General features: G+C 44.6%; 6 protein-coding genes, 2 long non-coding RNA genes and 1 pseudogene across 8 annotated transcripts in view; 4 read left to right on the top strand and 5 right to left on the bottom strand.

Annotated features, from left to right (window-relative positions):
* LOC117659335 (cystatin) overlaps window positions 1-11,056 on the top strand; it is an 11,063-nt gene extending 7 nt beyond the window's left edge. The window contains exons 1-3 of the mRNA XM_060682538.2: window positions 1-265; window positions 5,586-5,714; window positions 10,648-11,056. The exon at window positions 1-265 is cut by the window's left edge and continues 7 nt beyond it. Of these exons, the coding sequence (XP_060538521.2) occupies window positions 56-265; window positions 5,586-5,714; window positions 10,648-10,725 (417 nt within the window). The 5' untranslated portion in view covers window positions 1-55 and the 3' untranslated portion in view covers window positions 10,726-11,056. The remainder of the gene's footprint in view (window positions 266-5,585; window positions 5,715-10,647) is intronic.
* A 4,826-nt stretch (window positions 11,057-15,882) lies between these two features.
* On the top strand, window positions 15,883-18,039 carry LOC148111543 (cystatin-like). Its single transcript, XM_087881179.1, has 3 exons — window positions 15,883-16,110; window positions 16,909-17,034; window positions 17,914-18,039. Exons 1-3 carry the CDS (start codon window positions 15,883-15,885, stop codon window positions 18,037-18,039), a joined length of 480 nt encoding a protein of 159 aa, XP_087737305.1.
* Window positions 18,040-27,604: 9,565 nt separating this feature from the next.
* LOC132709274 (cystatin pseudogene) lies at window positions 27,605-91,084 on the top strand (annotated as a pseudogene).
* On the top strand, window positions 29,260-30,525 carry LOC148111542 (uncharacterized). Its single transcript, XR_015730429.1, has 2 exons — window positions 29,260-29,333; window positions 30,151-30,525. It is a non-coding gene; the product is annotated as an uncharacterized LOC148111542 (long non-coding RNA).
* On the bottom strand, window positions 49,782-58,836 carry LOC148111541 (cystatin-like). The gene is made up of 3 exons (XM_087881138.1): window positions 58,477-58,836; window positions 56,112-56,240; window positions 49,782-50,190 (listed from the first exon to the last, which is right to left on the bottom strand). The coding sequence occupies exons 1-3, from the start codon at window positions 58,699-58,701 to the stop codon at window positions 50,113-50,115; spliced, it is 432 nt and encodes a 143-aa protein (XP_087737264.1). The 5' UTR covers window positions 58,702-58,836; the 3' UTR covers window positions 49,782-50,112.
* On the bottom strand, window positions 63,610-67,344 carry LOC148111540 (cystatin-like). The gene is made up of 3 exons (XM_087881019.1): window positions 67,117-67,344; window positions 66,151-66,276; window positions 63,610-63,993 (listed from the first exon to the last, which is right to left on the bottom strand). Exons 1-3 carry the CDS (start codon window positions 67,342-67,344, stop codon window positions 63,913-63,915), a joined length of 435 nt encoding a protein of 144 aa, XP_087737145.1. The 3' UTR covers window positions 63,610-63,912.
* On the bottom strand, window positions 68,747-70,981 carry LOC148111539 (uncharacterized). The gene is made up of 3 exons (XR_015730428.1): window positions 70,846-70,981; window positions 69,883-70,008; window positions 68,747-68,919 (listed from the first exon to the last, which is right to left on the bottom strand). It is a non-coding gene; the product is annotated as an uncharacterized LOC148111539 (long non-coding RNA).
* LOC132709299 (cystatin-like) lies at window positions 72,396-75,552 on the bottom strand. The gene is made up of 3 exons (XM_060682630.2): window positions 75,288-75,552; window positions 73,367-73,492; window positions 72,396-72,574 (listed from the first exon to the last, which is right to left on the bottom strand). The coding sequence occupies exons 1-3, from the start codon at window positions 75,513-75,515 to the stop codon at window positions 72,503-72,505; spliced, it is 426 nt and encodes a 141-aa protein (XP_060538613.2). The 5' UTR covers window positions 75,516-75,552; the 3' UTR covers window positions 72,396-72,502.
* Window positions 76,687-81,934, bottom strand: LOC132709300 (cystatin-like). Its single transcript, XM_060682634.2, has 5 exons — window positions 81,786-81,934; window positions 80,973-81,098; window positions 79,295-80,146; window positions 77,863-77,988; window positions 76,687-77,045 (listed from the first exon to the last, which is right to left on the bottom strand). The coding sequence occupies exons 3-5, from the start codon at window positions 79,667-79,669 to the stop codon at window positions 76,974-76,976; spliced, it is 573 nt and encodes a 190-aa protein (XP_060538617.2). The 5' UTR covers window positions 79,670-80,146; window positions 80,973-81,098; window positions 81,786-81,934; the 3' UTR covers window positions 76,687-76,973.
* Window positions 91,085-139,621: the final 48,537 nt, after the last annotated feature.

Here is a 139,621-nt window from a genome sequence, read left to right as displayed (position 1 = left end):
TCGGAGCAACGGTTGCAGTTTGCTCGCTCGGTCTGCTTCCTTGCCTGCCAGCGCCATGGTGCCAATCCCGGCTCCCCTGTGCCTGCTCTGCGCCCTCCTGATGCTGCCCTCGGGGATGCCGGAGACCCTCGGGGGTCTTTCCCCTAAGCCCGTCTCGGATCCGGGGGTGCAGGAAGCCGCCGCCTTCGCCGTGGAAGAATACAACGCGCTCAACGCAAACCCGCACTATTTCAAGGAATTGCGCATTGTGGATGCCCAGGTCCAGGTGTGTATTTTTTGAGGGGGGAGCTGGGGGGGGACACACAGTCTCCTTGGGTCTTTTTTGGAATAGCCAAAGCCCTGGGGGGGGGGGCTGTAGGTGCAATGGAAGGGAATTCGGGACTGTAGGTTCCATGGAAGGGAATTGGGGGGGGCTGTAGGAGCAATGGAAGGGAATTGGGGGGCTGTGGGTACAATGGAAGGGAACTGGGGGGGCTGTAGGAGCAATGGAAGGGAATTGGGCTGTGGGTACAATGGAAGGGAATTGGGGGGCCGTAGTTCCATGGAAGGGAATTGGGGGGCTGTAGGAGCAATGGAAGGGAATTGGGGGGCTGTAGGAGCAATAGAAGGTAATTGGAGGGGCTGTAGGAGCAATGGAAGGGAATTGGGGAATTATAGGTACAATGGAAGGGAATTGGGGGGTCTGTTGGTTCAATGGAACGAAATTGGGGGGCTGTGAGTACAAAGGAAGGGAATTGGGCTGTGGGTACAATGGCAGGGAATTGGGGGGCTGTAAGAGCAACGGAAGGGAATTGGGGGGCTGTGCATACAATGGAAGGGAATTGGGCTGTGGGTACAATGGCAGGGAATTGGGGGGGCGTAGTTCCATGGAAGGGAATTGGGGGGCTGTAGGAGCAATGGAAGGGAATTGGGGGGCTGTAGGAGCAATGGAAGGGAATTGGGGGGCTGTAGGAGCAATGGAAGATAATTGGAGGGGCTATAGGAGCAATGGAAGGGAATTGGGCTGTCGGTACAATGGAAGGGAATTGGGGGGCTGTAGGTTCCATGGAACGGAATTGGGGGGCTCTGAGTACAAAGGAAGGGAATTGGGGCTGTAGGAGCAATGGAAGGGAATTGGGGAATTATAGGTACAATGGAAGGGAATTGGGGGGCCGTAGGTTCCATGGAACGGAATTGGGGGGCTGTGAGTACAAAGGAAGGGAATTGGGGGGCTGTAAGAGCAATGGATGGGAATTGGGGGGCTGTAGGTACAGTGGAAGGGAATTGGGGGGCTGTAGGGTCAATGGAATTGGGGGCACCAGAGGCAGTTTAGGGGAAGGTTTTGGGGGTGCTGGAGGGAGCTCAGGGGGTTTTCTATGGGAGGGACTGTTTTCGTGACCCCAAAGGACGTGATTTCGGCTGTTCGTACGTGATACAGAAATATTTCCCCTCCCATTGATTTCCTTGGGCAGGGGGGCTGGACTAGATGACCTCCAAGGTCCCTCCCAACGCCATTATTCTGAAGAGAAGGAGGAGAAGGAAAGAAGGCTTTCCTCTTTGAGCAGAGGGCTGGATTAGATGACCTCCAAGATCCCCTCCCGCCCTCTCCTGATTGACCAGTTGCTCAAACTCCGGGCGGGGTCGGGGCTTGTAGGGAAGGGGCGTGGCCTCCGTGCAGGTGGGTGGGACCCACTACTACTCCTACTACTATTAGCCGGAGCAGATCTGGGGCACCTGCGAGAACTTCGCTTCGGAGCAACGGTTGCAGTTTGTTCGCTCGGTCTGCTTCCTTGCCTGCCTGCCAAGACCCATGGTGCACTCCCAGCTGCCGATCCCGGCTCCCCTGTGCCTGCTCTGCGCCTTCCTGATGCTGCCCTCGGGGATGCCGGCAATGATCCCCGAGGGTCTTTCCCCCAAGTCCGTCTCGGATCCAGGGGTACAGGAAGCCGCCGCCTTCGCCGTGGAAGAATAAAACGCGCTCAGCGCAAACTGTGGACGCCCAGTCCCAGGTGTGTGGCTTTTTGGGGGGGACAGTTGTGGGGGGACACAACAGCCTCCTTGGGTCTTTCTTGGAAGAGCCAAAGCTCTGGGGGAGGGGGGCTGTAGGAGCAATGGAAGGGAATTGGGGGGCTGTGGCTACAATGGAAGGGAATTGGGGGGCTGTGGGAACAATGGAAGGGAATTGGGGGGCTGTAGGAACAATAGAAGGAAATTGGGGGGCTATAGGAGCAATGGAAGGGAATTGGGGGGCTGTAGGAGCAATGGAAGGGAATTGGGGGGCTGTGGGAACAATGGAAGGGAATTGGGGGGCTGTGGGAACAATAGAAGGAAATTGGGGGGCTGTAGGAGCAATGGAAGGGAATTCGGGGGCTGTAGGAGCAATGGAAGGGAATTCGGGGGCTGTAGGAGCAATGGAAGGGAATTCGGGGGCCGTAGGAGCAATGGAAGGGAATTGGGGGGCCGTAGGAGCAATGGAAGGGAATTGGGGGGCCGTAGGAGCAATGGAAGGGAATTGGGGGGCTGTAGGAGCAATGGAAGGGAATTGGGGGGCTGTAGGAGCAATGGAAGGGAATTGGGGGGCTGTAGGTTCCATGGAAGGGAATTGGGGGGCTGTAGGAACAATAGAAGGAAATTGGGGGGCTGTGACTACAATGGAAGGGAATTCGGGGACTGTAGGAACAATGGAAGAGAATTTGGGGGGCCGTAGGAACAATAGAAGGAAATTGGGGGGCTGTGGCTACAATGGAAGGGAATTCGGGGACTGTAGGTACCTTTGCTTTTAAGTTCAATCTTCCTAATTATTCTCTTATTTTTGTATAACCATATTAAGCATTCTTCTGAACACAATTGTTACATATACTTCCTATTTATTAACATCGTATTTTATCCTTACCAATATGCAAGACTCTTAGACTCCAATTGATCAAATTTCAATTTACATTCTTATTTCTTGTTTTGATTTCTATTTTCTAGCCACCTATAGAATCTATTCCACAGTTTATAGTAGTCGGAATCGTCTCTTTCTTTAATCTTCATTGTCATTTTATTCATTTTGGCACATTTGAGGATCTTCTTCTTTTTTTTTTTTTTTATTGCAAAAGTTTTACAATTGCATTTTCACCCCTTTTCCCCCCCCCCCACCACCCCCAAACTTCCCAACCTCCCTAACCCTCCCTAACCCTCCCCTCCCCCCAGACTTCCCTATAATATACTCATAACTGGTAAAAAAAAACACACAAAAAAAAACCCTTAATATGACACTTATGTGTAAACTTGAACCCCTCCCTCCCCTGTATAATTTTTCTTTTTACCTCATTACATTAAAATATTTCTAATACATTATTTTCAAATAAAAGCTATTTGATACTTTCTAGTTTGATATTTGTTCTGAACATATTCTATCCACCTTTTCCATTCCCATTCATAAGTCTCTTGTGAACAATCTTTTAAGTATGCTGAAATCTTCGCCATCTCTGCAAAACTGGCCATCTTCAAAGTCCATTCTTCAATAGTGGGCAAAGCTTCATTTTTCCAATATTTACCTATCAACAATCTTGCTGCTGTTATCATATACAATATCAATTTTGTTTCACCCGATGTAAAACCCTTAACTATACCCAATAAAAACAATTGTGGAGAGAATTGAATTTTTTTCTTCAAAACATTCTGCATGACCCACCAAATTTTTATCCAAAAAGCCTTAACTTTCCTACAGGTCCACCAAACATGATAATACGTAGCATCCAAACATTCACATCTCCAACATTTTGGCTGAACATTAGGGTACATACATGACAACTTTTTGGGATCTAAATGCCATCTATAAAACATTTTATAAAAATTTTCCCTCAGGTTCTGCGACTGTGTAAATTTAACATTCTGAACCCAAATTTTTTCCCATGTTTCCAACATCACTGGTTCTTCAAAATTTTGTGCCCACTTAATCATACAATCTTTAACTAATTCAGTTTCTGAGTCCCTTTCTAGCAAAACATTATAAAGCCTTTTGATATGCATTGGACCTTTCTCTTTTATATGTCTAACCAATTCTTCCTCGTGCAACATAATACTAGTTTTTTGGTCCTCTTTCCATCTCAATTGTAATTGATTATATTGTAACCAAGTTAAGTTAATCCCTTCGTCCAACAGTGTCTGCAATGTCTTCAGCTGCCATCTGCCCGCATCTGTAAAAAGAACCTCTTTGTATAAAAACCCCCCGAGTGACATTATATTTGTATTCCACAAGGTATGACCAAGATCCAGCCATAGCGGTATTTTATAATCCCATTTGAGTCGGTGCTTCTTCCAAACTCTCATCGAAGAGTCTCTAAGTATATGACTTTTAAATACTTTATCAACTTTGTCATCATAAAATAAGTAAGCATGCCATCCAAATTCAAGATCAAAACTTTCTGCATTCAATATTTGAGGATCTTCTTAATTACTATTTCTTTAGGTGGTGTATTAATCTGTTTCCATTTTTTTTTAAATTTGATTTATATGCCGCCCTTCTCCGGAGACTCAGGGCGGCTTACAATGCATTAAGCAATAGCCTTCATCCTTTTGTATATTTATACAAAGTCAGCTTATTGCCCCCACAAACTGTGTCCTCATTTTACCTACCTTAGAAAGGATGGAAGACTGAGTCAACCTTGAGCCTGGCGAGATTCGAACCTGCAGTAATTGCAGGCATCTGGTCTTAATAACAGGGTGCCTTAGACCACTGTACTACCAAGGCTCTTTGTGCCAGAGTAATTCTGGCCACCGTTAGTATATAACAATGTTCTGTTATTATTCTGTTATTGTTCCTCTCTAGCAATGAACTACTTCCTGGCTTGCAATCTATATCACTGAGCCTGTTCTGGGTTTTTCCCCTTGTAATTCACTTTAAGGTCACATGACCTTTTTTAAAATTGAAATTTATTATAATACAATACAATACAATGAGTCAGACAGTATTACTTTTTCACACAGGTTAGATCAATTCTTCCTTTATGTTTCATTGTTCCAGTCACATATACATATGTATATTTTAAGATACATATATGTATCTTAAAATTTGTATTAAACTTTCATCTATTTTTTATTCGGTTGTCAATCCACCTGTACCAATCATCCCACACCGTATAGTATTCCGAATCCTCTTTATCATTTAATTCTAAGGTTAATTTGTTCATTTCGGCACACTCTAAAACTTTCTGAATAATAAGTTCCTCTGGTGGTGTATCTTTTTCTTTCCAATATTGGGCGTATGCTATTCTTGCTGCAGTGAGTACATGTATAATTAAATATTTTCTTTTTTCCCCATATTTAAACTTTAGTATTCCCAGGAGAAATGTTTCAGGTACCAATTCAATTTTTTCATTAGTTGATTCTTGTAGCCAATTTTGTATTTTCCTCCAATACCTCTTCGCTTCAGGACAGCACCACCACATATGAAAGAAGGTACCTTGGTGATATCCACACTTCCAACATTTGGGGCTTACATTTGGATAGATTTTTGCTAATCTCGCAGGTGCTAAGTGCCATCTGTATAACATTTTATATTGGTTTTCTACATACGTTGCTGCTTTTGTTAATTTGTAATTTTTTAAAAAAAAATCCAGGTTGTTTCAGGATGGCTATATTATCTGACAATGGAGTTGGGGAAAACCAACTGTGAAAAGACCGGCAGCAACCGGAAGACGTATAAAGAGATCCAGAACTGTCAACTCTCTCCAAGGGCTCAGCAGGAGGTGAGATCAAATGCCAAAATCTGATTATGTATTTATTTAAGATTTCATGGACAAAAGCTACCTTGTTTTTTGAGATCAGCAGGCCCCGCTGTAAAACAAACAAGCAAACAAACAAAAAACCAGATTTAATTTATTTTCATGGATGCTTTCAGTTCAAAAGAAAGGTGAAGCTGAGCTGTAAGAAATGAGAATTGTGAATTGTGTTCACACATCATCACATAGCAAATTAATTGGGTTAGGGGTATTTTGTTTTTCCCTAGATATTTTGTGATTTCCTAACAAAGCCAAGAGAGTCCTGAGTAGCTTATGGCTCCGTTTGCTGCACGGGCTGAGCAAATGGGTCAGTAGTGGGTTAAGAGTGGCTCAAGGGGCTAAGACGCTGAGCTTGTCGATCTGAAAGGTTGGCAGTTTGGCGGTTCGAATCCCTAGAACAGGGTTGGACTAGATGACCTCCAAGGTCCCTTCCCACTCTGTTACTGTTAAAAGAGGGTTGTGTGAAGGCAGTGAACTGAGAAGAGCAGCTTCCCCACAGCTGTCAGGGCACCAGAGTTTTTTTTTTTAACGTTTTTTTTTATTTTTTTCTCTTCATAACAAACATTGCATCCTTAATCAGGGTACAAACTTTTTGTGTCATCTTAATTAACACCACCATTTTCTTAATAGGGACATATCTTGGCTTATACATTTCAATTTAATGGCTCTCCTGTTAAAGCATTTTTCCCTTCCAAATTCATTTAATTTTTGTACCACTTTTTGTCCTTTGCCCGCCAATGATAAAATTGCCCCCGTATGTTATAAGACTCAGATTCTTCCTTCCCTTTAATGGCCAATGTTAATCTATTCATTTCGTATCTTTTCTTTTATGTACACTGAGAGCGTATGCACCAAAGACAAATTCCTTGTGTGTCCAAACACACTTGGCCAATAAAGAATTCTATTCTATTCTATTCTATTCTATTCTATTCTATTCTATTCTATTCTATTCTATATTCTATTCTGCACATTCTAATATTTTCTTAATTACCTTGCCCTCTCTAGGGACTTTTTCCCGCTTTCCAATTTTGTGCAAATACAAATTCTCTCTGCAGTTATTACATGAAAAGGGGCACCGGAGTCTTGAACTGATCCTGTCCCCATGGGACCGGAGTGATGAGGGACCCCCAAAATCCATTGATGGACTTTATGGACTGGCAAAAACTTCAACACTTGCCTTGACAACTGGACAGGATTAATCTGGATGGATTATTCTTTAGGGGTTTGGTAAATTAGAAGAGGAGTTAAAAGTTGTCTCCAAGGTTTATTATGTCGCGTGAATTCAGCATCTTTGAGTCTCTATTGTTTTTCAGAGTCCCTAGGGAGTTGGGCGGCATAGAAATATGATTGATTAAATGAAATTCTGGCAAATTGGTTTTCTGTGATTCTTGGCTGGAAAAGAAAAACAAAGGAACAAGTACAGATTAGGCAAAATCCAGGGCTTCAAAAACAATAACTGTGAGGAACCTTGGAGTCTTAGTGGACGATGACTTAAATAGGAGCCAGCCAAAAAAGCGAATTACAATCCTTGATGGTATAAACAGAGGCATGGAATCAAAATGACGTGAAGTATTAGTATTGCTTTATAAAGACTTAGTAAGGCTACATCTGGAATGCTGCATCCACTTTTGGTCCCCATGTTACAAAAAAGAGGTTGAGACTTTGGAAGAAGTGCAGAGAAGAGCAATTTAAGATGATCGAAGGCCTGGAGACTAAAACATAGGAAAAACGGTTGCAGGATTTGGGTTTAGGTAGTCTAGAGAAAAGAAGGACTAGGTGTGACATGATAGCAGTCTTCCGGTAGTTGAGGGGCTGCCACAAAGAGGAGGGGGGTGTCAAATTATTCTCCAAAGCCCCGGAAGGCAGGATGAGAAACAATGGATGGAAACTAACCCAGGAGAGAAGCAACCTGGAATTAAGGAGAAACTTCCTAACAGTGAGGACAATTAACCAGTGGAACAGCTTGCCACCAGAAGTTGTGGTTTCTTCAACCCTGGAGGTTTTTAAGAGACAGGGCAGGACATTTGTCTAACATGGTCTAGGGTCTTCTGCCTGAGCAAGGGGTTGGACTAGAAGACCTCCAAGGTCCCTTTTCCAACTCTACTCTGACTGGTGACTCTCAGCTGCAGCCAGACCTTATCTCACAGCAGCTGCTCCATTTGGGAAGGGCCTCCACCACACGGTCTGTGTGGGCCCATCAACGGGCCACTTCCACAAATATTTTGGCCACTGAGTAATGATCTTAAGATCGGGTGGAGCCGGACAATCCCGGATGGATCTGTTTTATCGGTTACTCGACTTGTCAAAATAAGGCCGGGTGTAGACACCGAACATTCAGAGGCCAAAAATGTCACAAGTTTGGCTCCTTCCTGCATTTGAAAGATTGTTCATCCTCCATGGCCTTTTTAATTCTGATGACTAACCTGCCACTCATCTCAAAATCATGTAAATAGGTGGGACATAACGGTGGGCACACGAGCGTTGCCCTAGCTCAGCTCCGGCACGCATGTGTGCACCGGCCAGCTGATTTTCGGGCCTTCCGGGCCCACCGGAAGTTGGGAAACAAGCTGTTCCTGACTTCCGGAGGGCCTCCGGGGGGGAGGGGGGAGGCCCGTTTTTCGCTCTCCCCAGGCTCCAGAGGCTTTCTAGGATCATGGGGAGGGCAAAAACGGTTTTCCCCACCTACCGGAGGCCAGAAACAGCCCATTTGCCAACTTCCGGTGGGACCGGAAGGCTCATTTTTCACTCTCTCCAGGCTCCAGAGGCTTTCTATGAGCCTGGGGAGGGTGAAAACAGCCTTCCCCACTCTCCCGAGGCCCTCCGGAGGCCGGAAACAGCCCATTTGCTGACTTCCGGTGGGACTGGAAGGCCCATTTTTCACTCTCCCCGGGCTCCAGAGGCTTTCTAGGAGCCTGGGGAGGGTGAAAACAGCCTTCCCCATCCCCCAGAGGCCCTCCGGAGGCCGGAAACAGCCCATTTGTTGACTTCCAGTGGGACCCAAAGGCCTGTTTTTCACTCTCGCCAGGCTCCAGAGGCTTTCTAGGAAAGCGAAACCGGCCTTCCTCACCCACCCACCCGCCCCCTGGAGGTCCTCTGGAGCCTGGGGAGGGCGAAAAACGGGCCTCCCAGGCCCATCATGCCATCATGTGCCAAAAGCGGGGGTCATTCAGGGGTGCAGGGCGCACTGAATTATGGGTGTGGGCATGCGTGCACAACCCCTCACGCTCCCCCGGCTTTTGGCACGCGACGGCCGAAAGGTTAGCCATCACTGCCCTATACCATCTCAGACAAGTGGCTGTCCAAATCCATCCAATTTCTTCTCAAAAAACCTCACAATACAACAAACTTCTGGAGGGAAGTCATTCTACCGGTTGATTGTTCTCACGGTCAGGAAATTTCTCCTTAGTTCTAGATTGGTTCAGAAACACACTGATACAGGTAATCCTCGACTTAGGCCCACAGTTGAGCCCCACATTTATGTTGTTAAGTAAGACATCTGTTAAGTGAGTTTTGCCCCGTTTTACGACCTCTTTTTTTGGCCACATTCGTTAAGTGAATCACAGCAGTTCTGACATTAGTCACAGGGTTGTTAAATGAATCTGGTTTCCCCGTTGACTTTGCTTGTCAGAAGTTAGCAAAAGGAGATCACATGACTCCGGGACACTGCCACCGTCATAAATGTGAGTCAGTTGCCAAGCATCCGAATGTAAATCATTTGAAGATGGGGAAGCTGCACCGGTCATAAGTGTTGAAAAACAATCATCGTTCCACTTTTTTTCAGAGCCGTGGTAACTTTGAACTGTCACTAAATGAACTGTTGTAAGTCGAGGACTACCTGTATATAAGCAGAGAACAAACCCTACTCCCTTCTAGCATGGATGATGTTCCCTAGTTGGGTCATGAAACGTCTGCCGTGTTTCCCCAAAAATAAGACCTGGTCTTATATTAATGTTTGCTCCAAAAGACGCATTATGGCTTATTTTCCAGTTAGGTCTTATTTTGAGGGGGAAATACAGTACTAAATGCCTCCGTCTGCTGATGATTTTAACTAGGTCTTATTTTTGGGGTAGGACTTATATTACGAGCATCCTGAAAAATCATGCTAGGGCTTATTTTCTGATTGGATCTTATTTTCGGGGAAATAGGGTACAAGAAAACAACCAAGCTCAGGGAGCACCAAGGACCCCTCAGTCGCCTCCTCCTCCTCTTCCTCCTCCTCTTCCTCCTCCTCCTACACAGACCTCCCGCCATTCTAGCATTGATGATGTTCCCTAGTTGGGTAATGAAACATCTACAAGAAAACAACCAAGCTCAGGGAGCACCAAGGACCCCTCAGTCGCGTCCTCCCCCTCCTCCTCTTCCTCCTCCTCTTCCTCCTCCTCCTCCTCCTACACAGACCTCCCGCCATTCTAGCACTGATGATGTTCCCTAGTTGGGTAATGAAACATCTACAAGAAAACAAACCAAGCTCAGGGAGCACCAAGGACCCCCCAGTCGCCTCCTCCTCCTCCTCCTCCTCCTCCTCCTCCTCTTCCTCCTCCTCCTCCTCCTCCCCCTACACAGACCTCCCGCCATTCTAGCATTGATGATGTTCCCTAGTTGGGTAATGAAACATCTACATGCTCAGGGAGCACCAAGGGCCCCACACTTGTCATCTCCTCCTCTTCCTCCTCCTCCCATCCTCCTCCTCTTCTCCACAAACCCCACTCCCTTCTAGCACTCATAATGTGTCGTGGGTCATGAAACCTCTGCAAGAAATCAACCAAGCTCTTGAGAGCATGTTTCAACCCTGACTTACAAGTTATCGTTTCTGTTGATAATTTATATACCCCCACATGTCCCAAGCACTGATGATTTGGGTTTCCCTTCTTTTTTTCCTCCCCTCTTCATTCTCTTTTAGAATCTGACTTGCCGCTTTGAAGTCTGGTCCCATCCTTGGCTGGAAAAGACTGAGTTGACAGAGATGAGCTGTAACTAATCTGGACGGCTGGGATGGACTTACGAGATGACTCCAACACGGGCAAATGATTCCGAGTGTCTCCAGCGACCGAAAAACCTCCGGTGTTGCAAGCTGAATTTACAAAGAATCTTTGCTTTTTCCGTCATGCATGACCTTCCCAAACCATGAGTTAAAATGGTTTACTTAAGCCCCATTTCACATTTTCCACGACATACGGTATACACGGGGGTCTTTTCTTCTTCCTCAGTTTCCCCTTCTTTTCTCTCGCTTTCTTTGCTGTTATAGAGAAGACAGATCTATATTTTGGTGAGTTGGTTGTTAACTGGTCTTAATAAAGCTATCAGCACGATGTTTCCAGTTTGTGTCCCTTTCTTGTCCAAATCCCGTCCAACCTTCCGGTTTTGACACCCACAGCACAAGGCTTGTCCAAGAAAGACCCAGCTGGGGGAAATGGGGGTCTCCCTGGGCTTCTGCTTTGCCCGTCCATGACTGTCCCACCTGGGAGGAAGGGAGGCCATCAGAGACCCCTGAAGCATCCTTGGCTGGAACTGCAACAGCTGCCAGATGCTGAGTGGGGAAGCCATTTGGTTCTTTTCCAAGCTTCTGGGAACTTTAGCTGTGGTTGTTGCATCCCTTTGACCGTTTTCTCTTCGGTAACTGCAATCAACCATTTTTAACAGAATTCATACTGATTCTTGAAACCCCTCCCTCGCTTGCTGAAAATGTGTCCACGGATTGTCTCTTTTCGATTTCTCACCCCTCCAAAGCTCCATATCCCCCCCACATCTATTCAGAAAGATGCCAAGATGCCCCTTGGCTGAAAACTCTCCACGGAGGGGAGGGGACTCGCTCTCCAAAGCTTTGAGGGGGCCCGACAATCTTGTGGATCCCCAACTCCTCATTATCCACCTGTCTAAAGATAATCTGGGCTTATGTTTAGGAAACACACAACCAGGCTAACAGATTAATGGAAGGGACCTTGGAGGTCATCTAGTCCAGCCCACTGCCGTCCCAGCCAAACAGGAGACCCTACACCATTTCTGACGGATGGGCAGCCCAGTCTCTTCTTGAAAGCTGCTTAAAAACTTGCAGGAGCAGAAGCTTAGTAACCGCCATAGAGGAGGGGGAGGGCTTCCTCTCCATGGTTTGAGGAGGGGGCGACAATCGGGGGGTGGGTGGGTTTCCCACATCCTCATTGTCCATGTGGCTAAAGGTAGCCTTGGGTTCTGCTTAGGAAACACACAACCAGGCTAAGAGATTAATAAGAGAGATGGAAGGGACCTTGGAGGTCATCTAGTCCACCCCCCACCCCACCCACCGCCCTTGGCTTCTGCTCAGGAAACACACAACTAGCAGGAGTCATGACATTGTATAGCAGACGGCGACTAGTAACTCAACTGTCTCCCCAACTTTCCTCGACTTCAGCCAAACCTCAACTAGAGGGAAGTATTGGGCCGAGGCAGAGAGCACCTGGGCAGCGGAGACGGTCCAGCCACAGGGGGCGGGGCTTCTGGAGAATGGGCGTGGCCTCCACGCAGGTGAGCGCCTCTGCCACCTGAGGCTCCTTGCACATATAAGGCAAATCTGTCGAGGTCTCTCTGCTTCCCCGCCCGCCAGCGACCCTCTCTCGCCAGCCCCATGGAGCGCTCCCGCCTGCCTCTCCCGTCCCTCCTCGGCCTCTTCGGCGCCCTCCTGATGCTCTCCCCGGAGCTGCTAATGGGGATCCCCGAGCCTTTTTCCGATGTGCCCCTCACTGATCCAGGGATGAGGAAAGCCCTGGCCTTCGCCGTGGAGCAATACAACCTGGACAGAGATGACAGCACCTATTATTTTAAGATGCTGCATGTTCTGAAGGCACAGACTCAGGTTTGTGTCCGGAGGTGGGGAGGTTCCTTGGGGGGCTGGAAGTAGGTGGTCTGCCTCGTTGGATCCTTGGAGCCGTTTACAAAGTCAGCCTCTTGCCCCTAACAATCTGGCTCCTCATTTTACCGACCTCGGAAGGACGGAAGTTTGAGTCAACCTTGAGCGGGTCAGGATCGAACTGCTGGCAGTGGGCAGAATTAGCCTGCAATACTGCATTCTAAGCGGAAGGAAGGAAGGAAGGAAGGAAGGAAGGAAGGAAGGAAGGAAGGAAGGAAGGAAGGAAGGAAGGAAGGGCTCTTAGACATGTTGGTTTAGTCATCTCTAAGCAGTTTACAGAGTCAGCAATTTGCCCCCAATAATCTGGGTCCTCATTTTACCAACCTTGGAAGGATGATGGAAGGCTGAGTCAATGCAATGCTACATCCTAACCATTGTGCCACCAGGGCTCTTAATAGAAGAGTTTTGGGGGGGGGGGACTGGGGGCAGCTTGAGGAGTTTTCTAAGAAAGGGATTGTTGTCGTGGCCCAAAAGGCCATGATTTCTGCTGTTCGTATCTGAAAGGGAAATATTTCCTCTTGAACTGATGTTCTTGCTGCTCTCAAGGCATAAAGTGCTTTCCGGGTTGCAACCGATGAAGCCGATCAGGTTTTCTAATTAATTAAAAGGTCCTGTACTTATTTTTAAATCCAGGAAATTGGTCGGAATGAATATCGTCTTACGATGGACTTGGTGAAAGTAACCTGTAAAAAGAGGGTCGGCAGGAAAAGGAAATATAGGTGGATCCAGAGATGTGAGCAACTTCCAGGGGATCAGGAGGTGAGATTAGATGCAAAGTCCCGATTATCAATTTGCAGTTTAATTGATGAATTAAATTGCCTTGTTTGAGCTCAGCAGCCACCTATGCAAAGGAGCTTTTAATTATTTTCGTGGACGACTTCAATTCAGAACATTAGGGCTGACAGGATAGCGGTGTTTGCTACTTGAGGGGCTGCCCCAAAGAAAACGGGGGTCAGCCTATTCTCCAAAGCACCTGAAGGCAGGACGAGAGGCAACGGATGGAAACGCATGAAATAGTAGCACCGCTTTATAATGCCTTGATAAGGCCACCTTTGGAATATCGCATCCAGTTTTGGTCACCGTGATATAACAAAAAAAGATGTTGAGTCTCTGGAAAGAGTGCAGAGAAGAGCAAGGAAGAGGATTAGGGGGCTGGAGACAAAAACATACGAAGAACAGCTGCAGGAATCGGGAATGTCTAATTTAACGACAAGAAGGACTAAAAGAGCAGTCTTCCAATATTTGAGGGGCTGCCACAAAAAAGAGGGGAGGGTCAAATTATTCTCCAAAGCACCTGAAGCTAGGAGACAAAACAAAGGATGGAAACTAATCAAGGAGAGAAGCAACCTGGAATTAAGGAGAAATTTTCTAACAGTGAGAACAATTAACCAGTGGAACAGCTTGCCACCAGAAGTGGTGGCTGCTCCATCACTGGTGGATTTCAAGAAGAGACGGTGCAGCCATTTGTCTGGAATGATACAGGGTCCCCAGCTTGAAAAAGGATGTCGTGCCCCCGTCGGGAGTCAGAATCTGCAGGGGAGGATGAGCTGGGGTGTGTGTGTGCCACGCTCCGGGTCATCACAAAGGGGCTGGACTGGATGCCCTCCAAGGTCCCTTCCAACTCTTTCTCTTTTCATTCCCTTCCAGAAACCAAACTGCTACTTTATAGTTACACCCCCTTCTCCACCGAGGGAAATGAACTTGGCAACGACAGACTGTCGCTGAGCTGGACCTCCGCAGGACCTCTTCTGCTCCGGCTAAGGATTCTGAGGGTGTCCAGCAGCCGAGCAACATCTGGGGTGCAAGCTGGCTTCACACCAAGCTCTGCTTCTTCTGGCACCAATCAAGAAGGAGACGGTTTGCTTCAGCCCAAATTCCCATCTTCTGCGTTTCTGAAATGATTCCTTGACATCCAGGGGGGCCTTTTCCTGCGCTTCTCCTCTTTTCTATCATTTTCATCTCTGAGCAGAATCAACATTTTGCTAATTCAGTTCATTAATCTTAATAAAGCTTTTGTCGTGATGTTTCCGGCTTGTGTCCTTTTCTTCTCCAAATCCCGTCCAACCTTCCGGTTTTGACACCCACAGCACAAGGACACAATGGCTGGTCTGAGAAAGTCCAGCTGGGGGAAATGGGGGTCTCCCTGGCCTTCTGCTTTGCCCGTCCATGTGGTCTTTTGTAACCCATGACTGTCCCACTTGGGAGGAAGGGAGGCCATCAGAGACCCCTGAAGCATCCTTGGCTGGAACTGCAACAGCTGCCAGATGCTGAGTGGGGAAGCCATTTGCTTCTTTTCCAAACTTCTGGGAACTTTAGCTGTGGTTGTTTCATCCCTTTGACTGTTTTCTTTTCCGTAACTACAATCAACCATTTTTAACAGAATTCATACTGATTCCTGAAACCCCTCCCTCGCTTGCTGAAAATGTGTCCATGGATCGTCTCCTTTTGATTTCTTCCTCCCCAAGCTCCATATCCCCCCCCACATCTATTCAGAATGATGCCCAGATACCCCTTGGCTGTAAACTCTCCATGGTGGGGAGGGGGCTTGCTCTCCAGGGCTTTGAGGGGCGGGTTGATAATCTTGGGGGTCCCCAACTCCTCATTATCCACCTGTCTCAAAGTAACTTTGGCTCATGCTCAGGAAACACACTACCAGGGTAACAGATTAACGGAAGGGACCTTGGAGGTCATCTAGTCCAGCCCACTGCCGTCCCAGCCAAGCAGGAGAATCTAACACCATTTCTGACAGATGGGCAGCCCAGTCTCTTCTTGAAAGCGGCTTAAAAACTACCAGGAGCAGAAGCTTAGTAACCGCCATAGAGGAGGGGGAGGGCTTCCTCTCCATGGTTTGAGGAGGGGGTGACAATCGGGGGGTGGGTGGGTTTCCCACATCCTCATTGTCCACCTGGATAAGGTAGCCTTGGCTTCTGTTTAGGAAACACACAACTAGCAGGAGTGATGACATTGTGTAGCAGAGTGCTGAGTAGTAATTCAACTGTCTCGCCCCCTCCCCGACTTCAGCCTAACCTCAAGTAGGGGGGAGAATTGGGCCGAAAGGGAACCCAAAGCGCACAGAGGCGGAGAGCACCTGGGCAGCGGAGACGATCCAGCCAGGGGGCAGGGATTCTGGAGAATGGGCGTGGCCTCCGCGCAGGTGAGCATCTCTGCCACCTGCGGCTCCTGCAGATCGAAGGCAAATCCGTCGAGGTCTCTCTGCTTCTCCGCCTGCCAGCGACCCTCTCTCTCGCCAGCCCCATGGAGCGCTCCTGGCTGCCTCTCCCATCGCTCCTCGGCCTCTTCGGCGCCCTCCTGATGCTCTCCCCGGAGCTGCTAATGGGGACAGCTGGGAAAATTATCGACCCGCCCGTCACTGATCCAGAAGTGCAGAAAGCCCTGGCCTTCGCGGTGGACCAATACAACAAGGACACAGGTGACAGCACCAACTATTTCAAGGTGCTGCACTTTGTGAAGGTGGTGAGAGAGGTGGGTGTCTGGAGGTGGGGAGGATTGTTTTGGGGGTGGGGGTAGCCTTGTTGGATCCTTGGAATAGCCAAAGGACTCGGGAATGTTCTGGAAACAATATCAAGAGCGGTTAGACTTATATACTGCTTCACAGTTCTTCACAGCCCTCTGTAAGCGGTGGACACAGTCGGCCTCTTGCCCCTCAACCATCTGGGTCCTCCTTTTACCCACCTTGGAAGCCTGAGTTAACCTTAAGGCGGTCAGGATCGAACTGCTGGCAGTGGGCAGAATTAGCCTGCAATCTAACCAGGGGGAGGGAGGGAGGGAGGGAGGGAGGGAGGAAGGAAGGAAGGAAAGAAGGAAGGAAAGAAGGAATAGCATTTAGACTTATATACTGCTTCACAGTGCTTTACAGCCCTCTCTAAGGATGGAAAGCTGCCAATCTTGAGCCAGGCAGGATTTAACTGCCGAACTGGTAGCAGTCAGCAGGAATACTCTGCAGTATTGCATTCTACCCACTGTGCCATCAGGGCTCTTAATAGAAGGGTTGCGGGGTGCAGGATCGAACTGCTGGCAGTGGGCAGAATTAGCCTGCAATCTAACCAGGGGGAGGGAGGGAGGGGGTTTTCTAAGGGAAGGATTGTTATTGTGGCCCAAAAGGCCATGATTGCTGCTGTTCGAACCTGAAAGGGAAATATTTCCTCTTGAACTGATGTTCTTGCTGCTCTCAAGGCATAAAGTGCTTTCCGGGTTGCAACCGATGAAGCCGATCATGTTTCCTAATTAATTAAAAGGCCGTGTACTTATTTTTAAATCCAGGTGGACTTGTCGGATAAATACCATCTTATGGTGTTGTTGGTACAAACAAGATGTGAAAAGACGGCCGGTATGATAATAAGATATGAGAACGTCCAGAAATGTCCTCTACTTCCAGGGAATCAAAAGGTGAGATTGGATTCCAAATTCCAATGATCTATTTGCGGTTTAATTGACAAATGAAATCAATTGATTTCCTGCCTTCTCTGAGCTCAGCAGCCACCTCTGCAAAGTTAGGTTTTCATTATTTGCATGGACAACTTCAATTCAGAACATTAGGGGTGACACGATAGCGGTGTTTGCTACTTGAGGGGCTGCCCCAAAGAAAACGGGGGTCAGCCTTTCTCCAAAGCTTCTGAAGGCAGGAGGAGAAGCAACAGATGGGGACACATGAAATAGTAGCACCACTTTATAATGCCTTGATAAGGCCACCCTTGGAATATCACATCCAGTTTTGGCCACCATGATATTAAAAAAAGATGTTGAGACTCTGGAAAGAGTGCAGAGAAGAGCCAGAAAGGATGATGAGGGGGCTGGGGATAAAAACATACGAAGAACGGTTGCAGGAATTGGGTATGTCTAGTCTAGTGAAAAGAAGGACCAGGGGAGACAAGATAGCAATATTCCCATATTTGAGGAGATGCCACAAAGAGGGGAGGGTCATCTTATTTTCCAGAGCTCCAGAAGGCCAGAGAAGAAGCAACAGATGGAAATTTTTGAAGGAAAGAAGCAACTTAGAACTAAGGAGAAACTTCCTAACAGTGAGAAAAATGAACCATGGGGCTCCTTTCCTCCAGAAGTTGTGGATGCTCCATCACTGGAAGTTTTTATGAAACAACAAATGTTTGTCTGAAATGGTCCAGGGTCCCTTATTTGAACAAGGGGTTGGACTACATGATCTCCAAGGTCCCTTCCAACTCTGTTTTTCTCTCATTCCCTTCCAGAAACTCACCTGCTACTTTAGAGCTTTTAAGCGTGGGTTACGTTTGTTCGGTTTGTCCTTGGCAGCCTCCTCCTGTACCCCATCTGTACCTCCGAAGGACCTCTTCTGCTCCGGCTAAGGATTCTGAGTGTGTCCAGCAGCCGAGCAACATCTGGGGTGCAAGCTGGCTTCACACCAAGCTCTGCTTCTAATGATACCAATCAAGAATGAGATGGTTTGTTTCAGTCCAAATTCACATCTTCTGCGTTTCTGAGATTGTTCCCTGAAATCCAGGGAGGCCTTTTCTTGCACTTCTCCTCTTTTCTATCATTTTCATCTCTGAGAAGAATCAATATTTTGGTAATTCGGTTCATTAATCTTAATAAAGCTTTTGTCCTGATGTTTCCAGCTTGTGTGCCTTTTTTGTCCAAATCCCGTCCAACCTTCCGGTTTTGACACCCACAGCACAAGGACACCATGGCTTGTCCAAGAAAGACCCAGCTGGGGGAAATGGGGGTCTCCCTGGGCTTCTGCTTTGCCCGTCCATGACTGTCCCACCTGGGAGGAAGGGAGGCCATCAGAAACCCCTGAAGCATCCTTGGCTGGAACTGCAACAGCTGCCAGATGCTGAATGGGGAAGCAATTTGGTTCTTTTCCAAGCTTCTGGGAACTTTAGCTGTGGTTATTGCAGGCGTTTGCCCGTTTTCTTTTCAGCAACTACAATCAACCATTTTTACCAGAATTCATACTGATTCTTGAAACCCCTCCCTCGCTTGCTGAAAATGTGTCCACGGAGAATCTCCTTTTGATTTCTCCCCCCCCCCCAAGCTCCATATCCGCCCCCCCCCACATTTATTCAGAAAGATGCCAAGGTTGACTCAGCCTTCCATCCTTTCGAGGTAGGTAAAATGAGGACCCGGATTGTGGGGGCAATAAGCTGACTTTGTATAAAAAAAAGAACACCGCTCAGGGGGGCCCGGAAGCCCTACTAAGCAGGTATATACAAAAGTATGAAGGCTATTGCTTAATGCATTGTAAGCTGCCCTGAGTCTCCGGAGAAGGGTGGCATCTAAATCGAACTAATAAATAAATAAGATACCCCTTGGCTGTAAACTCTCCATGGGGGAGGGGGGCAGAAGGGACTTGCTCTCCAGGGCTTTGAGGGCGACTATCTTGGGGGCCCCCAACTCCTCATTATCCACCTCTCTAAAGATAACCTTGCTTAGGAAACACACAACCAGGCTAACAGATTAACGGAAGGGACCTTGTAGGCCATCTAGTCCAACCCCCCCCTCAAGCAGGAGAATCTAACACCATTTCTGACAGATGGGCAATCCAGTCTCTTCTGGAAAGCGGCTTGAAAACTAGCAGGAGCAGAAGCTTAGTAACCACCATAGAGGAGGGGGAGGGCTTCCTCTCCATCGTTTGGGGAGGGGGTGAAAATCTGGGAGTGGGTGGCTTTCCCACCTCCTCATTGTCCATGTGGCTAAAGGTAGCCTTGGCTTCTGCTTAGGAAACACACTACCAGGCTAAGAGATTAATAAGAGAGATGGAAGGGATCTTGGAGGTCATCTAGTCCAGCCCACTGCCGTCCCAGCCAAGCAGGCGAATCTAACACCATTTCTGACGGATGGGCAATCCAGTCTCTTCTTGAAAGCGGCTTAAAAACGAGCAGGAGCAGAAGCTTAGTAACCGCCATAGAGGAGGGGGAGAGCTTCCTCTCCATGGCTTGAGTAGGGGGCGACAATCAGGGGGTGGGTGGGTTTCCCACATCATTGTCCACCTGGATAAGGTAGCCTTGGCTTCTGCTTAGGAAACACACAACCAGGCTAAGAGATTAAGAGAATTGGAAGGGACCTTGGAGGTCATCTAGTCCAACCCCAACCCCACCCATAGCCCTTGGCTTCTGCTCAGGAAATAGACAACTAGCAGGAGTGATGACATTGTGTAGCAGAGTGCTGAGTAGTAAGTCAACTGTCTCGCCCCCTCCTTCCGACTTCAGCCTAACCTCAACTAGGGGGGAGAATTGGGCCGAAGGGGAACTCAAAGCGCGCGGAGGCGTTGAGCACCTGGGCAGCGGAGACGGTTCAGCCACCGGGGGGGCGGGGCTTCTGGAGAATGGGCGTGGCCTCCGCGCAGGTAAGCATCTCTGCCACCTGCGGCTCCTTGCACATCGGAGGCAAATCCGTCCAGGTGGCTCTGCTGCTTCCCCACCTGCCAAGGACCCCCTCTCTCTCGCCAGCCCCATGGTGCGCTCCCGGCTGCCTCTCCTGTCCCTCCTCGGCCTCTTCGGCGCCCTCCTGATGCTCTTCCTGGGGACCCCCGAGGATCTTTGCGACTTGCCGGTCACTGATCCAGGGGTTGAGAAAGCCCTCACCTTCGCCCTGGTGCAATACAACCGGTTCAGACGTAAGGACGCCAACTATTTCAAGGTGCTGCGAGTTCTGAAGGCGCAGTCGCAGGTGCGTGTCTGGAGGTGGGGAGGATTCCGAAGGGGGGTTGTAGGTGGGAGGTGGGCAGCCTCGTTGGATCCTTGGAGTAGCCGAAGGACTCGGGATTGCTCTGGAAAGAAAAGCAAGAGCGGTAGTTAGACGGTACTTTCCAGCCCTCTCTAAGCGGTTTACAAAGTCAGCCTCTTGGTCCCCCCCCCCCAACAATCTGGGTCCTCGTTTTACAGATCTCGGAAGGACAGAAGGTTGAGTCAACCTGGAGTGCCTCGGGATCGAACTGCTAGCAGTGGACAGAATTAGCCTGCATGACTGCATTCTAAGAAGAACGAAGGGAGGGAGGGAGGGAGGAAGGAAGGAAAGGAAAGGAAAGGAAAGGAAAGGAAAGGAAAGGAAAGGAAAGGAAAGGAAGGAAAAACAGACTTATATCCTGCTTCACAGTTTCTCTAAGCAGTTTACAGAGTCAGCCTCTTGCCCCCCTCAACAATCTGGGTCCTCATTTTACAGATCTCGGAAGGACAGAAGGTTGAGTCAACCTGGAGTGGGTCAGGATTGAACTGCTAGCAGTGGACAGAATTGCCTGCATGACTGCATTCTAAGAAGAACGGAGGGAGGGAGGGAGGGAGGGAGGGAGGGAGGAGGAAGGAAGGAAGGAAGGAAGGAAGGAAGGAAGGAAGGAAGGAAGGGAAGGGAAGGGAAGGGAAGGGAAGGGAAGGGAAGGGAAGGAAGGAAGGAAGGAAGGAAGGAAGGAAGGAAGGAAGGAAGGAAGGAAAGAAAGAAAAACAGACTTATATCCTGCTTCACAGTATCTCTAAGCAGTTTACAGAGTCAGCCTCTTGCCCCCCTCAACAATCTGGGTCCTCATTTTACAGATCTCGGAAGGACAGAAGGTTGAGTCAACCTGGAGTGGGTCAGGATTGAACTGCTAGCAGTGGACAGAATTGCCTGCATGACTGCATTCTAAGAAGAACGGAGGGAGGGAGGGAGGGAGGGAGGGAGGAGGAAGGAAGGAAGGAAGGAAGGAAGGAAGGAAGGGAAGGGAAGGGAAGGGAAGGGAAGGGAAGGAAGGAAGGAAGGAAGGAAGGAAGGAAGGAAGGAAGGAAGGAAGGAAGGAAGGAAAGAAAGAAAAACAGACTTATATCCTGCTTCACAGTATCTCTAAGCAGTTTACAGAGTCAGCCTCTTGCCCCGAACAACCTGGGTCCTTCTTGGAAGGATGGAAGGTTGAGTCACCCTTGAGCCAGTCAGGATTGAACTCCTGGCAGTTGGCAGAGTTAGCCTGCAGTGCTGCATTCTAACCACTGGGCCACCAGGGCTCTTAATAGAAGGGTTGGGGGTTGGGGCTGAAGGGAGCTTGGGGATTGTTCTAGGGGAGGCACTGTTATCCTGGACCAGGATATGATTTCTGTTGTTTTTGTTTTGTTTTGTTTTGTTTTGTTTTGTTTTGTTTTGTTTTGTTTTGTTTTGTTTTGTTTTGTTTTGTTTTGTTTATTTTATTTTATTTTATTTTATTTTTATTTTATTTATTATTTTATTTTATTTTATTTTATTTATTTATTTTATTTTATTTTATTTTATTTTATTTATTTGTCGAGTATGTATTAGATAATATATATAAGCATGAATTGGGGGACACCGCTATTAACAAGTGCAGGATTTGATAGGGCGCTCCCTATTTTGACCACTTGTTGTCTGTTTGACAGGAACGCAGCTATCCAATTATGTAGGGGCCCGGAGATGCTATAGGATTTTAATTTTAGAAGTAGTTTGTCATGTACAACTGAATCAAAGGCTTTACAGAAGTCTATGTAAATTGCATCTATTGCTTTGCCCTGATCGAGATTTGTAGTCCATATGTTCTTGCAGTGTAGAAGTTGTCGATTACAGGATAATTTTTTTTCTGAAACCAAATTGTTTGTTAGAGAGTAGATTGTTTGTTTCTAGGTGGAGGGTAATGGATTGGTTAATGATCGATTCCATGACTTTGCAGGTGACACAGCATAAAGAGATTCGTCTGTATTTTTTTTTAATTTTTATTTTTCTTTTAACACTATATGACAAATACTATATATATATTCCTCTAGCCAGGTTTTTCCTACGTAACCAAGGTTTTTCTGTAGGAAAAACCTGGCTAGAGGAAAAACACACATAAATCATACGAAGAAGTAAGAATATATATATATATGTGTGTGTGTGTATGTGTATATGTATAAGTATAAGTATAAATATAAATATAAATATAAATATAAATATAAATATAAATATAAATATAAATATAATGTAAATGTTCGTTTGTACATAACCACACTGTTTGTACATAACCGCACATCAGCGGAAGCACCAGACTGGGCCACAGCAACGCATGGCCGGGTACAGCTAGTGTATACACACACACACACACACACACACACACATTTTTAACAGCTATTTCTCCCCCGTTTCCCTTTATACTATTCCGTTTTCTTCTTGTCCCTATCTCTTTTAATTACATTGTACTTCTTAACAACCATATTGATTTTATACATTCTATACATTGTCATATTCATTCTTTCCATTTTCAAATTTCACCTCTATTTTTATTATCCACTATTTCTAGTCTCTAACCACTTATACCATTTGTGCCAGATTATATAATATTCCGTATCTTCCTTTTCTTTGAGCTCTTTTGTTAATTTGTCCATCTCGGCACATTCTAAGATTTTTTTTTTTTATCAGTTCTTCTTCTGTTGGTATATTTTCCCTTTTCCAATTTTGTGCGTATGATATACGTGCAGCTGTTATAATTTTCTTTTTTCCCCCCAATTTTTGATTTTTATTTTTTAAAACACAAAAATAAACATACAATACATCTTTTTGGAACAGAGCATTGATCCGGTCATACATTTGTTCAATTTTTTGTCATCTTTAACAAAAATTTATATATTCTAGTTTTGCCATAACACTTATTTCTTAATCTTAAATCACATATCTCAACTATTACCATCTTATAGAAAGTTTACTCATATTAACTTAATCAAAACAATTACCCTTCTATTAATCCAATTTAAATCTTAATTCAAATAATACCTTTTTTTTTTTTTTTGCTTTAATTTATATGCCGCCCTTCTCCGGAGACTCAGGGCGGCTTACAATGCATTAAGCAATAGCCTTCATACTTTTGTATATTTATACAAAGTCAGCTTGTTGCCCCCACAATCTGAGTCCTCATTTTACCTACCTTTGAAAGGATGGAAGGCTGAGTCAACCTTGAGCCTGGTGAGATTTGCAGTGAACTTGCAGTAATTGCAAACAGCAGATGTTAATAACAGTGCTTTAGTCCACTGTACTACCAAGGCTCTGTAATTATAATACATTTCACAATTCTTACCCTAAACCCTCACTATTAACAATACACTTCGAACATGTTTATATTTCAAAATCTTATTTCCATTTCTGTAACTTCCTTACCTTTGTTATTACTTCTTATAATATTCATTAAATCTTTATTTCATTATTACTTCATCAAAGTTGAATCTTATCTCTAATCTTAAAAATATAGCAAATTAACATTTAAACAAATGTTCTTAATTCAAATAATACTACATAACACAATTCCCAATTATTCCCCTAAATTCTATCTATTTAACAATAACATTTATATAATAACCAATTAAGTAATTCTTATGTAAATCATAATCCTTTATCATTTCAATTTTCTTTATTGTAAGCTGTTAGAATTTTCAACTCCCTTTTTGAAGATACGGATGACCATGGTTAGTGACCATAAGTTGGGTAGGGAGCTGGTCCTGAAGGATTTTTCAAAGATTATGGTTAGGGGTTATGCTATAGCAGTGGACAGCTTTTTTAAGAAGTATGCACATAGTCCATCAGGTCTGTTCGTATCTGAAAGAGAAATATTTCCTCTTGAACTGATGTTCTTGCTTCTCAAGGCATAAAGTGCTTTCCGGGTTGCAACCGATGAAGCCGATCATTTTTTTGTATTTAAATCCAGGTGGAGACTAGATACGAATACCATCTCACGGTGGAGTTGGTGGAAACAACATGTGAAAAGTCGGCCTGTTGCAAACTGAGTTACAAGGACATCCAAATGTGTGAGCAATTTCCAGGGAATCAGGAGGTGAGATTGGATGCCAAATTCCGATGATCTATTGGCGGTTTAATTGATAAATTAATTTATCTCCTGCCTTGTTTGAGCTCAGCAGCCACCTCTGCAAAGGAGCTTTTAATTATTTTCATGGACGACTTCAATTCGAAACATTAGGGCTGACAGGATAGCGGTGTTTGCTATTTGAGGGGCTGCCCCAAAGAAAACGGGGGTCAGCCTATTCTCCAAAGCACCTGAAGGCAGGAGAAGAAGCAACGGATGGAGACACATGAAATAGTAGCACCGCTTTATAATATCTTGATAAGGCCACCCTTGGAATATTGCATCCAGTTTTGGTCGCCATGGTGTAAAAAAAAATTATACTGAGACTCTGGAAAGAGTGCAGAGAAGAGCAACAAAGAGGATTAGGGACTGGAGCGGCTAAAACATATGAAGAATGGTTGCAGGAACTGGGTATGTCTAGTTTTTTTTTTTAATTTGATTTATATGCCACCCTTCTCCGGAGACTCAGGGCGGCTTACAGTGCGTTAAGCAATAGCCTTCATACTTTTGTATATTTATACAAAGTCAGTTTATTGCCCCCACAAACTGGGTCCTCAATTTACCTACCTTAGAAAGGATGGAAGGCTGAGTCAACCTTGAGCCTGGCGAGATTCGATCTTACTTTAATTGCAGACAGCTGGTGTTAAATTACAGTGCCTTGTCCGCAGAGCTATCCAGGCTCCTGGACAGTTTTAGACTCCTATCCAGTTTTATGGAAAGAAGGACAAGGAGAGACATGAGAGCAGTCTTCCGATATCTCAGAGGTTGCCACAAAGAAGAGGGAGTCAAGCTATTCTCCAAAAACACAAGAAGGCAGGACAAGAAACGATGGAGGGAAAGTAATCAAGGAGAGAAGCAACCTGGAACTAAGGAGAAATTTTCTAAGAATGACAACAATTAACCAGTGGGATGGCTTCCCACCAGAAGTTGTGGGTGCTCCATCAACTGGAGATTTTCAAGAAGCCCTTTCTCCCGAATGGTGCAGAGTCTCCTGCTTGAGCAGGGGGTTGGACTAGATGACCTTCAAAGTCCCTTTCAATCCTGTTTTTCTCTCTCATTCCCTTCTAGAAACAAACCTGCTACTTGAAAGTTATACACCGACTTCCGGTGAATTTCAAAATCGTATCCTGTACCTGATCTGGATCTCCGAAGGACCTCTTCTGCTCAGGCTAAGGATTCTGAGGGTGTCCAGCAGCCGAGGAACCTCTGGTGTGCAAGTTGGCTTCACACCAAGCTCTGCTTCTTCTGACACCAATCAAGAAGGAGACGGTTTGCTTCAGCCCAAATTCACATCTTCTGCGTTTCTGAGATTGTTCCCTGACATCCAGGGAGGACTTTTCCTGCACTTCTCCTCTTTTCTATCATTTTCATCTCTGAAAAGAATCAATATTTTGATAATTCGGTTCATTAGTCTTTTTTTTTTGTGTGTGTGTGTGTGTGTCTTATACATCAAACAAACTTTAAATCTATAGCGGTCTACATCACAGCGCGAGAAGGAAGTAAAATTGTCCCATTACATATATAGGATAGCCAAGAAAAACCTATTACATATACCAAGTGACATGTTTATCATATACATCAGTTTGCAGCTTGGTCTGACATCCAATTGTACCATTGGCTCCAAGATATATAATAGTCTGTGTCCCTTCATCATTAAGTATCATAATAAGCCGATCTGATTCCGCACAGTTTATTATTTTCTGAATTACTACTTGTTCGGGTGGGCTGACATCCATCTTCCAGTATTCAGTTCATTAGTCTTAATAAAAGCTTTTGTCATAATGTTTCCGGCTTGTGTCCTTTTCTTGTCCAAATCCGGTCCAACCTTCCGGTTTTGACACCCACAGCACAAGGACACCATGGCTTGTCCAAGAAAGACCCAGCTGGGGGAAATGGGGGTCTCCCTGGGCTTCTGCTTTGCCCGTCCATGACTGTCCCACCTGGGAGGAAGGGAGGCCATCAGAGACCCCTGAAGCATCCTTGGCTGGAACTGCAACAGCTGCCAGATGCTGAATGACGAAGCAATTTGCTTCTTTTCCAAACTTCTGGGAACTTTAGCTGTGGTTGTTGCATCCATTTGATCGTTTTCTCTTCGGTAACTGCAATCAACCATTTTTAATAGAATTCATACTGATTCTTGAAACTCCTCCCTCGCTTGCTTAAAATGTGTCCACGGATTGTCTCTTTTCGATTTCTCACCCCCCCAAAGCTCCATATCCCCCCCCCATCTATTCAGAAAGATTTCTTTTTGGTAACTACAATCAACCATTTTTAACAGAATGAATCCTGATTCTGGAAACCCCTCCCTCGCCTGCTTACAATGTGTCCATGGATCGTCTCCTTTCGACTTCTCCCCCCACCATCTATTCAGAAAGATGCTCAGATGCCCCTTGGCTGTAAACTCTCCATGGGGGGAGAAGGGAACTTGCTCTCCAGGGCTTTGAGGGCGACAATCTTGGGGGTTCCCAACTCCTCATTGTCCACCTGTCTAAAGGTAACCTTAGGCTCATGCTTAGGAAACACACAACCACGCTAACAGATTAACGGAAGGGACCTCGTAGGTCATCTAGTCCAGCCCACTGCCGTCCCAGCCAAGCAGGAGACCCTACACCATTTCTGACAGATGGGCAGCCCAGTCTCTTCTTGAAAACTAGCAGGAGCAGAAGCTTAGTAACGTCCATAGAGGTGGGGGGAGGGATTCCTCTCCGTGGTTTGGAGAGGGTTCACACATCCGTGGCTAAAGGTAGCCTTGGCTTCTGCTTAGGAAACACACAAACGGGCTAACAGATTAACTGAGCTGGAAGGGACCTTGGAGGTCATCTAGTCCAACCCCCATCCTACACATAGCCCTTGGCTTCTGCTCAGGAAATACACAACTAGCAGGAGCGATGACCTTGTGTAGCAGACCGCGACTACTAACTCAACTGTCTCCTCTCCTTCCAACTTCAGCCTAACCTCAACTAGGGGGGAGAATTGGGCCGAAGGGGAACTCAAAGCGCGCGGAGGCGGAGAGCACCTGGGCAGCGGGGATTGTCCAGCCACGGGGCGGGGCTTCTGGAGAATGGGCGTGGTCTCCGCGCAGGTGAGCATCTCTGCCACCTGCGGCTCCTGCAGATCGAAGGCAAATCCGTCGAGGTCTCTCTGCTTCTCCGCCTGCCAGCGACCCTCTCTCTCTCCAGCCCCATGGAGCGCTCCCGGCTGCCTCTCCAGTCCCTCCTGTGCCTCTTCGGCGCCCTCCTGATGCTCTCCCCGGAGCTGCTCCTGGGGATAGCTGGGAATCTTTCCGACGTGCCTGTCACTGATCCAGGTGTGCAGGAAGCCCTGGCCTTCGCCGTGGAGCAATACAACCAGGAGAGACGTGAGTGTGTCAACTATTTCAAGCAGCTGCGTCTTCTCAAGGCGCTGTCCCAGGTTTGTGTCCGGAGGTGGGGAAGATTTTGGGGGGCGGTGGTAGGTGGGCAGCCACCTTGGATCGTTGGAATAGCCAAAGAACTCGGAATTGTTCTGGAAACGATAGCAAGGGGGGGTTAGACTTATATACCCCTTCACAGTGCTTTCCAGCCGTCTGTAAGCGGTTGACAGAGTCAGCATATTTTCCCCCAACAATCTGGGTCCTCATTTTATCCATCTTGGAAGGATGGAAGGCTGAGTCACTCATGAGCCTGTCAGGATCGAGCTGCTGGAGAGTGGGCAGAATTAGCCTGCATTCTAAGGGGAAGGAAGGAAGGAAGGAAGGAAGGAAGGAAGGAAAGGAAGGAAGGAAGGAAGGAAGGAAGGACGCTTAGATTTATATACTACTTCACAGTGTTTTACAATCCTCTCTAAGTGGTTTACATAGTTAGCATATTTCCCCCCAACAATCTGGGTCCTCATTTTATCCATCTTGGAAGGATGGAAGGCTGAGTCACTCATGAGCCTGTCAGGATCGAGCTGCTGGAGAGTGGGCAGAATTAGCCTGCATTCTAAGGGGAAGGAAGGAAGGAAGGAAGGAAGGAAGGAAGGAAAGGAAGGAAGGAAGGAAGGAAGGAAGGACGCTTAGATTTATATACTACTTCACAGTGTTTTACAATCCTCTCTAAGTGGTTTACATAGTTAGCATATTTCCCCCCAACAATCTGGGTCCTCATTTTATCCATCTTGGAAGGATGGAAGGCTGAGTCACTCATGAGCCAGTCAGGATCGAACTGCTGGAGAGTGGGCAGAATTAGCCTGCATTCTAAGGGGAAGGAAGGAAGGAAGGAAGGAAGGAAGGAAGGAAGGAAGGAAGGAAGGAAAGGAAGGAAGGAAGGAAGGAAGGAAGGAAGGAAGGAAGGAAGGAAGGAAGGAAGGAAGGACGCTTAGATTTATACACTACTTCACAGTGTTTTACAAACTTCTCTAAGTGGTTTACATAGTAAGCATATTTGCCCCTAACAATCTGGGTTCTCATTTTATCCATCTTGGAGGAGAGAAAGCTGAGTCACCCTTGAGCCAGTCAGGATCGAACTGCTGGCAGTGGGAAGAGTTAGCCTGCAATGCTGCATCCTAACCACTGTGCCACCAGGGCTCTTAATAGAAGAGTTTGGGGGGGGGGCTGGAGGGAGTTTAGGGGGGTTTTTAAGAGAAGGATTGTTGTCGTGGCCCAAATGGCCATGACTTCTGCTGTTCGTATCTGAAAGGGAAATATTTCCTCTGAACTGATGTTCTTGCTGCTCTCAAGGCATAAAGTTCTTTCCGGGTTGCAACCGATGAAGCCGATCAGGTTTTCTAATTAATTAAAAGGCCACGTACTTATTTTTAAATCCAGGTGGAGACTAGGGACGAATACCATCTTAAGGTGGAGATGGTGAAAACAAGATGTGGAAAGAAGGCCTGTTGCAAACTGAGTTATAAGAGGATCCAGATGTGTGAGCTAGTTCGGGGGAATCCGGAGGTGAGATTGGATGCCAAATTCCGATTTGCTATTGGTGGTTTAATTGATCAATTATATTGCCTTGTTTGAGCTCAGCGGCCACCTCTGCAAAGGAGGTTTTCATTATTTGAATGGACGACTTCAATTCAAAACATTAGGGGTGACACCATCGCGGTGTTTGCTATTTGAGGGGCTGCCCCAAAGAAAACGGGGGTCAGCCTATTCTCCAAAGCACCTGAAGGCAGGAGGAGAAGCAACGGATGGAGACACATGAAATAGTAGCTCTGCTTTATAATGCCTTGATAAGGCCACCCTTGGAATATCACATCCAGTTTTGGCCACCACGATATAACAAAAAAGAAGATGTGGAGACTCCGGAAAGAGTGCAGAGAAGAGCCAAAAAGGATGATGAGGGGACTGGAGACTAAAACATACGATGGACGGTTGCAGGAACTGGGCCCGGCTAGTCTACTGAAGAGAAGGACCAGGGGAGACAAGATAGCAATATTCCCATATTTGAGGAGATGCCACAAAGAGGAGGGGGTTCAACTTATTTTCCAGAGCACCAGAAGGCCAGACAAGGAACAATGGATGGAAAATAATCAAGGAGAGAAGCAACCTGGAATTAAGGAGAACTTTTCTAAGAATGAAAACAATTAACCAGTGGGATGGCTTCCCACAAGAAGTTGGAGGTGTTCCATCACTGGAGATTTTCAAAAAAGAGATGGTGCAGCCATTTGTCTGGAATGGTACAGGGTCTCCTGCTTGAGCAAGGGGTTGGACTAGATGACCTCTAAGGTCCCTTTCACCTCTGTTTTTCTCTCTCATCCCCTTCCAGGAACGAAACTGCTACTTTATAGTTAGACCTCGCTCACCACCGAATGAAATGACCATGGAAACCATCGCCTGTGTCTGATCTGGACCTCCGCAGGACCTCTTCTGCTCAGGCTAAGGATTCTGATTGTGTCCAGCAGCCGAGCAACATCTGGTGTGCAAGCTGGCTTCAGACCAAGCTCTGCTTCTTCTGGCACCAATCAAGAATGAGACGGTTTGTTTCAGCCCAAATTCACATCTTCTGCGATTCTGAGATTGTTCCTTGACATCCAGGGAGGCCTTTTCCTGCACTTCTCCTCTTTTCTATCATTTTCATCTCTGAGAAGAATCACTATTTTCCTAATTCAGTTCGTTAATCTTAATAAAGCTTTTGTCCTGATGTTTCCAGCTTGTGTGCCTTTTTTGTCCAAATCCCGTCCAACCTTCCGGTTTTGACACCCACAGCACAAGGACGCCATGGCTGGTCCAAGAAAATCCAGCTGGGGGAAATGGGGGTCTCCCTGGGCTTCTGCTTTGCCCGTCCATGTGGTCTTTTGTAACCCATGCCTGTCCCACCTGGGAGGAAGGGAGGCCATCAGAGACCCCTGAAGCATCCTTGGATGGAACTGCAACAGCTGCCAGATGCTGAATGGGGAAGCAAGTTGGTTCTTTTCCAAACTTCTGGAAACTTTAGGTGTGGTTTTTGCATCCGTTTGACAGATTTCGTTTTGATAACTACAACCAGCCATTTTTAACAGAATGAATTCTGATTCTTGGAACCCCTCCCTCGCTTGCTGAAAATGTGTCCACGGATCGTCTCCTTTCCATATCACCCACACACACACACATTTATTCAGAAAGATGCCAAGGTTGACTCAGCCTTCCATCCTTCCGAGGTAGGTAAAATGAGGACCCGGATTGTGGGGGCAATAAGCTGACTTTGTATAAAAAAAGAACACCGCTTGGGGGGGGGCGAAAGCCCTACTAAGCAGGTATATACAAAAGTATGAAGGCTATTGCTTAATGCATTGTAAGCCGCCCTGAGTCTCCGGAGAAGGGCGGCATCTAAATCGAACTAATAAATAAATAAGATACCCCTTGGCTGTAAATTCTCCATGGGATGGAGGGAACTTGGTCTCCAAAGCTTTGAGGCCGACAGTCTTAGGGGGTCCCTAACTCATTATCGTTATCGTAACCTTGGCTTACGCTTGGGAAACACACAACCAAGCTAACAGATTAACAGATCTGGGTGGGACCCTGTAGGTCATCTAGTCCAACCCTCACCTCACCCACCATCCTTGGCTTTTACTCTGTGAATATACAAGTAGCAGATCGTGACTAGTAACTCAACTGGGTCCCACCCTCCCTGACTTCAGCCAAACCTTAACTAGGGGGGAGAATTGGGCCCAGGCAGTGAGCACCTGGGCAGCGAAGACGGTCCAGCCACGGGGGGCAGGGCTCCTGGAGAATGGGCGTGGCCTCCGCGCAGGTGAGCGTCTCTGCACCTGCTGCTCCTGGCACATATAAGGCAAATCCGTTGAGGTCCCTCTGCTGCTTCCCCGCCTGCCAGAAAACCCTCTCTCTCGCCAGCCCCATGGAGCGCTCCCGGCTGCCTCTCCGGTCCCTCCTCGGCCTCTTCGGTGCCCTCCTGATGCTGTCTCCGGAGCTGCTCCTGGGGATAGCCGGGAAGCTTTCCGACGTGCCCGTCTTTGATTCAGGAGTCCGGGAAGCCCTCGCCTTCACCATGCAGCAATACAATCAGCGCAGACGTCAGAGCTCCAACGTTTTCAAGGTGCTGAATGTCCTGAAGGTGCAGTCCCAGGTGTGTGTCTGGAGGTGGGGCGGGTTTTTGGGGGGAGGCGTGCAGCCTCATTGAATCCTTGGAGTAGCCAAAGGACTTGGAATTGTTCTGGATACAATAGCAAGAGCGGTTAGATGTCTGTCTGTCCGTCCGTCCGTCCGTCCGTCCGTCCATCCATCCATCCATCCATCCATCTAAATAAATAAATAAATAAATAAATAAATAAATAAATAAATAATTTTATCTAAATAATTAAACAATGGTATTTGCAGGACCATCTTCTGCCTTCCTCCCACCGTCCCGTGCGCTCCCACAGAGCAGGCCTCCTCAGGGTGCCGTCGGCCAAACAATGTCGACTGGCGGCCCCCAGGGGGAGAGCATTCTCCGACAGAGCGCCGATCCTCTGGAACGGTTTGCCCACCGAGGTCAGGATAGTCCCGGACCTCCCCTCCTTTCGCCGCGAACTGAAGACGTGGCTCTTCCGTCAAATAACTTGATCTGCTAGGGTTTGCACAAACTGTACTAATTTTAAAGATGGTTTTTAAGGGGTTTTAACTCATTTTGTTGCTTTGTGATTTGTATTATTGATTGTTGTTGTAAGCCGCCCTGAGTCCTTCGGGAGAATGGCGGCATATAAATCGCAAAAAAAATAAATAAATAAATAAATAAATAAATAAATAAATAAATAAATTTATTTTATTAAACTTGTATGCCGCCCTCTCTCCCAAAGGACTCGGGACGGCTCATAACAATAAAAACACATAAAATTCAATACACACACACACACACACACACACACACACACACACACACACACATATATATATATATATATATATATATATATATATATATATATATATATATATATATATGTTTTCTCAGGTTTTCGCGGGTGTTTGTATGTAGGTCTTTGGTTATTCGGGTCTTCTCCCACGTAAAATTGGAAGTGTCTTGGCGACGTTTCGACGAAGTCTCATTCGTCATCTTCAGGCTGGTGTTCTCGGCTTCGTGCTTCCAGGATATATATAAACCCCAATAAAATCCCTTTAAAAAACCCCTTCAGTCCAATCCGGCCAGGCCAAATAGCCATGTTTTGAGGTCACGGCGGAAAGAGCGAAGGTCAGGGGCCATCTGCAGCTCCAGGGGGAGCTGATTCCACAGAGTAGGCGCGCCCACAGAGAAGGCCCGCACCCTGGGAGTCGCCAATGCTTTACAGCCCTCTCTAAGCTGTTTACAGAGTCAGCCTCTTACCCCACAACAATCTGGGTCCTCATTTTATCCATCTCGGAAGGATGGAAGGCTGAGTCACCCTTGAGCCAGTCGGTCAGGATCGAACTGCCGGCAGTGGGCAGAGTTAGCCTGCAATGCTGCATTCTAACCACTGCGCCTTCAGGGCTCTTAATAGAAGGATTTGGGGGGGGCTGGAGGGAGTTTAGGGGGGTTTCTAAGGGAAGGACTGTTATCGTGGCCCAAAAGCCCATGACTTCTGCGGTTCGTATCTGAAAGGGAAATATTTCCTCTTGAACTGATGTTCTTGCTGCTCTCAAGGCATAAAGTGCTTTCCGGGTTGCAACCGATGAAGCCGATCATGATTTGTAACTAATTAAAAGGACGTGTACTTTTTTTTAAAATCCAGTTGGAGACTAGGGACGAATATGATTTTATGGTGCAGGTGGTGGAAACAGAATGTCAAAAGTGGACCGTTCGGGGAATGGATTTTGAGACGATCCAGAGGTGTGAGCAACTTCCAGGAAATCAGAAGGTGAGATTGGATGCCCCAATTCCGATAATCTATTTGCGGTTTAATTGATCAAACCTGCCCTGTTTGAGCTCAGCAGCCACCTCTGCAAAGGGCATTTTCATTATTCTCATGGACGATTTCTTTTCTTTTCTTTTTGTAAATGTTTGTTTTTATTTTTTACACAAACAAACAATGCATTTTTTTCTGAACAGAGTAAAATTTAAGTCCTGTAATAGAAGATTTTTTTAAAAAATTCAATTTGGAATTCAGGATTCCAAAGAATTTGGATCCTAAATTGACTCAGAGAAATAGAAAATTAAGAAGAAAAATATAATAAAAATTGGTAAAGATTGGTAAGGTGGATTTTAAACAAAATGGATATTTTCTTAGGCTGTTGATTGGAATTGTGGATTGGAAAAAGGAACATTACAACATTAAACTTTTATTTTGGGGAAAAAAAACCTTTTAAAGTGATAAGAGCAGTGGGAACTTTTAAGGAGGATTTGTTTGTCTGCAAGCTGTTTGACCTTGGCAATTAAAGAAGGTGGATTATAACAAAACTTAAAATCAGAATAACAACAACCCAGAAATAATAAAATGGCGCAGGAACTAATTGAAATGATTAAAAGGATGCGTGTATCACTGAAAAGGGAACTAAATGAAATGATTATAATGATGCATGGAAAACCTGATGAACCAGAAACATGTTGTATACATTTAGAACTAAAAATGGATTGAAGTAAGACTTATAGATATAAATGAATTTTAGAAAACTCAATAGTTGAGATTGTAATACATGGAATGTCTTTAATTGTAATAATGAAACTAACTAAAACATTTGAAATTAAGCTGAAAACTAATTCTGTTTATGGAATATCTTTAATTCTAACTCTGGAATTTAACCAAAAAATTGGAAATTATATTGTATTATGAAAATTAATTAGGTTTATGGTTTAAGATATTGTTGAAGAGGTACAGAAAAATATATTTGAAAAAACAATCGATTTGAAAAAGCAATGGAAAAGGAATAAATGATTGTAATGCTATATATTTAAGTGACTTTTAGTAAGATATTGGATTGTAATATTTGGATAAATTGACAAAGAAAAATATTTGTGACTGGAATAAGGGAATTTAGGGAAGTACTGAAAATTATATTATGTTGCGAAAAGGATTTCAAATTTAAGAGTTTTAACTTGGAGAAGGTAAGGGAAAAATTAAATTTGATTAAGATTAGAGATTAGGGCGAATGGTAATATTGGTTATTAGAAGAAATAAGGAAAAGAAAAATTAGAGAGAAAGATTATTATGACAAAAAGTGAAATATATAAATTGTGTTGGAGACAGCTAAAAATTGTATAAATTTGTGACTCAGCCAATACTCTGTTCAGAAAAAATTATTCTCATGGACGATTTCAATTCAAAACATTCGGGGTGATACGATAGTGGTGTTTGCTATTTGAAGGGCTCCCACAAAGAGGAGGGGGTTCAACTTATTTTCCAAAGCACCAGAAGGCCAGACAAGGAACAATGGATGGAAAGCAATCAAGGAGAGAAGCAACCTGGAATGAAGGAGAACTTTTCTATAAATGAAAACAATTAACCAGTGAGATGGCTTCCCACAAGAAGTTGGAGGTGCTCCATCACTGGTGGATTTTCAAAAAAGAGATGGCGCAGCCATTTGTCTGGAATAGTACAGGGTCTCCTGCTTGAGCAGGGGGTTGGACTAGATGACCTCCAAGGTCCCTTCCAACTCTGTTTTTCTCTCTCATTCCCTTCCAGATACAAACCTGCTACTTTAAAGTTATACTCCGCTCTCCGGCGAACTTAGCAGTCACTGCCTGTTCCTCATCTGGACTTCCGAAGGATCTTTTCAACTCAGGCTAAAGATTCTGAGTGTGTCCAGCAGCCGAGCAACCTCTGGTGTGCAAGCTGGATTCACACCAAGTTTGGCTTCTTCTGACACCAATCAAGAAGGAGACGGTTTGCTTCAGCCGAAATTCACATCTTCTGCGATTCTGAGATTGTTCCTTGACATCCAGGGAGGCCTTTTCTTGCACTTCACCTCTTTTCTATCATTTTCATCTTTCAGAAGAATCAATATTTTGCTAATTTGGTGTTTCCGACTTGTGTGCCTTTCTTGTCCAAATCTGTACCTAAGATGGCGGGTGGGTGGGGTGGGGAGCAGCAGCCCAACTGCAGGATCAGGTATGGGGTAGGGAGAGACGAGAATATCAGCTTAGTTTATTATTTTCTTCATCTGAAAATGGGGACTGTTTTATCCCCTTACTCTCAAAGTTCCCGTTTCATCTGTATATCTTGATATCAAGATATGCACATTTAGCCCAAAAGCTAAATTTTTTTGGCAACAGATAAAACAATGGCTAGAAGAGATATTAATGCAAAATACAGGATTAAAACCACAATTCTTTTTATTGGGCATTATAAAGGACAAATATAACAAGGGTACAACGTATCTAATCCTACATATACTAACAGCAGCAAGATTGGCCTTTGCACAAAAATGGAAAAATAAAGCGGCCCCCATAGAAGAAGAAGAAGTGCTGCTGGAAGTGTAAATATAAAGATGGAACATTTTATCCCATGTGGTGGCAATGCCCCAAAGCAAAGAAATATTGGGAACAGATAAGGAGATGGCTACATCTCTACAATTCAAGAACAAATTGAATTTAAAGCAAATTGAATTTAAAGCAAATTGAATTTAAAACTGAATTATTAGGAATAATTAATCAAAGGATAAAGAAGCAACTCCAATATATCATTTTACACATAGTAACAGCAGCACAAATTGTTTATGCTCAATGTTGGAAACTTGAAAAATTTTTGTAATTTTGGCAATTTGATGTACAAACGGCATACTTACACGCCAAGTTAGATAAGAAAATATATGTTAAGGCTCCTCAAGGTGTAGATCACTAGGGAAATGATATTTGGCTTTTAAACAAAAGCCTCTATGGTCTTAAACAACCTGGCAGAAGATGGTACGAATGCCTTACCAGTAGTTTAAAACAGATGGGTTTTACAATCTCATCAGCTGATGAATGTGGGTTCATTAAAAATCACCAGGGTATTAAAAAAACAGTTCTGGTTTACGTGGATGATATTTTGTATGTCTGCAAGTCTGAGGACAGATGTAAGATGTTTTCCAAGGAGTTAAGTAAGAATTTTGCCCTAAAGCCTCTAGGTCGAATTGATAAATTCTTAGGAGTCCAATTTGTAAAGACGGAGAAAGGGTACGAACTTTCCCAACAGGACAAGATTATAGAATTGGTAGAAAGATGCAACATGACAGAGGCCAAATCTTGTGACACACCCATGCAGACCAGGGGTGGGTTCTAAATTTTTTTACTACCGGTTCTGTGGGCGTGGCTTATTTTGTGGGTGTGGCTTGGAGGTCATGTGACTAGATGGGCGTGGTTAGCTGGTCAGAGTCATTTCTGGAAGGTCCTCGCACTAACGACCAGTCCTCGCACTTACGACCCGACTCATTTGTTTGCTTTTAACACTGATCAGCTGTAGGGCGGCCCTTTGAAGCCCCGCGGCAAGAGTTTAAACAGTTTTTTTTCCCTCTAGTCATCAGATGGGACTCAGGAGGCAGCAATAGATTGGGGGTGGGACCAAATAAAAGGTAAGAATAATGTGGGTGGGGGGGTGGGAGGGCAGGGGGGGAGAACCGGTTCAGTGATGTCATATCGTCTCTGCTACCGGCTCGGCCGAACCGGACCGAACCGGGAGGAACCCACCACCTGATGCAGACAGGTTTCCTCAAGAATATGTATGCTGAAAGTGAACTTTTTGAGCAAAAGACATTTTATAAATCAGTGATAGGATCATTGTATATTGCAAGCTGGACTAAGCCAGATATCAGTCTGACTGTAAACGTTTTGTCCAGACACTCTGAGAATCCCACTCAATACCACTGGAGTGGAATTAAAAGAGTTTTAAGGTATTTAAATAACACTGTTAAACATTCACTTTTATTGGAGCCAGACATATGAGATACGCCAAGTTTGTGTTGTTACACAGATGCTGATTGGGCAGGGGACATTAAGTCCAGAAAGAGTACTTCAGGTTATGTCATATTTCTGAATGGGAGTCCCGTCCATTGGTACTCAGGTAAACAGAAGTTAATTGCAACTTCCACTGCTGAGGCAGAATATGTGTGTTTATCGAAAGCATCTAACGATCTGGTACGGTTTGATGATCTTCTAATAAACTTGTGGGAAGAACCAGTGTATCCTATTGAGATTCATGAGGATTTTATTGATTTATTTATTATTATTTATTATTTAAATTTGTATACCGCCCTTCTCCCGAAGGACTCAGGGCGGTGAACAGCCAAAATTTAAAACACGTACAGTATAAAAATTAAAAAGAATTAAAACAGAATTAAATCAGTTTGGCTTCCCTAAATTTTAAAACCCTTAACCCATAAAATAACCCATTAAAATTTTAAGCCAGCCCGGCTTGCTGGAATAAGAAGGTCTTTAACACTTGGCGGAAAGTACGGAGGTCCGGGATCAGTCGTATTCCTGGGGGTAGCTCGTTCCAGAGGGTGGGTGCCCCCACAGAGAAGGCTCTCCCCCTGGGGGTCGCCAGTCGACATTGCTTGACCGATGGCACCCTGAGGAGACCCTCTCTGTGGGAGCGGATTGGCCGGTGGGAGGTCATCGGTTGCAGAAGGTGGTCTCATAAATACCCGGGCCCTAAGACATGGAGCGCTTTAAAGATGAGAACCAATACCTTGAAGCGCACCCGGAAGACCACCGGGAGCCAGTGCAGCTCGCGCAGGAGAGGTGTTACATGGGAGCGCCATGTCGCCCCCATAATTACCCGCGCGGCCGCATTCTGGACCAGCTGGAGCCTCCGGGTATAACACAGCTGCTATCAATAACTCGCAGGCTGATGCAGTGGGACAGAGGTCGCGTCACATTGACATCAAGTATAAACATGTCAGACAATTGAGCAGGATAGGTTTCGTTAGGTTTCGTTTTCTGCGAGACAAAGGAACAAATAGCAGACTTGCTCACGAAGCCATTGCCTAGGGATCAACACCAATATCTCTTGGATAAAATATCTATGACTATGTAAGATTGTATTTCTTACTACTGTTGTTGTGGCTCCGTTGCCTGAGCCTGGGCTATCGACAGATGCAGACTCTGAGAGTGAGGGAGAGGAGTTGGCAAGGCCTCCCTCTCCAGGACCCTCCTCTCTGGCAATGCCTCCGGAGGACACCGAAGGCCAAAAGATAGGCCCAGAGCCAAGCACATCCCCGCAGCCACAGGTGGACAGCGACGAAGAAGATAAGTGCTGGCTGGACCCTCAGCAGAGGCGCAGGGAGAAGCGTGCACAGCAGAGGAGAAGGCGTGCCAGAGATTAGCTGAGTCACTGGACCACACCCCACAGGGTATAAATGTGGGTGTGGTGGCCGGTTCAGTTTGTGACGAGCAAAAACTGGAAATAATCCATGATCTCTGCGTTACTGGACTTTGCCTGCTTTATCGGACTGCATTTGGATTAATCCTTGTATTGTTGAAACTCTGCCTGTTTTATTGGAATGCTTGCAGTCTAATCTTTGTTTTGTGTGAGTAAAGTCTGAATTGGCAGCTAGCCACTGGGTTGCTGCCAGCTTTATCTTCAAAGAGTTTTGTCGTGTGGCTTATTAACTCCGGGCCGTCTGTGGGGGTGCGTGTGGGGTACGGGGACAGAACAACTGTAATGTATATGCTCCTGACTTGAATGTACATGTATTTCTGTAACCAATTATTGCAGAGAAAGGGATTGTGAGAGGAAAAGCCTCTCGGCATATTGCTGCGATTAATTGATTGGTTGGTTTGAACAGTTTGAATGAACCAATCAGAGCACAGCTTCCTGGCCCTGAGTTTCCCCGCACTTTCCAATGGTCAGTTGATGAGCATATGAGCAGCAGCAGCAGATCGCTTACTCAGACAGATGGATGGAGTTGACCATGCAGATCGCTTCTCCTCCCTCTCCTCACGCCGAGACCAGATGAGACTTTGATGAGAGCATGCTGAAGTCACTGCCTTGCTCCTGAGAAGACTGACAAAGAACGCAGAGAGCCTCCCACGCTTGGGAAGAGGACTCGAGCTACTTGGACTTTTAGGCTGTTGATGCCTTCTTGTAGGTTTTGTTTTTATGTGTTTTATTATTAAACCAGTTACTTTCTCAAGACTCCTCTGTCAACTTCCATGCTTTAGTGCGTTTGTGTGCGTATCGGTTCACGGTCCATTCGAACACAGAACCCCTCCTTCACACTATCCTTCCTTCCTTCCTCCTTCCCTCCCTTTTCCTCTTTCCTTCTTTCCTCTATTCCTCCCCTTTCCCTCCCTCCCAACCTCTCCTTCCTTCGTCCTTCCCTCCCTTTTCCTCTTTCCTTCTTTCCTCTATTCCTCCCCTTTCCCTCCCTCCTAACCTATCCTTCCTTCCTCCCTCCCTCCCAACCTATCCTTCCTTCGTCCTTCCCTCCCTTTTCCTCTTTCCTTCTTTCCTCTATTCCTCCCCTTTCCCTCCCTCCTAACCTATCCTTCCTTCCTCCATCCCTCCCCCTTTCAAACTATCTCCCCTTCCTTCCTCCCTCCCTCCCTCCCAACCTATCCTTCCTTCGTCCTTCCCTCCCCCTTTCAAACTATCTCCCCTTCCTTCCTCCCTCCCTCCCTCCCAACCTATCCTTCCTTCGTCCTTCCCTCCCTTTTCCTCTTTCCTTCTTTCCTCTATTCCTCCCCTTTCCCTCCCTCCTAACCTATCCTTCCTTCCTCCATCCCTCCCCCTTTCAAACTATCTCCCCTTCCTTCCTCCCTCCCTCCCTCCCAACCTATCCTTCCTTCGTCCTTCCCTCCCCCTTTCAAACTATCTCCCCTTCCTTCCTCCCTCCCTCCCTCCCAACCTATCCTTCCTTCGTCCTTCCCTCCCTTTTCCTCTTTCCTTCTTTCCTCTATTCCTCCCCTTTCCCTCCCTCCTAACCTATCCTTCCTTCCTCCATCCCTCCCCCTTTCAAACTATCTCCCCTTCCTTCCTCCCTCCCTCCCTCCCAACCTATCCTTCCTTCGTCCTTCCCTCCCTTTTCCTCTTTCCTTCTTTCCTCGATTCCTCCCCTTTCCCTCCCTCCTAACCTATCCTTCCTTCCTCCCTCCCTCCCAACCTATCCTTCCTTCATCCTTCCCTCCCTTTTCCTCTTTCCTTCTTTCCTCTATTCCTCCCCTTTCCCTCCCTCCTAACTTATCCTTCCTTCCTCCCTCCCTCCCAACCTATCCTTCCTTCGTCCTTCCCTCCCTTTTCCTCTTTCCTTCTTTCCTCTATTCCTCCCCTTTCCCTCCCTCCTAACCTATCCTTCCTTCCTCCATCCCTCCCAACCTATCCTTCCTTCGTCCTTCCCTCCCTTTTCCTCTTTCCTTCTTTCCTCTATTCCTCCCCTTTCCCTCCCTCCTAACCTATCCTTCCTTCCTCCCTCCCTCCCAACCTATCCTTCCTTCGTCCTTCCCTCCCTTTTCCTCTTTCCTTCTTTCCTCTATTCCTCCCCTTTCCCTCCCTCCTAACCTATCCTTCCTTCCTCCATCCCTCCCAACCTATCCTTCCTTCGTCCTTCCCTCCCTTTTCCTCTTTCCTTCTTTCCTCTATTCCTCCCCTTTCCCTCCCTCCTAACCTATCCTTCCTTCCTCCCTCCCTCCCAACCTATCCTTCCTTCGTCCTTCCCTCCCTTTTCCTCTTTCCTTCTTTCCTCTATTCCTCCCCTTTCCCTCCCTCCTAACCTATCCTTCCTTCCTCCCTCCCTCCCAACCTATCCTTCCTTCGTCCTTCCCTCCCTTTTCCTCTTTCCTTCTTTCCTCGATTCCTCCCCTTTCCCTCCCTCCTAACCTATCCTTCCTTCCTCCCTCCCTCCCAACCTATCCTTCCTTCGTCCTTCCCTCCCTTTTCCTCTTTCCTTCTTTCCTCTATTCCTCCCCTTTCCCTCCCTCCTAACCTATCCTTCCTTCCTCCATCCCTCCCCCTTTCAAACTATCTCCCCTTCCTTCCTCCCTCCCTCCCTCCCTCCCAACCTATCCTTCCTTCGTCCTTCCCTCCCTTTTCCTCTTTCCTTCCTACCTCCGTCCCTCCCCCTTCCCTCCCTTTCAATCTCCCCTCCCTCCCTCCCTCCCAACTTATCTCTGCTTCCTTCCTTCCTCCATCCCTCCCCTCTTTCCCTCCCTTTCAATCTATCTCCCCCTCCTTCCTTCCTTCCTCCCTTTTCTTTCTGACTGCACACACAGAGGGCTGTGAAAGTATTTACAGACCCCTCGCATCCTGGACATCAACTGTTTCAACTCCTACCCTCAAAAGGACGCTATATAGAGCACTGCACACCAGAACAGCCAGACACAAGGAAAGCTTTTTCCCCAAATGCCCTCACTCTGCTAAACAAATAATTCCCTCAACACTGTCAAACTATTCACTAAGCCTGCATTACTATTATTCTTCTCTTCCTTACTAGTATCTATCCCTTCCCACTTACGACTATAATCATGTTGCTTGTATCTTTCAATTATATTGTTTTTATTTGTTTTTATTTGTATCTTTCAATTTATATAGTTTTTGTTTCCTAGTATGATTTGATAGCTTATTAGTAACCTTGACTATCACTAAGTGTTGTATCTTTTTATTCTCGATGAATGTATTTTATTCTCCTTATGTACACTGAGAGTGTATGCACCGAAGACAAATTCCTTGTGTGTCCAATCACACTTGCCCAATAAGGAATTCTATTCTTCCTTCCTCCATCCATCCCCCGCTTTCCCTCCCTTTCAATCTTTCTGTCCTTCCTTCCTTCCTCCCTCCCTTCCTTCCTTCCTTCCTTCCTTCCTTCCTTCCTTCCTTCCTTCTTTCCTTCTCTCCTTCCGTCCTTCCGTCCTTCCCTCCCTCTCCTTTCTTCCTTTCTTTCCTTCCCTCCCTCCCTCCCCCCTTCACCATTCAGCATCTGGCAGCTGTTGCAGTTCCAGCCAAGGATGCTTCAGGGGTCTCTGGTGGCCTCCCTTCCTCCCAGGTGGGACAGGCATGGGTTAAAAAAGACCACATGGATGGGCAAAGCAGAAGCCCAGGGAGACCCCCATTTCCCCCAGCTGGACTTTCTCGGAGAAGCCATGGTGTCCTTGTGCTGTGGGTGTCAAAACCGGAAGATTGGATGGGATTTGGACAAGAAAGGCACACAAAAGGAAAATATTGATTCTTCTCAAAGATGAAAATCATAGAAAAGAGAAGTGCAAGAAAAGGCCTCCCTGGATTTCAGGGAACAATCTCAGAATCGCAGAAGATGTGAATTTGGGCTGAAGCAAACCGTCTCATTCTTGATTGGTGCCAGAAGAAGCAGAGCTTGGTGTGAAGCCAGCTTGCCCACCAGATGTTGCTCGGCTGCTGGACACCCTCAGAATCCTTAGCCTGAGCAGAAGAGGTCCTTCGGAGGTACAGATGGGGTACAGGAGGAGGCTGCCAAGGACATACCCAAGAAAGGCCATTTTTGCCAAAAAGCTCTAAAGTAGCAGGTGAGTTTCTGGAAGGGAATGAGAGAGAAAAACAGAGTTGGAAGTGACTTTGGAGATCATGTAGTCCAACCCCTTGTTCAAACAAGGGACCCTGGACCATTTCAGACAAACATTTGTTGTTTCATAAAAACTTCCCGTGATGGAGCATCCACAACTTCTGGAGGAAAGCAGCCCCATGGTTCATTTTTCTCACTGTTAGGAAGTTTCTCCTTAGTTCTAGGTTGCTTCTTTCCTTCCAAAGTTTCCATCCGTTGCTTCTTCTCTGGCCTTCTGGAGCTCTGGAAAATAAGATGACCCTCCCCTCTTTGTGGCATCTCCTCAAATATGGGAATATTGCTATCCTGTCTCCCCTGGTCCTTCTCTTCACTAGACTAGACATACCCAATTCCTGCAACCGTTCTTCGTATGTTTTTATCCCCAGCCCCCTCATCATCCTTTCTGGCTCTTCTCTGCACTCTTTCCAGAGTCTCAACATCTTTTTTTAATATCATGGTGGCCAAAACTGGATGTGATATTCCAAGGGTGGCCTTATCAAGGCATTATAAAGCGGTGCTACTATTTCATGCGTTTTCATTCGTTGCTTCTCGTTCTGCCTTCAGATGCTTTGGAGAATAGGCTGACCCCGTTTTCTTTGGGGCAGCCCCTCAAATACCAAACACCGCTATCGTGTCACCCCCTAATGTTCTGAATTAAAGTTGTCCATGCAAATAATGAAAACCTAACTTTGCAGAGGTGGCTGCTGAGCTCAGAGAAGGCAGGAAATCAATTGATTTCATTTGTCAATTAAACGGCAAATAGATCATCGGAATTTGGAATCCAATCTCACCTTTTGATTCCCTGGAAGTAGAGGACATTTCTGGAAGTTCTTATAGGTCATTATCATACCGGCCCTCTTTTCACATCTTGTTTGTACCAACAACACCATAAGATGGTATTTATCCAACAAGTCCACCTGGATTTAAAAAGAAGTACACGGCCTTTTAATTAATTAGAAAACATGATCGGCTTCATCGGTTGCAACCCGGAAAGCACTTTATGCCTTGAGAGCAGCAAGAACATCAGTTCAAGAGGAAATATTTCAATATCAGATACAAACAGCAGAAATCATGGCCTTTTGGGCCACGATAATAATCCTTCCCTTAGAAAACCCCCTCCCTCCCTCCCCCTGGTTAGATTGCAGGCTAATTCTGCCCACTGCCAGCAGTTCGATCCTGACCACCTTAAGGTTAACTCAGCCTTCCAAGGTGGGTAAAAGGAGGACCCAGATGGTTGGGGGGCAAGAGGCCGACTCTGTCAACCCCTTGGAGAGGGCTGGCAAGCACGGTGAAGCGGTATATAAGTCTAACCGCTCTTGATATTGTTTCCAGAACATTCCCGAGTCCTTTGGCTATTCCAAGGATCCAACAAGGCTACCCCCACCCCCAAAACAATCCTCCCCACCTCCAGACACCCACCTCTCTCACCACCTTCACAAAGTGCAGCAGCTTGAAATAGTTGGTGCTGTCACCTGTGTCCTTGTTGTATTTCTCCACGGCGAAGGCCAGGGCTTTCTGCACACCTGGATCAGTGACGGGCGGGTCGATAATTTTCCCGGCTATCCCCATTAGCAGCTCCGGTGAGAGCATCAGGAGGGCGCCAAAGAGGCCGAGGAGGGACGGGAGAGGCAGGCGGGAGCGCTCCATGGGGCTGGCGAGAGAGACAGGGTCGCTGGCAGATGGGGAAGCAGAGCCACCTCGACAGATTTGCCTTATATGTGCAAGGAGGCTCAGGTGGTAGAGGCGCTCACCTGCATGGAGGCCACGCCCATTCTCCAGAAGCCCCGCCCCCTGTGGCTGGACCGTCTCCGCTGCCCAGGTGCTCTCTGCCTCGGCCCAATTCTCCCCCCTAGTTGAAGTTTGGCTGAAGTCGGGGAAAGTTGGGGAGACGGTTGAATTACTAGTCGCCATCTGCTACACAATGTCATGACTCCTGCTAGTTGTGTGTTTCCTGAGCAGAAGCCAAGGGCGGTGGGTGGGGTGGGGGGTGGACTAGATGACCTCCAAGGTCCCTTCCAGCTCTCTTAATCTCTTAGCCTGGTTGTGTGTTTCCTAAGCAGAAGACAAGGCTACCTTTAGCCACATGGACAATGAGGATGTGGGAAACCCACCCCCCACCCCCCGATTGTCACCCCCTCCTCAAACCATGGAGAGGAAGCCCTCCCCCTCCTCTATGGATGCTACTAAGCTTCTGCTCCTGCTAGTTTTTAAGCAGCTTCCAAGAAGAGACTGGGCTGCCCATCCGTCAGAAATGGTGTAGGGTCTCCTGTTTGGCTGGGACGGCAGTGGGCTGGACTAGATGACCTCCAAGGTCCCTTCCGTTAATCTGTTACCCTGGTTGTGTGTTTCCTAAGCATAAACCCAGATTATCTTTAGACAGGTGGATAATGAGGAGTTGGGGATCCACAAGATTGTCGGGCCCCCTCAAAGCTTTGGAGAGCGAGTCCCCTCCCCTCCTTGGAGAGTTTACAGCCAAGGGGCATCTTGGCATCTTTCTGAATAGATGGGGGGGATATGGAGCTTGGGGAGGAAGAAATCAAAAGGAGACGATCCGTGGACACATTTTCAGCAAGCGAGGGAGGGGTTTCAGGAATCAGTATGAATTCTGTTAAAAATGGTTGATTGCAGTTACCGAAGAGAAAACAGTCATAGGGATGCAACAACCACAGCTAAAGTTCCCAGAAGTTTGGAAAAGCAGCAAATGGCTTCCCCACTCAGCATCTGGCAGCTGTTGCAGTTCCAGCCAAGGATGCTTCAGGGGTCTCTGATGGCCTCCCTTCCTCCCAGGTGGGACAGTCATGGACGGGCAAAGCAGAAGCCCAGGGAGACCCCCATTTCCCCCAGCTGGGTCTTTCTTGGACAAGCCATTGTGTCCTTGTGCTGTGGGTGTCAAAACCGGAAGGTTGGACGGGATTTGGACAAGAAAGGGACACAAGCCGGAAACATCAGGAGAAAAGCTTTATTAAGATTAATGAACTGAATTAGCAAAATGTTGATTCTGCTCAGAGATGAAAATGATAGAAAAGAGGAGAAGTGCAAGAAAAGGCCTCCCTGGATGTCAAGGAATCATTTCAGAAATGCAGAAGATGGGAATTTGGGCTGAAGGAAACCGTCTCCTTCTTGATTGGGGTCAGAAGAAGCAGAGCTTGATGTGAAGCCAGCTTGCCCACCAGAGGTTGCTCGGCTGCTGGACACCCTCAGAATCCTTAGCCGGAGCAGAAGAGCTCCTGCGGAGGTCCAGCTCAGCGACAGTCTGTCGTTGCCAAGTTCATTTCCCTCGGTGGAGAGGGGGGTGTAACTATAAAGTAGCAGTTTGGTTTCTGGAAGGGAATGAAAGAGAGAAAGAGAGTTGGAAGGGACCTTGGAGATCATCCAGTCCAGCCCCTTTGTGATGACCTGGAGCGTAGCACCCCCACCCCCCCAGCTCATCCTCCCCTGCAGATTCTGACTCCCGACGGGGGCATGACATCCTTTTTCAAGCTGGGGACCCTGTACCATTCCAGACAAATGGCTGCACCGTCTCTTCTTGAAACCCACCAGTGATGGAGCAGCCACCACTTCTGGTGGCAAGCTGTTCCACCGGTTAATTGTTCTCACTGTTAGAAAATTTCTCCTTAATTCCAGGTTGCTTCTCTCCTTGATTAGTTTCCATCCTTTGTTTCGTGTCCTGGCTTCAGGTGCTTTGGAGAATAATTTGACCCTCCCCTCTTTTTTGTGGCAGCCCCTCAAATATTGGAAGACTGCTATTTTAGTCCTTCTTGTCGTTAAATTAGACATTCCCGATTCCTGCAGCTGTTCTTCGTATGTTTTTGTCTCCAGCCCCCTAATCCTCTTCCTTGCTCTTCTCTGCACTCTTTCCAGAGCCTCAACATCTTTTTTTGTTATATCACGGTGACCAAAACTGGATGCGATATTCCAAAGGTGGCCTTATCAAGGCATTATAAAGCGGTGCTACTATTTCATGCGTTTCCATCCGTTGCCTTTCGTCCTGCCTTCAGGTGCTTTGGAGAATAGGCTGACCCCCGTTTTCTTTGGGGCAGCCCCTCAAATAGCAAACACTGCTATCGTCTCACCCCTAATGTTCTGAATTGAAGTCGTCCACGAAAATAATTAAAAGCTCCTTTGCATAGGTGGCTGCTGAGCTCAAACAAGGCAATTTAATTCATCAATTAAACTGCAAATAGATAATCGGGACTTTGCATCTAATCTCACCTCCTGATCCCCTGGAAGTTGCTCACATCTCTGGATCCACCTATATTTCCTTTTCCTGCCGACCCTCTTTTTACAGGTTACTTTCACCAAGTCCATCGTAAGACGATATTCATTCCGACCAATTTCCTGGATTTAAATGTAAGTACAGGGCCTTTTAATTAGTTACAAAACACAATCGGCTTCATCGGTTGCAACCCGGAAAGCACTTTATGCCTTGAGAGCAGCAAGAACATCAGTTCAAGAGGAAATATTTCAATATCAGATACGAACAGCAGAAGTCATGGGCTTTTGGGCCACGACAACAATCCCTTTCTTAGAAAACTCCTCAAGCTGCCCCCAGTCCCCCCCCAAAAAACTCTTCTATTAAGAGCCCTGGTGGCACAATGGTTAGGATGTAGCATTGCATTGACTCAGCCTTCCATCATCCTTCCAAGGTTGGTAAAATGAGGACCCAGATTGTTGGGGGCAAATTGCTGACTCTGTAAACTGCTTAGAGATGACTGTAAACCAACATGTCTAAGAGCTAGTCATTCCTTCCTTCCTTCCTTCCTTCCTTCCTTCCTTCCTTCCTTCCTTCCTTCCTTCCTTCCGCTTAGAATGCAGTATTGCAGGCTAATTCTGCCCACTGCCAACAGTTCGATCCTGACCCGCTCAAGGTTGACTCAAACTTCCGTCCTTCCGAGGTCGGTAAAATGAGGAGCCAGATTGCTAGGGGCAAGAGGCTGACTTTGTAAACAGCTCCAAGGATCCAATGAGGCTGACCACCTACTTCAGGCCCCCCAAGGAACCTCCCCACCTCCGGACCCAAACCTGAGTCTGTGCCTTCAGAACATGCAGCATCTTAAAATAATAGGTGCTGTCATCTCTGTCCAGGTTGTATTGCTCCACGGCGAAGGCCAGGGCTTTCCTCATCCCTGGATCAGTGAGGGGCACATTGGAAAAAGGCTCGGGGATCCCCAGGAGCAGCTCCGGGGAGAGCATCAGGAGGGAGCCGAAGAGGCCGAGGAGGGACGGGAGAGGCAGGCGGGAGCGCTCCATGGGGCTGGCGAGAGGGAGGGTCGCTGGCGGGCGGGGAAGCAGAGAGACCTCGACAGATTTGCCTTATATGTGCAAGGAGGCTCAGGTGGCAGAGGCGCTCACCTGCGTGGAGGCCACGCCCATTCTCCAGAAGCCCCACCCCCTGCGGCTCCACTGCCCAGGTGCTCTCCGCCTCGGCCCAATACTTCCCTCTAGTTGAGGTTTGGCTGAAGTCGGGGAAAGTTGGGGAGACAGTTGAGTTACTAGTCGCCGTCTGCTACACAATGTCATGACTCCTGCTAGTTGTGTGTTTCCTGAGCAGAAGCCAAGGGCGGTGGGTGGGGTGGGGGCTGGACTAGATGACCTCCAAGGTCCCTTCCAGCTCTCTTAATCTCTTAGCCTGGTTGTGTGTTTCCTAAGCAGAAGCCAAGGCTACCTTTAGCCACGTGGACAATGAGGATGTGGGAAACCCACCCACCCCCCGATTGTCGCCCCCTCCTCAAACCATGGAGAGGAAGCCCTTCCCCTCCTCTATGGCGGTTACTAAGCTTCTGCTCCTGTTAGTTTTTAAGCCGCTTTCAAGAAGAGACTGGAATGCCCATCCGTCAGAAATGGTGTTAAGATTCTCCTGCTTAGCTGGGACGGCAGTGGGCTGGACTAGATGACCTACAAGGTCCCTTCCATTAATCTGTTAGCCTGGTTGTGTGTTTCCTAAGCATAAACCCAGATTATCTTTAGACAGGTGGATAATGAGGAGTTGGGGATCCACAAGATTGTCGGGCCCCCTCAAAGCTTTGGAGAGCGAGTCCCCTCCCCTCCTTGGAGAGTTTACAGCCAAGGGGCATCTTGGCATCTTTCTGAATAGATGGGGGGGATATGGAGGTTTGGGGGGGGTGAGGAATCGAAAAGAGACAATCCGTGGACACATTTTCAGCAAGCGAGGGAGGGGTTTCAAGAATCAAAATGAATTCTGTTAAAAATGGTTGATTGCAGTTACCGAAAACAGTCAAAGGGATGCAACAACCACAGCTAAAGTTCCCAGAAGCTTGGAAAAGAAGCAAATGGCTTCCCCACTCAGCATCTGGCAGCTGTTGCAGTTCCAGCCAAAGATGCTTCAGGGGTCTCTGATGGCCTCCCTTCCTCCCAGGTGGGACAGTCATGGACGGGCAAAGCAGAAGCCCAGGGAGACCCCCATTTCCCCCAGCTGGGTCTTTCTTGGACAAGCCTTGTGCTGTGGGTGTCAAAACCGGAAGGTTGGACGGGATTTGGACAAGAAAGGCACACAAGCTGGAAACATCGTGCTGATAGCTTTATTAAGACCAGTTAACAACCAACTCACCAAAATATAGATCTGTCTTCTCTATAACAGCAAAGAAAGCGAGAGAAAAGAAGGGGAAACTGAGGAAGAAGAAAAGACCCCCGTGTATACCGTATGTCATGGAAAATGTGAAATGGGGCTTAAGTAAACCATTTTAACTCATGGTTTGGGAAGGTCATGCATGACGGAAAAAGCAAAGATTCTTTGTAAATTCAGCTTGCAACACCGGAGGTTTTTCGGTCGCTGGAGACACTCGGAATCATTTGCCCGTGTTGGAGTCATCTCGTAAGTCCATCCCAGCCGTCCAGATTAGTTACAGCTCATCTTTGTCAACTCAGTCTTTTCCAGCCAAGGACGGGACCAGACTTCAAAGTGGCAAGTCAGATTCTAAAAGAGAATGAAGAGGGGAGGAAAAAAAGAAGGGAAACCCAAATCATCAGTGCTTGGGACATGTGGGGGTATATAAATTATCAACAGAAATGATAACTTGTAAGTCAGGGTTGAAACAATGCTCTCAAGAGCTTGGTTGATTTCTTGCAGAGGTTTCATGACCCAACTAGGGAACATTATCAGTGCTAGAAGGGAGTGGGGTTTGTGAAGAGGAGGAGGATGGGAGGAGGAAGAGGAGGAGGAGGCGACTGTGGGGCCCTTGGTGCTCCCTGAGCATGTAGATGTTTCATTACCCAACTAGGGAACATCATCAGTGCTAGAATGGCGGGAGGTCTGAGGAGCAGGAGGAGGAGGAGGAGGAGGAGGCGACGACTGAGGGGTCCTTGGTGCTCCCTGAGCTTGGTTGTTTTCTTGTACCCCATTTCCCCGAAAATAAGATCCAATCAGAAAATAAGCCCTAGCATGATTTTTCAGAATGCTCGTAATATAAGCCCTACCCCCAAAATAAGACCCAGTTAAAATCATCAGCAGACGGAGGCGTTTAGTACTGTATTTCCCCCTCAAAATAAGACCTAACTGGAAAATAAGCCATAATGCGTCTTTTGGAGCAAACATTAATATAAGACCAGGTCTTATTTTGGGGGAAACACGGCAGACGTTTCATGACCCAACTAAGGAACATCAACCATGCTAGAAGGGAGTAGGGTTTGTTCTCTGTTTATATACAGGTAGTCCTCGACTTACAACAGTTCATTTAGTGACAGTTCAAAGTTACCACGGCTCTGAAAAAAAGTGGAACGATGATTGTTTTTCAACACTTATGACCGGTGCAGCTTCTCCATCTTCAAATGATTTACATTCGGATGCTTGGCAACTGACTCACATTTATGACGGTGGCAGTGTCCCGGAGTCATGTGATCTCCTTTTGCTAACTTCTGACAAGCAAAGTCAACGGGGAAACCAGATTCATTTAACAACCCTGTGACTAATGTCAGAACTGCTGTGATTCACTTAACGAATGTGGCCAAAAAAAGAGGTCGTAAAATGGGGCAAAACCCACTTAACAGATGTCTTACTTAACAACATAAATGTGGGGCTCAATTGTGGGCCTAAGTCGAGGACTACCTGTATCAGTGTGTTTCTGAACCAATCTAGAACTATTTTCTGACCGTGAGAACAATCAACCGGTAGAATGGCTTCCCTCTAGAAGTTGTGTTGTAGTGTGTGTGTGTGTGTACATGTACCATGACAATAAAGGTTTGAATTTGAATTTGGGAGCTCCATCACTGGAGGTTTTTTTGAGAAGAGATTGGATGGATTGGACAGCCACTTGTCCGAGATGGTATAGGGCAGTGATGGCTAACCTTTTTGCCATCACGTGCCAAAAGCGGGGGGGCCGAGGGGGGGTTGCACGCACGTGCCCACACCCATAATTCAGTGCACCCCGCCCCCCTGCACGACCCCCACTTTTGGCACATGATGGCATGGTGGGCTTGGGAGGCCTGTTTTTCGCCCTCCCCAGGCGCCAGAGGACCTCCGGGTGTGTGTGTGGGGAAGGCCTGTTTTGCTTTCCTAGAAAGCCTCTGGAGAGTGAAAAACGGGCCTTCCAGTCCCACCGGAAGTCAGCAAATGGGCTGTTTCCGGCCTCCGGAGGGCCTCAGGAGGGTGGGAAAGGCTGTTTTCACCCTCCCCAGGCTCATAGAAAGCCTCTGAAGCCTGGGGAGAGTGAAAAATGGGCCTTCCAGTCCCACCGGAAGTTGGTAAACGGGCTGTTTCTGGCCTCCGGTGGGTGGGGAAGGCCGTTTTTGCCCTCTCCATGCTCCTAGAAAGCCTCTGGAGCCTGGGGAGAGCAAAAACAGGCCTTCTGATCCCACCGGAAATCGGTAAACGGGCCGTTTCCAGCCTCCAGGGGGGTGGGGAAGGCCATTTTCACCCTCTCCATGCTCCTAGAAAGCCTCTGGAACCTGGGGAGAGCGAAAAACGGACCTTCTGGTCCCACCGGAAGTTGGCAAACAGGCCATTTCCAGCCTCCAGGGGGGTGGGGAAGGCCGTTTTCGCCCTCCCCATGCTCCTAGAAAGCCTCTGGAGCCTGGGGAGAGCGAAAAACGGGCCTTCCCCACACACACCCCGGAGGCCCTCCGGAGGCCGGGAACAGCTTGTTTCCCAACTTCCGGTGGGCCCGGAAGGCCCGAAAATCAGCTGGCCGATGCACACATGCGTGCCGGAGCTGAGCTAAGGCAACGCTCGTGTGCCCACCGTTATGGCTCCGCGTGCCACCTGTGGCACGCATGCCATAGGTTCGCCCTCACGGATATAGATTCTCCTGCTTAAGCAATGGGCTGGACTAGAAGACCTTCAAGGTCCCTTCCAACTCTGTCATTCTGTATTAAATGTGTAGGAAGCTGTAGCCCCAAATACACAGCAGAATGTCTGTCTTCAAAAAAAAAAAAAGGAAGAGGAGGAAAATACAGGAAATGGCAGGCCTGTTCAGCTGGATGTTTTATTGGGCAAGAGCCTCAAACAGATACTGTTGTGAAGCAACCTTATTTCTGAGCCCTTGACAGGAATGCGGTCGGTCGCAAGAGGCAGCCTGCGAATTTCAGCCAAGCGTTTGACAAAGTTGCTCGTTTTCATCTTCCTTTGAGACATGGGGAAGTTCTGGGCAGCTGAGACAACCATAATTCCCTGAGTGACCTAACTCGAGAGAGCCTCCAAAATGGCTTAATTTTATTTATTTATTTTAATTTGATTTCTATGCCGCCCTTCTCCGGAGACTCAGGGCGGTTTACAGTGCATTCAGCAATAGCCTTCATACTTTTGTATATTTATACAAAGTCAGCTTATTGCCCCCACAAACTGGGTCCTCAATTTACCTACCTTAGAAAGGATGGAAGGCTGAGTCAACCTTGAGCCTGGTAAGATTCGAACCTGCAGTAATTGCAGGCAGCTGTGTTAATAACCACTGTACTACCAAGGCTCCTTCAGTTTGGAAAGAAGAACGGAGCAAGGACGAGTGTTGGGTCCCAGCTCTGAGCATCTTAATAGTTTTATTAATGAGTTGGTTTAGTTTATTGTCATTGCACCTCGTCAGGGTGGATAAAAATCAATGATTTTTTTTAAAAAATAAAAAAAATCAGATTTTTTTGATTTAAATCGGATTTTTTTGATTTAAATCGGATTTTTTTGATTTTTATCAAATTTATTTTAATAAAAAACTTTTGGGGTAAAAATCTATCGTATAGTAGTTTTCTGTTTAAGATACATAAATAATTTAGTTTATTCAGCATGAAATGGAGCTTAGTTCTGTAGCACGAGGCTGTATATTCTGCAACACTGGGACTATCGGTGAGTCAACAGTGGGTCAAAGGAGTAGCAGAGATGACAGTTGCTCTTTAAAAATCATGATTTAAATCGAGTTGATTTAACTCAAGCCTTTTTACTAGTGATTTAAATCATGATTTAAATCGTGATTTAAATCAACTCGATTTAAATCAAATCCACCCTCCACCTCGTACAACGAAATTAAATGCCATCTTCAGTGTACATCATCGTCTTTTAACGACCCCCATAATCCCTTTGCGAGGTGGAGTCTGGGCAACTGAATTGGAGCTAGCAGAGTGTTTTAATGGCCGGATACCTTTCCTGTTGCCAACGCGGAGTTTTTGTTCAGCAGATATATATTCTCATGGTGCCCAGAGAGAGAAATGCCCGCCTCTACCTAGGATCGAACTCACAGCCTCCTGATTGTGAGGCGAGAGCTCCACCTCCAGGCCACTGCATTGTGCATAAAAAATAAAACAAAAAACACACATCCTTCATGTTCTGTACCAGTGATAATTAACCTTTTTGGTGCGGAGTGCCCAAAGCGCACGCACACACAAATGCACGGAAGCATGCCTGGACTCTCAAAATGCAATGTGAGTGCCCCCCCTTGCATGCGCCCCAGACCTGTGCGTGCATGCATATCTCCTGTGCATGCACCCCAGACAACCCCTCACCCCCCCGTTTTGACTTCCAGGTTAGTGCAGGAGGCTTTCCAGGCCCACATTGGGGCAAAGGGGCACAGTGTGGGGCTGCCCCACGCCCCATTTTGGCCCTGTAAAGCCTCCTGCACCCCTGCACATGTGCACACGCATACCCCGCGCATTCACGCACGCGTCCCCTGCATGTGCCCCACCCCCATGCATGCCGAAGACCAGCTGGCTGGCGGAAGGCGTGTGCGCATGCGTGGTGGAGCTGGGCTGGGGCGATGGCTGGCGTGCCGGCAGAGAGGGCACTGCGTGCCCCTTGTGGCACGTATGCATAGGTTCGCCATCACGGTTCTGAATTGAAAACCCCTGATATTGCATTCATATTGCACTATACAGTAGAATTCAATATAGTTACTGCCCTGGGATCACAGAAGCTGTTTTTCAGCCTATTTATCCTTGTTTTTATTACCCGGTACCGTCTGCCAGATGGTAATAGTTCAAAAAAAAAAAAAAGGGGGGGGAGAGGATGAGATGGATCTTTAAGGATGTTTTGAACTTTCTTAAGGCAGCGGGAGCTATCAAGCTCTTCCAGGGAGGAGGAGAAGCAGAATATAAGTCTAAGTGCTATTGCTATTTGTTAAGTGACTCACTTCAGTTGTTAAAATAATAACATGGTGGTTAAGCGAAACAGATTTCCCCCGTTGACTTTGCTTGTGAGAAACTCGCAAAAGGGGATCACATAACACCCCCGCCCTTCCCGGGACACTGCAACCGTCATAAATACGAGTCAGTTGCCAAGCGTTTGCGTTTTGATGACGTGACCACGAAGACGACGCAACTCCGGTTGTCGTTAAGTGTGAAAATCCGGTCACAATTCACTTTTCCCAGTGCCGTCGTCAACTTCAAACGGTCACTAAATGAACTGTGGTTAAGTCCCGAGGACTACCTGCCGTCTGAACGAACAGTAGCCGGGGGGGAAAAAAAAAGAAAAGAAAAAAAAAAGTCGCTTGTGTGATGGACAGCTACCTAAATTACGTAAAAGTTGTAATAAAAACAATATTAGGTTACGCAATGTCTTTTTTTCACACCTCCGCTGCCTTTCGGTGCCAAGGCAGACGTGCAGAGTTTTATAATTAATGACAGCCGAAGAGGGAAGAATGGGGATCTAAGTTGTCTCAGGTGACCTATTTACATGATTTTGAGATGAGTGGCAGGTTAGTCATCAGAATTAAAAAGGCCATGGAGGATGAGCAATCTTTTAAATGCAGGAAGGAGCCAAACTTGTGACATTCTTAGCCTCTGAATGTTCGGTGTCTCCACCCGGCTTTATTTTGACAGTCAAATAACCAATAAAACAGATCCATCCGGCTCCACCCGATCTTAAGATCGTTACTCAGTGGCCAAAATATTTGTGGAAGTGGCCCGTTGATGGGCCCACACAGACCGTGTGGTGGAGGCCCTTCCCAAATGGAGCAGCTGCTGTGAGATAAGGTCTGGCTGCAGCTGAGAGTCACCAGTCAGAGTAGAGTTGGAAAAGGGACCTTGGAGGTCTTCTAGTCCAACCCCTTGCTCAGGCAGAAGACCCTAGACCATGTTAGACAAATGTCCTGCTCTGTCTCTTAAAAACCTCCGGGGTTGAAGAAACCACAACTTCTAGTGGCAAGCTGTTCCACTGGTTAAATGTCCTCACTGTTAGGAAGTTTCTCCTTAATTCCAGGTTGCTTCTCTCCTGGGTTAGTTTCCATCCATTGTTTCTCATCCTGCCTTCCGGGGCTTTGGAGAATAATTTGACAACCCCCTCCTCTTTGTGGCAGCCCCTCAACTACCGGAAGACTGCTATCATGTCACAACTAGTCCTTCTTTTCTCTAGACTACCTAAACCCAAATCCTGCAACTGTTTGTAATCAGATATTTAATCATAATCAGATTTTTGGCATCTGATCTCACCTCCTGCTGAGCCCTTGGAGAGAGTTGACAGTTCTGGATCTCTTTATACGTCTTCCGGTTGCTGCCGGTCTTTTCACAGTTGGTTTCCCCCAACTCCATCGTCAGAAAATATTTCGCCCCTGCAACTACCTGGATTTTTTTAAAAAAAATTACAAATTAACAAAAGCAGCAACGTATATAGAAAACCAATATAAAATGTTATACAGATGGCACTTAGCACCTGCGAGATTAGCAAAAATCTATCCAAATGTAAGCCCCAAATGTTGGAAGTGTGGATATCACCAAGGTACCTTCTTTCATATGTGGTGGTGCTGTCCCGAAGCGAAGAGGTATTGGAGGAAAATACAAAATTGGCTACAAGAATCAACTAGACTTGGCTGTTCAAGCAAATAGGCTGACTCTGATTCTGGGTTTTATTATTTATTAGTTAATTTGGATTAAAATGGGATTTTGTTGTACCCGTTTTTAACTTGTGTTCGCCACCCTGAGTCCTTCTGGAGAAGGGTGGCATATAAATACATGAAATAAATAAATAAATAATGAAAAAATTGAATTGATACCTGAAACATTTCTCCTGGGAATACTAAAGACTAAATATGGGGAAAAAAGAAGATATTAAATTATACATATACTCACTGCAGCGAGAATAGCATACGCCCAATATTGGAAAGGAAAAGATACATCACCAGAGGAACTTATTATTCAGAAAGTTTTAGTGTGCGCCGAAATGAACAAATTAACCTTAGAATTAAATGATAAAGAGGATTCGGAATACTATACGGTGTGAGATGATTGGTACAGGTGGATTGACAACCGAATAAAAAATAGATGAAAGTTTAATACAAATTTTAAGATACATATATGTATCTTAAAATATACATATGTATATGTAACTGGAACAATGAAACATAAAGGAAGAATTGATCTAACCTGTGTGAAAAAGTAACACTGTCTGACTGATTGGATTGTATTGTATTATAATAAATTTCAATTTAAAAAAAACAACAGTCATGTGACCTTAAAGTGAATTACAAGGGGAAAAACCCAGAACAGGCTCAGTGATATAGATTGCAAGCCAGGAAGTAGTTTATTGCTAGAGAGGAACAATAACAGAATAATAACAGAACATTGTTATATACTAACGGTGGCCAGAATTACTCTGGCACAAATGGAAACAGATTAATACACCACCTAAAGAAATAGTAATTAAGAAGATCCTCGAATGCGCTGAAATGGATAAAATGACAACGAAGATTAAAGAAAGAGACGAATCCGACTACAATAAAGTGTGGAATAGATTCTATAGGTGGCTAGAAAATAGAAATCAAAACAAGAAATAAGAATGTAAATTGAAATTTGATTAATTGGAATCTAAGAGTCTTGAACACTGGTAAGGATAAAATACGATGTTAATAAATAGGATGTAAGTATATGTAACAATTGTGTTCAGAAGAATGCTTAATATGGTTATACAAGAATAAGAGAATAATTAGGAAGATTGAACTTAAAAGCAAAGGTACCTACAGCCCAATTCCCTTCCATTGTACCTACAGTCCCCGAATTCCCTTCCATTGTAGTCACAGCCCCCCAATTTCCTTCTATTGTTCCTACGGGCTCCCAAATTCTCTTCCATTGTTCCTACAGCCCCCCAATTCCCTTCCATGGAACCTACAGCCTCCCCAATTCCCTTCTATTGTACCTACAGCCCCCCCAATTCCCTTCCATTGTAGCCACAGCCCTCCAATTCCCTTCCATTGTACCTACAGCCCCCCCAATTCCCTTCCATTGTAGCCACAGCCCCCCAATTCCCTTCCATTATTCCTACAGCCCAATTCCCTTCCATTGTAGCCACAGCCCCCCAATTCCCTTCCATTGTAGCCACAGCCCCCCAATTCCCTTCCATTATTCCTACAGCCCCCCAATTCCCTTCCATTGTATGCACAGCCCCCCAATTCCCTTCCATTGTAGCCACAGCCCCCCAATTCCCTTCCATTGTAGCCACAGCCCCCCAATTCCCTTCCATTGTACCTACAGCCCCCCCAATTCCCTTCCATTGTAGCCACAGCCCCCCAATTCCCTTCCATTATTCCTACAGCCCAATTCCCTTCCATTGTATGCATAGCCCCCCAATTCCCTTCCATTGTATGCATAGCCCCCCAATTCCCTTCCATTGTACCTACAGCCCCCCCAATTCCCTTCCATTGTAGCCACAGCCCCCCAATTCCCTTCCATTGTAGCCACAGCCCCCCCAATTCCTTTCCATTGTACCTACGCCCCCGCCCCAGAGCTTTGGCTCTTCCAAGAAAGACCCAAGGAGGCTGTTGTGTCCCCCCACAACTGTCCCCCCCCCCCAAAAGCCACACACCTGGGACTGGGCGTCCACCACGCGCAACCCCTTGAAATAGTGGGCGTTTGCGCTGAGCGCGTTGTATTCTTCCACGGCGAAGGCGGCGGCTTCCTGCACCTCCGGATCCGAGACGGACTTGGGGGAAAGACCCCCGGGGATCGTCGCCGGCATCCCCGAGGGCAGCATCAGGAGGGCGCAGAGCAGGCACAGGGGAGCCGGGATCGGCAGCTGGGAGTGCACCATGGGTCTTGGCAGGCAGGCAAGGAAGCAGACCGAGCGAGCAAACTGCAACCGTCGCTCCGAAGCGAAGTTCTCGCAGGTGCCCCAGATCTGCTCCGGCTAGTAGTAGGAGTAGTAGTAGTAGCGGGACCCACCCACCTGCGCGGAGGCCACGCCCCTTCCCCACAAGCCCCGCCCCGCGGCTGAGCCTTCTTCGTCCCCGCCCGAAGTTTGAGCAACTGATCAATCAGGAGAGGGCGGGAGGGGACCTTGGAGGTCATCTAGTCCAGCCCCGCGCCCAAGGGAATCAATGCGAGAGGAAATATTTCTGTATCGCGTACGAACAGCAGAAATCGCGTCCTTTGGGTTCACGAAAACAGTCCCTCCCATAGAAAACCCCCTGAGCTCCCTCCAGCACCCCCAAAACCTTCCCCTAAACTGCCTCTGGTGCCCCCAATTCCCTTCCATTGTACCCACCCACCCCAATTCCCTTCCATTATTCCTACAGCCCCCCCAATTCCATTGATCCTACAGCCCAATTCTCTTCCATTGTACCCACAGCCCCCCAATTCCCTTCCGTTGCTCTTACAGCCCCCCAATTCCCTTCTATTGTTCTTACGGCCCCCCAAATTCTCTTCCATTGTTCCTACAGTCCCAATTCTCTTCCATTCTATCCACAGCCCCCCAATTCCCTTCCATTATTCCTACAGCCCCCCAATTCCCTTCCTTTGTACTCACAGCCCCTCAGTTCCCTTCCATTATTCCTACAGCCCCTCAATTCCCTTCTATTGTTCCTACAGCCCCCCAATTCCCTTCCATTGTTCCTACAGCCCCCCAATTCCCTTCCATTGCTCCTACAGCCCCCCAATTCTCTTCCATTGCTCCTACAGCCCCCCCTACCCCAGAGCTTTGGCTCTTCCAAGAAAGACCCAAGGAGGCTGTTGTGTCCCCCCACAACTGTCCCCCCCCCAAAAAAAAATACACACCTGGAACTGGGCGTCCACAACACGCAATTCCTTGAAATAGTGCGGGTTTGCGCTGAGCACGTTGTGTTTTTCCACGGCGAAGGCAGCGACTTCCTGCACCTCCGGATCCGTGACGGGCTTGGGGGAAAGACCCCCACGAATCGCCGGCATCCCCGAGGGCAGCATCAGGAGGGCGCAGAGCAGGCAGAGGGGAGCCGGGATTGGCACCATGGCGCTGGCAGGCAAGGAAGCAGACCGAGCGAGCAAACTGCAACCGTTGCTCCGAAGCGAAGTTCTCGCAAGTGCCCCAGATCTGCTCCGGCTAGAAATAGTAGAGGGACCCACCCACCTGCATGGGGGGCCACGCCCCTTCCCGACAAGCCCCGCCCTGCGGCTGAGCCTTCTCCGCTACCTTGGGGCTCCCCGCCTCCAAGGGACCTTGGAGGTCTTCTAGTCCAGCCCTCTGCTCAAACAGGAGACCCTGCTCTCCTCTTCAGAATAACAGAATTGAGAGGGACCTTGGAGGTCCTCTAGTCCAGCCCTCTGCTCAAACAGGAGACCCTGCTCTCCTCTTCAGAATAACAGAATTGAGAGGGACCTTGGAGGTCCTCTAGTCCAGCCCTCTGCTCAAACAGGAGACCCTGCTCTCCTCTTCAGAATAACAGAATTGAGAGGGACCTTCGAGGTCCTCTAGTCCAGCCCTCTGCTCAAACAGGAGACCCTGCTCTCCTCTTCAGAATAACAGAATTGAGAGGGACCTTCGAGGTCTTCTAGTCCAACCTATACCATTCCAGATAAGTGGCTGTCTGAGGAAGCTTTGCGAATAGCTGAGGAAAGAAGGGAAGCGGAAGGCAAGGGAGAGAGAGACAGATGCACCCAACTGAAGGCAGAATTCCAGGGAATAGCTAGAAGAGATCAGAATGCCTTCTTAAATGAACAGTGCAAAGAAATAGAAGAAAACCAGAGAATAGGGAGGACCAGAGATCGCTTCAAGAAAATTGGAGACACAAAGGGAACATTTCATGCAAAGATGGGCATGATAAAGGACCAAAATGGCAGGGACCTAACAGAGGCAGAAGAGATTAAGAAGAGGTGGCAAAAGTACACAGGAGAACTATACAAGAACGAGCTTAACGTCCCTGATAGCCACCATGGGATGGTCACTGACCTCGAGCCAAACATCCTAGAATGCGAAGTCAAATGGGCCCTAGGAAAACTGAGCAACAACAAAGCTACTGGAGGTGAGGGTATTCCAGCTGAGCTATTCAAAATCTTAACAGACGACGCAGTAAAAGCGCTACACTCAATTTGTCAGCAAATTTGGAAAACTCATCAGTGGCCACAGGATTGGAAAAGGTCAGTTTACTTTCCAATTCCAAAGAAAGGCAATACCAAAGAATGTTCAAACTACCGCAGCGTTGCACTCATTTCACATGCTAGTAAAAGTTATGCTCAAAATCCTACAAGCTAGGCTCCGGCAGTATGTGGATCGAGAACTACCAGAACTGCAGGCAGGATTTCGAAGAGGCAGAGGAACTAGAGATCAAATTGCCAAAGTACGCTGGATCATGGAGAAAGCTAGGGCGTTCCAGAAAAACATCTACCGATACTTCTACTTCCTTGACTATGCCAAAGCCTTTGAGATCAAATTGGCAACATACGCTGGATCATGGCGAAAGCTAGGGCGTTCCAGAAAAACATCTACTTCTGCTTCCTTGACTACGCTAAAGCCTTTGATTGTTTGGAAAACAACAAATTGTGGCAAGTTCTTAAAGAGATGGGAGTGCCAGACCATCTTATTTGTCTCTTGAGAAACCTATATGCGGGTCAGGAAGCAACTGAGAACTGGGCACGGAAACACTGATTGGTTCAAAATTGGGAAAGGAGTTCGGAAAATTTCTACTGTCTACTGTTGCCCTGCCTATTTAACTTATATGCAGAGCACTTCATGAGAATGGCGGGGCTAGATGAATCACAATTTGGAATTAAGATTGCCGGGACAAATATCAACAACCTCAGATATTGCAAATAATACCTCTCTAATGGCAGGAAGTAAAGAGGAACTAAAGAGCCTCTTGATGCGGGTGAAGGAGGAAAGTGCAAAAGGTGGCTTGAAACTCAACATTAAGGAAACTAAGATCATGGCATCTGAACCCCTCAATTCCTGGCAAATAGATGGGGAAATAATGGAGGTAGTGACAGATTTTGTTTTTCTGGGCTCCAAGACCACCTCAGATGGGGACTGCAGCCAAGAAATTAAAAGACGCTTGCTCCTGGGGAGGAAAGCTAAGGCAAATCTAGACAGCATAAACAAAAGCAGAGACATCACCCTGTCAACAAAAGTGTGTCTAGTCAAGGTGATGGTTTTCCCAGTTGCAATGGATGGCTGGGAAAGTTGGTCCATAAGGAAGGCTGAGAAGGCCAAAGAATGGAGGCCTTTGAACTCTGGTGCTGGAGAAGTCTCCTGCAAGTCCCTTCGACTGCAAGGCCATCCAACCGGTCAGTCCTAGAGGAGATCGACCCTGACTGTTCTCTAGAAGGCCAGATCCTGAAGAGGAAACTCAAATGCTTTGGCCACCTAACGAGAAGGAAGGAAGGACTCCCTGGAGAAGAGCCCAATGCTGGGAATGATGGAGGGCAAAAGAAGAAGAAGGGGACGGCAGAGAAGGAGGTGGCTGGATGGAGTCCTTCAGTGACAGTCGGCGTGAGCTTAAATGGACTCCAGAGGATGGTAGAGGACAGGAAGGCCTGGAGGAACGTGGTCCATGGGGTCGCGATGGGTCGGACACGACTTCGCAACTAACAACAAGAAGTCTCTTGTTAAAAACCTCCAGTAATGGAGCGCCCATGATTTCTTGTGGCAAGCTGTTCCACGGGTTAATTGTCCTCACTGTTAGGAAGTTTCTCCTTAACTCCAGGTTGCTTCTCTTAGGTAGGAAATTTTGTTATTTTCTACCTAAGCGAAAAATCTTACTTTTCTCACTAATGAATTGCATTTTGTCGGTTAGGGCCCAGTGTTCATATCTGTCTACATCCTTCTGGATCTTGAACCTATCTCTAACGGTCTCCAACCTTGGCAACTTTAAGACTTATGGACTTCAATTCCCAGAATTCCTCAGCCAGCAAAGCCTTATGGATCAGCCAGCAAAGCTTGCTGAGGAATTCTGGGAGTTGAAGTCCACAAGACTTCAAGTTTTAAAGTGTTTGTTATTTCCACCAGCTTCTGCACATTTGATGAGTTCCCTTTCCATCCCCTCATCCGGGTCATTTATGCTCCATCCTTGATGGGAAAGTCCTTTATTTTAAACCTACACCCAAATATAAATCCAGTATATTAACTTGCCTACCACGTATTTCCCTTTTAAGGCGATAAATCTATCTCGGCATCTCCTTCTGTCCTGCTATCGCAGCACCATGGAGAGTGTCCTGACATACGGCATTCTTGCATGGAATGGGAGCAGCTCTGTAGCGGACAAAAAAAGCTCTACAGAGAATCATTAAAACTGCCCGGAATATCATCGGACGCCAGCTCCCAGCCCTGGACGACATCTTCGAATCTCGCTGTTTGAGGAAGTTGCATAACATTCTCAGAGACTCTTCCCATCCTGCTCACCATCTTTTTGGACTGTTGCCTTCTCCTTCCTTCCTTCTTTTCCTTCCCTCCCTCCCTCCCTCCTTCCCTCTCCTTTATTTCTTCCTTTCCTTCCTTCCCTCCCTCCCTCCCCCCCTTCACCATTCAGCATCTGGCAGCTGTTGCAGTTCCATCCAAGGATGCTTCAGGGGTCTCTGGTGGCCTCCCTTCCTCCCAGGTGGGACAGTCATGGGTTAAAAAAGACCACATGGACGGGCAAAGCAGAAGCCCATTTCCCCCAGCTGGACTTTCTCAGACCAGCCATGGTGTCCTTGTGCTGTGGGTGTCAAAACTGGAAGGTTGGACGGGATTTGGAGAAGAAAAGGACACAAGCTGGAAACATCACGACAATAGCTTTATTAAGATTAATAAAATGAATTCACAAAATATTGATTCTTCTCAGAGATGAAAATGATAGAAAAGAGGAGAAGTGCAAGAAAAGGCCTCCCTGGATGTCGGGGAACAATCTCAGAATCGCAGAAGATGTGAATTTGGGCTGAAGCAAACCGTCTCCTTCTTGATTGGTGCCAGAAGAAGCAGAGCTTGGTCTGAAGCCAGCTTGCCCACCAGAGGTTGCTCGGCTGCTGGACACCCTCAGAATCCTTAGCCGGAGCAGAAGAGGTCCTGCGGAGGTCCAGCTCAGTTACAGATGGTGATTGCCAAAATCATTTTGAAAAATAGTGGTTTGGGGTCTGGAACGTTAAGGTAGCAGGTTGGTTTCTGGAAGGGAATGAAAGAGAAAACCAGAGTTGGAAGGGATCTTGGAGATCATCTAGTCCAACCCCTTGTTCAAACAAGAGACCCTGTAGCATTTCAGAGAAACATTTATCGTTTCAATAAACTTCCCGTGATGGAGCATCCACAACTTCTGGAGGAAAGCAGCCCTATGGTTCATTTTTCTCACTGTTAGGAAGTTTCTCCTTAGTTCTAGGTTGCTTCTCTCCAAAGTTTCCCTGCATTGTTTCTTGTCCTGCCCTTTGCCTGAGTTTCTTGCAAAAATCAAATCCAGAAGCACACCCAGATAACTGATTCCTTAACTTCTTTATATTCATAACAACACATAAAGTATACGTGCAATACCAACAGTGGTTCTTCAGCTCAGATCAGCAGACGTGATCACACACAGCCGAGAGACCAGTCTCACTTTAGCTCTGCACAGACTCAGAAGCTGCAGTCTAAGACACAGCCTGGCTCCCGTCTGTCTCAGCTCCCAATTGGCTGACCTTGTTATGACTTCCCAGTCATGAATATTCTGACACCCTTTGGAAAATAAGTTGACCCCCTCCCTTTTGGGGCAGCCCCTCAAATATTGGAATACTGCTATTTATCTGTCTGTCTGTCTGTCTGTCTATCTATCTATCTATCTATCTATCTATCTATCTATCTATCTATCTATCTATCTATCTATCTATCTATCTATCGGTTCGATTTATACAGGATTGGCCGGGTTTCCTGCCCGAGCAGAGGGTTGGACTAGATGACCTCCAAGGTCCCTTCCAATGCTTTCATTCTGTTATTCTTCCTTCCTTCCTTCCGTCCATCTCAATCCTTCCTTTTTTCTCCTCCCCTCCTTCTCTCCTTCTCTCCCTCCCTCCCTCCCCTCCCTCTTTATTTATTTATTTATTTATTTATTTATTGGTTCGATTTATATGCCGCCCTTCTCCGGAGACTCAGGGAGGCTTACAATGCGTTAAGCAATAGCCTTCATTCTTTTTTGTATCTACCTGCTTAGTAGGGCTTTCGCCCCCCCCCCCACCAAGCGGTGTTCTTTTTTTTATACAAAATCAGCTTATTGCTCCCACAATCCGGATCCTCATTTTACCTACCTCGGAAGGATGGAAGACTGAGTCAACCTTGAGCCTGGTGAGATTTGAACTCGCAGTAATTGCAGGCAGCTGGCAGCTAAGTGCTACTTTAACAGCACTTAGTCCACTGCGCCACCAAGGCTCCTTGCTATCCTGTCTTTTCATTAAACGTCTTTTATTAAACGTCTTTCATTAAACGTCTGGTCCTTCTTTTCATTAAACGGGGCATATCCAATTCCTGCAACCGTTCTTCGTATGTTTTTGTCTCCAGATCCTTCATCAACTTTGCTGCTCTACTCTGCACTCTTTCCAGAGTCTCAACATCTTTTTTTTTCATCTCGTGGCAGCCAAAACTGGACGTAATGTTCCAAGGGTCCTGTCCTGTCCCTGTCGGAGTCTGAATCCGAAGGGGAAGAGAGGAACGGCTGACCGAGAGTGAGAGAGTGGATGTTATTCTTTTGGGAATAATCAGGGATGGATTTACTAAAGATAAAATTCAACTTGTAATTCATATTGCAACAGCGGCCAGATTAGTGTATGCGGAATTTTGGAAAGAGAAAACCATACCACCAGAGGAAATATGAATAAATAAAATTTCAGAGTGCGCAGAAATGACAAAACTAACGAACGAGCTAAATAACGACGAGAAATCAAAACACCATGTAGTATGGGAAAAGTGGTACGAATGGTTAAACAGTAGGATAAAATCATGATGTCAGGGTATGCTTATTTCTTGCAATTTAAAAGTGAAGTATATCTGATGTATATTTTATAAATAGGTACAAACACTGCACTTCTGATTTTAGTAGAGATTTGATGCTTTTAACCATAAAACTAATAAAGTATATTTAAAAAAAAAAAGAAAGAAACTGGGGAAGAGCAAAGTCAGGCTGGGCAGAGCAGGAGAGAGGTAGAGCAAGGGAGGGGGGGTTCAGGTGAAGACCCCCCCCCGTTTAATTAAAACCTAACTTTGCAGAGGTGGCTGCTGAGCTCAGAGAAGGCAGGAAATCAATTGATTTCGTTTGTCAATTAAACGGCAAATAGATCATCGGAATTTGGAATCCAATCTCACCTTTTGATTCCCTGGAAGTAGAGGACATTTCTGGAAGTTCTTATAGGTCATTATCATACCGGCTCTCTTTTTACATCTTGTTTCTACCAACTCCACCATAAGATGGTGTTCGTTCCAATCATGCATCTGGGTTTAAAAATAAGTACACGAGGCCTTTTAATTAATTAGAAAACCTGATCGGCTTCATCGGTTGCAACCCGGAAAGCACTTTATGCCTTGAGAGCAGCAAGAACATCAGTTCAAGAGGAAATATTTCCCTTTTAGGTACGAATAGCAGAAGTCATGGGCTTTTGGGCCACGATAACAATCCTCCCCATAGAAAAACCCCCCAAGCTCCCTCCAGCCCCCCCAAACTCTTCTGTTAAGAGCCCTGAAGGCACAGTGGGTAGACTGAAGTAATGCAGAGTTTTTCTGCTGACTGCTACCAGTTCGACTGGCTCAAGATTGGCAGCCTTCCGTCCTTACCATTGCTACTTATCTACTTTCCTTCCTTCCTTCCTTCCTTCCTTCCTTCCTTCCTTCCTTCCTCCCTCCCTCCCTCCTTCCTTCCTTCCCTCTTCCTTCCTTTCTCCCTCCCTCCCTCCTTCCTTCCTTCCTTCCTTCCTTCCCCCTTCCTTCCTTCCTTCCTTCCTTCCTTCCTTCCTTCCTTCCTTCCTTCCTCCCCCCCACCCTCCCAGTGGTTAGATTGCAAGCTAATTCTGCCGACTGCCAGCAGTTCAATCCTGACCGGCTTAAGGTTAACTCAGCCTTCCGAGGTGGGTAAAAGGAGGACCCAGATGGTTGGGGGGGGCAAGAGGCCGACTCTGTCCACCGCTTACAGACGGCTGGAAAGTATTGTGAAGCGGGATATAAGTCTAACCGCTCTTGATATTGTTTCCAGAACAATCCCGAGTCCTTTGGCTACTCCAAGGATCCAACAAGGCTGCCTCCACCCCCAAACTATCCTCCCCATCGCCAGGCACCCACCTCTCTCACTGCCTTCAGAAAACGCAGCACCTTGAAATAGTTGGTGCTGTCACCTGTGTCCTTGTTGTATTGCTCCACGGCGAAGGTCAGCACTTTCTGCACCCCTTTATCAGTGGCGGGCAGCTCGAAAGTCCTCCTGGCTATCCCCAGGGGAAGCTCCAGGGAGAGCATCAGGAGGGGGCCGAAGAGGCCGAGGAGGGACGGGAGAGGCAGCCGGGAGTGCTCCATGAGGCTGGCGAGAGAGAGAGGGTCTCTGGCAGGCGGGGAAGTAGAGCCACCTCGACGGATTTGCCTTCGATGTGCAAGGACCCGCAGGTGGCAGAGACGCTCACCTGGGGGAAGGCCACGCCCATTCTCCAGAAGCCCCACCCCCCCATGGATGGACTGCCTCCGCTGCCCAGGTGCTCTCCGCCTCTGTGCGCTTTGGGTTCCCCTTTGGCCCAATTCTCCCCCCTAGTTGAGGTTAGGCTGAAGTCTGGGAAGGTGGGAGACAGTTGAGTTACTACTCCGGGTCTGCTACAAAACGTCAGCGCTCCTGCTAGTTGTGTATTTCCTGAGCAGAAGCCAAGGGCGGCGGGGTGGAGTGGGGGCTGGACTAGATGACCTCCAAGGTCCCTTCCAGCTCTGTTAATCTGTTAGCCTGGTTGTGTGTTTCCTAAGCAGAAGCCAAGGCTGCCTTTAGCCACGTGGATAAAGAGGAGTTTGGGACCCCCAAGATTGTCACCCTGAAAGCCCCCTCCTCCCCATGGAGAGTTTACAGCCAAGGGGCATCTTGGCATCTTTCTGAGTAGATGGTGGGGAGGGGCGGATATGGAGGTTGGGGGCGTGAGAAATCGAAAGGTGATGATCCGTATATAGCTGAAAAGAAAATGATATTTTGTTTTTGGTCGTGTTACTTCTTGTTGTTTTTACATGTTTGATATTTAATGGTGTTTTAATGTATTTAAAATAAAAAAAACTTTTTAATAAAAAAAAAAAGAAAGGTGATGATCCGTGGACAGATTTTAAGCAACCTTCCTTCCTTCCTTCCTTCCTTCCTTCCTTCCTTCCTTCCTTCCTTCCTTCCTTCCTTCCTTCCTTCCTTCTCTCCTTCCGTCCTTCCCTCCCTCCCTCCCTCCCTCTCCTTTCTTCCTTTCTTTCCTTCCCTCCCTCCCTCCCCCCCTTCCCCATTCAGCATCTGGCAGCTGTTGCAGTTCCAGCCAAGGATGCTTCAGGGGTCTCTGATGGCCTCCCTTCCTCCCAGGTGGGACAGTCATGGGTTACAAAAGACCAGATGGACGGGCAAAGCAGAAGCCCAGGGAGACCCCCATTTCCCCCAGCTGGACTTTCTTGGAGCAGCCATGGCGTCCTTGTTCTGTGGGTGTCAAATCCGGAAGGTTGGACGGGATTTGGACAAGAAAGGCACACAAGCCGGAAACATCAGGACAAAAGCTTTATTAAGATGAATGAACTGAATTAGCAAAATATTGATTCTTCTCAAAGATGAAAATGATAGAAAGGAGGAGAAGGGCAGGAAAAGGCCTCCCTGGATGTCGGGGAACAATCTCAGAAACGCAGAAGATGGGAATTTGGGCTGAAGGAAACCGTCTCATTCTTGATTGGTATCATTAGAAGCAGAGCTTGGTGTGAAGCCAGCTTGCCCACCAGATGTTGCTCGGCTGCAGGACACCCTCAGAATCCTTAGCCGGAGCAGAAGAGGTCCTGCGGAGGTCCAGCTCAGGTACAGAGAGTGACTGCCAATTCCGACATGAACTTGAACAGGACCTTACGGAGTTGTATAACTTTAAAGAAGCAGATTCGTTTCTGGAAGGGAATGAAAGAGAAAAAGAGAGTTGGAAGGGACATTGGAGATCACTTAGTCCATTGTTTCAAACAAGAGACCCTGTAGTGTTTCAGACAACCATTTGTCGTATCATTGAAACTTCCAGAATTTCTGGAGGAAAGCAAATCCTAATGGTTCATTTTTGGAACATCTTTGGGAAGTTTCTCCTTAGTTCTAGGTTTCTTCTTTCCTTCAAAAGTTTCCATCTGTTGCTTCTTCTCTGGCCTTCTGGAGCTCTGGAAAATAAGTTGACCCCCTCCTCTTTGTGGCAGCCCCTCAAATATGGGAATATTGCTATCTTGTCTCCCCTGGTCCTTCTTTTCATTAAAGTAGACATTATTATTATTATTATTATTTATTATTTATTAAATTTATATACCGCCCTATTCCTAAGGGACTCAGGGCGGTGAACAGCGAACGATAAAAATACATGTAATACAAACGTTAATAATAAAAAACCAATTAAAATATACTAAACATTCTGGTCCTAGATAATTCATATACCCAATTCCTGCAACCGTTCTTTGTATGTTTTTGTCTCCAGCCCCCTCATCCTCCTTTTTGGCTCTTCTCTGCACTCTTTCTAAAGTCTCAACATCCTTTTTTAAATATCATGGCGACCAAAACTGGATGCGATATTCCAAGGGTGGCCTTATCAAGGCATTATAAAGCGGTGCTACTATTTCATGTGTCTCCATCTGTTGCTTCTCGTCCTGCCTTCAGGTGCTTTGGAGAATAGGCTGACCCCCGTTTTCTTTGGGGCAGCCCCTCAAATAGCAAACACCGCTATGGTGTCACCCCTAATGTTTTGAATCGTCCATGCAAATAATTTAAACCTAACTTTGCAGAGGTGGCTGCTGAGCTCAGAGAAGGCAGGAAATCAATTGATTTCATTTATCAATTAAACCGCAAATAGATCATCGGAATTTGGAATCCAATCTCACCTTTTGATTCCCTGGAAGTTCCTCACATTTCTGGATGTCCTGATATGTGGCTGTCGAACCGGCCTTCTTTTTACATGTTGTTTCCACCAACTCCACCATAAAATGGTAGAAGCTCAGAATAAACACCTGGATTTAAAAATAAGTACATGGCCTTTTAATTAGTTACAAAACATGATCGGCTTCATCGGTTGCAACCCGGAAAGCACTTTATGCCTTGAGAGCAGCAAGAACAACAGTTCAAGAGGAAATATTTCCCTTTCAGATACCAACAGCAGAAATCATGGCCTTTTGGGCCACAATAACAATCCTCCCCATAGAAACCCCCCCCAAGCTCCCTCCAGCCCCCCCCAAACCCTTCTATTAAGAGCCCGGAAGGCACAGTGGGTAGAATGCAATACTGCAGAGTATTCCTGCTGACTGCTACCAGTTCGGCAGTTAAATCCTGACTGGCTCGAGATTGGCAGCCTTCCATCCTTAGAGAGGGCTGTAAAGCACTGTGAAGCAGTATATGAGTCTAAATGCTCTTCCTTCCTTCCTTCCTTCCTTCCTTCCTTCCTTCCTTCCTTCCTTCCTTCCTTCCTTCCTTCCTTCCTCCCTCCTTCCTTCCTCCCTCCCTTCCTTCCTTCCTCCCTCCCTCCTCCCTTCCCCCCTTTCTCTCTCCCTCGCTCCTTCCCTCTGGATAGATTGCAGGCTTATTCTGCCGACTGCCAGCAGTTCGATTCTGACCGGCTTAAGGTTAACTCGGCCTTCCGAGGTGGGTAAAATGAGGACCCCGATGGCTGGGGGGCAAGAGGCTGACTCTGTCCACCCCTTGGAGAGGGCTGGAAAGCACTGTGAATCGGGATATAAGTCTAATAGCTCTTGATATTGTTTCCAGAACAATCCCAAGTCCTTTGGCTACTCCAAGGATCCAACAAACCTGCCTCCACCCCCAAAATATCCTCCCCACCTCCAGACACCCACCTCTCTCAGCAACTTCACAAGGCGCAGCACCTTGAAATAGTTGGTGCTGTCACCTGTGTCCTTGTTGTATTGCTCCACGGCGAAGGCGAGGACCTGCTGCACCTCCGGATTAGTGGCGGGCTGTTCGAAAAGGTTCCCGGCTGTCCCCTGGAGCAGCTCCGGGGAGAGCATCAGGAGGGCGCCGAAGAGGCCAAGGAGGGACGGGAGAGGCAGCCGGGAGCCCTCCATGGGGCTGGCGAGAGAGAGAGGGTCCTTGGCAGGTGGAGAAGCAGAGAGACCTCGACGGATTTGCCTTCGATCTGCAGGAGCCGCAGGTGGCAGAGATGCTCACCTGCGCAGAAGCCACGCCCAATCTCCAGAAGCCCCGCCCCCATGGCTGGAGTTTCTCCGCTGCCCAGGTGCTCTCCGCCTCTGTGCGCTTTGAGTTCCCCTTAGGCCCAATTCTCCCCCCCTGGTTGAGCTTAGGCTGAAGTCGGGGAGGGGGCGAGACAGTTGAATTACTACTCGCCGTCTGCGACTAAAAATCAGCGCTCCTGGTAGTTGTGTATTTCCTGAGCAGAAGCCAAGGGCTATGTGTAGGATGGGGGTTGGACTAGATGACCTCCAAGGTCCCTTCCAGCTCTATTAATCTGTTACCATGGTTGTGTGTTTCCTAAGCAGAAGCCAAGGCTACCTTTGGCCACGTGGATAAAGAGGAGTTTGGGACCCCCAAGATTGTCACCCTGAAAGCCCCCTCCTCCCCATGGAGAGTTTACAGCCAAGGGGCATCTTGGCATCTTTCTGAGTAGATGGTGGGGAGGGGCGGATATGGAGGTTGGGGGCGTGAGAAATCGAAAGGTGATGATCCGTATATAGCTGAAAAGAAAATGATATTTTGTTCTTTGTCGTGTTACTTCTTGTTGTTTCTACATGTTTGATTTTTAATGCTGTTTTAATGTATTTAAAATAAAAAAAAACTTTTTAATAAAAAAAAAAGAAAGGTGATGATCCGTGGACAGATTTTAAGCAACCTTCCTTCCTTCCTTCCTTCCTTCCTTCCTTCCTTCCTTCCTTCCTTCCTTCCTTCCTTCCTTCCTTCCCTCCTGCCCTCCCTCCCTCCCTCCCTTCCCCACTCAGCATCTGGCAGCTGTTGCAGTTCCAGCCAAGGATGCTTCAGGGGTCTCTGGTGGCCTCCCTTCCTCCCAGGTGGACAGTCATGGGTTAAAAAAGACCACATGGACGGGCAAAGCAGAAGCCCAGGGAGACCCCCATTTCCCCCAGCTGGATTTTCTCGGACCAGCCATTGTGTCCTTGTGCTCTGGGTGTCAAAACCGGAAGATTGGATGGGATTTGGACAAGAAAAGGACACAAGCCGGAAACATCACGACAGTAGCTTTATTAAGATTAATGAACCCAAATAGCAGAATATTGATTCTTCTCAGAGATGAAAATCATAGAAAAGAGGAGAAGGGCAGGAAAAGGCCTCCCTGGATGTCAAGGAACAATCTCAGAAACGCAGAAGATGTGAATTTGGGCTGAAACAAACCGTCTCATTCTTGATTGGTATCATTAGAAGCAGAGCTTGGTGTGAAGCCAGTTTGCACACCAGATGTTGCTCGGCTGCTGGACACACTCAGAATCCTTAGCCTGAGCAGAAGAGCTCCTGTGGAGGTCCAGATCAGGAACAGGAGTTGACTGCCAATTCCATCTTGGAAAGCGCGTGTATAACTTTAAAGTAGCAGTTTGGGTTCTGGAAGGGAATGAGAGAGAAAAACAGAGTTGGAAGGGACCTTGGAGATCATGTAGTCCAACCCCTTGTTCAAACAAGGGACCCTGGACCATTTCAGACAAACTTTTGTCGTTTCCTAAAAACTTCCCGTGATGGAGCATCCACAACTTCTGGAGGAAAGGAGCCCCATGGTTCATTTTTCTCACTGTTAGGAAGTTTCTCCTTAGTTCTAAGTTGCTTCTTTCCTTCCAAAGTTTCCATCCGTTGCTTCTTGCCTGGCCTGGAAAATAAATTGACCCCCTCCTCTTTGTGGCAGCCCCTCAAATATGGGAATATTGCTATCTTGTCTCCCCTGGTCCTTCTTTTCACTAGACTGGACATACTCAATTCCTGCAACTGATTTTTGTATATTTTTTGTCTCCAGCCCCCTCATCCTCCTTGTTGGCTCTTCTCTGCACTCTTTCCAGAGTCTCCACATCTTTTTTTAATACCGTAGCAACCAAAACTGGATGCAATCTTCCAAGGGTGGCCTTATCAAGGCATTATAAAGCGGTGCTACTATTTCATGTGTCCCCATCTGTTGCTTCTCCTCCTGCCTTCAGGTGCTTTGGAGAATAGGCTGACCCTGTTTTCTTTGGGGCAGCCCCCCAAATAGCAAACCCCGCTATCGTCTCATCCCTAATGTTCTGAATTGAAATCGTCCATGAAAATAATTAAAAACTTCTTTGCAGAGGTGGCTGCTGAGCTCAGAGAAGGCAGGTTTGATCAATTAAACCGCAAATAGATAATCAGGAATTTGGCATCCAATCTCACCTTCTGATTCCCTGGAACTTGCTCACACTTCTGGACCTCCTCATAATCATATGGCCAATGTGGCCATTTTTTACATGTTGTTTCCATCAACTCCACCGAAACATGGTATTCGTCCCTAGTTTTCTCCTGGATTTAAAAAATAAGTACACGGCCTTTTAATTAGTTACAAATCATGATCAGCTTCATCGGTTGCAACCAGGAAAGCACTTTATGCCTTGAGAGCAGCAAGAACATCAGTTCAAGAGGAAATATTTCAATATCAGATAAAAACAGCAGAAATCATAGCCTTTTGGGCCACGACAACAATCCACCCCATAGAAACCCCCCTAAACTCCCTCCAGCCCCCACACAAACCCTTCTATTAAGAGCCCTGATGGCACAGTGGTTGGGATGCAGCACTGCAGGCTAACTCTTCCCACTGCAGCAGTTCGATCCTGACTGGCTCAAGGGTGACTCAGACTTACATCCTTCCAAGATGGATAAAATGAGGACCCAGATTGTTAGGGGCAAATATGCTAACTATGTAAACCGCTTAGTGAGGGCTGTAAAGCAGTGTGAAGTAGTATATAAGTCTAAGTGTTCTTCCTTCCTTCCTTCCTTCCTTCCTTCCTTCCTTCCTTCCTTCCTTCCTTCCTTCCTTCCTTCTTATTATTATTATTTTATTTATTAAATTTTTATACTGCCCTTCTCCCGAAGGACTCAGGGCGGTGTACAGCCAAGATAAAAACCAACAATATGAAAGTTAAAAACAATTTAAAATTATTAAATAGTTTGGCCAATAATCTAAAATAAAATAACCCATTAAAATAATATTTTAGGCCAGCCCTGCTTGAGGGAATAATAGTGTTTTAAGGGCGCGACGAAAGGTACGAAGGTCGGGAATCCGACGTATCTCCGGGGGCAGCTCGTTCCAGAGGGCAGGTGCCCCCACAGATCCCCCTGGGGGTCGCCAGTCGACACTGTCTAACCGACGGCACCCTGAGGAGACCCTCTCTGTGGGAGCCTACTGGTCGATGGGAGGCTATCGGAGGCATAAGGCGGTCTCATAAGTACCCAGGTCCTATGCCATGGAGCACTTTAAAGGTAGCGACCAACACCTTGAATCGCACCCGGAAGACCACCAGGAGCCAGTGCAGCTTGCGCAGGAATAGTGTTACATGGGAGCATCGAGTCGCCCCCATAATCACTCGCGCGGCTGCATTCTGGACCAGCTGGAGCCTCCGGGTGCTCTTCAAGGGGAGCCCCATGTAGAGAGTGTTACAGTAGTCCAGACTCCCTTCCTTCCTTCCTTCCTTCCCTCCTTCCCTCCTTCCTTCCTCTTAGAATGCAGGCTAATTCTGCCCACTCTCCAGCAGTTCGATCCTGACTGGCTCATGAGTGACTCAGCCTTCCATCCTTCCAAGATGGATAAAACGAGGACCCAGATTGTTAGGGGCAAATATGCTAACTATGTAAACTACTTAGAAAGGATTGTAAAACACTGTGAAGTAGTATATAAATCTAAGCGTCCTTCCTTCCTTCCTTCCTTCCTTCCTTCCTTCCTTCCTTCCTTCCTTCCTTCCTTCCTTCCTTCCTTCCCTCCTTCCCTCCTTCCCTCCTTCCCTCCTTCCTTTCTCTTAGAATGCAGGCTAATTCTGCCCACTCTCCAGCAGTTCGATCCTGACTGGCTCATGAGTGACTCAGCCTTCCATCCTTCCAAGATGGATAAAACGAGGACCCAGATTGTTGGGGGGAAAATATGCTGACTCTGTCAACTGCTTACAGAGGGCTGTAAAAGCACAGTGAAGGGATATATAAGTCTAACCCCCTCTTGCTATCGTTTCCAGAAAATTTCCGAGTCCTTTGGCTACTCCAAGGATCCAACAAGGCTGCCCACCTACCAACCTCCCCCCCCAAATCCTCCCCACCTCCAGACACATACCCGCCACTGCGCCCCCAGAATTCGCAGCACTTTGAAATAAGTCATGCTGCTATGATTGCACCGGTTGTATAGGTCCAGGGAAAAAGCGAGGACTTTCTGCAGCCTCGGATCAGTGACAGGCACGTCGGAAAGACACCCGTCTATCCCCAGGAGCAGCTCCGGGGAGAGCATCAGGAGGGCGCCGAAGAGGCAGAGGAGGGACGGGAGAGGCAGCCGGGAGCGCTCCATGGGCCTGGCGAGAGAGAGGATCCTTGGCAGGTGGAGAAGCAGAGCAACCTCGACGGATTTGCCTTCGATCTGCAGGAGCCGCAGGTGGCAGAGATGCTTACCTGCACGGAGGCCACGCCCCTTCTCCAGAAGCCCCGCCCCATGGCTGGACCATCCCCGCTGCCCAGGTGCTCCCCGCCTCCGCGCGCTTTGAGTTCCCCTTCGGCCCAATTTTGCCCCCTAGTTGAGGTTAGGCTGAAGTCTGGGAAGGTGGGAGACAGTTGAATTACTAGTCCGGGCCTGCTACAAAACGTCAGCGCTCCTGGTAGTTGTGTATTTCCTGAGCAGAAGCCAAGGGCTATGTGTAGGATGGGGGTTGGACTAGATGACCTCCAAGGTCCCTTCCGTTAATCTGTTAGCCTGGTTGTGTGTTTCCTAAGCAGAAGCCAAGGCTGCCTTTAGCCACGTGGACAATGAGGATGTGGGAAACCCACCCACTCCCAGATTTTCACCCCCTCCCCAAACCACGGAGAGGAAGCCCTCCCCCTCCTCTATGGCAGTTACTAAGCTTCTGCTCCTGCTAGATTTCAAGCTGCTTTCAAGAAGAGACTGGATTGCCCATCCGTTTGAAATGGTGTTAGATTCTCCTGCTTGAGGGGGGGTGGACTAGATGACCTCCAAGGTCCCTTCCATCTCTCTTTTTATTGAAAAAGTTTTACCAATACAAATTTTTCCCATTCCCCCCCTTTCCCTCCCTAACCCTCCCTAGCCCTCCCCTCCTCTCATGAATTCCCCAAGGTGGGCTATGGGTGGGGTGAGGGTTGGACTAGATGACCTCCAAGGTCCCTTCCATCTCTCTTAATCTCTTAGCCTGGTTGTGTGTTTCCTAAGCAGAAGACAAGGCTACTTTTAGCCACCTGGACAATGAGGGAACCCCTCCCCCCAGGATTGTCACTCCCTTCCCAAAGGGATGGAGAGGAAGCCCTCCCTCCTTCTATAGAGGTTACTAACTCTAATCCTCCCAGGTGGGACAGTCATGGACGGGCAAAGCAGAAGCCCAGGGAGACCCCCATTTCCCCCAGCTGGACTTTCTTGGACAAGCCATGGTGTCCTTGTTCTGTGGATGTCAAATCCGGAAGGTTGGACGGGATTTGGACAAGAAAGGGACACAAGCTGGAAACATCATGACAAAAGCTTTATTAAGATTAACAAACTGAATTAGCAAAATGTTGATTCTGCTCAGAGATGAAAATGATAGAAAAGAGGAGAAGGGCAGGAAAAGGCCTCCCTGGATGTCAAGGAATCATTTCAGAAACCCAGAAGATGGGAATTTGGGCTGAAGCAAACCGTCTCATTCTTGATTGGTGTCAGAAGAAGCTGAGCTTGGTGTGAAGCCAGTTTGCCCACCAGATGTTGCTCGGCTGCTGGACACCCTCAGAATCCTTAGCCTGAGCAGAAGAGGTCCTTCGGAGATCCAGATCATTTACAGGAGGTGACTGCCAATTCCATCTTGGAAAGCACTTGTCTAACTTTAAAGAAGCAGTTTGGTTTCTGGAAGGGAATGAAAGAGAAAAACAGAGTTGGAAGGGACCTTGGAGATCATGTAGTCCAACCCCTTGTTCGAACAAGGGACCCTGGACCATTTCAGAGAAATGTTTGTCGTTTCATAAAAACTTCCAGTGATGGAGCATCCACAACTTCTGGAGGAAAGCAGCCCCATGGTTCATTTTTCTCACTGTTAGAAAGTTTCTCCTTAGTTCTAAGTTGCTTCTTTCCTTCCAAAGTTTCCATCCGTTGATTCTTCTCTGGCCTTCTGGAGCTCTGGAAATTAAGTCGACCCTCCCCTCTTTGTGGCATCTCCTCAAATATGGGAATATTGCTATCCTGTCTCCCCTGGTCCTTCTCTTCACTAGATTAGCCATGCCCAGTTCCTGCAACCGTTCATTGTATGTTTTTGTCTCCAGTCCCCTTATCATCCTTTTTGGCTCTTCTCTGCACTCTTTCCAGAGTCTCAACATCCTTTTTTAATATCGTGGTGACCAAAACTGGATGTGATATTCCAAGAGTGGCCTTATCAAGGCATTATAAAGCGGTGCTACTATTTCATGTGTCTCCATCCGTTGCTTCTCCTCCTGCCTTCAGAAGCTTTGGAGAATAGGCTGACCCCCGTTTTCTTTGGGGCAGCCCCTCAAATAGCAAACACCGCTATAGTCTCACCCCTAATGTTTTGAATTAAAGTTGTCCATGCAAATAATTAAAACCTAACTTTGCAGGACTGTTTGGCTGCTGAGCTCAAACAAGGCAGGAGATAAATTAATTTATCAATTAAACCACAAATAGATCATCGGAATTTCCCATCTAATCTCACCTCCTGTTTCTCTCGAAGTCGCTTACATTTCTGGATATACTGATAAGTCGGTTTCCAAGAGGCTATCTTTTTACATGTTGTTTTCACCAACTGCGTCAAAAGACTGTAATTCACCCAAGTCTCCACCTGGATTTAAAAATAAGTACAGGACCTTTTAATTAATTAGAAAACCTGATCGGCTTCATCGGTTGCAACCCGGAAAGCACTTTATGCCTTGAGAGCAGCAAGAACATCAGTTCCAGAGGAAATATTTCCCTTTCAGATACCAACAGCAGAAATCATGGCCTTTTGGGCCACAATAACAATCCTTCCCTTAGAAACCCCCCAAGCTCCCTCCAGCCCCCCCAACCCTTCCATTAAGAGCCCTGGAGGCACTGTAGTTAGGATGCAGCATTGCAGGCTAACTCTGCCCGCTGTCAGCAGTTTGATCCTGACTGTCTCAAGGGTGACTCAGCCTTCCGTCCTTCCGAGGTTGGTAAAGAGGATCCAGATTGTTAGGGGCAAATATGCTGACTATGTAAATCGCTTAGAGAGGATTGCAAAGCACTGTGAAGTAAGTGTCCTTCCTTCCTTCCTTCCTTCCTTCCTTCCTTCCTTCCTTCCTTCCATCCATCCATCCATCCATCCATCCAACCTCCCTCTTCCTTCCTTCCAACCTCCCTCCCCTTCCTTCCTTCCCTCCTTCCCCCCTCCCTCTTCCTTTCTTCCTTCCTTCCTTCTCACCTCCCTCCCCTTCCTTCCTTCCTTCCTTCCATCCATCCAACCTCCCTCTTCCTTCCTCCCCCCTCCCTCCCCTTCCTTTCTTCCTTCCTTCCTTCTCCCCTCCCTCCCTCTTCCTTCCTTCCAACCTCCCTCCCCTTCCTTCCTTCCTTCCTTCCATCCAACCTCCCCCTTCCTTCCTTCCTTCCCTCCTTCTTTCCTTCCTTCCCTCCTTCCTTCCTTCCCCCTCCCTCCCCTTTCTTCCTTCCATCCATCCAACCTCCCCCTTCCTTCTTTCCTACCTTCCTTCCTTACCTCCTTCCTTCCTTCCCCCTCCCTCCCCTTTCTTCCTTCCATCCATCCAACCTCCCTCTTCCTCCCTCCCTCCCTCCCTCCCTCCCTTCCCCACTCCCTCCCTCCCTTCTGCTTAGAATGCAGTATTGTAGGTTTAGTCTGCTCATTGCCCGCAGTTCCATCCCGACCGGCTCAAGGTTGACTCAGCCTTCTGTCCTTCCGAGGTTGGTAAAATGAGGACCCAGATGGTTGGGAGCAAGAGGCTGACTCTGTAAACCGCTTAGAGAGGGCTGTAAAAGCACTGTGAAGCGGTAGATAAATCTAACCCCTCTTGCTATTGTTTCCAGAAAATTTCCCAGTCCTTTGGCTACTCCAAGGATCCAACGAGGCTGCCCACCTACCTACCCCCCAAATCCTCCCCACCTTCAGACACACACACCTGCGACTGCGCCATCAGAACGCGCACCACCTTGAAATAGTTGGGGCTGTCCCCTCTGTCCTGGTTGTATTGCTCCACGGCGAAGGCGAGGGCTTCCTGCACACCTGGATCATTGGCGGGCAGGTCGGTAATTTTCCCGGCTATCCCCATTAGCAGCTCCGGGGAGAGCATCAGGAGGGCGCCGAAGAGGCTGAGGAGGGACTGGAGAGGCAGCCGGGGGCGCTCCATGGGGCTGGCGAGAGAGAGGGTCGCTGGCAGGCGGGGAAGCAGAGCGACCTCGACGGATTTGCCTTCAATGTGCAGGAGAGGCAGGTGACAGCTGCACTCACCTGCGTGGAGGCCACGCCCATTGTCCAGAAGCCCCGACCCCCCCATGGCTGGACCGTCCCCGCTGCCCAGGTTCTCGCCACCTCTGCGCGCTTTTGGCCCAATTCTCCGCCTTAGTTGAGGTTAGAGAGACACCCAAGCTGGAAACATCAGAAAAATAGCTTTTATTAAGATTAAGGAACCGAATTAGTAAAATATTGATTCTTCTCAAAGATGAAAATGATAAAAAAGAGGAGAAGGGCAGGAAAAGGCCTCCCTGGATGTCAAGGAATCATTTCAGAAACGCAGAAGATGGGAATTTGGGCTGAAGCAAACCGTCTCATTCTTGATTGGTGCCAGAAGAAGCAGAGCTTGGTGTGAAGCCAGCTTGCACCCCAGATGTTGCTCGGCTGCTGGACACCCTCAGAATCCTTAGCCGGAGCAGAAGAGGTCCTTCGGAGGTCCAGCTCAGGTACAGGTGCTGATTGCCAAGTTCATTTCATTCGGCGGAGAGCCAGGTATAACTTTAAAGTAGCAGGTTGGCCTCTGGAAGGGAATGAGAGAGAGAAAAAGAGATGAAAGGGACTTTGGAGGTCATCTAGTCCAACCCCTTGCTCGAGCAGGAGACCCTGTACCATTCCAGACAAATGGCTTCACAATCTCTTCTTGAAAACCACCAGTCATGGAGCGCCCACAACTTCTGGAGGAAAGCAGCCCCATGGTTCATTTTTCTCATTGTTAGAAAACTTTCTCCTTCATTCCAGGTTGCTTCTCTCCTTGATTCCTTTCCATCCATTGTTCCTTGTCTGGGTTTCTGGTGCTTTGGAAAATAAGTGGACCCCCCTCCTCTTTGTGGGAGCCCCTCAAGTATTGGGACACTGCTATGATGTCTCCCCTGGTCCTTCTGTTCTCTAGAGCATCCATGCCCAGTTCCTGCAACCGTTCTTCATATGTTTTTGTCTCCAGCCCCCTCATCCTCCTTGTTGGCTCTTCTCTGCACTCTTTCCAGAGTCTCCACATCTTTTTTTAATATCGTAGCAACCAAAACTGGATGCAATCTTCCAAGGGTGGCCTTATCAAGGCATTATAAAGCGGTGCTACTATTTCATGTGTCTCCACCCATTGCTTCTCGTCCTGTCTTCAGGTGCTTTGGAGAATAGGCTGACCCCCGTTTTCTTTTGGGCAGCCCCTCAAATAGCAAACACCGCTATTGTCTCACCCCCTAATGTTTTGAATTGAAGTTGTCCACGAAAATAATGAAAACCTAACTTTGCAGAGGTGGCTGCTGAGGTCAGAGAAGGCAGGAAATCAATCGATTTAATTTGTCCATTAAACCACAAATAGATCATCGGAATTTGGCATCCAATCTCACCTCCTGATTTCCTTGAAGTGGCTTACATTTCTGGATCTTCTTATATCTCTTTGTCTTATTGGCGTTCTTTTTACATTCTGTTTTCATCAACTCCACCTTAAGATGGTATTCGTCCCTCTTATCCACCTGGATTTAAAAAGAAGTACAGGGCCTTTTAATTAATTAGAAAACATGATCGGCTTCATCGGTTGCAACCCGGAAAGCACTTTATGCCTTGAGAGCAGCAAGAACATCAGTTCAAGAGGAAATATTTTAATATCAGATACCAACAGTAGAAGTCATGGGCTTTTGGGCCACAATAACAATCCTTCCCTTAGAAAACCCCCCAAGCTCCCTCCAGCCACCGCAAAACCCTTCTATTAAGAGCCCTGGTGGGACAGTGGTTAGGATGCAGCATTGCATTAACTCTTCCCACTGCCGGCAGTTCGATCCTGACTGGCTCAAGGGTGACTCAGTCTTCCGTCCTTCCAGGACGGATAAAACGAGGACCCAGATTGTTGGGGGCAAGAGGCTGACTCTGTAAATCCCTTAGAGAGGGCTGTAAAGCGGTATACAAGTCTAAACGCTCTTCAAATTGTTTCCAGAGCAATTCAGTAACGGTAACAGAGTTGGAAGGGACCTTGGAGGTCATCTACTCCAACCCCCTGCTCACCCAGGAGACCTGTACTAGGGATTCAAACCGGGGAACTGCCGACCTTTCTGATCGACAAGCTCAGTCTGTTAGCCAATGACCTTTGGCTACTCCAAGGATCCAACGAGGTTGCCCACCTCCGCCCCCTCCAAAAAAATTCCTCCCCACCTGCAGGCACACACCTGGGACTGCGCCTTCAGAACGCGCAGCTGCTTGAAATAGTTGGTGCTGTCCCCTCTGTCCTGGTTGTATTGCTCTACGGCGAAGGCCAGGGCTTTCCTCACCCCCGGATTAGTGACGGGCACATTGGAAAGATCCTCGGGCATCCCCAGGAGCAGCTCCAGGGAGAGCATCAGGAGGGCGCCAAAGAGGCCGAGGAGGGACGGGAGAGGCAGCCGGGAGCCCTCCATGAGGCTGGCAAGAGAGAGTTGCTGGCAGGCAGGGAAGCAGAGTCACCTCGACGGATTTGCCTTCGATCCTGCAAGACCCGCAGGTGGCAGCATCGCTCACCTGGGCGGAGGCCACGCCCATTCTCCAAAAGCCCCGCCCCCTGTGGCTGGACCGTCTCCGCTGCCCAGGTTCTCTCCGCCTCGGCCCAATTCTCCCCCCTAGTTGAGGTTTGGCTGAAGTTGGGGAAAGTTGGGGAGACAGTTGAGTTACTAGTCAGTTGAGTTACTACACAACGTCAGAGCTCCTTCTAGTTGTGTGTTTCCTGAGCAGAAGCCAAGGGCGGTGGATGGGGTGGGGGCTGGACTAGATGACCTCCAAGGTCCCTTCCAGCTCTCTTAATCTCTTAGCCCAGTTGTGTGTTTCCTAAGCAGAAGACAAGGCTGCCTTTAGCCACATGGACAATGAGAGTGCGGGCATCCGCCCAACCAGGATTGTCGCCCCCTCCCCAAACCACTGAGAGGAAGCCCTCCCCCTCCTCTATGGATGCTACTAAGCTTCTGCTCCTGCTAGTTTTCAAGCAGCTTTCAAGAAGAGACTGGACTGCCCATCCCTCAGAAATGGTGTTAGATTCTCCTGCTTGGGCTGGGTAAGGCATTGGACTAGATCAGGGGTCCCCAACCTTTTGGACCTCAGGGACCACTAACTTCATAATTTTAAATCCCGCGGACCCCACTAATATGATCTGCCTAATGACTGGCTGGGTGGGCGTGGCTAGGTGGTCATGTGACTGGGTGGGTGTGGCCAACTCAATGTCACTCATGTCAAGGGGCCTCTACTCGCCCCTCCCCTCCTAGCCCCTCCTCCTCTGCCCACCCGGGCTCCTTAGGGCCCCAACAGGAAAGCAGTTGCTGGAGCTAAGCAGCCAGCAGGAGAAAGAGTTGGCAAAACAGTTCAAATTGGATCTGGCCAAGAAGGAGGCTCAGCAGAAGCACCTCACTGAGGACTAGGAGCATAGGCTTTCCAAGCAGAGGGGAGACCTGCGGGAGTGCAAGGCCAGGTACCGGCGCCTGGAGGCTCAGCCGGCTGAGATGGTCAGCCAGTTCCAGGCCATGAGGCAGTCCCACTGGAACGAGGCCCTCCGGCTCTTCTCCACCGGTGGCTCTTCCCTCCAGCCTTCGCCCAAAGCCCCCCACCAGGAGGCCGAAGCAGACCCCAAACCGGAATTTCTGCCCCCCTCCGACCCTCACAAAAAGACCCCGAAGGGGGAGACTCTCTGCAGCAACACAAACATTCATTGCACATATCCAGCCCAGGGGCCGTAGTTTGAGGACCCCTGATTGAGTGCAATATAAAAAATGGAAATAATTTTTCTGCGGACCACCAAAATTTTCTCATGGACCACCGCTGGACTTGATGACAGTTCCATCCAAGGATGCTTCAGGGGTCTCTGATGGCCTCCCTTCCTCCCAGGTGGGAGAGTCATGGGTTAAAAAAGACCACATGGACGGGCAAAGCAGAAGCCCAGGGAGACCCCCATTTCCCCCAGCTGGACTTTCTTGGACAAGCCATGGTGTCCTTGTGCTGTGGGTGTCAAAACCGGAAGGTTGGACGGGATTTGGACAAAAAAGGCACACAAGCTGGAAACATCAGGACAAAAGCTTTATTAAGATGAATGAACCCAAATAGCAGAATATTGATTCTTCTCAAAGATGAAAATGATAGAAAAGAGGAGAAGGGCAGGAAAAGGCCTCCCTGGATGTCAAGGAATCATTTCAGAAACCCAGAAGATGGGAATTTGGGCTGAAGCAAACCGTCTCATTCTTGATTGGTGCCAGAAGAAGCAGAGCTTGGTGTGAAGCCAGTTTGCAACCCAGATGTTGCTCGGCTGCTGGACACCCTCAGAATCCTTAGCCGGAGCAGAAGAGCTCCTGCGGAGGTCCAGCTCGGCAACAGGCAGGGAATGTCAATGTTCTTGTGAAACGTCGAGAATAAAGTAGACGTTTGTTATCTGGAAAGGAATGAAAGAGAAAAACAAAGTTGGAAGGGACCTTGGAGATCATGTAGTCCAACCCCTTGTTCAAACAAGGAACCCTGTAGCATTTCAGAGAAACATTTGTCGTTTCAATAAACTTCCAGTGATGGAGCATCCATAACTTCTGGAGGAAAGCAGCTCCATGCTTAATTTTTCTCACTGTTAGGAAGTTTCTCCTTAGTTCTAGGTTGCTTCTTTCTTTCCAAAGTTTCCATCCGTTGCTTCTTGTCCTACCCTCAGGTGCTTTGGAAAATAAGTTGACCCCCTCCTCTTTGTGGCAGCCCCTCAAATATGGGAATATTGCTATCCTGTCTCCCCTGGTCCTTCTTTTCATTAAACTAAACATACCCAATTCCTGCAACCGTTCTTCCTATGTTTTTGTCTCCAGTCCCCTCATCATCCTTGTTGGCTCTTCTCTGCACTCTTTCCAGAGTCTCAACATCCTTTGTTAAATATATATTTTTTTTAATATTGTAGGCTGACCCCGTTTTTCTTTTGGGCAGCCCTTCAAATAGCAAACACCGCTATCGTCTCATCCCCCAATGTTTTGAATTGAAATCGTCCATGAAAATAATGAAAACCTAACTTTGCAGAGGTGGCTGCTGAGCTCAAACAAAGGAAGGTTTGATCAATAGAGCCTTGGTAGTACAGTGGTCTAAAGCACCCTGTTATTAAAACCAGCTGCCTGCAATTACTGCAGGTTCGAATCTTACCAGGCTCAAGGTTGACTCAGCCTTCCATCCTTTCTAAGGTAGGTAAAATGAGGACTCGGATTGTGGGGACCATAAGCTGACTTTGTATAAATATACAAAAGGATGAAGGCTATTGCTTAACGCATTGTAAGCCGCCCTGAGTCTCCGGAGAAGGGCGGCATATAAATCAAATTAAAAAAAAAATAAAAAATTAAACCGCAAATAGATAATCGGAATTTGGCATCTGATCTTACCTGTTGAGATCCTGGAAGTGTCTCACACTTCTGGATGCTTTTAAACGTCAAGCTACGTTTCTGCTTTAGACATATTGTTTTCAGCATAGTCACCTTAATATGGTATTCGCGTAGCTTCCCATTTACCACCTGGATTTAAAAAGAAGTACACGGCTTTTTAATTCATTAGAAAACACGATCCGCTTCATATATAAATTTGAAGTAAAATTAAAAAATAAAATAAATTGGTTGCAACAATCCTCCCTATAGAAAACCCCCTAAGCTCCCTCCAGCATCACCCACCCACCCCCCGCAAACCTTTCTATTAAGAGCCCTTCTATTAACTCCAACTGCCAGGAGTTCGATCCTGACTGGCTCAACGGTGACTCAGCCTTCCGTCCTTCCAAGGTCGGTAAAACGAGGACCCAGATCGTTAGGGGCAAGAGGCTGACTCTTCAAACTGCCGAAAGAGAGCCGTAAGGCACCGTGAAGTAGTATGTCAGTCTTGTGTTATTGTTACCTACCTACCTTCCTTCCTTTTTTTCCTTCCTTCCGTCGTTCCTTTCTCTTAGAATGCAGCTGTTTTTTAAAAAAATGATTTATATGCCGCCCTTCTCCGGAGACTCAGGGCAGCTTACAAGGCGTTAAGCAATAGCCTTCATTCTTTTGTATATTTTTATACAAAGTCAGCTTATTGCCTCCACAAACTGGGTCCTCATTTTACCTACCTTAGAAAGGATGGAAGGCTGAGTCAACCTTGAGCCTGGGGAGATTCGAACTTGCAGTAATTGCAGACAGCTGGTGTTAATCACAATGCTATCAGTCTGCTGAGCCACCAGACCACCCTGCAGGTTTTGCAGGCTAATTCTGCCCACTGACAGCAGTTCGATCCTGACCCGCTCAAGTTTGACTCAACCTACTGTCCTTCCCATGAGGACCCAGATTGTTAGGGGCAAGAAGATTGCTGACTTTGGAAACAAGGTCCAAGGATCCAACTTAGGTTGCCCACCTACCCACCCACCCACCCACCCACCCCCAACCTCCTGGCACACACCTGTTGCTCCGCTTGCACAACACGGAGCACCTTGAAATAGTTGAGGCTGTCAGTTCTGCGGCGATTGTATTGCCGCACCAGGTTGGAGAGGGCTCTCTGCACCCCTGGATCAGTGACAGCCACCGTGGAAAGACCCGGGGTGGTCCCCAGGAGCATCTGTGGGAACAGCATCAAGAGGGCACCCAAGACGCAAAGGACCAGCATCCCGGAACGCACCATGGGGCTGGGGAGAGAGAGAGAGAGAGGGTCGCTGGGAGGCGGGGAAACAGAGCCAGCTCGACAGATTTGCCTTATATGTGCAAGGAGCCTCAGGTGGGAGCGGCGCTCACCTGCGCGGAGGCCACGCCCATTCTCCAAGAAGCCCCGCCCCACCCCCATGGCTGGATCGTCTCCGCTGCCCAAGTGCTCTCCGCCTCTGCGGGCTTTGGGTTCCCCTTCGGCCCAATTCTCCCCCCTAGTTGAGGTTAGGCTGAAGTCGGAAGGAGGGGGCAAGATAGTTGACTTACTACTCGGCACTCTGCTACACAATGCCATCACTCCTGCTAGTTGTGTATTTCCTGAGCAGGAGCCAAGGGCTATGGGTGGGGGGTTGGGGTTGGACTAGATGACCTCCAAGGTCCCTTCCAGCTCTCTTAATCTCTTAGCCCGGTTGTGTGTTTCCTAAGCAGAAGACAAGGCTACCTTTAGCCACCTGGACAATGAGGATGTGGGGAACCCTCCCCCCCAAAACCAGGATTGTCACACACACTCCAAACCAAGGAAAGGAAGCCCTCCCCCTCCTCTATGGCGGATACTAAGCGTCTGCTCCTGCTAGTTTTCAAGAAGCTTTCAAGAAGAGCCTGGAATGCCCATCCATCAGAAATGGTGTCAGATTCTCCTGCTTGGCTGGGACGGCAGTGGGCTGGACTAGATGACCTACCAGGTCCCTTCCGTTATTCTGTTACCCTAGTTGTGTGTTTCCTAAGCATAAGCCAAGGTTACTTTGAGACAGGTGGACAATGAGGAGTTGCCTCCCAACCCCCCCCGGATTTTCGCCCTCAAATGTCTGGAGAGCAAGACCCCTTCCCCCCCCCCTCCACCCCATGGAGAGTTTACAGCCAAGGGGTGTCTGGGCATCATTCTAAATAGATGTGGGGGGGGGGATATGGAGTTTGGGGGTGGGGGAGAGAGATCTAAAGAAGATAATCCGTGGACACATTTGAAGCAAGCGAGAGAGAGGTTTCAAGAAGGGAAATTTTGACTGCAAAGGAAAGCTGGTAAGAAACTCCCTTGATTAAGAGGATGAATTAAGAGGCGGCCTCCCAGGGGGAGAGCCTTCTCTGTGGGGGCACCTGCCATCTGGAATGAGCTCCCCCCCCCCGAGATACGGAGATCCCGGAGATACGGACCCCGGAGATATGGAGGATCCCGGATTTATGCACCTTCCGCCGTTCCCTCAAGACAGGGCTGGCGTGAAACCCCCCCCCCACTTTCTTAATCTTTTTTAGTTTTTTAGCTTTTAATTTGTCAATGGGTTTTAATTCGAATTGTTTTAAATTTGGGCCGAAGTATGTAATTCTTTTAATAATTTTAAATTTTGTATTTGGTATGTGTTTTAGTTCTGGCTGTGCACCGCCCTGAGTCCCCTAGGAGAAGGGCGGTATACAAATTGAATAAAATAAATAAATAAATAAATAAATAAGACCTTTTTATTTCAACAGGCTGGCCTGGCCTAAACTCTCCTTTTGATTGTAAATTTTTAAATTTTGTTTTAAAACCTTAGGGGTGTTTTAATTTGTTTTGGGCCAAATTATTGAATGGGTTTTATATTGTCTTTTAAATTGTGTGGTTTGTGTGTTTTATCTTTTGGGCTGTTCCCCGCCCCGAGTCCTTCGGGAGGAGGGCGGTAGATAAATCCAAAAATGAAATAAAATAAATGAATGAATGAATGGAATACAGAATAACAGAATTGGATGGGGCCTTGGAGGTCCTCTAGTCCAACCCCTACCTCAATGGGATTTGCATGGGACTTGTGTAATGCTAAGAGGGGGATGTTGCACACTAGGAATATGGCATCCGGTTTTGGTCACCATGATGTAAAAAAGATGTGGAGACTCTGGAAAGAGTGCAAAGAAGAGCAACAAAGAGGATGAGGGGACTAGAGGCTAAAACATACGAAGAACGGTTGCAGGAACTGGGTATGTCTAGTTTGATGAAGAGAAAGACCAGGGGAGACAGGAGAGCATCTTCCAATATCTCAGGGGCTGCCCCAAAGAAGAGGGAGTCAAGCTATTCTCCAAAGCACCTGAGGGCAGGACAAGAAGCAACGGGTAGAAACTAATCAAGGAGAAAAGCAAATTAGAACTAAGGAGAAAATTCCTGATAGTTAGAACAATCAATCCGTGGAACAACCTGCCTCCAGAAGTTGTGAATGCTCCAACATGGAAAGTTTTTAAGAAGATGTTGGATCACCATTTGTCTGAAGTGGTGTAGGGTTTCCTGCCTAAGCAGGGGGTTGGACTAGAAGACCTCCAAGGTCCCTTCCAACTCGGTTATTCTATTCTATTCTATTCTATTCTATTCTATTCTGAATTCTATTCTATTCTATTCTATTCTATTCTATTCTGAATTCTATTCTATTCTATTCTATTCTATTCTATTCTATTCTATTCTATTCTGAATTCTATTCTATTCTATTCTATTCTATTCTATTCTATTCTATTCTATTCTATTCTATTCTGAATTCTATTCTATTCTATTCTATTCTATTCTATTCTATTCTATTCTATTCTATTCTGAATTCTATTCTATTCTATTCTATTCTATTCTGAATTCTATTCTATTCTATTCTATTCTATTCTATTCTATTCTATTCTATTCTATTCTATTCTATTCTGAATTCTATTCTATTCTATTCTATTCTATTCTATTCTATTCTATTCTATTCTGAATTCTATTCTATTCTATTCTATTCTATTCTATTCTGAATTCTATTCTATTCTATTCTATTCTATTCTATTCTATTCTATTCTATTCTATTCTATTCTATTCTATTCTATTCTATAGAATAGAATATTCTGTTCTGTTCTGTTCTGTTCTGTTCCGTTCCAGTTTTTAAAAGGATTTTAAGAAGAGATAGGACAGCCATTTGTTCAGAATGGAATAATATTCTCCTGCTAAAATAGGGGGATGGACTAGAAGCCTTGGTACTACAGTGGTTTAAAGCACCCTGTTATTAACACAGCTGCCTGCAATTTACTGCTGGTTCGAATCTCTCCAAGGCTCAAGGTTGACTCAGCCTTCCATCCTTTCTAAGGTAGGTTAAATGAGGACCCAGTTTGTGGGGGCAATAAGCTGACTTTGTATAAAATATACAAAAGTATGAAGGCTCTTGCTTAGCGCACTGTAAGCCGCCCTGAGTCTCCGGAGAAGGGCGGCATATAAATCAAATTAAAAAAAAAAAAAGCCTCCAAGGTCCCTTCCAACTCCATTCTTAAAACACAATCTTAGTCAAGGACGAAATACAATGGAAGAGAATTGGGGTGGGGGGACAGGAGGCAGGTTTTTTTGGGTGGGTCTTCCCAGGGAGGATTTTTGGATTGTGGACAGAAAGGGCTGTTATCGTGGACCAAACAGCCATGACTTCTGCTGTTTGTATCTGAAACGGAAATTTTTCCTCTTGAACTGATGTTCTTGCTGCTCTCAAGGCATAAAGTGCTTTCCGGGTTGCAGCCGATGAAGCCGATCATGATTTGTAACTAATTAAAAGGTCCTGTACTTATTTTTAAATCCAGGTGGATAATAGGGATGAACCCCATCTTAAGGTAGAGTTGGTGGAAACAAAATGTAAAAAGAAAACCAGTAAGACAAAGGTATATAAGAAGATCCAGCAATGTAAGCAACCTCCAGGGAATTAGCCGGTGAGATTAGATGCCAAGTTCCGATTATATATTTGTGGTTTAACTGGTAAATTAAATCAAGTGATTTCCTGCCTTGTCTGAGCTCAGCAGCCGTCTCTGTAAAGGGGATTTTAATTATTTTCATGGACGACTTCCATTCAAAATATTAGGGGTGACATGATAGCGGTGTTTGCTATTTGAGGGGCTGCCCCAAAGAGAAAGGAAGGAAGGAAGGAAGGAAGGAAGGAAGGAAGGAAGGAAGGAAGGAAGGAAGGAAGGAAGGAAGGAAGGAAGGAAGGAATGACACTTAGACTTATATACCACTTCACGGTGCTTTGCAGCCTTCTCTAAGCTGTTTACAAAGTAGGCATCTTGCCCCCAATCATCCAGGTCCTCATTTTACCAACCTTGGAAGGATGGAAGGTTGAGTCACCCTTGAGCCAGTCAGGATCGAACTGCTGGCAGTTGGCAGAGTTAACCTGCAATGCTGCATTCTAACCACTGTGCCTCCAGGGCTCTTAATAGAAGGGTTGGGGTGGGCTGGAGGGAGCTTGGGGGGGTTTTCTAAGGGAAGGATTGTTATTGTGGCCCAAAAGGCCATGATTTCTGCTGTTTGTATCTGATATGGAAATATTTCCTCTTGAACTGATGCTCTTGCTGCTCTCAAGGCATAAAGTGCTTTCCGGGTTGCAACCGATGAAGCCGATCAGGTTTTCTAATGAATTAAAAGGCCGTGTACTTATTTTTAAATTCAGGTAATTACTGGGGTCAAATACCATCTTACTATGGAGTTGGTTGAAACAGAATGTAAAAAGGAGACCGGTGAGAAAAGGATATATAAGAAGATGATCCAGGAATGTAAGCAACTTCCAGGGAATGAGGAGGTGAGATTGGATACCAAATTCTGATTATCTATTTGCAGTTTAATTGATCAAACCTGCCGTGTCTGAGCTCAGCAGCCACCTCTGCAAAGGAAGTTTTAATTATTTTCATGGACGATTTCAATTCAGAACAGTGAGGGGTGACATCCTAGCAATGTTCCAATATTTCAGGAGCTGCCTTTAGCTACACGAAGGACCCACTTGGCTGGGGAATTCTGGGAGCTGATGTCCAGACGTCTGGCTGGCAAAGCTGAGAAACTGCCCGGAAGGTCTCACCTGTGTCACTCTCTTGGTGACATCTGTCAGGAATGCTCCGACTGAATTCTTATATGAGCCGATGTTGAACTTGGTGGCGTGAAGGACCTGGCCAACTTCAGTGTTTTCTGCCACAAAGAATAGAAGTTGAGTGGAGTGGGGTGGAGTGGGGTGGAATGGAATGGAATGGATGAATTAGAATAGTAAAATATAGAATAAATGTAGAGTAGAGAAGAGTAGAATAAAATAAATGTAGAGTAGAGAGAGAAGAGTAGAATTGAATAGTAAAACATAGAATAAATGTAGAGTAGAATAGAATAGAATAGAAAATATGGGATGGGATGGGATGGAATAGACTAGACTAGACTAGACTAGACTAGACTAGACTAGACTAGACTAGACTAGACTAGAATAGAATAGAATAGAATAGAATAGAATAGAATAGAATAGAATAGAATAGAATAGAATAGAATAGAATAGAATAGAAAATATGGGATGGGATGGGATGGAATAGAATAGAATAGAATAGAATAGAATAGAATAGAATAGAATAGAATAGAATAGAATAGAATAGAATAGAATAGAAAATATGGGATGGGATGGGATGGAATAGAATAGAATAGAATAGAATAGACTAGACTAGAATAGAATAGAATAGAATAGAATAGAATAGAATAGAATAGAATAGAATAGAATAGAATAGAATAGAATAGAATAGAATAGAATAGAATAGAAAATATGGGATGGGATGGGATGGAATAGAATAGAATAGAATAGAATAGAATAGAATAGAATAGAATAGAATAGAATAGAATAGAAAATATGGAATGGAATGGAATGGAATAGAATAGAATAGAATAGAATAGAATAGAATAGAATAGAATAGAATAGAATAGAATAGAATAGAATAGAATAGAAAATATGGGATGGGATGGGATGGAATAGAATAGAATAGAATAGAATAGAATAGAATAGAATAGAATAGAATAGAATAGAATAGAATAGAATAGAATAGAAAATATGGAATGGAATGGAATGGAATGGAATGGAATGGAATAGAATAGAATAATAAATATGGAATAGAATAGAATAGAATAGAATAGAAAAGAAAATATGGAATAGAATAGAATAGAATAGAATAGAATAGAATAGAATAGAATAGAATAGAATAGAAAATATGGAATGGAATGGAATGGAATGGAATGGAATAGAATAGAATAGAATAGAATAGAATAGAATAGAATAGAATAGAATAGAATAGAATAGAAAATATGGAATGGAATAGAATAGAATAGAATAGAATAGAATAGAATAGAATAGAATAGAATAGAATAGAATAGAATAGAATAGAATAGAATAGAAAATATGGAATGGAATGGAATGGAATGGAATGGAATGGAATAGAATAGAATAGAATAGAATAGAATAGAATAGAATAGAATAGAATAATAAATATAGAATAGAATAGAATAGAATAGAATAGAATAGAATAGAATAGAATAGAATAGAATAGAATAGAATAGAATAGAATAATAAATATGGAATAGAATAGAATAGAATAGAATAGAATAGAAAATATGGAATAACGGGGCAAAGCTCACTTAACAAATGTCTCGCATTTGTTAAGGCGAGACATAAATTTTGTGGTCGTACGTTGAGGACTACCTGCGAGGTAAATCTTAAATTTGCTAGCCAAGGGCTCCCTTTAGTGGCAATATAGAGGAAATACAGGGAAAAAAAGGATAGAAGCTACATGTCAGATGAAGAATGGAATGGAATAGAATAGAATAGAATAGAATAGAATAGAATAGAATAGAATAGAATAGAATAGAATAGAATAGAATATATGGAATGGAATGGAATGGAATTCTTCATTGGCCCAGTGAGATTGGATAAACAAGGAATTTGTCTTTGGTGCATAGGCTCTCGGTGTACATAAGGAAAATAAAATACATTCATTAAGAATAAAGAGATACAACACTTAGTGATAGTGAAGGTTACTAATAAGCTATCAAATTGTACTAGGAAACAAATAAAAGCAATATAATTTGAAAGATACAAGCAACATGGTTATAGTCATATAGTCATACAGTGGGAAGAGGTAGGTGCTAGTAAGGAAGAGAAGAATAATAGTAATACAGTCTTAGTAACTAGTTTGACAGTATTGTGGGAATTATTTGTTTAGCAGAGTGATGGCTTTTGGGAAAAAACTGTCCTTGTGTCTAGATGTTCTGGTGTGCAGTGCTCTATATAGCGTCGTTTTGAGGGTAGGAGTTGAAACAGTTGATGTCCAGGATGCGAGGGGTCTGTCGATATTTTCCCAGCCCTCTTTTTTTAAAAAAAAAATTATAAACTTTATTAAAACAGATAAAGAAAAAACACATTAGACACAAATGACAAAAACAAAACAAAAAACAAAAATATACATTATACAATAAACAGTTATAAATAGTCAATCATTTGAAGCGTCTGTTTCGTAATGGTCTTTCCAGTAATACAGCTTTCTTATTCCCTTAAATCCTAACATAATATTTTCTTTTTACTTCTTTATCCTCTCCTCTCTTCTCCTCTCTGAGACTTCAGGTTTATATACAAATTATATGCACGTTTATACTTTTGTTCTATCTAATTTCTATAAATTTCTGTTAAGATATAACATGGAGGAGGAAATAGTCAAACTTACAATGATTAAATGGATGCAAAACTTCAAATACTCAATAGACTTGGAGAATACAAATACTCTGGCAAATGAATACAAAAACAACACTGGCGGTGGCATGCAAGGAGAACCAGCTAAAGATGTTTTATAGGTGGCATATCTCACCTACAAGACTGGCCAAAATAAACCCAAAAAATAGTTCGGTGTGTTGGAAATGTAAGAACCCACAAGGTACCTTTCACCACCTATGGTGGACATGCCCAGCGGCAAAGAAATTTTGGTCCACTATTAAGAAATGGCTAGATTAAATCACCAAAATACAAATAGATGATAAACCCGAAACCTTTCTGCTAGGAATCTTCACAAAATCTTACCCCAAAGAAATAAAATACCTGTTAATACATATTATAACGGCAGCAAGGATAATATACGCTAAAAATTGGAAGCTGGAAAAAATCCCAACGGAAGAAGAAATAATAGACAAAATTAGAGCCTTGGTAGTACAGTGGTCTAAAGCACCCTGTTATTAAGACCAGCTGCCTGCAATTACTGCAGGTTCGAATCTCGCCAAGGCTCAAGGTTGACTCAGCCTTCCATCCTTTCTAAGGTAGGTAAAATGAGGACCCAGTTTGTGGGGGCAATAAGCTGACTTTGTATAAATATACAAAAAGTATGAAGGCTATTGCTTAACGTATTGTAAGCCTCCCTGAATCTCCGGAGAAGGGGCGGCATATAAATCAAATTAAAAAAAAAAAAATTACACAATGTGCGGAAATGGACAGACTGACCAAAGAGTTAAAAGAAAAGGAAGACACCGAATTTTATAAAGTCTGGAATAAATGATATTAATGGCATAGGGCCGTTATGAATCAAACATAACTAGAAATTAGATAAAACAAAAGTACAAACGTGCATATAATTTGTATATAAACCCAGCCCTCTTTTTGACTCGTGCAGTATACAGGTCCTCCATGGAAGGCAGGTTGGTAGCCATGGTTTTTCCTGCAGTTCTAATGATCCTCTGAAGTCTCTGTCTGTCTTGGTGGGTCGCAGAGCCAAACCAGACAGTTATGGAGGTGCAGATGACAGACTCAACAACTCCTCTGTAGAACTGGATCAGCAGCTCTTGGGACCTAGAAACCTGGCTGGGAAAAAACCAAAAACAGAAAGAAATGAGATGAAAATTAGAAACAGAAGTGAGAAAGAGCCCCAGGTAACACGCACAATTGTTACCTGGGGCTCCCAGGTCTGGCTGGATAAATCCCAAACTACCACAAGACACAAAGAAAGGAACACAAAAACCACTACTTTCCCTTGGCTGTGCAAAGTTCTCTAGTCTAGATCCAGTATCCCTGAGTGTTCTGTCCCCGTACCCCACACGCACCCCCACAGACGGCCCAGAGTTAATAAACCACACGACAAAACTCTTTGAAGATAAAGCTGGCAGCAACCCAGTGGCTAGCTGCCAATTTAGACTTTACTCACACAAAACAAAGATTAGACTGCCAGCATTCCGATAAAACAGGCAGAGTTTTCAACAATACAAGGATTAATCCAAATGCAGTCCAATAAAGCAGGCAAAGTCCAGTAACGCAGAGATCAGGGATTATTTCTAGTTTTTGCTCGTCACAAACTGAACCGGCCACCACACCCACATTTATACCCTGTGGGGTGTGGTCCAGTGACTCAGCTAATCTCTGGCACGTCTTCCCCTCTGCTGCGCACGCTTCTCCCTGCGCCTCTGTCGAGGATCCAGCCAGTACTTATCTTCTTCATCGCTGTCCACCTGTGGCTGTGGGGACGTGCTTGGCTCTGGGCCTATCTCTTGGCCTTCGGTGTCCTCCAGAGGCATTGCCAGAGAGGAGGGTCCTGGAGAGGGAGGCCTTGCCAACTCCTCTCCCTCACTCTCAGAGTCTGCATCTGTTGATAGCCCAGGCTCAGGCAACGGAGCCACAACACCTTCCAACCCTGTTATTCTATGTTTAGAATAACCCTGTTATTCTACGGTTGTAGGAGCTGGTCTAGAGAAAAGAAGGTCCAGGGTTGACATGATAGCATCTTCCAGTATTTGAGGGGTTGCCACAAAGAAGAGGGGGGGGGTCAACTTATTTTCCAAAACACCAGAAGGTAAGACAAGAAACAATGAGTGGTGCAAATGGTCCCTGACAGTGAGAACAATTAATCCGTGGAACATCTTGCCACCAGAAGTTGTTGGTTGCTCTATCACTGGAGGTTTTTAAGAAGAGACTGGACAACCATTTGTCTAAGAAATGGTATACGATTTCCTGCCTGAGCAAGGGGTTGGACTAGAAGACCTCCGAGGTCCCTTCCAACTCTATTCTGATTGAAATATTGCCTCGGTCACTGAATGAACCCATTGAGAGGCTTTGTAAAATCTTAATATGTGAGGGATCTCACGAAGGTCGATGGTTCGTTGAGGGCACTTCCAAGAAAAGTCAGCACACAAGGATGCCATCAAATTAAGCCTTTATTTAGAAGTAAAAGTGGAGTACAATGAGTTCCCTGGCATGGAGGCATCTATGCCTGGATTGAGCCCATGGATCAATCCCATAGGAAGTTAGAATAAGAGCAGGGAAGAGCAGCCTTTGTGCAGGGGTTCTTATAGGGGCCTCTGGCCCCTCCCTTACCAATGTGTGAGGGGGCCAGAGGGCCATTAACTTTCCCCAATGTGTTGTGGCTCCGTTACCTGAGCCTGTGTCATCGGCAGGAGAGGACTCTGAGAGTGAAGGAGAGGAGTTGGCAAGGCCTCCCTCTCCAGGACCCTCCTCTCTGGCAATGCCTTCGGTATCCACCGAAGGGCAAGAGATAGGGCCGGGGCCAAGCACGTCCACGCAGCCACAGGTGGACAGTGATGAGGGTAATGAGTCTTGGCTGGATCCTCGGCAGCGTCGCAGAGGTAAGCGTGCGCAACAGAAGAAAAGGCGTGCCCGAGATTAGGCTGAGTCACTGGACCACACCCCACAGGGTATAAAAGGGGGTGAGGTGGCCATTCAGACTCTGTGACGGACAAAACTAATTACTATCGAGTCACATTGCATCTTTGGAAACAACATTATCGGCCTTGGATTTATTTTACGAACTGGACAATTCTTGACTGCTGGTATTTTGTTTATTGAGTAAAAGTTCTTGGCAAGCAGCTACTGGGTTGCTGCCAAGCTTCTTATCGGAAGAATTGGTTGTCTGCCAGTTTATTTAACCCCCGGCTGTCTGTTTGTGTGCGTGTGTGAGATGGGGACAGAACACAATGGGGCTGCAGGGGCCGGAGCCCCTTGACCCACCAGTGGGATCAAAAGTCCCTTTTTGCTCCCATCTGGTGGCCTTTTAAGAAACTGCCATGGCTAGGGGTTTTAAATTGGGGCGGCCGTTTAATTTAATTTATTTTAATTATTTTAACTTTTATATTGTATGTTATTTTAATTCTCGGCTGTTCACCGCCCTGAGTCCCTTCGGGGAGAAGGGCGGTATATAAATTTAATAAATAAATAAATAAATAAATAAATAAATAAATAAATAAATAAATAAATAAATAAATACACCTAACATAATAAGACCTCCAATTATCTACAACCTGTGAGAATTAAGCAATTTTCTCTCGCCCATCCTTAGATGTGACTTGTGAACCGTTTTTCATCTTTAGTGGGAAAGAAATAGATATTTTGCTAGGAGGAAAAAAAAAAGAAAGGAAGGAAGAAGGTGAGAGAAATGCAAGTGACAAAGAAAATTAGTTTCCGTCAATGTTCTGGGAAGCTTAGCAAATGTGTAATGAATAGCATGAAAGGCGAATTAGGAAAAAGGACAAACGGAACAATTTATGTAAAGTCACAGCAAATAAACAGCAGGCAGGCTGATATGAATACAAAATATGTAATAAGAAGAGTAAAGAAATGAGATATCCTAATGCAGCGTAGAGATGGGAAAAAAACCCCGAATAAAACACATGCCACAGTTAAATGGGAAAATGACAGATAAAATGAAACAGAACAACTCTTAATTAGAAAAGGAAATACAGTGCAATAGAAATAGTGGCACATTATATATATATATATAGTCACTTTTTCCCAGTGACTTTTTATGATTTTGAACCGTCATTAAATGAATAAGTCGAGGGCTTATCTGTAGTTCTGTACGATAGTTAATACAATCAAACCATTTCGAACTTCATCATTATGAACTTTTTTTAAAAGAACAAAAAGAGGGCCTGATTAATGTAATGAAGCGGGCTCTGATAGATGACCACTGGATAACTTTCTATTCACTCTATTCTAAAAAGCAATGCATCCGGTTGGAAAAAGTACAAACTCAGCCAAAATCCTTTTGGTTCCTCTAGGAGGCCTCTAAGTTGTCAGAAGAAAGGAACATTCTAATGACATACAGCTTAAAGGTTGGTTAGGTCAAGGGGATCCACATGAGTTAAAAGTTGTCTATCGTCAGAAGATGATTTGAGTCTATGCTTCAGTAATCTACAAAAAGAATTATGACTGTTTGGCAAAGAAACTCTGTAATTAGGAAAGGTCAATTAAAAATGACAAATGTATATGACCATATGAATTGCTGAGTTAACAGAATCCTTTGTCTAGAAGGGTATAAAAACCATTGTACCTAATTTCTGTCTTTGTTCAATGCTTCATGTACAGAGCCTTGAACCTATTGCGCAATATATAAATTTGTCTCTGATTAACCCAAAAGTTGTGTTGGTCTTATTAAATCCACAACATGATTAATAATAGCTTAATTCCAAAACCTGATTACATTATTTGAAAGGGTTTTTTTCTCCCCTTGGTCCTTTAAAACAAAAGTCAAAATCAGCTATGGACCTCTCCTTTTACGGTAGTGTTTGGTAATTATTTTAGTGAACCCACATGCTTGAAAAATCCATAATTGTTGACCTCTATAGAGTCTAAATAGGGACGTGGTGGCCCAGTGGCTAAGATGCTGACTTTCTGGTTTTTTCCTTTGAAGATGTTTTGCTTCTCATCCCAGAAGCTTCTTCTGCTCTGACTGGATAGTGGGGAACAGAAGGATTGATCCTCTTTGCAGACAGCTGGTCATTTGCATCCTTTTAGAGGGTCGTTGAGGCCACTTGGGGGTTTATCTGTGTCCTCAGAGTCACCTGGGCCTAGTCTGGGTCCTTTCCAGGCCCACCCATTTGGCCTGAAAGACCCACTCCAGACACACATATTTCCTTGTGGTGTTGCATCCAGAGCAGTGGTGGGATTCAAACTTTTTTTACTACCGGTTCTGTGGGCGTGGCTTGGGTGTGGAATGGCTTGGCTTGGTGGGCGTGGTATGGTGGGCGTGGCAGGGGAAGGATACTACAAAATCCCCATTCCCTCCCACTCCAGGGGAAGGATACTGCAAAATCCCCATTCCCTCCCCACTCCAGGGGAAGGATACTGCAAAATCACCATTCCCACCCCACTCCAGGGGAAGGATACTGCAAAATCCCCATTCCCTCCCCACTCCAGGGGAAGAATACTGCATAAATCCCCATTCCCTCCCCACTCCAGGGGAAGGATACTGCAAAATCCCCTTTCCCTCCCCACTCCAGGGGAAGGATACTGCAAAATCCCCATTCCCTCCCCACTCCAGGGGAAGGATACTGCAAAATCCCCATTCCCTCTCCACTCCAGGGGAAGGATACTACAAAATCCCCATTCCCTCCCCACTCCAGGGGAAGGATACTGCAAAATCCCCATTCCCTCCCCACTCCAGGGGAAGGATACTGTAAAATCCCCATTCCTACCCCACTCCAGGGGAAGGATACTGTAAAATCCCCATTCCCTCCCCACTCCAGGGGAAGGATACTGCAAAATCCCCATTCCCACCCACTCCAGGGGAAGGATACTGTAAAATCCCCATTCCCTCCCCACTCCAGGGGAAGAATACTGCATAAATCCCCATTCCCTCCCCACTCCAGGGGAAGGATACTGCAAAATCCCCATTCCCTCCCCACTCCAGGGGAAGGATACTGCAAAATCCCCATTCCCTCTCCACTCCAGGGGAAGGATACTACAAAATCCCCATTCCCTCCCCACTCCAGGGGAAGGATACTGCAAAATCCCCATTCCCTCCCCACTCCAGGGGAAGGATACTGCAAAAATCCCCTTTTCAGCTGGGACTCGGGAGGCAGACAATAGATGGGGGCGGGGCCAGTCAGAATTTTTACTACTGGTTCTCCGAACTACTCAAAATTTCCGCTCCCGGTTCTCCAGAACTGGTCAGAACCTGCTGAATAACGCCCCTAATCCAGAGACTTTGGCCAGAGTGGTCATTGTTGCTCCGTTCTCCCCGTGATAATTTCCTGGACTGGTGTTCCCGACAAAAGAACATTGATTTTTTTTTTTTAGACATTATCTCATAGGATCACAGCTTTGAAAAGGAGGCCAGCCTCCTCCATACAGTCTGCCGCATTAAACACAACAAAGCCTCGTGTTGTGACACTTTTTAAAGGGTAATAAATGCACTGGGGCCTCAGCTCCTGTGAGCCTGTTTCCTAATTAACGTGCTAGTCATTAAGGTGACTCGAAGATTCTTTCATCTCCAATCTTTGATGTTTTATTAATCCCCCACCCCCACTCCTCGTTTCTTCCCGAAAACCCTGTGCAGTTTGTAAAAGATTTATGGTGCAGCGTGGTTCTCTTTAGCTGACCTTAGCTGCCCTTGAAAAAGCTAAGCAGGCTTTGAATTGGGAGGGGAGACCACCAGGAGATCAGAGCTGTGGGTTAGTCGCTGATGTCTTCAGGTGTCGAACTTAACCGTACTTTTCGGAGTATAAGACACACTTTTTCCACCCCCTAAAAGAGGGTGGAAGTGTTGGTGCGTCTTATACACCGAATACAGCCAGTTTCGGCCTCCCGAAACCCCGCCCTGCGCGTCCCATTTTCGCTAAAAACAGGCCTGTTTTTTGCAAAAACGGGATGCACAAAAGGTTTGGGACAGTGCTGGGTTTCTACTGGTTCAGGCAAACTGGTAGCGGCGGCGGGAGGCTCCGCCCACCCGCCCGGACGTCATCACGGACGCTCTGCGGATGCCCAGAAGGGCTGTGCAGCAGCGAAGCGCACGCGCGCTCACAGTTCCGAACCGGTAGCGAAGGTAAGTGAAACCCACTACTGGTTTGGGAGGCCTGCAGAGTGCTCCTGGGGGCTGGGGAGGGCAAAAACGTGATACGTGGGGGGTTTGGGAGGTTTTCCTCTTCGAAATCTTTGGTGCGTCTTATACTCCGGTGCGTGTTATAGTCCGAAAAATACGGTAGTTTAGTCAACTTTGGAGTGCGTTACATTTAGGGCACGATCGGAGTATCGGATCGGAGTGGGAAGGTAAACCTTCGGCTTGTGTGTCCTCGTCTTGATAACCTCACAAGGTTGTTGTGCAGCTGAAGGAGCCGGGGGAAGAGTTTGGGAAAGGCAAGACTGGATTTAGTCTGTAGAAATTCTCCATCATCCCAGGTCATGGTTGTCCCAAAGGAGCTTTTTTCAGGAGGCAACTGGACTTTCTGATTTTTCTTTGAAGACGTTTCGCTTCTCATCCCAGAAGCTTCTTCAGCTCTGACTGGATGGTGGAGAACGGAAGGATTGATACTCCTTGCAGACAGCTGGTCATTTGCATCCTTTTAGAGGGTCGTTGAAGCCACTTGGAGATTTATCTCTATCCTCAGATAAATGGGTCATTCCACCACCTCATTTGTATCACAGGACCATGGAGCTGCTGCAACGGTCATAAGTGTGAAAAACGGTCATAAGTCACATTTTTCAGCACCCTGGTAACTTTGAAAGCTAAACCTAAACCTTAACCTTAAACCTTAATGAAATACAGTAGCAAAACACAAGATTATATGCTGAGAAAATTATATGCTGAGAAAAAGAGCTACATCCCCACAATCTGCCAAACCACGAACAGCAAATCCTATTCTAGTCTTATTTAGCTCCGGAAAGTTTGGACTGACCTCGTCTTTTAAGCCTTTTAAATATGCAAATCTGTCCATTTGGTTTTCCTCCTGATTTCTCATCTTTGCAAACCTGTCAGGTTCAGTTGCCCAAGAGCTGAGATTCTTTTTTTAAAAGCTCACCTAAAATTGCAGAGATTTAGAGATACATTTCTCAAGGCAAACGCAGATTTTTTCCCCCTCCAATTCTGCTCACCGTAGCAAGTTTATGCCATCAGCGGTTACTCACGTCATGCAATTTTGCACAATCCGGGATGAAGAAATCCACCTTTGAGAGGCGGCGTTGCGGAAAGAGAGATTAGAACGTTCTTGACACAGGGTGCACTCTGAAATTTGAATAAAACCTGGGCTATGATTTAGCAAAGGAAAATGCTGCCCAGGAAAAAAATGTTTTTTGAAGCCAAATTTGTTTTTTAAAACCAAATGCAAAAACGGACACAAGGAAGATTTTCGGGATGAAATTCTATGTCTAAAAATGGTGTTGCTTCCACATTTTAAAAATCGAGCCTTTTTGGTGCCAGGGGAAGAAAACGCGTGACTCCGCGGTGAGGAAAAATGCTGCCCAGGAAAAAAATGTTTTTTGAAGCCCAATTTGTTTTTTAAAACCAAATGCAAAAACGGACCCCAGGATGATTATTGATATTAAATTCCATGTCTAAAAATGGTGTTGCTTCCACTTTTTAAAAATCAAGCCTTTCTGGTGCCTGGGGAAGAAAACGCGTGACTCCGCGGTCAGGAAAAATGCTGCCCAGGAAAAAAATGTTTTTTGAAGCCCAATTTGTTCTTTTAAACCAAATGCAAAAACGGACCCCAGGATGAGTTTTGGGATGACATTCCATGTCTAAAAATGGTGTTGCTTCCACTTTTTAAAAATCGAGCCTTTTTGGTGCCTGGGGAAGAAAAGGCTTTACTCCGCGGTCAGGAAAAATGCTGCCCAGGAAAAAAAATTTTTTGGAAGCCAAATTTGTTTTTTAAAACCAAATGCAAAAACGGACCCCAGGATGAGTTTTGGGATGAAATTCCATGTCTAAAAATGGTTTTGCTTCCACTTTTTAAAAATCAAGCCTTTTTGGTGCCTGGGGAAGAAAAGGCTATTTATTCTGCGGTCAGGAAAAATGCTGCCCAGGAAAAAAATGTTTTTGGAAGCCCAATTTGTTTTTTTAAACCAAATGCAAAAACGGACCCCAGGATGAGTTTTGGGATGAAATTCCATGTCTAAAAATGGTGTTGCTTCCACTTTTTAAAAATCGAGCCTTTTTGGTGCCTGGGGAAGAAAAGGCTTTACTCCTCGGTCAGGAAAAATGCTGCCCAGGAAAAAAATGTTTTTTGAAGCCAAATTTGTTTTTTTAAACCAAATGCAAAAACGGATCCCAGGATGAGTTTTGGGATGAAATTCCATGTCTAAAAATGGTGTTGCTTCCACTTTTTAAAAATCAAGCCTTTTTGGTGCCTGGGGAAGAAAAGGCTATTTATTCTGCGGTCAGGAAAAATGCTGCCCAGGAAAAAAATGTTTTTTGAAGCCAAATTTGCTTTTTGAAACCAAATGCAAAAACGGATCCCAGGATGAGTTTTGGGATGAAATTCCATGTCTAAAAATGGTGTTGCTTCCACTTTTTAAAAATTGAGCTTTTTTGGTGCCTGGGGAAGAAAATGCGTGACTCCGCGGTCAGGAAAAATGCTGCCCAGGAAAAAAATGTTTTTGGAAGCCCAATTTGTTTTTTTAAACCAAATGCAAAAACGGACCCCAGGATGAGTTTTGGGATGAAATTCCATGTCTAAAAATGGTGTTGCTTCCACTTTTTAAAAATCGAGCCTTTTTGGTGCCTGGGGAAGAAAAGGCTATTTACTCTGCGGTCAGGAAAAATGCTGCCCAGGAAAAAAATGTTTTTTGAAGCCAAATATAATTTTTGAAACCAAATGCAAAAACGGATCCCAGGATGAGTTTTGGGATGAAATTCCATGTCTAAAAATGGTGTCGCTTCCACTTTTTAAAAATTGAGCCTTTTTGGTGGCTGGGGAAGAAAACGCGTGACTCCGCGGTCAGGAAAAATGCTGCCCAGGAAAAAAATGTTTTTGGAAGCCCAATTGGTTTTTTTAAACCAAATGCAAAAACGGACCCCAGGATGAGTTTTGGGATGAAATTCCATGTCTAAAAATGGTGTTGCTTCCACTTTTTAAAAATCGAGCCTTTTTGGTGCCTGGGGAAGAAAAGGCTTTATTCTGCGGTCAGGAAAAATGCTGCCCAGGAAAAAAATGTTTTTTGAAGCCCAATTTGTTTTTTTAAAGCAAATGCAAAAACGGACCCCAGGATGAGTTTTGGGATGAAATTCCATGTCTAAAAATGGTGTTGCTTCCACTTTTTAAAAATCGAGCCTTTTTGGTGCCTGGGGAAGAAAACGCGTGACTCCGCGGTCAGGAAAAATGCTGCCCAGGAAAAAAATGTTTTGGAAAGCCAAATTTGTTTTTTAAAACCAAATGCAAAAACGGACCCCGGGATGAGTTTTGGGATGAAATTCCATGTCTAAAAATGGTGTTGCTTCCACTTTTTAAAAATCAAGCCTTTTTGGTGCCTGGGGAAGAAAACGCGTGACTCCGCGGTCAGGAAAAATGCTGCCCAGGAAAAAAATGTTTTTGGAAGCCCAATTGGTTTTTTTAAACCAAATGCAAAAATGGACCACAGGATGAGTTTTGGTATGAAATTCCATGTCTAAAAATGGTGTTGCTTCCACTTTTTAAAAATCGAGCCTTTTTGGTGCCTGGGGAAGAAAAGGCTCTTTACTCTGCGGTCAGGAAAAATGCTGCCCAGGAAAAAAATGTTTTTTGAAGCCAAATTTGCTTTTTGAAACCAAATGCAAAAACGGACCCCAGGATGAGTTTTGGGATAAAATTCCATGTCTAAAAATGGTGTTGCTTCCACTTTTTAAAAATGAAGCCTTTTTGTTGCCTGGGGAAGAAAATGCGTGACTCCGCGGTCAGGAAAAATGCTGCCCAGGAAAAAAATGTTTTTGGAAGCCCAATTTGTTTTTTTAAAGCAAATGCAAAAACGGACCCCAGGATGAGTTTTGGGATGAAATTCCATGTCTAAAAATGGTGTTGCTTCCACTTTTTAAAAATCGAGCCTTTTTGGTGCCTGGGGAAGAAAACGCGTGACTCCGCGGTCAGGAAAAATGCTGCCCAGGAAAATAATGTTTTTGGAAGCCCAATTGGTTTTTTTAAACCAAATACAAAAACGGACCCCAGGATGAGTTTTGGGATGAAATTCCATGTCTAAAAATGGTGTTGCTTCCACTTTTTAAAAATCAAGCCTTTTTGGTGCCTGGGGAATAAAAGGCTTTACTCCGCGGTCAGGAAAAATGCTGCCCAGGAAAAAAATGTTTTTTGAAGCCCAATTTGTTTTTTTAAAGCAAATGCAAAAACGGACCCCAGGATAAGTTTTGGGATGAAATTCCATGTCTAAAAATGGTGTTGCTTCCACTTTTTAAAAATCAAGCCTTTTTGGTGCCTGGGGAAGAAAACGCGTGACTCCGCGGTCAGGAAAAATGCTGCCCAGGAAAAAAATGTTTTTGGAAGCCCAATTTGTTTTTTTAAACCAAATGCAAAAACGGACCCCAGGATGAGTTTTGGGATGAAATTCCATGTCTAAAAATGGTGTTGCTTCCACTTTTTAAAAATCGAGCCTTTTTGGTGCCTGGGGAAGAAAAGGCTTTACTCTGCGGTCAGGAAAAATGCTGCCCAGGAAAAAAATGTTTTGGAAAGCCAAATTTGTTTTTTAAAACCAAATGCAAAAACGGACCCCAGGATGAGTTTTGGGATGAAATTCCATGTCTAAAAATGGTGTTGCTTCCACTTTTTAAAAATCAAGCCTTTTTGGTGCCTGGGGAAGAAAACGCGTGACTCCGCGGTCAGGAAAAATGCTGCCCAGGAAAAAAATGTTTTTGGAAGCCCAATTGGTTTTTTTAAACCAAATGCAAAAATGGACCACAGGATGAGTTTTGGTATGAAATTCCATGTCTAAAAATGGTGTTGCTTCCACTTTTTAAAAATCGAGCCTTTTTGGTGCCTGGGGAAGAAAAGGCTCTTTACTCTGCGGTCAGGAAAAATGCTGCCCAGGAAAAAAATGTTTTTTGAAGCCAAATTTGCTTTTTGAAACCAAATGCAAAAACGGACCCCAGGATGAGTTTTGGGATAAAATTCCATGTCTAAAAATGGTGTTGCTTCCACTTTTTAAAAATGAAGCCTTTTTGTTGCCTGGGGAAGAAAACGCGTGACTCCGCGGTCAGGAAAAATGCTGCCCAGGAAAAAAAACTTTTTGGAAGCCAAATTTGTTTTTTAAAACCAAATGCAAAAACGGACCCCAGGATGAGTTTTGGGATGAAATTCCATGTCTAAAAATGGTTTTGCTTCCACTTTTTAAAAATCAAGCCTTTTTGGTGCCTGGGGAAGAAAAGGCTATTTATTCTGCGGTCAGGAAAAATGCTGCCCAGGAAAAAAATGTTTTTGGAAGCCCAATTTGTTTTTTTAAACCAAATGCAAAAATGGACCCCAGGATGAGTTTTGGGATGAAATTCCATGTCTAAAAATGGTGTTGCTTCCACTTTTTAAAAATCGAGCCTTTTTGGTGCCTGGGGAAGAAAATGCGTGACTCCGCGGTCAGGAAAAATGCTGCCCAGGAAAAAAATGTCTTTTGAAGCCCAATTTGTTTTTTTAAACCAAATGCAAAAACGGACCCCAGGATGAGTTTTGGTATGAAATTCCATGTCTAAAAATGGTGTTGCTTCCACTTTTTAAAAATCGAGCCTTTTTGGTGCCTGGGGAAGAAAAGGCTTTACTCCTCGGTCAGGAAAAATGCTGCCCAGGAAAAAAATGTTTTTTGAAGCCAAATTTGTTTTTTTAAACCAAATGCAAAAACGGATCCCAGGATGAGTTTTGGGATGAAATTCCATGTCTAAAAATGGTGTTGCTTCCACTTTTTAAAAATCAAGCCTTTTTGGTGCCTGGGGAAGAAAAGGCTATTTATTCTGCGGTCAGGAAAAATGCTGCCCAGGAAAAAAATGTTTTTTGAAGCCAAATTTGCTTTTTGAAACCAAATGCAAAAACGGATCCCAGGATGAGTTTTGGGATGAAATTCCATGTCTAAAAATGGTGTTGCTTCCACTTTTTAAAAATTGAGCTTTTTTGGTGCCTGGGGAAGAAAATGCGTGACTCCGCTGTCAGGAAAAATGCTGCCCAGGAAAAAAATGTTTTTGGAAGCCCAATTTGTTTTTTTAAACCAAATGCAAAAACGGACCCCAGGATGAGTTTTGGGATGAAATTCCATGTCTAAAAATGGTGTTGCTTCCACTTTTTAAAAATCGAGCCTTTTTGGTGCCTGGGGAAGAAAAGGCTTTACTCCTCGGTCAGGAAAAATGCTGCCCAGGAAAAAAATGTTTTTTGAAGCCAAATTTGTTTTTTTAAAGCAAATGCAAAAACGGACCCCAGGATGAGTTTTGGGATGAAATTCCATGTCTAAAAATGGTGTTGCTTCCACTTTTTAAAAATCAAGCCTTTTTGGTGCCTGGGGAAGAAAACGCGTGACTCCGCGGTCAGGAAAAATGCTGCCCAGGAAAAAAATGTTTTTGGAAGCCCAATTTGTTTTTTTAAACCAAATGCAAAAACGGACCCCAGGATGAGTTTTGGGATAAAATTCCATGTCTAAAAATGGTGTTGCTTCCACTTTTTAAAAATCGAGCCTTTTTGGTGCCTGGGGAAGAAAAGGCTTTACTCTGCGGTCAGGAAAAATGCTGCCCAGGAAAAAAATGTTTTGGAAAGCCAAATTTGTTTTTTAAAACCAAATGCAAAAACGGACCCCGGGATGAGTTTTGGGATGAAATTCCATGTCTAAAAATGGTGTTGCTTCCACTTTTTAAAAATCAAGCCTTTTTGGTGCCTGGGGAAGAAAACGCGTGACTCCGCGGTCAGGAAAAATGCTGCCCAGGAAAAAAATGTTTTTGGAAGCCCAATTGGTTTTTTTAAACCAAATGCAAAAATGGACCACAGGATGAGTTTTGGTATGAAATTACATGTCTAAAAATGGTGTTGCTTCCACTTTTTAAAAATCGAGCCTTTTTGGTGCCTGGGGAAGAAAAGGCTCTTTACTCTGCGGTCAGGAAAAATGCTGCCCAGGAAAAAAATGTTTTTTGAAGCCAAATTTGCTTTTTGAAACCAAATGCAAAAACGGACCCCAGGATGAGTTTTGGGATAAAATTCCATGTCTAAAAATGGTGTTGCTTCCACTTTTTAAAAATGAAGCCTTTTTGTTGCCTGGGGAAGAAAATGCGTGACTCCGCGGTCAGGAAAAATGCTGCCCAGGAAAAAAATGTTTTTGGAAGCCCAATTTGTTTTTTTAAAGCAAATGCAAAAACGGACCCCAGGATGAGTTTTGGGATGAAATTCCATGTCTAAAAATGGTGTTGCTTCCACTTTTTAAAAATCGAGCCTTTTTGGTGCCTGGGGAAGAAAACGCGTGACTCCGCGGTCAGGAAAAATGCTGCCCAGGAAAAAAATGTTTTTGGAAGCCCAATTGGTTTTTTTAAACCAAATACAAAAACGGACCCCAGGATGACTTTTGGGATGAAATTCCATGTCTAAAAATGGTGTTGCTTCCACTTTTTAAAAATCAAGCCTTTTTGGTGCCTGGGGAATAAAAGGCTTTACTCCGCGGTCAGGAAAAATGCTGCCCAGGAAAAAAATGTTTTTTGAAGCCCAATTTGTTTTTTTAAAGCAAATGCAAAAACGGACCCCAGGATAAGTTTTGGGATGAAATTCCATGTCTAAAAATGGTGTTGCTTCCACTTTTTAAAAATCAAGCCTTTTTGGTGCCTGGGGAAGAAAACGCGTGACTCCGCGGTCAGGAAAAATGCTGCCCAGGAAAAAAATGTTTTTGGAAGCCCAATTTGTTTTTTTAAACCAAATGCAAAAACGGACCCCAGGATGAGTTTTGGGATAAAATTCCATGTCTAAAAATGGTGTTGCTTCCACTTTTTAAAAATCGAGCCTTTTTGGTGCCTGGGGAAGAAAAGGCTTTACTCTGCGGTCAGGAAAAATGCTGCCCAGGAAAAAAATGTTTTGGAAAGCCAAATTTGTTTTTTAAAACCAAATGCAAAAACGGACCCCAGGATGAGTTTTGGGATGAAATTCCATGTCTAAAAATGGTGTTGCTTCCACTTTTTAAAAATCAAGCCTTTTTGGTGCCTGGGGAAGAAAACGCGTGACTCCGCGGTCAGGAAAAATGCTGCCCAGGAAAAAAATGTTTTTGGAAGCCCAATTGGTTTTTTTAAACCAAATGCAAAAATGGACCACAGGATGAGTTTTGGTATGAAATTCCATGTCTAAAAATGGTGTTGCTTCCACTTTTTAAAAATCGAGCCTTTTTGGTGCCTGGGGAAGAAAAGGCTCTTTACTCTGCGGTCAGGAAAAATGCTGCCCAGGAAAAAAATGTTTTTTGAAGCCAAATTTGCTTTTTGAAACCAAATGCAAAAACGGACCCCAGGATGAGTTTTGGGATAAAATTCCATGTCTAAAAATGGTGTTGCTTCCACTTTTTAAAAATGAAGCCTTTTTGTTGCCTGGGGAAGAAAACGCGTGACTCCGCGGTCAGGAAAAATGCTGCCCAGGAAAAAAATGTTTTGGAAGCCCAATTTGTTTTTTTAAACCAAATGCAAAAACGGACCCCAGGATGAGTTTTGGTATGAAATTCCATGTCTAAAAATGCTGTTGCTTCCACTTTTTAAAAATCGAGCCTTTTTGGTGCCTGGGGAAAAAAACGCGTGACTCCGCGGTCAGGAAAAATGCTGCCCAGGAAAAAAATGTTTTTGGAAGCCCAATTGGTTTTTTTAAACCAAATGCAAAAACGGACCCCAGGATGAGTTTTGGGATGAAATTCCATGTCTAAAAATGGTGTTGCTTCCACTTTTTAAAAATCGAGCCTTTTTGGTGCCTGGGGAAGAAAAGGCTTTACTCTGCGGTCAGGAAAAATGCTGCCCAGGAAAAAAATGTTTTGGAAAGCCAAATTTGTTTTTTAAAACCAAATGCAAAAACGGACCCCAGGATGAGTTTTGGGATGAAATTCCATGTCTAAAAATGGTGTTGCTTCCACTTTTTAAAAATCAAGCCTTTTTGGTGCCTGGGGAAGAAAACGCGTGACTCCGCGGTCAGGAAAAATGCTGCCCAGGAAAAAAATGTTTTTGGAAGCCCAATTGGTTTTTTTAAACCAAATGCAAAAATGGACCACAGGATGAGTTTTGGTATGAAATTCCATGTCTAAAAATGGTGTTGCTTCCACTTTTTAAAAATCGAGCCTTTTTGGTGCCTGGGGAAGAAAAGGCTTTACTCCTCGGTCAGGAAAAATGCTGCCCAGGAAAAAAATGTTTTTTGAAGCCAAATTTGCTTTTTGAAACCAAATGCAAAAACGGATCCCAGGATGAGTTTTGGGATGAAATTCCATGTCTAAAAATGGTGTTGCTTCCACTTTTTAAAAATCGAGCCTTTTTGGTGCCTGGGGAAGAAAAGGCTATTTACTCTGCGGTCAGGAAAAATGCTGCCCAGGAAAAAAATGTTTTTTGAAGCCAAATATGCTTTTTGAAACCAAATGCAAAAACGGATCCCAGGATGAGTTTTGGGATGAAATTCCATGTCTAAAAATGGTGTCGCTTCCACTTTTTAAAAATTGAGCCTTTTTGGTGGCTGGGGAAGAAAACGCGTGACTCCGCGGTCAGGAAAAATTCTGCCCAGGAAAAAAATGTTTTTGGAAGCCCAATTGGTTTTTTTAAACCAAATGCAAAAACGGACCCCAGGATGAGTTTTGGTATGAAATTCCATGTCTAAAAATGGTGTCGCTTCCACTTTTTAAAAATTGAGCCTTTTTGTTGCCTGGGGAAGAAAATGCGTGACTCCGCGGTCAGGAAAAATGCTGCCCAGGAAAAAAATGTTTTTGGAAGCCCAATTGGTTTTTTTAAACCAAATGCAAAAACGGACCCCAGGATGAGTTTTGGGATGAAATTCCATGTCTAAAAATGGTGTTGCTTCCACTTTTTAAAAATCGAGCCTTTTTGGTGCCTGGGGAAAAAAAGGCTTTATTCTGCGGTCAGGAAAAATGCTGCCCAGGAAAAAAATGTTTTTTGAAGCCCAATTTGTTTTTTTAAAGCAAATGCAAAAACGGACCCCAGGATGAGTTTTGGGATGAAATTCCATGTCTAAAAATGGTGTTGCTTCCACTTTTTAAAAATCAAGCCTTTTTGGTGCCTGGGGAAGAAAACGCGTGACTCCGCGGTCAGGAAAAATGCTGCCCAGGAAAAAAATGTTTTTGGAAGCCCAATTTGTTTTTTTAAACCAAATGCAAAAACGGACCCCAGGATGAGTTTTGGGATAAAATTCCATGTCTAAAAATGGTGTTGCTTCCACTTTTTAAAAATCGAGCCTTTTTGGTGCCTGGGGAAGAAAAGGCTTTACTCTGCGGTCAGGAAAAATGCTGCCCAGGAAAAAAATGTTTTGGAAAGCCAAATTTGTTTTTTAAAACCAAATGCAAAAACGGACCCCGGGATGAGTTTTGGGATGAAATTCCATGTCTAAAAATGGTGTTGCTTCCACTTTTTAAAAATCAAGCCTTTTTGGTGCCTGGGGAAGAAAACGCGTGACTCCGCGGTCAGGAAAAATGCTGCCCAGGAAAAAAATGTTTTTGGAAGCCCAATTGGTTTTTTTAAACCAAATGCAAAAATGGACCACAGGATGAGTTTTGGTATGAAATTCCATGTCTAAAAATGGTGTTGCTTCCACTTTTTAAAAATCGAGCCTTTTTGGTGCCTGGGGAAGAAAAGGCTCTTTACTCTGCGGTCAGGAAAAATGCTGCCCAGGAAAAAAATGTTTTTTGAAGCCAAATTTGCTTTTTGAAACCAAATGCAAAAACGGACCCCAGGATGAGTTTTGGGATAAAATTCCATGTCTAAAAATGGTGTTGCTTCCACTTTTTAAAAATGAAGCCTTTTTGTTGCCTGGGGAAGAAAATGCGTGACTCCGCGGTCAGGAAAAATGCTGCCCAGGAAAAAAATGTTTTTGGAAGCCCAATTTGTTTTTTTAAAGCAAATGCAAAAACGGACCCCAGGATGAGTTTTGGGATGAAATTCCATGTCTAAAAATGGTGTTGCTTCCACTTTTTAAAAATCGAGCCTTTTTGGTGCCTGGGGAAGAAAACGCGTGACTCCGCGGTGAGGAAAAATGCTGCCCAGGAAAAAAATGTTTTTGGAAGCCCAATTGGTTTTTTTAAACCAAATACAAAAACGGACCCCAGGATGACTTTTGGGATGAAATTCCATGTCTAAAAATGGTGTTGCTTCCACTTTTTAAAAATCAAGCCTTTTTGGTGCCTGGGGAATAAAACGCGTGACTCCGCGGTCAGGAAAAATGCTGCCCAGGAAAAAAATGTTTTTGGAAGCCCAATTTGTTTTTTTAAACCAAATGCAAAAACGGACCCCAGGATGAGTTTTGGGATAAAATTCCATGTCTAAAAATGGTGTTGCTTCCACTTTTTAAAAATCGAGCCTTTTTGGTGCCTGGGGAAGAAAAGGCTTTACTCTGCGGTCAGGAAAAATGCTGCCCAGGAAAAAAATGTTTTGGAAAGCCAAATTTGTTTTTTAAAACCAAATGCAAAAACGGACCCCAGGATGAGTTTTGGGATGAAATTCCATGTCTAAAAATGGTGTTGCTTCCACTTTTTAAAAATCAAGCCTTTTTGGTGCCTGGGGAAGAAAACGCGTGACTCCGCGGTCAGGAAAAATGCTGCCCAGGAAAAAAATGTTTTGGAAGCCCAATTGGTTTTTTTAAACCAAATGCAAAAACGGACCCCAGGATGAGTTTTGGTATGAAATTCCATGTCTAAAAATGCTGTTGCTTCCACTTTTTAAAAATCGAGCCTTTTTGGTGCCTGGGGAAAAAAACGCGTGACTCCGCGGTCAGGAAAAATGCTGCCCAGGAAAAAAATGTTTTGGAAGCCCAATTGGTTTTTTTAAACCAAATGCAAAAACGGACCCCAGGATGAGTTTTGGTATGAAATTCCATGTCTAAAAATGCTGTTGCTTCCACTTTTTAAAAATCGAGCCTTTTTGGTGCCTGGGGAAGAAAAGGCTTTATTCTGCGGTCAGGAAAAATGCTGCCCAGGAAAAAAATGTTTTTGGAAGCCCAATTGGTTTTTTTAAACCAAATGCAAAAATGGACCACAGGATGAGTTTTGGTATGAAATTCCATGTCTAAAAATGGTGTTGCTTCCACTTTTTAAAAATCGAGCCTTTTTGGTGCCTGGGGAAGAACAGGCTCTTTACTCTGCGGTCAGGAAAAATGCTGCCCAGGAAAAAAATGTTTTTTGAAGCCAAATTTGCTTTTTGAAACCAAATGCAAAAACGGACCCCAAGATGAGTTTTGGGATAAAATTCCATGTCTAAAAATGGTGTTGCTTCCACTTTTTAAAAATCAAGCCTTTTTGGTGCCTGGGGAAGAAAACGCGTGACTCCGCGGTCAGGAAAAATGCTGCCCAGGAAAAAAATGTCTTTTGAAGCCCAATTTGTTTTTTTAAACCAAATGCAAAAACGGACCCCAGGATGAGTTTTGGGATGAAATTCCATGTCTAAAAATGGTGTTGCTTCCACTTTTTAAAAATCGAGCCTTTTTGGTGCCTGGGGAAGAACAGGCTATTTACTCTGCGGTCAGGAAAAATGCTGCCCAGGAAAAAAATGTTTTTTGAAGCCAAATATGCTTTTTGAAACCAAATGCAAAAACGGATCCCAGGATGAGTTTTGGGATGAAATTCCATGTCTAAAAATGGTGTCGCTTCCACTTTTTAAAAATTGAGCCTTTTTGGTGGCTGGGGAAGAAAACGCGTGACTCCGCGGTCAGGAAAAATGCTGCCCAGGAAAAAAATGTTTTTGGAAGCCCAATTGGTTTTTTTAAACCAAATGCAAAAACGGACCCCAGGATGAGTTTTGGGATGAAATTCCATGTCTAAAAATGGTGTTGCTTCCACTTTTTAAAAATCGAGCCTTTTTGGTGCCTGGGGAAGAAAAGGCTTTATTCTGCGGTCAGGAAAAATGCTGCCCAGGAAAAAAATGTTTTTTGAAGCCCAATTTGTTTTTTTAAAGCAAATGCAAAAACGGACCCCAGGATGAGTTTTGGGATGAAATTCCATGTCTAAAAATGGTGTTGCTTCCACTTTTTAAAAATCAAGCCTTTTTGGTGCCTGGGGAAGAAAACGCGTGACTCCGCGGTCAGGAAAAATGCTGCCCAGGAAAAAAATGTTTTTGGAAGCCCAATTTGTTTTTTTAAACCAAATGCAAAAACGGACCCCAGGATGAGTTTTGGGATAAAATTCCATGTCTAAAAATGGTGTTGCTTCCACTTTTTAAAAATCGAGCCTTTTTGGTGCCTGGGGAAGAAAAGGCTTTACTCTGCGGTCAGGAAAAATGCTGCCCAGGAAAAAAATGTTTTGGAAAGCCAAATTTGTTTTTTAAAACCAAATGCAAAAACGGACCCCGGGATTAGTTTTGGGATGAAATTCCATGTCTAAAAATGGTGTTGCTTCCACTTTTTAAAAATCAAGCCTTTTTGGTGCCTGGGGAAGAAAACGCGTGACTCCGCGGTCAGGAAAAATGCTGCCCAGGAAAAAAATGTTTTTGGAAGCCCAATTGGTTTTTTTAAACCAAATGCAAAAATGGACCACAGGATGAGTTTTGGTATGAAATTCCATGTCTAAAAATGGTGTTGCTTCCACTTTTTAAAAATCGAGCCTTTTTGGTGCCTGGGGAAGAAAAGGCTCTTTACTCTGCGGTCAGGAAAAATGCTGCCCAGGAAAAAAATGTTTTTTGAAGCCAAATTTGCTTTTTGAAACCAAATGCAAAAACGGACCCCAGGATGAGTTTTGGGATAAAATTCCATGTCTAAAAATGGTGTTGCTTCCACTTTTTAAAAATGAAGCCTTTTTGTTGCCTGGGGAAGAAAATGCGTGACTCCGCGGTCAGGAAAAATGCTGCCCAGGAAAAAAATGTTTTTGGAAGCCCAATTTGTTTTTTTAAAGCAAATGCAAAAACGGACCCCAGGATGAGTTTTGGGATGAAATTCCATGTCTAAAAATGGTGTTGCTTCCACTTTTTAAAAATCGAGCCTTTTTGGTGCCTGGGGAAGAAAACGCGTGACTCCGCGGTCAGGAAAAATGCTGCCCAGGAAAAAAATGTTTTTGGAAGCCCAATTGGTTTTTTTAAACCAAATACAAAAACGGACCCCAGGATGACTTTTGGGATGAAATTCCATGTCTAAAAATGGTGTTGCTTCCACTTTTTAAAAATCAAGCCTTTTTGGTGCCTGGGGAATAAAAGGCTTTACTCCGCGGTCAGGAAAAATGCTGCCCAGGAAAAAAATGTTTTTTGAAGCCCAATTTGTTTTTTTAAAGCAAATGCAAAAACGGACCCCAGGATAAGTTTTGGGATGAAATTCCATGTCTAAAAATGGTGTTGCTTCCACTTTTTAAAAATCAAGCCTTTTTGGTGCCTGGGGAAGAAAACGCGTGACTCCGCGGTCAGGAAAAATGCTGCCCAGGAAAAAAATGTTTTTGGAAGCCCAATTTGTTTTTTTAAACCAAATGCAAAAACGGACCCCAGGATGAGTTTTGGGATGAAATTCCATGTCTAAAAATGGTGTTGCTTCCACTTTTTAAAAATCGAGCCTTTTTGGTGCCTGGGGAAGAAAAGGCTTTACTCTGCGGTCAGGAAAAATGCTGCCCAGGAAAAAAATGTTTTGGAAAGCCAAATTTGTTTTTTAAAACCAAATGCAAAAACGGACCCCAGGATGAGTTTTGGGATGAAATTCCAGGTCTAAAAATGGTGTTGCTTCCACTTTTTAAAAATCAAGCCTTTTTGGTGCCTGGGGAAGAAAACGCGTGACTCCGCGGTCAGGAAAAATGCTGCCCAGGAAAAAAATGTTTTTGGAAGCCCAATTGGTTTTTTTAAACCAAATGCAAAAATGGACCACAGGATGAGTTTTGGTATGAAATTCCATGTCTAAAAATGGTGTTGCTTCCACTTTTTAAAAATCGAGCCTTTTTGGTGCCTGGGGAAGAAAAGGCTCTTTACTCTGCGGTCAGGAAAAATGCTGCCCAGGAAAAAAATGTTTTTTGAAGCCAAATTTGCTTTTTGAAACCAAATGCAAAAACGGACCCCAGGATGAGTTTTGGGATAAAATTCCATGTCTAAAAATGGTGTTGCTTCCACTTTTTAAAAATGAAGCCTTTTTGTTGCCTGGGGAAGAAAACGCGTGACTCCGCGGTCAGGAAAAATGCTGCCCAGGAAAAAAATGTTTTGGAAGCCCAATTTGTTTTTTTAAACCAAATGCAAAAACGGACCCCAGGATGAGTTTTGGGATGAAATTCCATGTCTAAAAATGCTGTTGCTTCCACTTTTTAAAAATCGAGCCTTTTTGGTGCCTGGGGAAAAAAACGCGTGACTCCGCGGTCAGGAAAAATGCTGCCCAGGAAAAAAATGTCTTTTGAAGCCCAATTGGTTTTTTTAAACCAAATGCAAAAACGGACCCCAGGATGAGTTTTGGGATGAAATTCCATGTCTAAAAATGGTGTCGCTTCCACTTTTTAAAAATTGAGCCTTTTTGGTGGCTGGGGAAGAAAACGCGTGACTCCGCGGTCAGGAAAAATGCTGCCCAGGAAAAAAATGTTTTTGGAAGCCCAATTGGTTTTTTTAAACCAAATGCAAAAACGGACCCCTGGATGAGTTTTGGGATGAAATTCCATGTCTAAAAATGGTGTTGCTTCCACTTTTTAAAAATCGAGCCTTTTTGGTGCCTGGGGAAGAAAAGGCTTTACTCTGCGGTCAGGAAAAATGCTGCCCAGGAAAAAAATGTTTTGGAAAGCCAAATTTGTTTTTTAAAACCAAATGCAAAAACGGACCCCAGGATGAGTTTTGGGATGAAATTCCACGTCTAAAAATGGTGTTGCTTCCACTTTTTAAAAATCAAGCCTTTTTGGTGCCTGGGGAAGAAAACGCGTGACTCCGCGGTCAGGAAAAATGCTGCCCAGGAAAAAAATGTCTTTTGAAGCCCAATTTGTTTTTTTAAACCAAATGCAAAAACGGACCCCAGGATGAGTTTTGGGATGAAATTCCATGTCTAAAAATGGTGTTGCTTCCACTTTTTAAAAATCGAGCCTTTTTGGTGCCTGGGGAAGAAAAGGCTTTATTCTGCGGTCAGGAAAAATGCTGCCCAGGAAAAAAATGTTTTTGGAAGCCCAATTGGTTTTTTTAAACCAAATGCAAAAATGGACCACAGGATGAGTTTTGGGATGAAATTCCATGTCTAAAAATGGTGTTGCTTCCACTTTTTAAAAATCGAGCCTTTTTGGTGCCTGGGGAAGAAAAGGCTTTACTCTGCGGTCAGGAAAAATGCTGCCCAGGAAAAAAATGTTTTGGAAAGCCAAATTTGTTTTTTAAAACCAAATGCAAAAACGGACCCCAGGATGAGTTTTGGGATGAAATTCCATGTCTAAAAATGGTGTTGCTTCCACTTTTTAAAAATCAAGCCTTTTTGGTGCCTGGGGAAGAAAAGGCTTTACTCTGCGGTCAGGAAAAATGCTGCCCAGGAAAAAAATGTTTTGGAAAGCCAAATTTGTTTTTTAAAACCAAATGCAAAAACGGACCCCAGGATGAGTTTTGGGATGAAATTCCATGTCTAAAAATGGTGTTGCTTCCACTTTTTAAAAATCGAGCCTTTTTGGTGCCTGGGGAAGAAAAGGCTCTTTACTCTGCATTCAGGAAAAATGCTGCCCAGGAAAAAAATGTTTTTTGAAGCCAAATTTGCTTTTTGAAACCAAATGCAAAAACGGATCCCAGGATGAGTTTTGGGATGAAATTCCATGTCTAAAAATGGTGTTGCTTCCACTTTTTAAAAATCAATCCTTTTTGGTGTCTGGGGAAGAAAAGGCTTTACTCCGCGGTCAGGAAAAATGCTGCCCAGGAAAAAAATGTTTTTGGAAGCCCAATTGGTTTTTTTAAACCAAATGGAAAAATGGACCCCAGGATGAGTTTTGGGATGAAATTCCATGTCTAAAAATGGTGTTGCTTCCACTTTTTAAAAATCAAGCCTTTTTGGTGCCTGGGGAAGAAAAGGCTTTACTCTGCGGTCAGGAAAAATGCTGCCCAGGAAAAAAATGTTTTGGAAAGCCAAATTTGTTTTTTAAAACCAAATGCAAAAATGGACCCCAGGATGAGTTTCGGGATGAAATTCCATGTCTAAAAATGGTGTTGCTTCCACTTTTTAAAAATTGAGCTTTTTTGGTGCCTGGGGAAGAAAATGCGTGACTCCGCGGTCAGGAAAAATGCTGCCCATGAAAAAAATGTTTTTTTAAGCCAAATTTGCTTTTTGAAACCAAATGCAAAAACGGACCCCAGGATGAGTTTTGGGATGAAATTCCATGTCTAAAAATGGTGTTGCTTCCACTTTTTAAAAATCGAGCCTTTTTGGTGCCTGGGGAAGAAAAGGCTATTTACTCTGCGGCCAGGAAAAATGCTGCCCAGGAAAAAAATGTTTTTGGAAGCCCAATTTGTTTTTTTAAACCAAATGCAAAAACGGACCCCAGGATGAGTTTTGGGATGAAATTCCATGTCTAAAAATGGTGTCGCTTCCACTTTTTAAAAATTGAGCCTTTTTGGTGGCTGGGGAATAAAACGCGTGACTCCGCGGTCAGGAAAAATGCTGCCCAGGAAAAAAATGTTTTTGGAAGCCCAATTGGTTTTTTTAAACCAAATGCAAAAATGGACCCCAGGATGAGTTTTGGTATGAAATTCCATGTCTAAAAATGGTGTTGCTTCCACTTTTTAAAAATCGAGCCTTTTTGGTGCCTGGGGAAGAACAGGCTCTTTACTCTGCGGTCAGGAAAAATGCTGCCCAGGAAAAAAATGTTTTTTGAAGCCAAATTTGCTTTTTGAAACCAAATGCAAAAACGGACCCCAGGATGAGTTTTGGGATAAAATTCCATGTCTAAAAATGGTGGTGCTTCCACTTTTTAAAAATGAAGCCTTTTTGTTGCCTGGGGAAGAAAACGCGTGACTCCGCGATCAGGAAAAATGCTGCCCAGGAAAAAAATGTTTTGGAAGCCCAATTTGTTTTTTTAAACCAAATGCAAAAACGGACCCCAGGATGAGTTTTGGGATGAAATTCCATGTCTAAAAATGGTGTTGCTTCCACTTTTTAAAAATCAAGCCTTTTTGGTGCCTGGGGAAGAAAACGCGTGACTCCGCGGTCAGGAAAAATGCTGCCCAGGAAAAAAATGTCTTTTGAAGCCCAATTTGTTTTTTTAAACCAAATGCAAAAACGGACCCCAGGATGAGTTTTGGGATGAAATTCCATGTCTAAAAATGGTGTCGCTTCCACTTTTTAAAAATTGAGCCTTTTTGGTGGCTGGGGAAGAAAACGCGTGACTCCGCGGTCAGGAAAAATGCTGCCCAGGAAAAAAATGTTTTTGGAAGCCCAATTGGTTTTTTTAAACCAAATGCAAAAACGGACCCCAGGATGAGTTTTGGGATGAAATTCCATGTCTAAAAATGGTGTTGCTTCCACTTTTTAAAAATCGAGCCTTTTTGGTGCCTGGGGAAGAAAAGGCTTTATTCTGCGGTCAGGAAAAATGCTGCCCAGGAAAAAAATGTTTTTGGAAGCCCAATTGGTTTTTTTAAACCAAATGCAAAAATGGACCACAGGATGAGTTTTGGGATGAAATTCCATGTCTAAAAATGGTGTTGCTTCCACTTTTTAAAAATCGAGCCTTTTTGGTGCCTGGGGAAGAAAAGGCTTTACTCTGCGGTCAGGAAAAATGCTGCCCAGGAAAAAAATGTTTTGGAAAGCCAAATTTGTTTTTTAAAACCAAATGCAAAAACGGACCCCAGGATGAGTTTTGGGATGAAATTCCATGTCTAAAAATGGTGTTGCTTCCACTTTTTAAAAATCAAGCCTTTTTGGTGCCTGGGGAAGAAAAGGCTTTACTCTGCGGTCAGGAAAAATGCTGCCCAGGAAAAAAATGTTTTGGAAAGCCAAATTTGTTTTTTAAAACCAAATGCAAAAACGGACCCCAGGATGAGTTTTGGGATGAAATTCCATGTCTAAAAATGGTGTTGCTTCCACTTTTTAAAAATCAAGCCTTTTTGGTGCCTGGGGAAGAAAAGGCTATTTACTCTGCATTCAGGAAAAATGCTGCCCAGGAAAAAAATGTTTTTTGAAGCCAAATTTGCTTTTTGAAACCAAATGCAAAAACGGATCCCAGGATGAGTTTTGGGATGAAATTCCATGTCTAAAAATGGTGTTGCTTCCACTTTTTAAAAATTGAGCTTTTTTGGTGCCTGGGGAAGAAAATGCGTGACTCCGCGGTCAGGAAAAATGCTGCCCAGGAAAAAAATGTTTTTGGAAGCCCAATTTGTTTTTTTAAACCAAATGCAAAAACGGACCCCAGGATGAGTTTTGGGATGAAATTCCATGTCTAAAAATGGTGTTGCTTCCACTTTTTAAAAATCGAGCCTTTTTGGTGCCTGGGGAAGAAAAGGCTTTACTCCTCGGTCAGGAAAAATGCTGCCCAGGAAAAAAATGTTTTTTGAAGCCAAATTTGCTTTTTGAAACCAAATGCAAAAACGGATCCCAGGATGAGTTTTGGGATGAAATTCCATGTCTAAAAATGGTGTTGCTTCCACTTTTTAAAAATCGAGCCTTTTTGGTGCCTGGGGAAGAAAAGGCTATTTACTCTGCGGTCAGGAAAAATGCTGCCCAGGAAAAAAATGTTTTTTGAAGCCAAATATGCTTTTTGAAACCAAATGCAAAAACGGATCCCAGGATGAGTTTTGGGATGAAATTCCATGTCTAAAAATGGTGTCGCTTCCACTTTTTAAAAATTGAGCCTTTTTGGTGGCTGGGGAAGAAAACGCGTGACTCCGCGGTCAGGAAAAATGCTGCCCAGGAAAAAAATGTTTTTGGAAGCCCAATTGGTTTTTTTAAACCAAATGCAAAAACGGACCCCAGGATGAGTTTTGGGATGAAATTCCATGTCTAAAAATGGTGTTGCTTCCACTTTTTAAAAATCGAGCCTTTTTGGTGCCTGGGGAAGAAAAGGCTTTATTCTGCGGTCAGGAAAAATGCTGCCCAGGAAAAAAATGTTTTTTGAAGCCCAATTTGTTTTTTTAAAGCAAATGCAAAAACGGACCCCAGGATGAGTTTTGGGATGAAATTCCATGTCTAAAAATGGTGTTGCTTCCACTTTTTAAAAATCAAGCCTTTTTGGTGCCTGGGGAAGAAAAGGCTATTTATTCTGCGGTCAGGAAAAATGCTGCCCAGGAAAAAAATGTTTTTTGAAGCCAAATTTGCTTTTTGAAACCAAATGCAAAAACGGATCCCAGGATGAGTTTTGGGATGAAATTCCATGTCTAAAAATGGTGTTGCTTCCACTTTTTAAAAATTGAGCTTTTTTGGTGCCTGGGGAAGAAAATGCGTGACTCCGCGGTCAGGAAAAATGCTGCCCAGGAAAAAAATGTTTTTGGAAGCCCAATTTGTTTTTTTAAACCAAATGCAAAAACGGACCCCAGGATGAGTTTTGGGATGAAATTCCATGTCTAAAAATGGTGTCGCTTCCACTTTTTAAAAATTGAGCCTTTTTGGTGGCTGGGGAAGAAAACGCGTGACTCCGCGGTCAGGAAAAATGCTGCCCAGGAAAAAAATGTTTTTGGAAGCCCAATTGGTTTTTTTAAACCAAATGCAAAAACGGACCCCAGGATGAGTTTTGGGATGAAATTCCATGTCTAAAAATGGTGTTGCTTCCACTTTTTAAAAATCGAGCCTTTTTGGTGCCTGGGGAAGAAAAGGCTTTATTCTGCGGTCAGGAAAAATGCTGCCCAGGAAAAAAATGTTTTTGGAAGCCCAATTGGTTTTTTTAAACCAAATGCAAAAATGGACCACAGGATGAGTTTTGGGATGAAATTCCATGTCTAAAAATGGTGTTGCTTCCACTTTTTAAAAATCGAGCCTTTTTGGTGCCTGGGGAAGAAAAGGCTTTACTCTGCGGTCAGGAAAAATGCTGCCCAGGAAAAAAATGTTTTGGAAAGCCAAATTTGTTTTTTAAAACCAAATGCAAAAACGGACCCCAGGATGAGTTTTGGGATGAAATTCCATGTCTAAAAATGGTGTTGCTTCCACTTTTTAAAAATCAAGCCTTTTTGGTGCCTGGGGAAGAAAAGGCTTTACTCTGCGGTCAGGAAAAATGCTGCCCAGGAAAAAAATGTTTTGGAAAGCCAAATTTGTTTTTTAAAACCAAATGCAAAAACGGACCCCAGGATGAGTTTTGGGATGAAATTCCATGTCTAAAAATGGTGTTGCTTCCACTTTTTAAAAATCAAGCCTTTTTGGTGCCTGGGGAAGAAAAGGCTTTACTCCTCGGTCAGGAAAAATGCTGCCCAGGAAAAAAATGTTTTTTGAAGCCAAATTTGCTTTTTGAAACCAAATGCAAAAACGGATCCCAGGATGAGTTTTGGGATGAAATTCCATGTCTAAAAATGGTGTTGCTTCCACTTTTTAAAAATCGAGCCTTTTTGGTGCCTGGGGAAGAAAAGGCTATTTACTCTGCGGTCAGGAAAAATGCTGCCCAGGAAAAAAATGTTTTTTGAAGCCAAATATGCTTTTTGAAACCAAATGCAAAAACGGATCCCAGGATGAGTTTTGGGATGAAATTCCATGTCTAAAAATGGTGTTGCTTCCACTTTTTAAAAATTGAGCCTTTTTGGTGGCTGGGGAAGAAAACGCGTGACTCCGCGGTCAGGAAAAATGCTGCCCAGGAAAAAAATGTTTTTGGAAGCCCAATTGGTTTTTTTAAACCAAATGCAAAAACGGACCCCAGGATGAGTTTTGGGATGAAATTCCATGTCTAAAAATGGTGTTGCTTCCACTTTTTAAAAATCGAGCCTTTTTGGTGCCTGGGGAAGAAAAGGCTTTACTCCTCGGTCAGGAAAAATGCTGCCCAGGAAAAAAATGTTTTTTGAAGCCAAATTTGCTTTTTGAAACCAAATGCAAAAACGGATCCCAGGATGAGTTTTGGGATGAAATTCCATGTCTAAAAATGGTGTTGCTTCCACTTTTTAAAAATCGAGCCTTTTTGGTGCCTGGGGAAGAAAAGGCTATTTACTCTGCGGTCAGGAAAAATGCTGCCCAGGAAAAAAATGTTTTTTGAAGCCAAATATGCTTTTTGAAACCAAATGCAAAAACGGATCCCAGGATGAGTTTTGGGATGAAATTCCATGTCTAAAAATGGTGTCGCTTCCACTTTTTAAAAATTGAGCCTTTTTGGTGGCTGGGGAAGAAAACGCGTGACTCCGCGGTCAGGAAAAATGCTGCCCAGGAAAAAAATGTTTTTGGAAGCCCAATTGGTTTTTTTAAACCAAATGCAAAAACGGACCCCAGGATGAGTTTTGGGATGAAATTCCATGTCTAAAAATGGTGTTGCTTCCACTTTTTAAAAATCGAGCCTTTTTGGTGCCTGGGGAAGAAAAGGCTTTATTCTGCGGTCAGGAAAAATGCTGCCCAGGAAAAAAATGTTTTTTGAAGCCCAATTTGTTTTTTTAAAGCAAATGCAAAAACGGACCCCAGGATGAGTTTTGGGATGAAATTCCATGTCTAAAAATGGTGTTGCTTCCACTTTTTAAAAATCGAGCCTTTTTGGTGCCTGGGGAAGAAAAGGCTATTTATTCTGCGGTCAGGAAAAATGCTGCCCAGGAAAAAAATGTTTTTTGAAGCCAAATTTGCTTTTTGAAACCAAATGCAAAAACGGATCCCAGGATGAGTTTTGGGATGAAATTCCATGTCTAAAAATGGTGTTGCTTCCACTTTTTAAAAATTGAGCTTTTTTGGTGCCTGGGGAAGAAAATGCGTGACTCCGCGGTCAGGAAAAATGCTGCCCAGGAAAAAAATGTTTTTGGAAGCCCAATTTGTTTTTTTAAACCAAATGCAAAAACGGACCCCAGGATGAGTTTTGGGATGAAATTCCATGTCTAAAAATGGTGTTGCTTCCACTTTTTAAAAATCGAGCCTTTTTGGTGCCTGGGGAAGAAAACGCGTGACTCCGCGGTCAGGAAAAATGCTGCCCAGGAAAAAAATGTCTTTTGAAGCCCAATTTGTTTTTTTAAACCAAATGCAAAAACGGACCCCAGGATGAGTTTTGGGATGAAATTCCATGTCTAAAAATGGTGTCGCTTCCACTTTTTAAAAATCGAGCCTTTTTGGTGCCTGGGGAAGAAAAGGCTTTACTCCTCGGTCAGGAAAAATGCTGCCCAGGAAAAAAATGTTTTTTGAAGCCAAATTTGCTTTTTGAAACCAAATGCAAAAACGGATCCCAGGATGAGTTTTGGGATGAAATTCCATGTCTAAAAATGGTGTTGCTTCCACTTTTTAAAAATCGAGCCTTTTTGGTGCCTGGGGAAGAAAAGGCTATTTACTCTGCAGTCAGGAAAAATGCTGCCCAGGAAAAAAATGTTTTTTGAAGCCAAATATGCTTTTTGAAACCAAATGCAAAAACGGATCCCAGGATGAGTTTTGGGATGAAATTCCATGTCTAAAAATGGTGTCGCTTCCACTTTTTAAAAATTGAGCCTTTTTGGTGGCTGGGGAAGAAAACGCGTGACTCCGCGGTCAGGAAAAATGCTGCCCAGGAAAAAAATGTTTTTGGAAGCCCAATTGGTTTTTTTAAACCAAATGCAAAAACGGACCCCAGGATGAGTTTTGGGATGAAATTCCATGTCTAAAAATGGTGTTGCTTCCACTTTTTAAAAATCGAGCCTTTTTGGTGCCTGGGGAAGAAAAGGCTTTATTCTGCGGTCAGGAAAAATGCTGCCCAGGAAAAAAATGTTTTTTGAAGCCCAATTTGTTTTTTTAAAGCAAATGCAAAAACGGACCCCAGGATGAGTTTTGGGATGAAATTCCATGTCTAAAAATGGTGTTGCTTCCACTTTTTAAAAATCAAGCCTTTTTGGTGCCTGGGGAAGAAAAGGCTATTTATTCTGCGGTCAGGAAAAATGCTGCCCAGGAAAAAAATGTTTTTTGAAGCCAAATTTGCTTTTTGAAACCAAATGCAAAAACGGATCCCAGGATGAGTTTTGGGATGAAATTCCATGTCTAAAAATGGTGTTGCTTCCACTTTTTAAAAATTGAGCTTTTTTGGTGCCTGGGGAAGAAAATGCGTGACTCCGCGGTCAGGAAAAATGCTGCCCAGGAAAAAAATGTTTTTGGAAGCCCAATTTGTTTTTTTAAACCAAATGCAGAAACGGACCCCAGGATGAGTTTTGGGATGAAATTCCATGTCTAAAAATGGTGTTGCTTCCACTTTTTAAAAATCGAGCCTTTTTGGTGCCTGGGGAAGAAAACGCGTGACTCCGCGGTCAGGAAAAATGCTGCCCAGGAAAAAAATGTCTTTTGAAGCCCAATTTGTTTTTTTAAACCAAATGCAAAAACGGACCCCAGGATGAGTTTTGGGATGAAATTCCATGTCTAAAAATGGTGTCGCTTCCACTTTTTAAAAATTGAGCCTTTTTGGTGGCTGGGGAAGAAAACGCGTGACTCCGCGGTCAGGAAAAATGCTGCCCAGGAAAAAAATGTTTTTGGAAGCCCAATTGGTTTTTTTAAACCAAATGCAAAAACGGACCCCAGGATGAGTTTTGGGATGAAATTCCATGTCTAAAAATGGTGTTGCTTCCACTTTTTAAAAATCGAGCCTTTTTGGTGCCTGGGGAAGAAAAGGCTTTATTCTGCGGTCAGGAAAAATGCTGCCCAGGAAAAAAATGTTTTTTGAAGCCCAATTTGTTTTTTTAAAGCAAATGCAAAAACGGACCCCAGGATGAGTTTTGGGATGAAATTCCATGTCTAAAAATGGTGTTGCTTCCACTTTTTAAAAATCAAGCCTTTTTGGTGCCTGGGGAAGAAAAGGCTATTTATTCTGCGGTCAGGAAAAATGCTGCCCAGGAAAAAAATGTTTTTTGAAGCCAAATTTGCTTTTTGAAACCAAATGCAAAAACGGATCCCAGGATGAGTTTTGGGATGAAATTCCATGTCTAAAAATGGTGTTGCTTCCACTTTTTAAAAATTGAGCTTTTTTGGTGCCTGGGGAAGAAAATGCGTGACTCCGCGGTCAGGAAAAATGCTGCCCAGGAAAAAAATGTTTTTGGAAGCCCAATTTGTTTTTTTAAACCAAATGCAAAAACGGACCCCAGGATGAGTTTTGGGATGAAATTCCATGTCTAAAAATGGTGTTGCTTCCACTTTTTAAAAATCGAGCCTTTTTGGTGCCTGGGGAAGAAAAGGCTTTACTCCTCGGTCAGGAAAAATGCTGCCCAGGAAAAAAATGTTTTTTGAAGCCAAATTTGCTTTTTGAAACCAAATGCAAAAACGGATCCCAGGATGAGTTTTGGGATGAAATTCCATGTCTAAAAATGGTGTTGCTTCCACTTTTTAAAAATCGAGCCTTTTTGGTGCCTGGGGAAGAAAAGGCTTTATTCTGCGGTCAGGAAAAATGCTGCCCAGGAAAAAAATGTTTTTTGAAGCCCAATTTGTTTTTTTAAAGCAAATGCAAAAACGGACCCCAGGATGAGTTTTGGGATGAAATTCCATGTCTAAAAATGGTGTTGCTTCCACTTTTTAAAAATCAAGCCTTTTTGGTGCCTGGGGAAGAAAAGGCTATTTATTCTGCGGTCAGGAAAAATGCTGCCCAGGAAAAAAATGTTTTTTGAAGCCAAATTTGCTTTTTGAAACCAAATGCAAAAACGGATCCCAGGATGAGTTTTGGGATGAAATTCCATGTCTAAAAATGGTGTTGCTTCCACTTTTTAAAAATTGAGCTTTTTTGGTGCCTGGGGAAGAAAATGCGTGACTCCGCGGTCAGGAAAAATGCTGCCCAGGAAAAAAATGTTTTTGGAAGCCCAATTTGTTTTTTTAAACCAAATGCAAAAACGGACCCCAGGATGAGTTTTGGGATGAAATTCCATGTCTAAAAATGGTGTTGCTTCCACTTTTTAAAAATCGAGCCTTTTTGGTGCCTGGGGAAGAAAAGGCTTTACTCCTCGGTCAGGAAAAATGCTGCCCAGGAAAAAAATGTTTTTTGAAGCCAAATTTGCTTTTTGAAACCAAATGCAAAAACGGATCCCAGGATGAGTTTTGGGATGAAATTCCATGTCTAAAAATGGTGTTGCTTCCACTTTTTAAAAATCGAGCCTTTTTGGTGCCTGGGGAAGAAAAGGCTATTTACTCTGTGGTCAGGAAAAATGCTGCCCACGAAAAAAATGTTTTTTGAAGCCAAATATGCTTTTTGAAACCAAATGCAAAAACGGATCCCAGGATGAGTTTTGGGATGAAATTCCATGTCTAAAAATGGTGTCGCTTCCACTTTTTAAAAATTGAGCCTTTTTGGTGGCTGGGGAAGAAAACGCGTGACTCCGCGGTCAGGAAAAATGCTGCCCAGGAAAAAAATGTTTTTGGAAGCCCAATTGGTTTTTTTAAACCAAATGCAAAAACGGACCCCAGGATGAGTTTTGGGATGAAATTCCATGTCTAAAAATGGTGTTGCTTCCACTTTTTAAAAATCGAGCCTTTTTGGTGCCTGGGGAAGAAAAGGCTTTATTCTGCGGTCAGGAAAAATGCTGCCCAGGAAAAAAATGTTTTTTGAAGCCCAATTTGTTTTTTTAAAGCAAATGCAAAAACGGACCCCAGGATGAGTTTTGGGATGAAATTCCATGTCTAAAAATGGTGTTGCTTCCACTTTTTAAAAATTGAGCTTTTTTGGTGCCTGGGGAAGAAAATGCGTGACTCCGCGGTCAGGAAAAATGCTGCCCAGGAAAAAAATGTTTTTGGAAGCCCAATTTGTTTTTTTAAACCAAATGCAAAAACGGACCCCAGGATGAGTTTTGGGATGAAATTCCATGTCTAAAAATGGTGTTGCTTCCACTTTTTAAAAATCGAGCCTTTTTGGTGCCTGGGGAAGAAAACGCGTGACTCCGCGGTCAGGAAAAATGCTGCCCAGGAAAAAAATGTCTTTTGAAGCCCAATTTGTTTTTTTAAACCAAATGCAAAAACGGACCCCAGGATGAGTTTTGGGATGAAATTCCATGTCTAAAAATGGTGTCGCTTCCACTTTTTAAAAATCGAGCCTTTTTGGTGCCTGGGGAAGAAAAGGCTTTACTCCTCGGTCAGGAAAAATGCTGCCCAGGAAAAAAATGTTTTTTGAAGCCAAATTTGCTTTTTGAAACCAAATGCAAAAACGGATCCCAGGATGAGTTTTGGGATGAAATTCCATGTCTAAAAATGGTGTTGCTTCCACTTTTTAAAAATCGAGCCTTTTTGGTGCCTGGGGAAGAAAAGGCTTTACTCCTCGGTCAGGAAAAATGCTGCCCAGGAAAAAAATGTTTTTTGAAGCCAAATTTGCTTTTTGAAACCAAATGCAAAAACGGATCCCAGGATGAGTTTTGGGATGAAATTCCATGTCTAAAAATGGTGTTGCTTCCACTTTTTAAAAATCGAGCCTTTTTGGTGCCTGGGGAAGAAAAGGCTTTATTCTGCGGTCAGGAAAAATGCTGCCCAGGAAAAAAATGTTTTTTGAAGCCCAATTTGTTTTTTTAAAGCAAATGCAAAAACGGACCCCAGGATGAGTTTTGGGATGAAATTCCATGTCTAAAAATGGTGTTGCTTCCACTTTTTAAAAATCAAGCCTTTTTGGTGCCTGGGGAAGAAAAGGCTATTTATTCTGCGGTCAGGAAAAATGCTGCCCAGGAAAAAAATGTTTTTTGAAGCCAAATTTGCTTTTTGAAACCAAATGCAAAAACGGATCCCAGGATGAGTTTTGGGATGAAATTCCATGTCTAAAAATGGTGTTGCTTCCACTTTTTAAAAATTGAGCTTTTTTGGTGCCTGGGGAAGAAAATGCGTGACTCCGCGGTCAGGAAAAATGCTGCCCAGGAAAAAAATGTTTTTGGAAGCCCAATTTGTTTTTTTAAACCAAATGCAAAAACGGACCCCAGGATGAGTTTTGGGATGAAATTCCATGTCTAAAAATGGTGTTGCTTCCACTTTTTAAAAATCGAGCCTTTTTGGTGCCTGGGGAAGAAAAGGCTATTTACTCTGTGGTCAGGAAAAATGCTGCCCAGGAAAAAAATGTTTTTTGAAGCCAAATATGCTTTTTGAAACCAAATGCAAAAACGGATCCCAGGATGAGTTTTGGGATGAAATTCCATGTCTAAAAATGGTGTCGCTTCCACTTTTTAAAAATCGAGCCTTTTTGGTGCCTGGGGAAGAAAAGGCTTTATTCTGCGGTCAGGAAAAATGCTGCCCAGGAAAAAAATGTTTTTTGAAGCCCAATTTGTTTTTTTAAAGCAAATGCAAAAACGGACCCCAGGATGAGTTTTGGGATGAAATTCCATGTCTAAAAATGGTGTTGCTTCCACTTTTTAAAAATTGAGCTTTTTTGGTGCCTGGGGAAGAAAATGCGTGACTCCGCGGTCAGGAAAAATGCTGCCCAGGAAAAAAATGTTTTTGGAAGCCCAATTTGTTTTTTTAAACCAAATGCAAAAACGGACCCCAGGATGAGTTTTGGGATGAAATTCCATGTCTAAAAATGGTGTTGCTTCCACTTTTTAAAAATCGAGCCTTTTTGGTGCCTGGGGAAGAAAACGCGTGACTCCGCGGTCAGGAAAAATGCTGCCCAGGAAAAAAATGTCTTTTGAAGCCCAATTTGTTTTTTTAAACCAAATGCAAAAACGGACCCCAGGATGAGTTTTGGGATGAAATTCCATGTCTAAAAATGGTGTCGCTTCCACTTTTTAAAAATCGAGCCTTTTTGGTGCCTGGGGAAGAAAAGGCTTTACTCCTCGGTCAGGAAAAATGCTGCCCAGGAAAAAAATGTTTTTTGAAGCCAAATTTGCTTTTTGAAACCAAATGCAAAAACGGATCCCAGGATGAGTTTTGGGATGAAATTCCATGTCTAAAAATGGTGTTGCTTCCACTTTTTAAAAATCGAGCCTTTTTGGTGCCTGGGGAAGAAAAGGCTATTTACTCTGCGGTCAGGAAAAATGCTGCCCAGGAAAAAAATGTTTTTTGAAGCCAAATATGCTTTTTGAAACCAAATGCAAAAACGGATCCCAGGATGAGTTTTGGGATGAAATTCCATGTCTAAAAATGGTGTCGCTTCCACTTTTTAAAAATTGAGCCTTTTTGGTGGCTGGGGAAGAAAACGCGTGACTCCGCGGTCAGGAAAAATGCTGCCCAGGAAAAAAATGTTTTTGGAAGCCCAATTTGTTTTTTTAAACCAAATGCAAAAACGGACCCCAGGATGAGTTTTGGGATGAAATTCCATGTCTAAAAATGGTGTTGCTTCCACTTTTTAAAAATCGAGCCTTTTTGGTGCCTGGGGAAGAAAAGGCTTTACTCCTCGGTCAGGAAAAATGCTGCCCAGGAAAAAAATGTTTTTTGAAGCCAAATTTGCTTTTTGAAACCAAATGCAAAAACGGATCCCAGGATGAGTTTTGGGATGAAATTCCATGTCTAAAAATGGTGTTGCTTCCACTTTTTAAAAATCGAGCCTTTTTGGTGCCTGGGGAAGAAAAGGCTATTTACTCTGTGGTCAGGAAAAATGCTGCCCAGGAAAAAAATGTTTTTTGAAGCCAAATATGCTTTTTGAAACCAAATGCAAAAACGGATCCCAGGATGAGTTTTGGGATGAAATTCCATGTCTAAAAATGGTGTCGCTTCCACTTTTTAAAAATTGAGCCTTTTTGGTGGCTGGGGAAGAAAACGCGTGACTCCGCGGTCAGGAAAAATGCTGCCCAGGAAAAAAATGTTTTTGGAAGCCCAATTGGTTTTTTTAAACCAAATGCAAAAACGGACCCCAGGATGAGTTTTGGGATGAAATTCCATGTCTAAAAATGGTGTTGCTTCCACTTTTTAAAAATCGAGCCTTTTTGGTGCCTGGGGAAGAAAAGGCTTTATTCTGCGGTCAGGAAAAATGCTGCCCAGGAAAAAAATGTTTTTTGAAGCCCAATTTGTTTTTTTAAAGCAAATGCAAAAACGGACCCCAGGATGAGTTTTGGGATGAAATTCCATGTCTAAAAATGGTGTTGCTTCCACTTTTTAAAAATTGAGCTTTTTTGGTGCCTGGGGAAGAAAATGCGTGACTCCGCGGTCAGGAAAAATGCTGCCCAGGAAAAAAATGTTTTTGGAAGCCCAATTTGTTTTTTTAAACCAAATGCAAAAACGGACCCCAGGATGAGTTTTGGGATGAAATTCCATGTCTAAAAATGGTGTTGCTTCCACTTTTTAAAAATCGAGCCTTTTTGGTGCCTGGGGAAGAAAAGGCTTTACTCCTCGGTCAGGAAAAATGCTGCCCAGGAAAAAAATGTTTTTTGAAGCCAAATTTGCTTTTTGAAACCAAATGCAAAAACGGATCCCAGGATGAGTTTTGGGATGAAATTCCATGTCTAAAAATGGTGTTGCTTCCACTTTTTAAAAATCGAGCCTTTTTGGTGCCTGGGGAAGAAAAGGCTATTTACTCTGCGGTCAGGAAAAATGCTGCCCAGGAAAAAAATGTTTTTTGAAGCCAAATATGCTTTTTGAAACCAAATGCAAAAACGGATCCCAGGATGAGTTTTGGGATGAAATTCCATGTCTAAAAATGGTGTCGCTTCCACTTTTTAAAAATTGAGCCTTTTTGGTGGCTGGGGAAGAAAACGCGTGACTCCGCGGTCAGGAAAAATGCTGCCCAGGAAAAAAATGTTTTTGGAAGCCCAATTGGTTTTTTTAAACCAAATGCAAAAACGGACCCCAGGATGAGTTTTGGGATGAAATTCCATGTCTAAAAATGGTGTTGCTTCCACTTTTTAAAAATCGAGCCTTTTTGGTGCCTGGGGAAGAAAAGGCTTTACTCCTCGGTCAGGAAAAATGCTGCCCAGGAAAAAAATGTTTTTTGAAGCCAAATATGCTTTTTGAAACCAAATGCAAAAACGGATCCCAGGATGAGTTTTGGGATGAAATTCCATGTCTAAAAATGGTGTTGCTTCCACTTTTTAAAAATCGAGCCTTTTTGGTGCCTGGGGAAGAAAAGGCTTTACTCCTCGGTCAGGAAAAATGCTGCCCAGGAAAAAAATGTTTTTTGAAGCCAAATTTGCTTTTTGAAACCAAATGCAAAAACGGATCCCAGGATGAGTTTTGGGATGAAATTCCATGTCTAAAAATGGTGTTGCTTCCACTTTTTAAAAATCGAGCCTTTTTGGTGCCTGGGGAAGAAAAGGCTATTTACTCTGCGGTCAGGAAAAATGCTGCCCAGGAAAAAAATGTTTTTTGAAGCCAAATATGCTTTTTGAAACCAAATGCAAAAACGGATCCCAGGATGAGTTTTGGGATGAAATTCCATGTCTAAAAATGGTGTCGCTTCCACTTTTTAAAAATTGAGCCTTTTTGGTGGCTGGGGAAGAAAACGCGTGACTCCGCGGTCAGGAAAAATGCTGCCCAGGAAAAAAATGTTTTTGGAAGCCCAATTGGTTTTTTTAAACCAAATGCAAAAACGGACCCCAGGATGAGTTTTGGGATGAAATTCCATGTCTAAAAATGGTGTTGCTTCCACTTTTTAAAAATCGAGCCTTTTTGGTGCCTGGGGAAGAAAAGGCTTTATTCTGCGGTCAGGAAAAATGCTGCCCAGGAAAAAAATGTTTTTTGAAGCCAAATATGCTTTTTGAAACCAAATGCAAAAACGGATCCCAGGATGAGTTTTGGGATGAAATTCCATGTCTAAAAATGGTGTCGCTTCCACTTTTTAAAAATTGAGCCTTTTTGGTGGCTGGGGAAGAAAACGCGTGACTCCGCGGTCAGGAAAAATGCTGCCCAGGAAAAAAATGTTTTTGGAAGCCCAATTGGTTTTTTTAAACCAAATGCAAAAACGGACCCCAGGATGAGTTTTGGGATGAAATTCCATGTCTAAAAATGGTGTTGCTTCCACTTTTTAAAAATCGAGCCTTTTTGGTGCCTGGGGAAGAAAAGGCTTTACTCCTCGGTCAGGAAAAATGCTGCCCAGGAAAAAAATGTTTTTTGAAGCCAAATATGCTTTTTGAAACCAAATGCAAAAACGGATCCCAGGATGAGTTTTGGGATGAAATTCCATGTCTAAAAATGGTGTTGCTTCCACTTTTTAAAAATCGAGCCTTTTTGGTGCCTGGGGAAGAAAAGGCTTTACTCCTCGGTCAGGAAAAATGCTGCCCAGGAAAAAAATGTTTTTTGAAGCCAAATTTGCTTTTTGAAACCAAATGCAAAAACGGATCCCAGGATGAGTTTTGGGATGAAATTCCATGTCTAAAAATGGTGTTGCTTCCACTTTTTAAAAATCGAGCCTTTTTGGTGCCTGGGGAAGAAAAGGCTATTTACTCTGCGGTCAGGAAAAATGCTGCCCAGGAAAAAAATGTTTTTTGAAGCCAAATATGCTTTTTGAAACCAAATGCAAAAACGGATCCCAGGATGAGTTTTGGGATGAAATTCCATGTCTAAAAATGGTGTCGCTTCCACTTTTTAAAAATTGAGCCTTTTTGGTGGCTGGGGAAGAAAACGCGTGACTCCGCGGTCAGGAAAAATGCTGCCCAGGAAAAAAATGTTTTTGGAAGCCCAATTGGTTTTTTTAAACCAAATGCAAAAACGGACCCCAGGATGAGTTTTGGGATGAAATTCCATGTCTAAAAATGGTGTTGCTTCCACTTTTTAAAAATCGAGCCTTTTTGGTGCCTGGGGAAGAAAAGGCTTTATTCTGCGGTCAGGAAAAATGCTGCCCAGGAAAAAAATGTTTTTGGAAGCCCAATTGGTTTTTTTAAACCAAATGCAAAAATGGACCACAGGATGAGTTTTGGGATGAAATTCCATGTCTAAAAATGGTGTTGCTTCCACTTTTTAAAAATCGAGCCTTTTTGGTGCCTGGGGAAGAAAAGGCTATTTACTCTGCATTCAGGAAAAATGCTGCCCAGGAAAAAAATGTTTTTTGAAGCCAAATTTGCTTTTTGAAACCAAATGCAAAAACGGATCCCAGGATGAGTTTTGGGATGAAATTCCATGTCTAAAAATGGTGTTGCTTCCACTTTTTAAAAATCAAGCCTTTTTGGTGCCTGGGGAAGAAAAGGCTATTTATTCTGCGGTCAGGAAAAATGCTGCCCAGGAAAAAAATGTTTTTTGAAGCCAAATTTGCTTTTTGAAACCAAATGCAAAAACGGATCCCAGGATGAGTTTTGGGATGAAATTCCATGTCTAAAAATGGTGTTGCTTCCACTTTTTAAAAATTGAGCTTTTTTGGTGCCTGGGGAAGAAAATGCGTGACTCCGCGGTCAGGAAAAATGCTGCCCAGGAAAAAAATGTTTTTGGAAGCCCAATTTGTTTTTTTAAACCAAATGCAAAAACGGACCCCAGGATGAGTTTTGGGATGAAATTCCATGTCTAAAAATGGTGTTGCTTCCACTTTTTAAAAATCGAGCCTTTTTGGTGCCTGGGGAAGAAAAGGCTTTACTCCTCGGTCAGGAAAAATGCTGCCCAGGAAAAAAATGTTTTTTGAAGCCAAATTTGCTTTTTGAAACCAAATGCAAAAACGGATCCCAGGATGAGTTTTGGGATGAAATTCCATGTCTAAAAATGGTGTTGCTTCCACTTTTTAAAAATCGAGCCTTTTTGGTGCCTGGGGAAGAAAAGGCTATTTACTCTGCGGTCAGGAAAAATGCTGCCCAGGAAAAAAATGTTTTTTGAAGCCAAATATGCTTTTTGAAACCAAATGCAAAAACGGATCCCAGGATGAGTTTTGGGATGAAATTCCATGTCTAAAAATGGTGTCGCTTCCACTTTTTAAAAATTGAGCCTTTTTGGTGGCTGGGGAAGAAAACGCGTGACTCCGCGGTCAGGAAAAATGCTGCCCAGGAAAAAAATGTTTTTGGAAGCCCAATTGGTTTTTTTAAACCAAATGCAAAAACGGACCCCAGGATGAGTTTTGGGATGAAATTCCATGTCTAAAAATGGTGTTGCTTCCACTTTTTAAAAATCGAGCCTTTTTGGTGCCTGGGGAAGAAAAGGCTTTATTCTGCGGTCAGGAAAAATGCTGCCCAGGAAAAAAATGTTTTTTGAAGCCCAATTTGTTTTTTTAAAGCAAATGCAAAAACGGACCCCAGGATGAGTTTTGGGATGAAATTCCATGTCTAAAAATGGTGTTGCTTCCACTTTTTAAAAATCAAGCCTTTTTGGTGCCTGGGGAAGAAAAGGCTATTTATTCTGCGGTCAGGAAAAATGCTGCCCAGGAAAAAAATGTTTTTTGAAGCCAAATTTGCTTTTTGAAACCAAATGCAAAAACGGATCCCAGGATGAGTTTTGGGATGAAATTCCATGTCTAAAAATGGTGTTGCTTCCACTTTTTAAAAATTGAGCTTTTTTGGTGCCTGGGGAAGAAAATGCGTGACTCCGCGGTCAGGAAAAATGCTGCCCAGGAAAAAAATGTTTTTGGAAGCCCAATTTGTTTTTTTAAACCAAATGCAAAAACGGACCCCAGGATGAGTTTTGGGATGAAATTCCATGTCTAAAAATGGTGTTGCTTCCACTTTTTAAAAATCGAGCCTTTTTGGTGCCTGGGGAAGAAAAGGCTTTACTCCTCGGTCAGGAAAAATGCTGCCCAGGAAAAAAATGTTTTTTGAAGCCAAATTTGCTTTTTGAAACCAAATGCAAAAACGGATCCCAGGATGAGTTTTGGGATGAAATTCCATGTCTAAAAATGGTGTTGCTTCCACTTTTTAAAAATCGAGCCTTTTTGGTGCCTGGGGAAGAAAAGGCTATTTACTCTGTGGTCAGGAAAAATGCTGCCCAGGAAAAAAATGTTTTTTGAAGCCAAATATGCTTTTTGAAACCAAATGCAAAAACGGACCCCAGGATGAGTTTTGGGATGAAATTCCATGTCTAAAAATGGTGTTGCTTCCACTTTTTAAAAATCGAGCCTTTTTGGTGCCTGGGGAAGAAAACGCGTGACTCCGCGGTCAGGAAAAATGCTGCCCAGGAAAAAAATGTTTTTGGAAGCCCAATTGGTTTTTTTAAACCAAATACAAAAACGGACCCCAGGATGACTTTTGGGATGAAATTCCATGTCTAAAAATGGTGTTGCTTCCACTTTTTAAAAATCGAGCCTTTTTGGTGCCTGGGGAAGAAAAGGCTATTTACTCTGCGGTCAGGAAAAATGCTGCCCAGGAAAAAAATGTTTTTTGAAGCCAAATATGCTTTTTGAAACCAAATGCAAAAACGGATCCCAGGATGAGTTTTGGGATGAAATTCCATGTCTAAAAATGGTGTCGCTTCCACTTTTTAAAAATTGAGCCTTTTTGGTGGCTGAGGAAGAAAACGCGTGACTCCGCGGTCAGGAAAAATGCTGCCCAGGAAAAAAATGTTTTTGGAAGCCCAATTGGTTTTTTTAAACCAAATGCAAAAACGGACCCCAGGATGAGTTTTGGGATGAAATTCCATGTCTAAAAATGGTGTTGCTTCCACTTTTTAAAAATCGAGCCTTTTTGGTGCCTGGGGAAGAAAAGGCTTTATTCTGCGGTCAGGAAAAATGCTGCCCAGGAAAAAAATGTTTTTTGAAGCCCAATTTGTTTTTTTAAAGCAAATGCAAAAACGGACCCCAGGATGAGTTTTGGGATGAAATTCCATGTCTAAAAATGGTGTTGCTTCCACTTTTTAAAAATCAAGCCTTTTTGGTGCCTGGGGAAGAAAAGGCTATTTATTCTGCGGTCAGGAAAAATGCTGCCCAGGAAAAAAATGTTTTTTGAAGCCAAATTTGCTTTTTGAAACCAAATGCAAAAACGGATCCCAGGATGAGTTTTGGGATGAAATTCCATGTCTAAAAATGGTGTTGCTTCCACTTTTTAAAAATTGAGCTTTTTTGGTGCCTGGGGAAGAAAATGCGTGACTCCGCGGTCAGGAAAAATGCTGCCCAGGAAAAAAATGTTTTTGGAAGCCCAATTTGTTTTTTTAAACCAAATGCAAAAACGGACCCCAGGATGAGTTTTGGGATGAAATTCCATGTCTAAAAATGGTGTTGCTTCCACTTTTTAAAAATCGAGCCTTTTTGGTGCCTGGGGAAGAAAAGGCTTTACTCCTCGGTCAGGAAAAATGCTGCCCAGGAAAAAAATGTTTTTTGAAGCCAAATTTGCTTTTTGAAACCAAATGCAAAAACGGATCCCAGGATGAGTTTTGGGATGAAATTCCATGTCTAAAAATGGTGTTGCTTCCACTTTTTAAAAATCGAGCCTTTTTGGTGCCTGGGGAAGAAAAGGCTATTTACTCTGTGGTCAGGAAAAATGCTGCCCAGGAAAAAAATGTTTTTTGAAGCCAAATATGCTTTTTGAAACCAAATGCAAAAACGGACCCCAGGATGAGTTTTGGGATGAAATTCCATGTCTAAAAATGGTGTTGCTTCCACTTTTTAAAAATCGAGCCTTTTTGGTGCCTGGGGAAGAAAACGCGTGACTCCGCGGTCAGGAAAAATGCTGCCCAGGAAAAAAATGTTTTTGGAAGCCCAATTGGTTTTTTTTAACCAAATACAAAAACGGACCCCAGGATGACTTTTGGGATGAAATTCCATGTCTAAAAATGGTGTTGCTTCCACTTTTTAAAAATCAAGCCTTTTTGGTGCCTGGGGAATAAAAGGCTTTACTCCGCGGTCAGGAAAAATGCTGCCCAGGAAAAAAATGTTTTTCGAAGCCCAATTTGTTTTTTGAAACCAAATGCAAAAACGGATCCCAGGATGAGTTTTGGGATGAAATTCCATGTCTAAAAATGGTGTTGCTTCCACTTTTTAAAAATCGAGCCTTTTTGGTGCCTGGGGAAGAAAAGGCTATTTACTCTGCGGTCAGGAAAAATGCTGCCCAGGAAAAAAATGTTTTTTGAAGCCAAATATGCTTTTTGAAACCAAATGCAAAAACGGATCCCAGGATGAGTTTTGGGATGAAATTCCATGTCTAAAAATGGTGTCGCTTCCACTTTTTAAAAATTGAGCCTTTTTGGTGGCTGGGGAAGAAAACGCGTGACTCCGCGGTCAGGAAAAATGCTGCCCAGGAAAAAAATGTTTTTGGAAGCCCAATTGGTTTTTTTAAACCAAATGCAAAAACGGACCCCAGGATGAGTTTTGGGATGAAATTCCATGTCTAAAAATGGTGTTGCTTCCACTTTTTAAAAATCGAGCCTTTTTGGTGCCTGGGGAAGAAAAGGCTTTATTCTGCGGTCAGGAAAAATGCTGCCCAGGAAAAAAATGTTTTTTGAAGCCCAATTTGTTTTTTTAAAGCAAATGCAAAAACGGACCCCAGGATGAGTTTTGGGATGAAATTCCATGTCTAAAAATGGTGTTGCTTCCACTTTTTAAAAATCGAGCCTTTTTGGTGCCTGGGGAAGAAAAGGCTTTATTCTGCGGTCAGGAAAAATGCTGCCCAGGAAAAAAATGTTTTTGGAAGCCCAATTGGTTTTTTTAAAGCAAATGCAAAAACGGACCCCAGGATGAGTTTTGGGATGAAATTCCATGTCTAAAAATGGTGTTGCTTCCACTTTTTAAAAATCGAGCCTTTTTGGTGCCTGGGGAAGAAAAGGCTCTTTACTCTGCGGTCAGGAAAAATGCTGCCCAGGAAAAAAATGTTTTTTGAAGCCAAATTTGCTTTTTGAAACCAAATGCAAAAACGGACCCCAGGATGAGTTTTGGGATAAAATTCCATGTCTAAAAATGGTGTTGCTTCCACTTTTTAAAAATGAAGCCTTTTTGTTGCCTGGGGAAGAAAATGCGTGACTCCGCGGTCAGGAAAAATGCTGCCCAGGAAAAAAATGTTTTTGGAAGCCCAATTTGTTTTTTTAAAGCAAATGCAAAAACGGACCCCAGGATGAGTTTTGGGATGAAATTCCATGTCTAAAAATGGTGTTGCTTCCACTTTTTAAAAATCGAGCCTTTTTGGTGCCTGGGGAAGAAAACGCGTGACTCCGCGGTCAGGAAAAATGCTGCCCAGGAAAAAAATGTTTTTGGAAGCCCAATTTGTTTTTTTAAACCAAATGCAAAAACGGACCCCAGGATGAGTTTTGGGATAAAATTCCATGTCTAAAAATGGTGTTGCTTCCACTTTTTAAAAATCGAGCCTTTTTGGTGCCTGGGGAAGAAAAGGCTTTACTCTGCGGTCAGGAAAAATGCTGCCCAGGAAAAAAATGTTTTGGAAAGCCAAATTTGTTTTTTAAAACCAAATGCAAAAACGGACCCCAGGATGAGTTTTGGGATGAAATTCCATGTCTAAAAATGGTGTTGCTTCCACTTTTTAAAAATGAAGCCTTTTTGTTGCCTGGGGAAGAAAATGCGTGACTCCGCGGTCAGGAAAAATGCTGCCCAGGAAAAAAATGTTTTTGGAAGCCCAATTGGTTTTTTTAAAGCAAATGCAAAAACGGACCCCAGGATGAGTTTTGGGATGAAATTCCATGTCTAAAAATGGTGTTGCTTCCACTTTTTAAAAATCGAGCCTTTTTGGTGCCTGGGGAAGAAAAGGCTCTTTACTCTGCGGTCAGGAAAAATGCTGCCCAGGAAAAAAATGTTTTTTGAAGCCAAATTTGCTTTTTGAAACCAAATGCAAAAACGGACCCCAGGATGAGTTTTGGGATAAAATTCCATGTCTAAAAATGGTGTTGCTTCCACTTTTTAAAAATGAAGCCTTTTTGTTGCCTGGGGAAGAAAATGCGTGACTCCGCGGTCAGGAAAAATGCTGCCCAGGAAAAAAATGTTTTTGGAAGCCCAATTTGTTTTTTTTAAAGCAAATGCAAAAACGGACCCCAGGATGAGTTTTGCGATGAAATTCCATGTCTAAAAATGGTGTTGCTTCCACTTTTTAAAAATCGA

This window comes from Pantherophis guttatus, chromosome 18 (genome assembly GCF_059756535.1).
Source record: "Pantherophis guttatus breed Tessera chromosome 18, ASM5975653v1, whole genome shotgun sequence".
Classification (NCBI taxonomy): Eukaryota; Metazoa; Chordata; class Lepidosauria; order Squamata; family Colubridae; genus Pantherophis; species Pantherophis guttatus.
Note: the sequence above shows the minus strand (reverse complement) of the source record. Positions and strands in the feature narration are given on the sequence as shown.

Bases quoted from the DNA above. Each gene is read 5' to 3' on its own strand.
- LOC148111543 (XM_087881179.1), top strand. From the start codon at position 15,883: ATGGAGCGCTCCTGGCTGCCTCTCCCATCGCTCCTCGGCCTCTTCGGC. The intron at 16,111-16,908 runs GTGGGTGTCTGG...TTTTAAATCCAG, and splicing joins TTGTGAAGGTGGTGAGAGAG to GTGGACTTGTCGGATAAATA. The intron at 17,035-17,913 runs GTGAGATTGGAT...TGTCCTTGGCAG, and splicing joins TACTTCCAGGGAATCAAAAG to CCTCCTCCTGTACCCCATCT.
- LOC148111541 (XM_087881138.1), bottom strand. From the start codon at position 58,701: ATGGTGCACTCCCAGCTGCCGATCCCGGCTCCCCTGTGCCTGCTCTGC. The intron at 56,241-58,476 runs GTGTGTGGCTTT...AAAAAAATCCAG, and splicing joins TGGTGGACGCCCAGTCCCAG to GTAGTTGCAGGGGCGAAATA. The intron at 50,191-56,111 runs GTGAGATCAGAT...ATTCTCTTTTAG, and splicing joins CTCCAAGGGCTCAGCAGGAG to AATCTGACTTGCCACTTTGA.
- LOC148111540 (XM_087881019.1), bottom strand. From the start codon at position 67,344: ATGGAGCACTCCCGGCTGCCTCTCCCGTCCCTCCTCGGCCTCTTCGGC. The intron at 66,277-67,116 runs GTGGGTGCCTGG...TTTTAAACCCAG, and splicing joins TTCTGAAGGCAGTGAGAGAG to ATGCATGATTGGAACGAACA. The intron at 63,994-66,150 runs GTGAGATTGGAT...ATTCCCTTCCAG, and splicing joins TACTTCCAGGGAATCAAAAG to AAACCAACCTGCTACCTTAA.
- LOC132709299 (XM_060682630.2), bottom strand. From the start codon at position 75,515: ATGGAGCGCTCCCGGCTGCCTCTCCCGTCCCTCCTCTGCCTCTTCGGC. The intron at 73,493-75,287 runs GTATGTGTCTGG...TTTTAAATCCAG, and splicing joins TTCTGGGGGCGCAGTGGCGG to GAGAAAACTAGGGACGAATA. The intron at 72,575-73,366 runs GTGAGATTGGAT...ATTCCCTTCCAG, and splicing joins AAGTTCCAGGGAATCAGAAG to AACCCAAACTGCTACTTTAA.
- LOC132709300 (XM_060682634.2), bottom strand. From the start codon at position 79,669: ATGGGGGGGTCGGGGCTTCTGGACAATGGGCGTGGCCTCCACGCAGGT. The intron at 77,989-79,294 runs GTGTGTGTGTCT...TTTTAAATCCAG, and splicing joins TTCTGATGGCGCAGTCGCAG to GTGGAGACTTGGGTGAATTA. The intron at 77,046-77,862 runs GTGAGATTAGAT...ATTCCCTTCCAG, and splicing joins GACTTCGAGAGAAACAGGAG to AAACCAAACTGCTTCTTTAA.